This window comes from Lygodium microphyllum, chromosome 28 (assembly GCF_053477565.2).
Source record: "Lygodium microphyllum isolate KBCC chromosome 28, Lygodium_microphyllum_v1.1.10, whole genome shotgun sequence".
Classification (NCBI taxonomy): Eukaryota; Viridiplantae; Streptophyta; class Polypodiopsida; order Schizaeales; family Lygodiaceae; genus Lygodium; species Lygodium microphyllum.
The window spans coordinates 10,167,608-10,311,786 of NC_141162.1; the positions used below are offsets into that span (position 1 = coordinate 10,167,608).

Consider the following 144,179-nt stretch of genomic DNA (forward strand, 5'->3'; position numbering starts at 1 on the left):
ATTAATATATCTCAAGAAGAGTGGGAATACGCATGAGGTTGCTTATCAAAGGTGAGACATACTATCAATTAATTTGTTTCTATAAGTTTTATTTTATATAAATAATTGACATGTTTGATCTTTTATCTTTTACTACTAGTGCACATTATTCAATGCACTTTGGTGTGAGGGTAAACATCTTCGAACTTAATGTATAGATGAAAAGAGAAATACCCAAGATTGTGGTGTCCTTGCTCACTTCGAGGATGCCAATGGTACCATGGAAGGTTATTGTGGCTTGATCCAAGATATTCTGAAGCTTGACTTCAGACGATTCTTTATATATGTACTGGATGTGAAGTGGTTTAAAGAAGTGGTAACAAATGATGAGCATTGCACAATCAGACGTCATCCAAGTGGTTTTGTAATCATTGACTCTACAAAATTTCACCAAAACAAGAATGACACATTAGTACTACCTCAATAATGCGAGCAGGTATATATGCAAAGGCTAATTTTTTAATATGTATATATGTGATACATATACACAATATAATAAGTATTTAAGTTTCATGCTTTTTTTTTTCAAATACAGGTTGTGTATCATCCAATGGTAAACAATAACCGATGCTGGTATGTCATCCCTATATCTAATCCTTCAAAACCAATATATGATAATATTACCGACATGGAGATAGTAGATGACAATCCAACAAATAATGATGATATGCATGATGACACCATAATGGATGATATGCGTGATATAGTACAAGATGAACCTCGCGAGGATGTTCAAGAAAACGCAGAAGAAGACAATAATGTGATTGTCGATGATATTGATGAAGTTATTGAGCAATATAGCAACACATCTGATAGTGGAATAAACTTATTTGTTTCATTACCTCTTGGTAACATAGACCTAGAAGTAGATAGTTTAGCTAGGGCTGATCTCATTGAAGATGAGATGGATCATTCACTGTAACATACTTAATTTGCTTAATGATTTAATGTGTATTCTTAATTCTATGGTTTTTATCATGCGCACACGTGCATACTCAAGAATTAATAGTCAAGTTTAAAGCTAGATTAAATTTTCCATAATAAAAAGGAAGTATTTTTTATCATCTTCAAGTAGAGAAATCACAAGATACATATTGCAATGCTTGCTACTAATTGTAAGCTTTTTGTCACTTGCCGCTAATTACTTATATAAGGCTTGTCAACTGGAGGAACTGCCATTCATTAGAGAGCAATGAAAAAGTAATTATTAACTCTGTTTTTTTAATTCAATGATTCAATGTATATTCTTAATTCTATGGTTTTTATCATGCGCACACGTGCATGCTCAAGAATCAATTTCATGTGGTTAAATAATTATTAACTTTGGTTTTTTAATTATATTAATTCCAATTTTAGGTGGTTAAATAATTACACATCTACTGGCGCTCTATATTGGCATCTATTTGCGTGGATATATAGACACAAAATTTGCATCTATTTATATGCACTTTTACACGTACATATAGACGCAATGATAGACGCAACCGACTTTGCGCGTCTATGCCTCGTTTCTATTGTAGTGCTTGTTGGTTGGCTCTTGTTCTTTACTCTTTGGCTCTTCTTTCCTCCTGTCCTCTTTTTACTCTTATTTCCTTCCCTCATTGTCTTCATGAAGTGATAGATAGACATGAGTAGTGATGTCGAGCTCGAACTGCAGAAAATGCGCAAAAAACACAAGAAAGCACATGTTTGAAAAAAAAGCCATAACTTTTTTTTAAAAAAAATTATATTCGCGTAGCACCTCTATAAGCGCGTGTATATGCGCAGATAATACCTATACATGCGCTGACAGACGCGCAGGAACAATTAAACTAATTAGATGCTAGCTTTTGGTTATTTTTTGATCAACATGACATGACTTTCCTAGTCTTTCAATATCAAAATGTTTGCCTCCATGTTGTAAGTATCAATGCATGCATTTAGGGAATATGACATATATAGATTGTATGTGCATAGTGGTCCAACAAATCAAGCCTCTTTCTTATTTGCAGGCATTATATATTGTAGTTAAACTCTAACAGTTTATATTGTGTAAAAAGGTGTTATTGATTTAAGCTAAGATCTTGATCTACATTGCTATTCATATAATTTCATTTATGTTGGGTTGGCCAATCTGCTTGATTAATGCAAGATATGCTTGATATGAAGTTTTTGATTGAGAATACTGGTGAAATATATAAAAAATCTTGAGATAAGAGATGGTACACTAGCAAATCAATTGACCTATGTGGTGACATATATAACAAAGCTTGAGGATAAGAGATAACACATTGGCAAGTCAATTGGCACATATATGGTAACTTATTAGACCATCCCACTTGCAATTGCATGCAAGTATCAATAGGTAGATAAAGCACAAATGGTTTTTAGCTAGAGAGAGATAATGCAATGAAGGTGTATATGAAAGAGATAGAGAAAGGCATATTATCCATCAATCAATCAAAGATATGTACATGAAGTGACTTGATATAGTAATAAGAGTATCGTCATTTTTAGGATTCTCCATTGACTTCTGCAAGTTCCCATAACCTTGAAGTAGATAGCCAACCACACTATCCATGGAAGGAAAACTTGACCTCATCAAATTAACCAAGTTAATTTACTTATACATTTCATAAATAAGAGATTTGTAGTTGGCTTGTTGGTATTGCAAAGTATCCTTACAGTGATCTATTTTAGTCACCAACAAGTGGACACACTGGCTAAAGATGATGAAAAGAGGACATACGCACATTGGCTACATGTGGTCCACCTTATCTAAAATTATATGTGAGCTATAAGTGCACCTTGACATGATTGGAATAGCTTGCACATGCACAAGCCAACTGATTTACATCAATCTACTCATGCTATGAATTGGCATGCATGGCTAGGTTAAGTGCACAACAAATGAGACATGTGAGTGTATTGATCAGTTCTCTCTCTCTATATATATATATATATATTTATTTATTTATTTATATATATTGCAAATGCACAAGTCAACCTTTGATCTATATATACATCCAATCATCATGCCCTATCCAATCACATTTATATAGGGCATGATTGGATGTATATAGGGCATGAAATCACATATATATAATTAGCTTTGAATGATTGGATGTATATTTGTAATACTCAGAAATAAGTAAAGTTGGTAATGTATATCATGCCCTATGCATGTATATGCCCTATACATGTATATCATGTCGTATATACATGTATATCATGTCCGTATGATCCTATACATGTATATCATGTCCTAGCGTATGATCTAGGTGTAATTATATCGTATATACATCCAATCATGTCCTATTCAAACAATTACTAGCTTCATCTTCTCAGTCTTTGCAGTTGATCTTGCAATTTTGTAGCTTCTATTGCAATTCTTGAATTGGCCTGCTCATATTGGGTGGATTTCACACCTCGAATGCACAGCAATACGACATCCACCCCCTCTAATCCTGCGCATCCTCGGGATGGGCCAACTACCCATGATCATCATCAAGATCCACAAAGAGATCAATCTCTTCATTGTGCATTTCCGGTATATCAACAAGATTATTTGTCATATCATCTGTCTCTTCCATTGAAGTTTCTTCTCGTTGCTCTTCTCTTGCAAATTCTTCCAATGCATAATCTTCATCATCTCTTTTCTTGAAAATCTTGATTCTTTTTCCAGCAATAGGCACTCTAAGCACTGTACCATCCAATTCTGTCAACTCATATGTTGCATTATCAAAGACATGTCTGACTATGTACGGCCCAAACCATCTTTTCACCATCTTCCGAAGTGCAGTATGCTGATTTTGAAGGCTGCTATCAAATACTAATACCCAGTCTCCCTCTTCTATTGCTCTAGGCCGCAAGCGATGCCTGCTGTCAAACCTGTCCTTATTTCTTAGTCTAGCAACCTTCAACCTATCAATAGCTAGCTGAATATCCTCTGGTCTTCTCTCCAACTGCCGAATTCGAAGAGTTAAGAGCTCTTCTCTCGTCAAATCCTCCTGCCAAGGTAAAACTGACCAAGTCAAACCACAAGTCTCAGTCGGCATAACTGAATTCTGACCATACATCAACTCTGCAGGCATATATCATGTGGTAACACTATGAGTCATAGGATCAGCCCACAAAGAAAATGGTAGAATTCTCGGCCATTCTCCAATCCGTCCTCTACATGCTTTGGCTAATGCTTTCACTATCGGCGGATGCCCTCTTTCACTCTTCCCATTTCCTTCTGGATTGTATGCTGTGGTTAGAGCCAACTTGATTCCTAATTGAGAGAAAAACTCTCTAGCTTCATCTGCATCCAATTCACCGCGATCCGCAGTGTTCTTACCCACACAACCATACCTGCAAAAAATTTCTTCCAATAAGAACTTACACACTGCACTAGTGGTCTTCATTCTCAAAGATCTGCCCTCAACATGATTGGTAAGATCCTCTCTAGCCAAAAAAATATATTTCATTTGCCATAGACCCATAGGCATAGTAACCAAGTCAACTACCCACTTATAATGAATGCATAGTGGATAGGTCGGATGAAGCTCATCTCGATGACACACTACTGAATACATCTGGCAGTCTCTGCAAGTCTCTACAAAGTGAGAAACATCTTTATACATGCCTTTCCACCAATATTTCTCCTTGATTTTCTCATAAGTAGCCCACACTCCTCTATGACCAGCCCAAGGACTCTCATGAAACTCCCTCATCACCTGTAACTGTGTCTCTCTATCGCAGACAACCCGCAAAGGTAATCCACCTCTTTTCTTCAGATGCTTCCAAAGAAATCCATCCTTAAGAAAATAACCATAGGCTTTCCTTCTGATCTTCTTGAACTCTTCATCTATCCATTCATCTCTTTTTCTTAGTGTACTAAGGTACTTGCCAATTTGCAACCAATCTCCAACATAGAGTTCTTCTATGAAAGCCACAATATCATAGACATGACAAACATGATCAACCATAGTGGTTGAAATTTTTGCATCATCCTCTTCTGCATGTAGTATTTCCTCATCATCATATCTGGCTCTAGACAACATATCTGCCACTGGATTATCCTTCCCTGCTATGCGTTTAAATTCTGGATTTAATGACTTGATGTATGCAATCCATCTCAACATAGCTATATCTAGAGTAGAGCAACTCGTAATCATACCAATCAATGGCAAGCAATCTGTCTCTACCACAATTGAAGCTCCAATAAAGTACTCCTTGTCACATTTGAGAGCTGTAACAATCCCTAGTAACTCCCTCTTGATTTGCGGATATCTCCTCTGTCTCTCGTTTAGGACTTTTGTCCCAAACCGAGTAGCATACCTGTTTCCATCTGCATCATCTTGACTCACAGCCCAACCTATGCCAATTGGACTAGTGTCAACTGTCAATACAATAGGCCTTCCGCAATTATAATCCACTTTCCTGAGAGTAGGAGCAATCTATAATAACTTCTTCGATTTCTGCATGGCTCTAGTGTGGCTCTCATCCCAATAGAATTTTTGCCCCTTTCGAAGCAACTAATATAAACAATCTGCTATGTGTGCAAAATGAGGTATCCAAATCATATAAAACACACAAGCTCCAATCAATCTCCGAACCTCTGAAGTGGTAGAACAATACTCCGTAATCTTGCCTATAGCATCCACCTTATTAGGTGAGGGTTTCTTGCCATAATACCCACATATATGTCCAACAATGACAACCTCATTCACTCCAAAAATAGATTTTTGCCCTGATAGTGTCAAGTTCACTTCTTCTAACCTGGCCAAAATCTTCTCACAAGCTGAAATATGATCAGCCACAAAGTATCTGCATCCCTACTCATTTAGATTCTCATTCTTCTCTTCTTCTGCACACCCCTTAATGGGCACATCATCCAAGAAAGGCATAGTAAGATGAGGTATGTAATCACGAAGGACCTTATGCATGGCATTCATCATATGCGCAACAGAATTAGTGGCACCTTGAGGCAAGATACATATCCTGACAAGCCCAATAGGAGTTCTCATGGTGGTTATGTCCCTGCTTTCCAAAGCCAGCTGAAACTGATCATATCCCGAATACAAATCACCGAAAGAATAGATGGCACGTCCAGCAAATGCTTTTGCAAACTCATCCACAACTGGACCTATACCAACATTCCTAATAGTAACTCTATTTACTGGCTACATGTCCTGTATAAATCGGAGAGTACCATTCTTCTTTGGAACCGTAAACCACCTGTTTGAGTATGGTGCAGATGAAGGCTCAAGAACTCTCATCCTGATTTTCTCATTCAACGAATCAATCAGCTTTGGCAGGTGTGCCTTAGGCACTGGAATAGGTCGGAGGTTCCATGGAATATGAGGAATAGTAAAGATCACCATAGGAGCAACAATATCTGGATTCACACATCCAATCTCATGTGGGAAAAAAGCAAACCCCCTTCCATGTCGCTCAAGCATCTCCTGAAAGCATTGCTTCTCTATGGGTAGCAAGAAATCACCATTTCCAATTTTCAATTCAGCAAGAGTCTCTGTTGAAAATTTATGGCCTATATGCTCCGGATTCCTCAAAATTGGCTGTTTGGCAGCCCTCTCTATTTGCTGATCACTGTCAGGTAGAAGTGGTACAGCTACCGGCTTCACCTTCTTATCCACAGTCTTATATTTTGTGTCAACCCTGGCTTCATTATGCTCTTCTACATTACTCAAATCTTGCTGTAAATCAGCAATTCTGCACTCCAATGGCTGAATATCCTCAGCCCTCCGCTCTATGGACTGCATAGGAACAGCCCTAAACTCTGGATGCTGAAATATTTCAGCAGTAAACTCTGTTGGCTAAAAAGTTTCAGCCCTCTGTGTCTCTGTAAGCTGATCATTATCAGCTGGAAACTCTGTTTACTGAATTTCTTCAGCACTCAACACTTTTTGCTGAGTCATCTCAGCCTCTGACTCAATCTGTGACACAAAATCTGCAATTACACACAACATGTCCAGGGTTTGCACTAATACTTTACTGTGACAACTCTGCATATCAGTTTTCAGCATATTTTCCATCTCTGTCATCGTATCTGCACAAATCATACTGTCATACATCCCATCTATATGCTCATCATCCTCTAAAATTCCTGCATTTTTCAAATTTTTCTCCTTCCTGCATATGTACTGCTTGGCAGCTCTAGGCAACTTAGAAGTCTTCTGATAGCTCATTGTACTGTTTGCTGAAATCCCAACAAAAATGGAGGAGAAAACATTGCTGCCAGGAGGCGAGAACTCCAATCTCCTCTGCTCTGTACCACCGTCGTCTCACGAAATGGCGGTACCTAATGAAAACCCGAATCCCTCACAGTGGGCAAAGGTGCATCTCTGAGAGTATCTCTGTTTCTAACATGGTTCACACACACAGTCATAAACTGAACTGCTCTCATACCATCTTTACTACGAATCCGTGCATAAGCAGATCCATCATCCGTTACCTTTGTTTCCATACGCATCTCTGTGATGAATGGCTGTTCAAGAATTATGGGATAAGAGCATGAATCTTGCACAAAGAAATGGAAAACCTCCTCTACATCTCCAATAGAAACCCTCACACTGGGACAAGCAGAATACAAATCACCTGCAGTGTTGTTGGCGGCTCTCATACACCATCCATGCTCTACATCCATAGGCCATCTGTTACTCTCATAAACTCCACAAACTATGAGATTAATCTCTGAACCATGATCCACCAAAGCAACATAAGGCACATGTTTCTCTCCAATTTTTACCATCGTCTCTATAGTTGCCCTAGCCCAATGACTCCGCGAAAAGTGACTACGCGGTATCAAGACATGCTCATCAATTTCAGCATAATGCATAGGCTGAACCCTCTTCTCTATCTGTGGAAAAATAGAAGCATTCTCAACCATAACGTCATCCTCATCCTCATCCAACTCCCCAATCAAAACTCCCTGTGTATCAGTAGTAGGCAATGCATGTCTTTTCCTCTTCAGGACCTCTTGAAACTGATCTTGAAACTCTCTTTTCGAGATGCCCAAAACCTCAGAAATAGTGAAAGTCACCTCACTGCCAAGTATCTTGTCATTAAATATTTTCTTCATGTCCGTTGATGTCTCAATATCGGACATCAATCTAAACCCTGGCTACTTTCTCTCTCTAGGCTCTTGCCTCTTTTCTCTCTTTTGAGCATCTTCCATCTGTCGTTCTCGCCCTAGTCTCAAAGACGGTCCTGCAGTAGGTGGAGTAACAAACTCACCCCCTCTAGTCTTCTTAGCTGCATTTGGATTTTCTTCATCCCTCTTATGCTTCTCCTCAACAAGTTCATCTGCTCCCTGAGACTTAGCCAAGTAGGCATAAATAGAGTACCTGTCAACAGGGAATCCCAACTTGTCTCAGATCTGATGCTAGAGCCTGCACTAGTCAAAACAGTTTGCTGAATTTTTCCCTTGTTTGCAGTCTCCATAGCATAAGTCCATAATGCTGACTGATTCTCTGATCCCTTCTCAATCTGGACTCCATATGCAGAAGCATCTCCTCTAGTTGTCACATAAGAAGTACGTGCAGCCATGTCATCCACTAACTTCTTCATTCCACCTTTCCCAAAGTTGGTAGCAAGCGAAGCTCCTGTTTCAGTCAACCAAAACTTACCATCTTGTCCCCAAAATACCAAATTCTTCCTCCTTGCATCCTGAAAAGATTCACAATCCTTGCAATGCTGATGGTCTGTACTATCACACCAAATACATCTCTAATCTCTCCTAGGTGCACTAGGAGCACTCCTAAGTGCAATAGGAGCACTAGAAGAAATAGTAGGCACAGTCGAAGCAAACTGCTCTTTCAATTTTCCCACAACTCTGCTTTAACTGACTCCAGAGTCAAATCCGTTATGCCTTTGATTATGTCATCAAGAGAGGTAGGCACCGACGGAGTGGATGGTTTTGGAGCAGAAGGAGCCGGCATCGGTCTTGGAGTATGAGGAATAGGAGGAGTAGAAACAGTAGGCACTGACATAGGCCAAGAAGCTGGCTGAGGAGAAGAAAAAATAACAGGGATAGAAGCAGGCATAGGAGCAGAAGACGGCATCAGTGTCATAGATCCATTTTGTAGACGGGTCTTCCATATCCTCCTCTTGGTCAAAGTCGAGACTGCATCCTGGGCATCTTGCCAATCCGTTTTAAGTCCCATAGGCTTTGTGCGATCCTCAAGAAGCTCTCCCAATTCTTCCTGAAGAGCAGGATCTGCAGCTTGCAAGAAAAACTCAAATTTTTCAACATCCAATGCTTTTTGTTCAATGGCATCAAGCTTACTATACCTTTCTTCAAATTCTCGTATCAACTCTGAAGCAGCTAGACCTTTGTTTGGCATGTAGACCCACTCTCGGAATGACCGTCATGTAGCAATCCCAAAGTCCTCAAGGAAATACTCTTCTTTCAGAGCCTTCTTAAAATCTTGCCAATGTGAATTTTGAATAAAAAGATCAGTCACCTTTGCCCTCAAGGCGAGTGTGACAAGACGAAGGAAATACTTACTCATAAGTCCAACTGGAACTCCAAAAAACCCCATCTTGATCTCATATGTCTTCAAATATGCTGAAACATTATGGCCATCAAATAGCTTCTTCTCATTCTCAACTACTTCAATCGCCTTAGTCGCACTGATTCCATTCTCCTGCTCCGAATATAGTTGCCTTTGTTGAGACAACTGTTGTTGATGCAATTGCTGTTGCTGCTGCATATACAATTATGTCTGCTGATTTTGAAGCTACATATACATGGACATATTCTGCAAAATCTGCTTTAGATTATCTGTTGAAGTACTTGATGCAGCAGTCATTGATGGAGCTGAAGTAGAGGACGCAGCTGGAATTGTAGAAGAGACTGAAATGGATGCTGACGTATCTCCCATCCTAAAATTTCTGCGACGCTTTCACGTCGGGTTCACCAAAGATGTCGAAGGGTTTTCGAAAGCAAAATCATGTCTCCAGAAGACCTTGTTAAATTTCAAGATGGAAGATCAAGCAAATGAATGAAGTTGAATCTGCAACAGTAATTCCAGCATAATGTGCATTGAGCAAAAGAATATTTTCTTTTAACAATCATGCCTCAACAATACTCAGTTTCAGTTCCAAACTTGATATGACTGCAATTGTCTCCTGTGATGATGATCAGTTGGGAAGATACAACTTTTAGAAACTAAATGTTCTATGACAGGCAAGCACTGAAGATGGCTTTGTTGGGTAAAACTCCCTCTTGCAAGTTCTCACTTGGTGATGTAAACAGAAAGGATGCATACAAGAGTATCTCTACCAGGTGGAAAATTGCCTCCTATGTATTGGCAGTCACTGTATACATCTTATTCCTTTCCTGTATTTCCTGAGCCTCTTAGACCAAAACCTTTTGACAAAAATCGTATGTATGTAGTGATTAGCACAGAATTTTCTCTCTTGCACCAGATACATAATCCCCTCCTCCCTGTAGTACCGAGGAGTAGTCATATTCACTTGAGACATACATAGAGCTTGATTCATTGTTTCCTAAGGAACTTGATTAATCATAATTCGATAGGAACTGGCCTGCTGGACCATAGAACTGTTTTCATAGATGCCAGTAAGAGGATAAAATATACAGCCACCCTATTTTTTAGATTAATGAAACACTAGCTTGACCTTGAATCAGTCCATTACGTCCTTTGCTATAATGCTAGGCACGATTTCAGAGAAGGCAAGAACATTTTCTTTTAAGCCATCGATAATAGCTTGACGCTGTCGAGCAATACCAAGACCAGATAGGTATCTATGTTCTTCCATCACCAACAATAACAAGCTTGAAGCTGGGACAATCAGCCTGTTGACCACAGTTCGTAAAGAAATCAAGAGGATGAACCTCCACTCCAATAGTGGGTTCGTATCTCTTTTCAAATTCACCAGTCAGATGCCGTTTTACAAAGGTAGTTTTCCCTTCTTATTTTCATCCTGGATTCTTGTCCGTTGCCTTCACTCTGTGAATTCGCCCTTTTAAGCACGTTCATGGGTGCTTCAGGTGTCCTCCTCCTCGTCACTCTGAACGCAGAGCTCGCCCCTCCAAGACCAGACGACGATCCTCTCCTTCCCACGAGAATTTTCATCTTCCCCCTTTTTGCTTTTTTCTCCTACCCAGAAAAAACATTCGATTCTCTGTTTTTTTTTCTTCAAGATCCTCCCACAACAGCCTCAGAAAAGTGGCCTTCTCCCAAATTTTTACATGCCTTTGTAATCTTGTTTTCTTGGTATCTTAACACGTGGTTCAAAATTGATAAGCCTTTCGAAATAAACATGTATAGAGCTCTTATCTAACATTTTGAAGGTGAGCCAAATTTCTCTTGCAATGTGCCTACCAGGGAGAGAATTGTGGTAAAGCTGGTTATCTTTTACTGCCATTTGCCTATTGGCAAGGTGCCACTGTTATTTCCAGGACTTTGTTCTTCACATCTAAAAGTCTGCAACACTGCCTCCTTGGAACAGAGAACCAATGATCATTTAGTGGCTTGGCTGAAACTTGAACATGCTCCACTTCCTCGAGAGGAAGAACTCTGGAGAAGCAAAAAAACCTCATTTTCCTCTCGTCAATGCTTGTATCCCGCTTATACCTACTCACAACCACCTCATTCTCTCCCATGACTATGTCTTCCAAGAAGAAAAAAAATGGCCTGTTGTAGATTGACCTCAAGGACCTTCTTGTGTCCACGTCAAAATCAGTTCCACTATCTCTTGAATTCCAAGCCTTGAAGGTGATTTCTGGTCTTTATAAATCCCTTGGAAGAAGGATGTAAGGATAGACTTGGACAGCATACCCTAGCGATATTGAAATAGACAGTTTCTGAGCTCGGTTGTAATAGTAGATGCATTGTTGCAAGAAGTTGCTTGGTTCTGTCCGCATAGCTTTAGTAAGATGTTGCATAGCACCCAAGACATCAAACTTGGGGAAAACAGGATCCACCTCATCCAGATGGTGAATAGATAAGAAAGGAGCAGTTGGACGGGCTGACAGTAACCCGAAAGGATTACCATGTACATCAAACTGATGAAAGCCAGGTTCTTTCGTCAGTGGTACACCTAGCTCCATGATGCAAGCATGTAGTCGGTCATCGCTCCCGAATAGAAAAGGATATCTTTCCTAGCATTCATCGAGTATTTTGGATAAGGTCTGTGTGAGCGGGTAGCTGATAGCTATACCCCCGAATGGCTCTTTGATGGATTGCCTATGTAGTACATCTCCCAAAGCTCCTGTGAGCTGTTGATCAAAACCTCCTCATCTAGGTTTACTGACCACTTGGCAAGACATGCCAACTAGAGCATTACAGATAAGTTCCTCTTGCTCCAAACCCTCTTCACTATACTACCAACGCAGAACAAAAGTATAAACACAACAACTAAATATGTACAAAGTATCAAATGTCACACACAACATCTGGGTGGATTTCACACCTCGAATGCGCAGCAATACAACAACGTGAGTGATTCCACATCGGGTGAATTCACAAAATACATATTAAATTAATGGACATTTATGAGTTTAGAGTGCACTCATGGTAAATTAAGGTTACGACAAAGTTCCAACGTACTTATTTATTTTGTAGCTGAAGACTGCTAGGTATTCACTTTTGTGGATTTTTTTTTTAATTTCCTAACAATTGTGAATGCTTCAGTTGATGTGTAGAGCAGACAGTAGTGGAGTTGGTAAGCACCAGGCGATGACGTGTATTCACATTACCTAGAAGAGTTTTTATTTTTATGGATGCATGTCTTATCACTAAAGGCGTGGCACCAATATTTCTTGAGAGAGAGAGAGAGTACGAGAGAGATACACAAGACATGCTCCCAAAGAATGATTCATATTGATGTAGAGTTAGTATATATAGGTGATACCCAAGTCAAGTGAGAGATGATATATATAGTTGTAACATCCCCACTCAAACAAAGGTCTCTGGCTGCGAGTGAAAAAACCCTTGGGGAGAACAAGGAAAGAACCCCAGCCCCTACACATACCTACGATACAAAAATGATTTACTATAAAGTTTTCTTGAATACAATGATACATGCCTCAATCAGTGAGACAAGAACTTGGAACAATACCAAGTGCATGTCTTAATGAGCTAAAGTGAGCTTAACTAAGAGCTTTTGTGAAGATGTCTGCAACCATTTGATCACTGGGACAATGCTCCACTATAATGGAACCTTTCTTGACTTCATGTCGAACATAATGATAATGAATAGCAATATGCTTTGATTTACTATGTTGTATATAGTCTTTGGTAAGACTAATAGCACTTTAGTTGTCGCATCGAAGAAGTGTACTAGATGATGAAGGATGTCCCAAATCTACAAGTACTTGTCGAAGCCAAACTAGCTCGCGAGGTGCTAATGATGCAGCAACATATTTGGCCTCAGTTGTAGAAACCGCAACACATTGTTGTTTCTTGCTGGACCAAGAAACCAAACATCCATTTACAAAGAAACAATTCCCACTTGTAGATCGCATGGATAAATGTGAACTTGCCCAATCAACATCTGTATATTCAATAAGTTCAAGAGAAGCTGAAGAAGATAAAGAAGAATCCTCTCGAGGACAATAAATAAGACCAAACTCCTTAGTACCCTTGAGGTACTTAAGAATACGTTTTGTAGCACTCCAATGAATAGTGGAAGGGGAAGAAAGATATTGTCCCAAAAAGTTAGCTACAAATAAAATATCTCTTCTTGTGTTTAAACCAATAAATTGAAGACAACCAACAAGATTAGCAAAAGGTTGATGAATGGCTGATTCTTCATTGCGTGTTGTAGATGTACCCTTGGTAGAGCTTGAAAGAATGGGAGTGTTGGCAGAGTGCGCATTTGTCAACCCAAACTTCTTAACAATATCATTAATAAACTTTGTCTTGCGAAGAAGAAGAATGCCTTGTTGTCAGTGTCGTTGAACTTGAATACGCAAACAAGAATGTATCTCACCAAGATCCACCATTTCAAATGCAGTCGATAAAAGCTTCTTCATAACATCCAAGAAAGCAATATTATTTGACACAAGAATAGTATCATCAACATATAGAGAAAGAATAATAAAACATTTGTCCTCCCTTTTGATGTAAAGATTTGGGTCTGCAAAACATGCAACAAAACCTTTAGATGTGAGGAACTGATCAATCTTAATATACAAAGCATGAGAGGCTTTCTTCAATCCATATAATGCATGATGAAGCTGACATACAAGATGCTCCTTTCCTGCAATCATAAAACCTTCAGGTTGCTTCATATAGATTTCTTCTTCAATATCTCCATTGAGAAAGGCCATTTTAACATCCATTTGGTGAATTTCTAGATCAAATAGTGTTGCAAAAGCCAAAAGCATACGAACAGTTGTGGAGCACACAACGGGAGAAAATGTTTCTTGATAATCTACTCCTGCAATATACAAGTAACCTTTTGCAACAAGTCGTGCTTTGAACTTATCAAATGAGCCATTAGCTTTGGTCTTGGTTTTATAACCCATTTACATTTGATAGAAACATGATTTGGGGGGAGTTCAGTAAGAATCCATATACCTTTGGAGATTAAAGAATCGTACTCAGCTTGCATAGCTTCTTGCCATTGATCCCTTTGAGATGAATTGATAGCTTCCATATACGATGTTGGATCCTCTTGGACAGACATTGCATCATCAAAGACATCATATTCAATAGAATAGAATCCATGCTCTATCTCAATAGGAAGATCGACATATATCTCCAAATTTTCATCAATCTTCTTTCGAGGTGACGGAGGTTTATGATCATCAGAATTAGTAGACTCACAAAGCAAGTAAGGAAATGCACTAAGCAAAGACTCTGTATCATCTGAAACATCTGCAACAAATTCCCAATATCCTTTTCCAATAAGGAAATTCATCATTCTAAACTTCATAATCAAGACAATCATTACATTTCATGTCCAGTTCAGCTTTTAGCCAAGTGACCTAATCACTTAACTTCTTTATCAATACTCATAGTCAAGACAATCATTGATAAAAAGTCTATTTCATTCATGTGGGTATAGCCCTTTCAGAGTACAATTATTCTTGGGAAAATGGAACAAGCTCATACATTAATTTGGGGAGAATAAGATTGTGTTACATTGAGCTATGAGAACTGAGTAATAATATGGATTGGGGTCATAAATTTTCAGGAATCGATAGGTCATTGGAAGATTAGGGTATCATTTCCTTTGATACCCATTCTTCTCGTAACGTCCCAACACCTTGATTATGTCAACATGGATTATTCGAGTCACTTCTTCGTACACATACTTGTTCTACTTGACCTTTCGACCGCCGACATGTAAGGTTGCGTTTGCATGAGCCTCAACAAAGATGAACAACTTCACGATCTTTAAGTCTTCCATCCACTTGATTCTCTTCAAGTTGGTTCGAAGGTACGCAAGTCGGTGGGCAGCTATGCAATAAATTCCTAAATCCCACGTCCATCTCCGTTCCATGTACATGGGTGAAGGATTGTAGATGCGGTCTAGGATATTCATCATATCGAGCCTCCATCGATAAGTCGAAGCACGCATCGTAGTCACAAACATAACATGGAATACCAAGAATCTGTTCCATGCTTCGCGACTCTACAAGTCAGCATTGATAATTAAGTAAGGAAATGTTCTGTAACAGCAACATTTTCTCTACTTCTCCTCATTAAATTTTCCTGTAAATATCAATTCCTCATTGGTTCTCTCTGATACCAATTGTAACATGTCCATCTGTTCACTTGTAGGACACGTCTTAGTAGCCCATCGGGAAGAGAGTCTAGAAAGTGCCGCCTGGCACTCCCACGGAATGTCACGGGCTTGCGATCTAGGTCTTCCCGAGTCTGCCATGAAGCGGAAGCATTCCGGTCATTCCCACTTAGGGCTGACCTGAATCAAGGTTTTCCTAGTGGTCAAATTCCTAGAATGGAAGCTAGCGTCAAACTGCAGATGAACTACTTTACGCAAAAATATTAGGGTCAAAGAGGATTCATGCTGCACTTGGTTCAAGGAGAATGGGAAATGAGAGGGATGCAAAGCTCGACCTCTCTACCCGTAAGGCATAGTCCCATTCTCTTCCCCCAAAACAACATAATTCAAAACTCTAGTATCCTAGATTCTAGGTCATCGTTCCTTGCTGTCAAATTCCTTTGAGAAAAAATCTCGGCCAACTGGGACCACCCTTCCATAGGATGGACCCATGGTCACATCCACCACACTTTCCTCAAGGTTGCTTTAGTTATCTAATTACCTACCACATTTAGTTTGACACGCAAAAATAACTTCCTTAATTAGCCAATTATTCACCGGTTCCTTCACGTAATTTAAGCACTGACATAGAAAAACAATGTCAAACAAGTTCCTTTTCAACAATTGATCTTATTTATGAGTCTTTGGAATACATTATATAATCCAGCCCGAGGGCTAATCCATAATCCGCCCAAAGGCAATCCAGCAATCCTTAGGGATTACTAATCCAAGTTTTCACCCGTAGACTAGTATATGGGCCTCGAGATCCAATCTTGAGTCACGTCGGCCTCTTGAGCAGGACCCGATGGCAAGGGATTTATGACCAGAGCCCCCCCTAGCACCCAAGCGTCCTCCTACTCTAAGTAGCACCCACAGAGAGATCTCTCACGATGGTTTCGGTCCACGTACCTAGCGCGGCTAACAACCACCTTGGTTAGGGTCAGGCAGACAGTTGGGGGTAATTGGTGCTGCCTCTCCCTCCAGGCCTTCAACCTGAAGCATTAATTATTATTCCATCTTTAGTTCATTGAGCAAAGAAGTACAAACAGTGCTCCTAAGTGTACAAACACAATCAATCGAGTCGTCCTTTATTTGGCAATGGCTAAGGTGTGAATCCTTCTCTCCAAATGCATCCAACATTCGATTCACGATCAATTGCAACTTGGCAAGATCCCCTAAGGGTTTGGTTGTTTATTTACCCTTTTATCCTTGGGTTAGGGTTTATACACTGTTAACCGAAATTAACAAACACCTTAGGTTCCTTAAACTAAGACAATAAATCTTGGGCAACCTCGTCGCGCCAACTTGATTGGTCTATTGCTTGCTAGGAAATACATAATTTCCCTAACTTGGCAAATCAACCTCAGGGGAAGGCGATGTAGCAGGATGACCACTCATCCTCAAGATAGTTTGACTTGGACTTAGGACTTTCCAACCTCGTTCTAAGGAGTGGCAATACCATTTTGTGTTCTAGACACAAAAACCATGAGTCATTGTGACTTGTTGCACGAGACAAGTGTCGCAGCTAACTTGTGGGATCATTTCTCCCGTCAAACGACGTTCCTTGGTCAAGAAATACGTGGTCAAGATGTAGGGTTTGGGAAGTCCTCTTGACTCAAACCAACCCGAACCATACTAGGCCGACAACGTTTGGCCCTAGGGTTTCTAAACTCAATCGAAAGTTTAGTATTTGGCCAATTTACCCTAGGGAAAAAAACCTAGATCATTATTGTATGGGTGTCTAACTAACCCTAACATTCCGTGAATGTGGGTAGGACCTTTGAGGTAGGAATTATCAAGTCGGTTTTTCCGAGTGTGATACTAAGTAGAATTTTAATGCGGCTTAACTCTACCTAGCGCATTTAAGTGGTTATCATTTGAGTTACACCCTTATGAAAAATTACCTAACTGATCCAATTGTCTTGCGACTAGAGGTGATCTTTCCTTAGAAGAGATGCAAATCCTTTTCCTAAGAGATGTAAGTAATTGCAAAATATAACATTCCATGCAAATATGTGATTCAATTCATAGACTTTTCCTTCTATGCATCTAAAAGATTTCAATTATCATTTCTTTTCCCTTGCGCTAAATCTATAATGATGCAACAGAAACAAGCTTTAATGATTGAAAATTTAGGACTAACTCGTATAGAAACCTACGTTGAGTTTTAACAAGAACTATACCTATAAACCCTTTTTCCAATGCATTGAATTCATGATTTAATATGAAATGCATCTTCTTCTAAAAAAACTTCGATAAAGAAGTTCATGCATGAGTGAATGTCATAGGGCTATTTATTGACTTAATCCATCCTACAACATTTAACCCGACTTAAAATGCAACCATCCTTGCATGCAACAAGTAAGTTCATGGTTTCCCTTCCATGCAATGCAATTCTTTGGACAATATTCATGTAACATTCTGATTTTTTCCCACACATGAACTACTTCTATAAGACATAGGGATATTTTTTAAAAAATTTAAATAAAGGCAAAAAAAATTTCCTCTCCTCAAGCGGACTGTCGAGCTGGAGAAAGAGGGGAATAGAATGTGAAGCAAGCTCCTTGCTGGAGCTTGCTTGCTTACACTCTGAAGCATGCAGCTCGACGCGTGGGGGAGGGAGGATCTTATCCCCTCCCCCTATTTAAATCGTGGATGTTGGGAGAGGCAGGAGGGCGCTACTGTGAAGACCTTAATAATGCTGCTGTGAAGGAAAGTGCCCAACTCTAAGTAAGGAAGAGAGAGGTGATCGTCGCTTCCTCAGGAACAAGGGAGTGAAGGATCTGGCCGTGAGGGGGAGAGAAGGAGAGGAGGCGCTAATTTCCGCCGAATGCCAGGACGGCGTCGCTCTCTACCGTCGCAGTCCGCGCCCCCAGCAATCAAAACGCCGTCGAATCAGAGTTTGTTCCCCCCCCCCCCCCCCCCCATGTGGCTCAGAAGCTTTAGAAGCTTCTTGGGGGGAATCTTCTAAGGGGCTTCATAAGCCCCTTTCGCCCAAAAGAAATCTGACCTTAAAGGTCTTGTTCTTTTCCCCCTCCCGTATCTTAAAACCCTCCTTAGGCCTCCCTTCTTGTGGTATCTTGAAACCCCAGCCCCTTAAAATTCCTCTCTAAGGCTCCCTTAGGGCCTTTTTCCCCATAAAAGGGTTCTAACCTAAAGGCCTTTTTCTCCCCGTGTCTTTCAAATCCCTCTAAGGGCTCCCTAAGCCCCTTTTTCTTTCCCCTCCTCGAATTTCCCCCTTGAACCCCCCTTAGGCCCTTTTCCCACCCCCTCAAAAGCTTTTATCTTATAGCTTCTTCTTTTTTTCCTAAATCCCCCCTAAGGGCCCCCATTAGGCCCCTTTTTCCCGTGTAAAAATGAGCCCTACTCGCGGAGGGTTTTCACAATACCCCCTTTCTGGATTTTAAACCCCTTTTCGTGGTTCTTCCCTCCTCCACATACCCATCCCTTCAAAGAGTTTCTACGAACGGAAACAAAAGAAACTTGTAAAGGACGGTGGAACTTAAGAAGGAAATTCGCAAGCCAGCATCTATGACGAAAAGGTTGCACTCGCAATGCCTCCTAAGAAAGCCCAAGGCGTAGCTGCAGGAAGGTCGTCTCTTAGCATCCACGTGGACATCTCACCCCAAGTCTAGGTTTTCCTTCCTCATTTTTATTTGGTATTGTTATAACTCAATCGTGTAAAGGATAATTGTTGGAAATAGGATGCATTTGTTGTCTAAAATAAATTAGCTCACGACAGAGGAATTTAGTCATTAATATTTTCAAAAGAACAAGCAAAATAAAGGGAGCATAAATGCATTTCTAGCAAATAGCTTTATGTAGTGTAATGAATTAGAATTAGATTAATGTCCATTGTTATAGAACGGAATTAACATAGTATACCTCGTTTAAACATCGAAGTATAAACTGCATATCACATTATTAATCTATATCCTCTTTGCAATGAATCATCATGGAAAGTGCTAGGAATCCTTAGAAAAGTGCAAGGCATGAAATGATTCTTACGATGCATAACTCTAGGCAAGTACCGTTTGTCAACTGCATAAGTTATCAAGTAAAAGGTTACTTGTTTAGCTTGAATTTTGTTCGCAAGTTACAGGAAGATTAGTTGGAATTAACCTAGCCTATGCATGACCTTAATCGATAAGTTAAGGTTGAAAAATCAGTTTACGCGTAGAAAACGAGTCATAAGTTTATGAAATGTTAACGTTACTATCTTCAAGAGTTAAAACAAATTGGCACAAACCTAAACACCTAAATCCCGGAGTACTCATTTAGAATGAGTTAATTTCCAAGAAATTCACTAGGAATTAATACGTGACCTAATCATACGTATTGCTAAAACTGAAACTCCTATACCTTAAATACTTGCCCACATTCACCGAATGTAGGGACACTGAAACATATTTGGAAAGTGAACTAGGGTTTTTCCCTAAGAATCTTACGAGATGGAACTTGGTAGGGCTGATGACGTCAGCCTGATGTAATCACGAATAGAGTGCTTCGCGACTCCATTCAATGAGTAGTATAGTCTCATAGTTTGATGCGACGCTTGTGCAACAAGTGCGGAGTCGTATGGTCTTGTGATTGGATCACAAGGGAATGGCCAACTCTCGCCATGAGGTTGGCGAGTCCTTACGCAAGTTATCTTGCAAGAGGATGAATAATCATCCTAATATAGCATCTTCTTCAGTAAAGAAAATTGTTTGGAAGCTAAAGACCAGCCGATAAATTGAAATAACCTATGAACTTAAGGTTTGACCAAGTCAGGTTAATACGGTACACCCTAACCCAGCATATAGGGGATCTTGCCAAGTTGCAAGTAATCCCAGATCGAGTGCTGGACGCATTTGAAAGAAAGGATTCATTCCTTAGCAGTTTGCCAACAAAAAACGACCAATGGAAATGTTTGTGCTTGTTACAGACTTAAGAGCACTGTTTGGTTTTGTTTGATCAATGAATTAAAAGATAAATGGATATCTAATACTTTAGGTTGAAGGCTTGAAGGGAGAGGCAGCTTCAGTTACCCCCGACTTCCTGCGTGACCCTAACCAAGGGGGTTGTTAACCGCGCTGGGTAAGTGGACAGAACCTGCCACGAGTGGTCTCTCCATTGAGTGCTACTTGGAGCAGGAGGATTCTTGGGTGCCAGGGGGGGCTCTGGCCATAAATCCCTCAACTTTCACGCCCTCGACAAGAGGCTAACGTGACTCGGGATTGGATCTCGAGGCACGCATACTAGTCTACAAGCGGAAACTTGGATTGGTAATTCTTGTGGATTGCTGGATAGCCTTCGAGCGGATTGTGGATAAGCCTAGGGATTGGACTTTTTTGTATTTCAAAGATAAATATGATAACGTGTTAATAAGAAACTTGTTTGACATTTTTTTTTCTATGTCAAGTGATATGATTACGTAAAAGAAACAATGCCTAACGGGCTAATTAAAGAAGCTGATTGATACATGTCCAACTAATGTGTTAGGTAATTAAATAACTAAAACAACCCGAGGAAAGTGCGGAGAATGGGCCATAGGTCTGTCCTACAGATGGGTGGTCCCAGTTGGCCAGGAACTTTTCTCAAATCACCATGGACAGCGGGAAGATCGTCAAAGAACAAAACAACAAAAGCGTTAAACTAGATTTATGATTGATCTCGATTTATGCTGTTTTAGGGGAACAGAATGGGACTATGCCTTATGGCAGAGAGGTTGAGCCTTGCATCCCTCTCATTTCCCATTCTCCTTGAACCAAGTGCAGTATGAATCCGCTTCGGACCTGGCATTGCTACGTAAAGTAGTTCGCTTGGGTCTGACGCTAGTTGCCATTAGGAAATGACCAATAAGGAAAACCCTAATTCTGGTCAGTCCTAAGTGAGAATGATCAGAATACTTCCGCTACGTGGCAGACCCAGAAAGCCCTAGATCAAAAACCCCGTAACATTCCACGGGAGTGCCGGGTGGAGCTTTCTAGACATCCTTTCCGATGGACTGCTAAGACATGTCTTGAAGATATAAATGGACAAGTTACAGTTGGTATCAGAGCCAACCAACAATGGAATTGTTTTTATGAAATCTTAATAAGATAAAATAAATCAAATGTTGCTGTCCAAACATTTCCTTACTTTTAATGCTGTCTTGTAGAATTACAAAGCGTGGAACAAGTTCTTAGTGTTCCGAGTCATGTTTATGACTGCAATGCATTCTCCGCATTATCGACAAAGGGTTGAGATGATGAACATCCTAGAGAAAATCTATAATCCATCGCCTTTGTATATGGAACGAAGATGGACGGGTGCCTCAGGAATCTACTATATAGCCGCCCACCAGTTTGCTTACCTACAAACCAACCTAAAGAGGATCAAGTGGTTGGAAGACCTGAAAGTTGTGAAGCTGTTCATTTTTGTGGAAGCTCACGTAAACTCAACTTTACATATTCAAGATCGGAGGGTTGAGATGAACTCATATGTATATGAGGAAGTAACCCGTGTGATCCCCGCTGACAGGATTAAAGTGTTGGGGTGCCATGAGAAGAATGGGTTCCAAAGGAAAGGATACCCTAAACTTCCAATGACTTACTGATTCCTGAAGATCCATGACCCGAAACCATACTATTATAAAATTCCTGTAGATAAATGTAATACAATGTTGTTCCCCCAAACTAAATATAACAGTTGGCTTATCATCGCAAGAAATGTTGTATTTCGAAAGGGCTATGCCCATATAAATACAAATAAGACTTCTTTTTATCAATATCTGATTGTGCATTAGAATTGATAAAAATTTAAGTGGTTAGATTTCTTGGTTAATAACGGAATTGGAGATGTAATATAAATCAATAATGATTATCGTGTAATAACATCAAGAAACCTTTATCCAGGCACAACCCCAGGTACAGGTTCCTAGTTCACCTCCTACATCAAGTACTGCTATAATTCAGGAGAGGAAGTTTCTTCTAAAGCAGATTAAGCCGCCAAAGTTTGACGAGAGAGGCAGGTTCGTCCAAGTAGATGCTGAAATTTGGATTGAATCCATGGAGGATTACTTTGAAGCAGCCGGTACTGCGCCCGCCAATCAGGCTATGCTCGCCAAGCTGAAACTCACCAGTGAAGCCAGGCTTTAGTGGAAGCAATGGTGCAGGGATCAAGGGATCACGAAAGGATCCGTTACCTGGAAGAAGCTGAAGAAAGCCGTCCATGGAATATACTTACCACCAGTAAATACCCATCTCAAATCTATGCGTCCATCAGATCTTCAGGACACACTCATTCGAGCTGCGCCTATGATTCAGGAGGTGCAGGCTAGACCAAGGGATAACAAAGCTTGGTCTTATAATGACCCGAATAGAGGAGCATTCAGACCTCAAATGAAGAGAGTTCAAGGTCATAATCAGGGACAAAGAAAGAAAGCAAGGACTAATAATGTCAACAACTTTGTTCCTACCCAAAGCAATGGCCGAAACCTTTGTTTTTTCCACTGCAACGAGCCAGGTCTTTTTAAGAGGCAATGTCCCAAGCTTGGAGGAGGACATCACCCAGTAACTTTCCAAGGAATGGGCTGTGGTCAAGGAGCCGCTACTTGAGGCAGAGGAAGAACCACCTGCGTTGCCAACAGGCAAATATGCGAAGAAGAAGAAGATCCGACCATGAAAGTAGAGTTTGAAAGGGCGACAGTTCATGCCACTCTACACAAGAAAGGCCCGAATTGCCAGCTCTCGGTGATTCAGATCTGTCGAACTATCAAGGTAAAAGTTTCAAGACCTTGATTGATTGTGGCAGTACACATTCCTTTATCTCAACAACTTGTGCAAAAAGATTAGGAATAGCCACAGTAGAGGCAACTACCTTGCTTGTGGAATTGGCAAATGGTCGTGAGGTTACTTGTACCAGGCAAACTGCTAAGGTGGAATTCTTTCTGGGAGGAAAGAAGACTTCGGTTAAATTCAGAGTCATGAATTTAGGTATCCATGAGTGTCTACTCGGAATGGATTGGCTTAAGCCCAATGACACCCACATTCATTGTGGAAAGGGACAAGTTTCCTTTCGAAACTCTGAAAGGGAATTAGTCACAACTCAAGGTGAGGCAGGGGTACCAAAACTCCAATTGGCCAAAGCATCTCAGATCATAAAAGGAGTCAGAAAAGGATTACCTGTCTACTTAATTAAGCTCAACAAGTTAGATCAAAAGCAATAGTCTAGTGAAGGACCTTCTTGGCTAAAGGAATTCGCGGATGTATTTCCTGAAGAGTTAACAGAACTCCCACCTCAAAGAGAAGTGGATCATGAGATTAAGCTAGTACCAGGAGTTGCGCCAATTGCAAAAAGACCTTATAGAATGTCTATACCGGAAGCAATTGAGCTGAAGGAACAACTCAAGCAGCTGGTAGAATAGGGCTACATCCGTCCTAGCAGCTCACCATGGGGAGCTCCAATACTGTTCTAGAAAAAGAAAGATGGGATGCTTCGGCTATGTATTGATTATAGAGGGCTGAATCAATCGACTGTCAAGAACAAGTACCCTATTCCTAGAATAGATGAGCTTCTTGATCGTCTTCAGGGTGAAAAGATCTTCTCCCAGATTGACCTCAGGTCAGGTTACTATCAGATAAGGATCAAGGAAGAAGATATCACCAAGACGGTCTTCAATACAAGATATAGGCACTTTGAATTCCTAGTTATGTCATTCAAGCTTACAAATGCACCTGCCACTTTTAACAGGTTAATGCAAGATATCTTTAGGTCATATCTTGATGACTTCGTGCTCGTCTTCTTTGACGACACTTTAGTCTATTCCAAATAGGAGGAAGATCATGAATCCCAACTTCGGATTGTCCTTGAAACAATGAGGTCACATAAGCTGTATGCTAAGATGAAGAAGTGTGCATTCTTCAAACGTCAGATTGAATATCTGGGATTCATAGTATCAACAAGAGGAATCTCAATGGACCCAGCCAAGGTCAGAGATGTGCTTGAATGGCCAATACCAACAACTGTCAAAGAAATATGCAGCTTTCTAGGATTGATAGGATGGTATAGGGTCTACATAAAAAACTATGCTTTGATTGCAGCACCTCTGATGGACCTATTGAAGAAGCAAACTTCCATTGCACGGTCAACTCCCGAACAAACTAGCTTCAATAGGTTGAAGTAGAGTTTGATATCAGCACCTATCCTGAAACTTTCCGACCTGAATAAGGAATTCAAGATAGTAACCGATGCTAGCACACTTGCCTTGGGATGTGTGCTCATGTAGGAAGGTCATCCTATAGCATACTCTTCAAGGAAATTGAAGAGTCATGAGAAGAATTATGCTACGCATGATCTGGAATTGCTAGCTGTCATCCATGCTCTAAAGCTTTGGAGACGCTACCTATTGGGTAACAAGTTTACTCTAGTAACTGATCATAAGAGTCTCAAGTGGATCTTTACCCAGAACGAGCTCAACATGAGGCAACGTCGGTGGATTGAAGTACTGGAGGAATATGACTTTGAAATCAAGTACCGACCAGGTAAAGAAAATGTAGTTGCCGATGCACTTAGTCGCAAGGCATTCCTTAATTCTCTAATCATGCAGAATCCATCAATAGCTAGATCTCTAGCTACCAAAGTATATATGCCAAATAATCCAATACTTGAGTTAGCTAGAGAGGATGCATGCCATGACCCAGCCTACCAAACAATGCTAAGGGAGATCTCTATCAAGGATCATAACCAAAAGTTGCAGGCTAAGTATCATGAATTTTGTATCAATAGTGGACTTGTCTATTATAGAACAAGGCTGTGTATACGGGTAAGCCAGTCACTTAAGCAGAAGATATTGTGGAAAGCTCATAATTCTCCTTTTTCAGGACATCCTAGTTATGCCAAGACTCTCAACACAATTAGGAACAGCTACCATTGGGAGAGGCTCAAAGGTGACGTTTTCAAGTATGTCACCAAGTGTTTGTCTTGCCAACGTATCAAAGCCGAACATGTCAAGATGCCAGGGAATCTGCAACCGCTTAACATTCCCCAAATGAAATGGGAATTCATCGGTATGGACTTTGTTGTTGGCCTACCCCAAGTTCAGGGAGTATACAACTCCATCATGGTTGTGGTTGACATGCTAACTAAGGTTGCACACCTTATTCCAGTAAAGACAAACTATAAAGCCTCAGACATTGCAAGGTTGTTTATCAAGGAGATATTCAAGCTACATGGGTTACCAAGAAGAATCATTAGTGATCGTGATTCTCTCTTCACATCACACTTCTGGAGAGCTATCTTTGAAGCTATTGGGACTCAACTCTGCTTTAGCACCGTTTACCATCCCCAAACGGATGGCCAAACACAGCGAGTAAATCAAGTCATCGAGGATATGCTTAGGGCATACTGTTATCGTGAGCCGAAGAGGTAGATTCAATACTTGCCTTTGGTTGAATTTGCCTACAATGCTTCTTACAAGCGAAGCATTCAGATGACCCCTTTTCATGCATTGTATGGTCATGACTGTCGAAGTCCCCTAAACTTCTCAGATCCAACCTTAAGGGTTGAAGCTTCAAGGCAGATGTTGGATGAGATGGATGACCAAATAAAGTCAATAAGAGAGGACATCAAAGCTACCAAGGATAGACAAAAGGCCTACACGGATTTGAAGCATCAAGATAGAGTCTTCGAAGAAGGAGACATGGTCTTCATTCGCATACACCCAAAGAAGAGTTCCCTATCGTTAGGAGATTGCAAGAAGCTAAGTCCAAGGTATTGTGGACCGTACAAGATCTTCAAGTGCCTAGGACCTAATGCTTATAAATTGCAACTCCCTGAGAACCTAAAGGTTCATAATTTATTCCATATCAGTCTATTAAAAAAGTATGTACCTAATCCCAACCATATACTTGATGACCAACAAGCTGTAATGTCGAGTCAAGGAGTCCTTGAACTAAGGCCTGACAGGATCTTAGATGTTAGAGAAAGACAACTGAGATCCAGAACCTTGAGAGAATGCCTCGTCCAATGGAAAGATTATCTCGAAGAGGATGCCACTTGGATAGATGAAAGCACTCTCAACCATCAATATCCCCAGTTTATCTCGAGATGAGGACATCTTGATTCCTCCAAGGGGGAGAGAATGTAACGTTCTGATTTTTTCCCACGCGAGAACTACTTCTATAAGACATACGGATAATTTTTTTTAAATTAAATAAAGGAAAAAAAATTCCTCTCCTCTAGCGGACTATCGAGCTGGAGGAAGAGGGGAATAGAAGGTGAAGCAAGCTCCTTGCTGGAGCTTGCTTACACTCTGAAGCATGCAGCTCGACGTGTGGGGGAGGGAGGATCTTATCCCCTCCCCCTATTTAAATGGTGGCTGCTGGGAGAGGCAGGAGGGCGCTGTCGTGAAGACCTTAATGATGCTGCTATGAAGGAAAGTGCCAAACTCTGAGAAAGGAAGAGAGAGGTGATCGTCGCGATGCCTCAGGAATAAGGGAGTGAAGGATCTGGCCGCAAGGAGGAGAGGAGGCACTGATTGCTGGCGAATGCTAGGATGGCATCGCCCTCTGCCATCGCAGTCCGCACCACCACCCGTCAGAACACCGCCGAATGGGCGTTCCCCTTTCCCAAGTGGCTCAGAAGCTTTAGAAGCTTCTTGGGGGGAGCTTCTAAGGGGCTTCATAAGCCCCCTTTTCCCCGAAAGAAATCTTACCTTAAAGATCTTGTTCTTTCCCCCCCCGTATCTTAAAACCCTCCTTAGGCCCCCCTTCCTGTGGCATCTTGAAATCCCACCCCCTTAAAATTCCTCTCTAAGGCTCCCTTAGGGCCTTTTTCCCCATAAAAGGGTTTTAACCTAAAGGCCTTTTTCTCCTTGTGTCTTTAAAATCCCTCTAAGGGCTCCCTAAGCCCCTTTTTCTTTCCCCTCCTCGAATTTCCCCCTTGAACCCCCCCTTAGGCCCTTTTCCCACCCCCTCAAAAGCTTTTATCTTATAGCTTTTTTTTCTTTTTTTTTTTCATAAATCCCCTATAAGGGCCCCCATTAGGCCCCTTTTTCCCATGTAAAAATGAGCCCTACTCTCGCAGAGGGTTTTCACAATACCCCCTTTCCGGATTTTAAACCCCTTTCCATGGTTCTTCCCTCCTCCACACACCCATCCCTTCAAAGAGTTTCTACAAAGGGGAGCAAAAGAAACTTGTAAAGAACGGTGGAACTTAAGAAGGAAATTCGCAAAGCAAGATCTACGACGGAAAGGCTACACTCTCAATGCCTCCTAATAAAGCCCAAGGCGTAGCTGCAAGAGGGCCGTCTGTAAAATATTACACGGCGCAGCGAACAGAATCTGAGAAAGAGATAGAGAGTACACAACAGATAAGAGGAGAATCAGTAAAATTCTTTAACTCCAAACAACTGATACAAAGATGGCTCTGTCCACCCGTGCGCTTCCACTAAATGAAGCTTAGATGGCGATCTAGACAGAAGATAGGTGAAGAGCTTAAGGCTAGCTGGAACAACAACTCTGACTGGGTGAAAGATGAGTGTAAGATGGCTGCGAAGGGGTTTAGCTTTTATAGCCCGCGAAGGTCGTTAGGTCGGCCTGCTGACCGACCTACCATATGAGCCTCCACTAGTCGGCCAGGGAATATTCCAGGGAATATTCCCTTTACCATCGGGCCGGGGGCGCTGCCCCCGGACCCCCGCCAGGGGGGCCGCTGGCCCCCCTGGGACCCCCCAGCCAGGGGCCGCTTCCGCGGCCCCCGGACCCCACAATAGGGGCCCCTTTTAACTCCCTTACCACGCAACTCAATGCAATGTGCCTCGAGTTGCTACCAGCTTAACCACTCCATCTAACCCAAAGATTAGACCCACAACAGTCACCTTTTTGCCATCCGGTCACATAGACCTCATCTGATATACAAGTCAGGAACCAATGTCCGGGCTCACATTTGGCTTCTCCTCATAATGGGGGCCTTACAACTTTGAGCACCATGGATCATTGGTAGCACCTAATGAGGGTGGGGCATTGATCATATCTAACACCCCCCCTCAATGTCCACCCATAGGTGAACTATCTCCTCGGCCCAATGCCGAGTCTCTGAAGATGAACTTGAAGCAGATCCTTCGTAAGTGCTTTGGTGAAGATATCTGCTCCATTCTCCTCTGTTGGACAGTAGACCAATTCCACTATCCCATCCTCCATCAAATCACGCACATAGTGATACTGGATCTCTATATGTTTGGTGCGTGCATGAAACACTGGATTTTTGGCAATGGCGATGCAACTCTGATTGTCACATCTCAGCACAGTTGGTTCTTCATCCTGCACTCCCATATGCCATAGAATCCTTCTCAACCATACGGCCTCACATGCAGCAAAACAAGCTGCCTTGTACTCTGCTTCGGTAGAAGACAATGCCACTGTTGGTTGCTTCTTACTAATCCAAGAGAAAATTCCTGAACCCAAAGAGAAACAATAACCAGAAACTGACTTCCTGGAATCAATGTCTCCTGCCCAATCTGAGTCACAGTTCCCCACAAGAGAAGTTCCGAAACTGTATGTGATACCATAGTCAAGAGTTTTCTTCAAGTATCTGAGCACCCGCATCCCAGCCTTCCAATGACTCTCATGAGGTTTGTTTGAGAACCTGCTCAAAACACCAACAGCAAAACTGATATCTGGTCTGGTGTTACACAAGTAGATCAGACTGCCGACCAACCTCCTATACCTCCCAATGTCTGCTAATGCTGATGTATCCTCGATGGATAACTTTGCATTCACCTCCATAGGTGTAGCTATCTCCTTGCACTCGGTCATGCCAAATGCCTTCAAGATCTCCCATGCATACTTCTTCTGAGAGATGAAGATCTTTCCTGGCTCTTGCCAGACTTCAATCCCCAAACAATAGTGCAGCAAGCCCAAGTCTGTCATTTCAAACTCAGAACTCAAAGCCTTTCGAGTTTGGTTGATCATATCTTCATAGTCACCTGTAATAAGAAGGTCGTCCACATATAGGACAATCACTACAGACTTTTTACCATCCCTGTAAACATACAAGTTAGCATCTGAGGCACATCTTTTGAAGTTTAGGTTTAAAAAGAACCTATCTATCCGCTGGTACCATGCTCTGGGGGCTTGTTTCAGCCCATACAATGCCTTCTTCAGTTTACACACTTTGTTCTCAGAATGGGGGGCCTCAAACCCTGGTGGCTGAGCCACGTACACCTCCTCCTTGAGGTCACCATTTAAGAATGCTGACTTAACATCCATTTGGTACACTGGCCACTTCTTGTGGGCAGCCACTGCAAGTACCGTGCGAATAGTGGTCATTCTGGCAGTTGGGGCAAATGACTCTTGAAAATCAAACCCTTCAACTTGTGAAAATCCTTGGGCAACCAGTCTAGCTTTGTACTTTTCTAAGGTACCATCAGCCTTGTACTTTACCTTCCAGATCCACTTGGTGCCAATAACCTTCCGCTTTGCTGGTCGATCCACTAGCACCCAAGTGTCATTCTTCATTATGCTGTCATACTCTGCCTGCATAGCATCCTTCCATGATGGATCTGCAAGTGCTTCTTCTAAGTCAGTTGGCTCCTTTACTTCTCTCATAATCTCAACCATCAAGGCCATATTGACTATGTGAGCAGAAGCCCTCCTTTGCTCCTCTATTCTCTGAGACCTCCTTGGTCCGTCTGCCTTCTCCTCACCAGATGTAGGCATAGGATTATTGTGGTCATAGAGCTGCTTCACCCAGCGCGGCAATGGCTTTTCCGGTGGGGTGATGTCAGGTTGGTGAACTTTTTCCTCATCATCTGAAGATGATGCTTCCTCCTCCTTAAGGATAGGGATAGCTCTCGGGACAGGTTCATAGTGGACTACTTCTTCGCTTGATGATAAAGTGGAAGAACTTGCCTTCTCCTCCTCCACTGTATGCGGCTCCTCCTTGAACACCACATCACGGCTTGCAATGATCTTCTTTGCCTCTTGGTCATATAATTTGTAAGCCTTCTGCTCATCACTATAACCCAAGAAGATACATTTTCTGCTTTTTGGTTGTAACTTGTTTCTCTTCTCATCTGGAACATGTGCATAACATTCACATCCAAAAATTCTGAAATGTGAAACAGATGGTTTCTTACCAGTGTAAGCCTCATGAGGTGTTTTTCCCTTGAGAGCCTTTGTATAGCTCCGATTTAGAATGTAGACAGCAGTATTAACAGCTTCAGCCCAAAAATGGTTAGGCAATCCCTTGCCCTTTAGCATGCATCTTGCCATCTCCACAATGGTGCGATTCCTGCGTTCCACAACACCGTTCTGCTGAGGTGTGTGAGGCGTCGTCAATTGACGCTTGATCCCTTTGCTCTTGCAAAAGCCTTCAAACTCCTTTGAGTTGAACTCACCACCACCATCTGTTCTAAATTTCTTCACACTTTTCCCTGTTTCATTCTCAACAAGTATTAGCCATTCTTTAAACTTACCAAAAGCTTGAGCCTTATCACGAAGGAAGTACACCCACATCTTCCTACTGTAGTCGTCGACAATCAACATAAAATAAGAAGATCCCCCCAAGGCCTGTGTAGGCATCTTACCACACAAGTCAGCATGCACCAACTCTAGAGGAGCATGTGCTCTATTCTTGCTTTCTTGTGGAAATGCCTTTCTCTGTTGCTTGCCCATCATACAAGCTTCACATGGTTCCTTCAATTCAGTTATTGTAGGTAGGTGAGCAACCATACCTTGCTTTTGCATCTCCTTCAATACTGCAAATCCGATGTGTCCAAACCTTTCATGCCAAAGCTTACTTGTGCCCACTCCAGCGGTGGCTGTAAGAGCACTTAGCTCATACAGGTTGTTCCTCCTTTCTCCTTTGCCAACAATTGTGCCAGCACTATCAATAATTTCTGCACCTGTCTTCTTGAACCTCACTTCATGACCAAGATCAGTTATGGCAGCAACTGATAAGAGATTTCTTCTGATTTCGGGAACATACAACACATTTGAAAGCTTTTTGACTTCACCATTTGCAGCAACAAAAGAAATAGTACCTGTGCCCGCAGCAGGGCATTTAGCATCATTTCCAACCGTCACAGTGATGGATTCTTGTAGAGGCTGCATAGAACTGTATAGACCTTTCTTGTTGGTCATGTGACGGGAGGCCCCACTATCCAACACCCAAGAGTCAGTGGTAGATTCTTCTTGCGCCGAGGAGCACACTTCCTCAATGGTCGCCATGAATAATTCCAACTCTGCTTCAGCCGTATTGGCTGTCTCTTTCCCTTTACTTTTAAGGGTACCATTCTTTTCATCTGCCTTCTTGACACGACAATCTGCAATTGCATGTCCTTTCTTCTTACAGTAGAAGCACTCTCCTTGAAACTTCTTCTTGCCGCCCTTCTTCTTTTTGTCACCATCATTTTTGGTGGAGGAAACACCTTTGCCTTTTGCATTGGCAGAGAATGCAGCATCTCCATTGTTGCTTCCTTCTCGGGCTTTCAGCCTCAACTCCTCCTCCATTAATAATGCACAAAACTCCTCAAAAGTCAAAGCTTGAGGTCTCACCTGAGTATTAAGGGCAGTTACTAGTCCATCAAACTTTTGTGGACAAATCCGAAGACACCTCCGAGCTAGCTCTTCGCTAGTCTTTTGTATCCCAGCGCCAGCCATCTGGTCGCGCAGATTCTTAATCCGAGTGATGAATGCTTCAACCGTCTCTCCTTCAGCAAACTTCTCCGCTGCTAGTTGATTCTCCAAGTTTTGAATCCTTGTTTGGTTTCGTGTTTCATACTGACTCCTTAGTACATTCCAAGCCTCTGACGCTTTGGTTGTATGCTGAATCAGAGTCAAAACACTGTCAGAACAGCTTGTAACTAAGGCACACAATGTATCTGCATTCCTTCGTTTCCAAGCTCGTAGAAGATCTGCATTCGGAGGAATCATCACACTAGGATTTGATGGGTCGGGGGTAGGCTGTGGTTCTGCGTCAGTCCCCAGCACAGTCTCCAGAAGCTCATAAGAATCAAGGATAGTAGTAATTTTGAACTTCCACAAGGTGTAGTTTGTACCATCTAACTTGCCTTCGCTGAAGGTTGGTGGACGAATCCTCAGTGTTTGAATAGCCGGTACAGCAGCACCACCTCCTGCACCGCTTCCTGATGCGCCAGAACTGCTTCCCGGAGTCGACATCGTTTCTCTTTACTGTTGAAGCCTTTGCCTCTTGCACGCTCTCCGATCTCTAGAGCCCCCTGGGCTCTGATACCATGTAAAATATTACACGGCGCAGCGAACAGAATCTGAGAAAGAGATAGAGAGTACACAACAGATAAGAGGAGAATCAGTAAAATTCTTTAACTCCAAACAACTGATACAAAGATGGCTCTGTCCACCCGTGCGCTTCCACTAAATGAAGCTTAGATGGCGATCTAGACAGAAGATAGGTGAAGAGCTTAAGGCTAGCTGGAACAACAACTCTGACTGGGTGAAAGATGAGTGTAAGATGGCTGCGAAGGGGTTTAGCTTTTATAGCCCGCGAAGGTCGTTAGGTCGGCCTGCTGACCGACCTACCATATGAGCCTCCACTAGTCGGCCAGGGAATATTCCAGGGAATATTCCCTTTACCATCGGGCCGGGGGCGCTGCCCCCGGACCCCCGCCAGGGGGGCCGCTGGCCCCCCTGGGACCCCCCAGCCAGGGGCCGCTTCCGCGGCCCCCGAACCCCACAATAGGGGCCCCTTTTAACTCCCTTACCACGCAACTCAATGCAATGTGCCTCGAGTTGCTACCAGCTTAACCACTCCATCTAACCCAAAGATTAGACCCACAACAGTCACCTTTTTGCCATCCGGTCACATAGACCTCATCTGATATACAAGTCAGGAACCAATGTCCGGGCTCACATTTGGCTTCTCCTCATAATGGGGGCCTTACAACTTTGAGCACCATGGATCATTGGTAGCACCTAATGAGGGTGGGGCATTGATCATATCTAACACGTCTCCTAGCATCCATGTGGACATCTCATCCCAAGTCCAGGTTTTCCTTCCTCATTTTTATTTGGTATTTTTATAACTCAATCCTATAAAGGATAATTGTTGGAAATAGGATGCATTTGTTGTCTTAAATAAATTAGCTCACGATAGAGGAATTTACTCATCAATATTTTCAATAGAACAGGCAAAATAAAGGGAGCATAAATGCATTTCTAGCAAATAGCTTTATGTAGTGCAATGAATTAGAATTAGATTAATGTCCATTGTTATAGAACGGAATTAAAATAGTATACCTCATTTAAACATCGAAGTATAAACTGCATATCGCATTATTAACCCATATCCTCTTCGCAATGAATCATCATGAAAAGTGCTAGGAATCCTTAGGAAAGTGCAAGGCATGAAATGATTCTTACAATGCATAACTCTAGGCAAGTACCGTTTGTCAACTGCATAAGTTATCAAGTAAAAGGTTGCTTGTTTAGCTTGAATTTTGTTCGCAAGTTATAGGAAGATTAGTTGGAATTAACCTAACCTATGCCTGACCTTAATCGATAAGTTAAGGTTGAAAAATCAGTTTACACGTAGACAATGAGTCATAAGTTTATGAAATGTTAACGTAACTATCTTCAAGAGTTAAAACAAATTGGCACAAACCTAAACACCTAAACCCCGGAGTACTTGTTTAGAATAAGTTAAATTCCAAGAAATTCACTAGGAACTAATACGTGACCCAATCGTACGTATTGCTAAAACTGAAACTCCTATACCTTAAATACTTGCCCACATTCACCAAATGTAGGGACAGTGACACATATTTGGAAAGTGAACTAGGGTTTGTCCCTAAGAATCTTACGAGATAGAACTTGGAACTCTAGGACTGACGACGTCAACCTAATGTAATCAGGAATAGATTGCTTCACGACTCCATTCAATGAGTAGTATAGTCTCATAGTTTGATGCGACGCTTGTGCAACAAGTGCGGAGTCGTATGGTCTTGTGATTAGATCACAAGGAAATGGCCAACTCTCGCCATGAGGTTGGCCGGTCCTTACGCAAGTTATCTTGCAAGAGGATGAATAATCATCCTAATATAGCATCTTCTTCAGTAAAGAAAATTGTTTGGAAGCTAAAGACCAGCCGATAAATTGAAATAACCTATGAACTTAAGGTTTGACCAAGTTAGGTTAATAGGGTATGCCCTTACCCAGCATATAGGGGATCTTGCCAAGTTGCAAGTCATCCCGGATCGAGTGCTGGATGTATTCGAAAGGAAGGATTCATTCCTTAGCAGTTTGCCAACAAAAACGACCAATGGAAATATTTGTGCTTGTTACAGACTTAAGAGTACTGTTTGGTTTTGTTTGATCAATGAATTAAAAGATAAATGGATATCTAATACTTCAGGTTGAAGGCTTGAAGGGAGAGGCAGCTTTAGTTACCCCCGACTGCTTGCCTGACCCTAACCAAGTGGGTTGTTAATCGCGTTGGGTAAGTGGACCAAACTCGCCGCGAGAGGTCTCTCCATTGAGCGCTACTTGGATTAGGAGGACGCTTGGGTGCCAGGGGGGCTCTGGCCGTAAATCCCTCACCTTTCGGGCCCTGCACAAGAGGCTAACATGACTCGGGATTGGATCTCGAGGCCCGCATACTAGTCTATGGGCGGAAACTTGGACTGGTAATCCTTGTGCATTGCTAGATAGCCTTCGATCGGATTGTGGATAAGCCTACGGGCTCGACTTTTTGTATTTCAAAGATATATGATAACGTGTTAATAAGGAACTTGTTTGACATTGTTTTTCTATGTCAAGTGATATGATTACGTAAAAGAACAGCCTAACGGGCTAATTAAAGAAGCTGATTGATACATGTCCAACTAATGTGTTAGGTAATTAAATAACTAAAACAACCCGAGGAAAGTGCGGAGGATGGGCCATAGGTTCGTCCTACAGATGGGTGGTCCCACTTGTCTGGGAAATTTTCTCAAATCACGATGGACAGCAGGAAGATCGTCAAAGAATAGGAACAACAAAAGCGTTGACCTAGAGTTATGATTGATCGCGATCTACGCTGTTTTAGGAGAATGGAATGGGACTATGCCTTATGGCAGAGAGGTTGAGCCTTGCATCCCTCTCGTTTCCCATTCTCCTTGAATCAAGTGCAACGTGAATCCGCTTCGGACCTGGCATTTGTGCGTAAAGTAGTTTTCTTGGGTCCGACGCTAGTTGCCATTAGGAAATGACCAATAAGGAAAACCCTAATTCAGGTCGGTCCTAAGTGGGAACGATCAGAATACTTCCGCTATGTGGTAGATGCAGAAAGCCCTAGATCGCAAACCGCATTGTCGAAGCGTTTTTGAAAGCAAAGTCGCAACCACAGAGGACCTTGACTAATTTCAAGATGGAAGATCAACCAAGTGAATGAATACAAATCTGCAACAGCAACTCCATCATAATGTGCGACGTTGATCAGTTGGAAAGATCAATAGTGTTCATGGTCATGTACAACCTTTTATATTGAGTGAATCAGCAGTCCTTCATAAACGAGGAAGAAGTGCACATAGCAGGGAAAAGAAGTTGATAGCTATCAATATTTGTAACATCCTCAAGCCAACACTACATCTATTATCCAAGATGTGTTAGCAGTCATCTTTGTATAACTTCTTATACAGGTTTAATAGATTGTTATTGTTGAAAGGTAGGTAGCCAGTGAAACCTCAATTTAGTAAATAAGTTCAAAGCCATTCAGTAATATTGGTTTCTTCTCTGTCACATGCTGTTCATCAGAATCATTGAATACTGCTTATACATCATCAACATGAATGTTTTGGAAATCTGCAACAAGTGTCTCTGGTTTGTAGCTTTTCCTAAGCTATGAATCCTGAAGAATCTGAAGATATTCAGTGCAGCAACTGTTTTATTTTGGGCTTTAAATGACTTCCTTTCACTTTCCACAGACAAAGATCTATTCTGCCAAGCAGTCAATCGTCAGAACTTCACTTTGATGACCATAGAGAGTATCCATGTAAGACCTATCTTCTACACTCCACAATTTGATAGTGCGGTCAAATGAAGCTGACATGAGTTCTTGAGCTGCCTGTCTGAAAACAAGTGAAGAAATAGCCCCTCTATGTCCTGGAAAGACCTGAATGTGTTCTCTTGTACATGTATCCCATAAATGTATGTTTCGGTCAAGTCCACCACTTGCCAAATATCTGCCATCAGAACTTACAGCCAAAGCCAGTACACTTCGGCTACCTGATCCTTTCTGGCTTCTGTTAGGGCCTATAGGCTTTTTAGCTTCACTAGGTCAATTGTATTTCTCACTCGCTGTGTTTGGCCATCCTTTTGGGGATGGTAAATGGTGCTAAAGCAGAGTTGAGTCCCAATAGCTTCAAAGATAGCTCTCTAGAAGTGTGATGTGAAGAGAGAATCACGATCACTAATGATTCTTCTGGGTAACCCATGTAGCTTGAATATCTCCTTGATAAACAACCTCGCAATGTCTGAGGCTTTATAGTTTGTCTTTACTGGAATAAGGCGTGCAACCTTAGTTAGCATGTCAACCACAACCATGATGGAGTTGTATACTCCCTGAACTTGGGGTAGGCCAACAATAAAGTCCATACCAATGAATTCCCATTTCATTTGGGGGATGTCAAGCGGTTGGAGATTCCCTAGCATCTTGACATGTTCGGCTTTGATACGTTGGCAAGACAAACACTTGGTGACATACTTGAAAACATCACCTTTGAGCCTCTCCTAATGGCAGTTGTTCCTAACTGTGTTGAGAGTCTTGGCATAACTAGGATGTCCTGAAAAAGGAGAATTATGAGCTTTCCACAATATCTTTTGCTTAAGTGACTGGCTTGCCGGTATACACAGCCTTGTTCTATAGTAGACAAGTCCACTATTGATACAAAATTCATGATACTTAGCCTGCAACTTTTGGTTCTGATCCTTGATAGAGATCTCCCTTAGCATTGTTTGGTAGGCCGGGTCATGGCATGCATCCTCTCTAGCTAACTCAAGTATTGGATTGTTTGGCATATATACTTTTGTAGCTAGAGATCTAGCTATTGATGGATTCTACATGATTAGAGAATTAAGGAATGCCTTGCGACTAAGTGCATCGGCAACTACATTTTCTTTACATGGTCGGTACTTGATTTCAAAGTCATATTCCTCCAGTACTTCAATCCACCGACGTTGCCTCATGTTGAGCTCGTTCTGGGTAAAGATCCACTTGAGACTCTTATGATCAGTTACTAGAGTAAACTTGTTACCCAATAGGTAGCGTCTCCAAAGCTTTAGAGCATGGATGACAGCTAGTAATTCCAGATCATGCGTAGCATAATTCTTCTCATGACTCTTCAATTTCCTTGAAGAGTATGCTACAGGATGACCTTCCTACATGAGCACACATCCCAAGGCAAGTGTGATAGCATCGGTTACTATCTCGAATTCCTTATTCAAGTCGGGGAGTTTCAGGATAGGTGCTGATATCAAACTCTACTTCAACCTATCGAAGCTAGTTTGTTCGAGAGTTGACCGTGCAATGGAAGTTTGCTTCTTCAGTAGGTACGTCAGAGGTGCTGCAATCAAAGCATAGTTTTTTATGTAGACCCTATACCATCCTATCAATCCCAAAAAACTGCGTATTTCTTTGACAGTTGTTGGTATTGGCCATTCAAGCGCATCTTTGACCTTGGCTGGGTCCATTGAGATTCCTCCTGTTGATACTATGAATCCCAGATATTCAATCTGGCGTTTGAAGAATGCACACTTCTTCATCTTAGCATACAGCTTATGTGACCTCATTGTTTCAAGGACAATCCGAAGTTGGGATTCATGATCTTCCTCCTATTTGGAATAGACTAAAGTGTCATCAAAGAAGACGAGCACGAAGTCATCAAGATATGACCTAAAGATATCCTGCATTAACCTGTTAAAAGTGGCAAGTGCATTCGTAAGCTTGAATGACATAACTAGGAATTCAAAGTGCCTATATCTTGTATTGAAGGCCATCTTGGTGATATCTTCTTCCTTGATCCTTATCTGATAGTAACCTGACCTGAGGTCAATCTGGGAGAAGATCTTTTCACCCTGAAGACGATCAAGAAGCTCATCTATTCTAGGAATATGGTACTTGTTCTTGACAGTTGATTGATTCAGCCCTCTATAATCAATACATAGCCGAAGCATCCCATCTTTCTTTTTCTGGAACAGTACTGGAGCTCCCCATGGTGAGCTACTAGGACGGATGCAGCCCTATTCTACCAGTTGCTTGAGTTGTTCCTTCAACTCAATTGCTTTCGGTATAGACATTCTATAAGGTCTTTTTGCAATTGGCACAACTCCTGGTACTAGCTTAATCTCATGATCCACTTCTCTTTGAGGCGGGAGTTCTGTTAACTCTTCAGGAAATACATCCGCGAATTCCTTCAGCCAAGAAGGTCCTTCACTAGACTGTTGCTTTTGATCATACTTGTTGAGCTTAATTAAGTAGACAGGTAATCCTTTTTTGACTCCTTTTATGATCTGAGATGCTTTGGCTAATTGGAGTTTCGGTACCCCTGCCTCACCTTGAGTTGTGACTAATTCCCTTTCAGAGTTTCGAAAGGAAACTTGTCCCTTTCCACAATGAATGTGGGTGTCATTGGGCTTAAGCCAATCCATTCCGAGTAGACACTCATGGATACCTAAATTCATGACTCTGAATTTAACCGAAGTCTTCTTTCCTCCCAGAAAGAATTCCACCTTAGCAGTTTGCCTGGTACAAGTAACCTCACGACCATTTGCCAATTCCACAAGCAAGGTAGGTGCCTCTACTGTGGCTATTCCTAATCTTTTTGCACAAGCTGTTGAGATAAAGGAATGTGTACTGCCACAATCAATCAAGGTCTTGAAACTTTTACCTTGATAGTTCAACAGATCTGAATCACCGAGAACTGGCAATTTGGGCCTTTCTTGTGTAGAGTGGCATGGACTGTCGCCCTTTCAAACTCTGCTTCCATGGTCGGATCTTCTTCTTCTTCGCATATTTGCCTATTGGCAACGCAGGCGGTTCTTCCTCTGCCTCGAGTAGCGGCTCCTCGACCACGGCCCATTCCTTGAAAAGTTGTTGGGCGATGTCCTCCTCCAAGTTTGGGACATTGCCTCTTAAAATGACCTGGCTCATTGTAGTGGAAAAAACAAAGGTTTCGGCCATTGCTTTGGGTAGGAAAAAAGTTGTTGACATTATTAGTCCTTGCTTTCTTTCTTTGTCCCTGATTATGACCTTGAACTCTCTTCATTTGAGGTCTGAATGCTCCTCTATTCGGGTCATTATAAGACCAAGCTTTGTTACCACTTGGTCTAGCCTGCACCTCCTAAATCATAGGCGCAGCTCGAATGAGTGTGTCCTGAAGATCTGATGGACGCATAGATTCGAGACGGGTATTTACTGGTGGTAAGTATATTCCATGCACGGCTTTCTTCAGCTTCTCCCAGGTAACGGATCCTTCCGCGATCCCTTGATCCCTGCACCATTGCTTCCACCAAAGCCTGGCTTCACTGGTGAGTTTCAGCTTGGCGAGCATAGCCTGATTGGCGGGCGCAGTACCGGCTGCTTCGAAGTAATCCTCCATGGATTCAATCCATATTTCATTATCTACTTGGACGAACCTCCCTCTCTCGTCAAACTTCGGCGGCTTAATCTGCTTGAGAAGAAACTTCCTCTCCTGAATTATAGCAGTACTTGATGTAGGAGGTGAACTAGGAACTTGTACCTGGGGTTGTGCCTGGATAAAGGTTTCTTGATGTTATTACACGATAATCATTATTGATTTATATTACATCTCCAATTCCATTATTAACCAAGCAATCTAACCATTTAAATTTTTATCAATTCTAATGCACAATCAGATATTGATAAAAAGAAGTCTTATTTGTATTTATATGGGCATAGCCCTTTCGAAATACAACATTTCTTGCGATGATAAGCCAACTGTTATATTTAGTTTGGGGGGAACAACATTGTATTACATTTATCTATAGGAATTGTATAATAGTATGGTTTCGGGTCATGGATCTTCAGGAATCGGTAAGTCATTGGAAGTTTAGGGTATCCTTTCCTTTGGAACCCATTCTTCTCATGGCACCCCAACACTTTAATCCTATTGGCGGGGATCACACGGGTTACTTCCTCATATACATATGAGTTCATCTCAACCCTCCGACCTTGAATATGTAAAGTTGAGTTTACGTGAGCTTCCACAAAAATGAACAGGTTCACGACTTTCAGGTCTTCCAACCACTTGATCCTCTTTAGGTTGGTTTGTAGGTAAGCAAACTGGTGGGCGGCTATATAGTAGATTCGTGAGGCACCCGTCCATCTTCGTTCCATATACAAAGGCGATGGATTATAGATTTTCTCTAGGATGTTCATCATCTCAACCCTTTGTCGATAATGCAGAGAATGCATTGCAGTCATAAACATGACTCGGAACACTAAGAACTTGTTCCACGCTTCGTAATTCTACAAGACAGCATTAAAAGTAAGGAAATGTTTGGACAACAACATTTGCTTTACTTTATCTTATTAATATTTCATAAAAACAATTCCATTGTTGGTTGGCTCTGATACCAACTATAACTTGTCCACTTATATCTTCAAGACACGTCTTAGCAGTCCATCGGAAAGGATGTCTAAAAAGCTCCACCCGGCACTCCCATGGAATGTTACGGGGTTTTTGATCTAGGGCTTTCTGCGTCTGCCACGTAGCGGAAGTATTCTCATCATTCTCACTTAGGACTGACCAGAATTAGGGTTTTCCTTATTGGTCATTTCCTAATGGCAACTAGCGTCGGACCCAAGCGAACTACTTTACGTAGAGATGCCAGGTCTGAAGTGGATTCATGCTGCACTTGGTTCAAGGAGAATGGGAAATGAGAGGGATGCAAGGCTCAACCTCTCTGCCATAAGGCATAGTCCCATTCCGTTCCCCTAAAACAGCATAAATCGGGATCAATCATAAATCTAGGTTAACGCTTTTGTTGTTTTGTTCTTTGACGATCTTCCTGCTGTCCATGGTCATTTGAGAAAAGTTCATGGCCAACTGGGACCACCCATCCGTAGGACGGACCTATGGCCCATTCTCCGCACTTTCCTCGGGTTGTTTTAGTTATTTAATTACCTAACACATTAGTTGGACATGTATCAATCAGCTTCTTTAATTAGCCCATTAGGCACTGTTTCTTTTACGTAATCATATCACTTGACATAGAAAAAAAAATGTCAAACAAGCTTCTTATTAACACGTTATCATATTTATCTTTGAAATACAAAAAAGTCCAACCCGTAGGCTTATCCACAATCCGCTCGAAGGCTATCCAGCAATCCACAAGAATTACCAATCCAAGTTTCCGCTTGTAGACTAGTATGTGCGCCTCGAGATCCAATCCCGAGTCACGTTAGCCTCTTGTAGAGGGCGCGAAAGGCGAGGGATTTATGGGGCCAGAGCCCCCCCTGGCACCCAAGAATCCTCCTGCTCCAAGTAGCGCTCAATGGAGAGACCACTCGTGGCGGGTTCTGTCCACTTACCCACCGCAGTTAACAACCCCCTTGGTTAGGGTCACGCAGGAAGTCGGGGGTAACTGACGCTGCCTCTCCCTTCAAGCCTTCAACCTGAAGTATTAGATATCCATTTATCTTTTAATTCATTGATCAAACAAAACCAAACAGTGCTCTTAAGTCTGTAACAAGCACAAACATTTCCATTGGTCGTTTTTGTTGGCAAACTGCTAAGGAATGAATCCTTCCTTTCAAATGCGTCCAGCACTGGATCTGGGATTACTTGCAACTTGGCAAGATCCCCTATATGCTGGGTTAGGGCGTACCCTATTAACCTGACTTGGTCAAACCTTAAGTTCATAGGTTATTTCAGTTTATCGGCTGGTCTTTAGCTTCCAAACAATTTTCTTTACTGAAGAAGATGCTATATTAGGATGATTATTCATCCTCTTGCAAGATAACTTGCGTAAGGACTGGCCAACCTCATGGCGAGAGTTGGCCATTCCCTTGTGATCCAATCACAAGACCATACGACTCCGCACTTGTTGCACAAGCGTCGCATTGAACTATGAGACTATACTACTCATTGAATGGAGTCGCGAAGCACTCTATTCCTGATTACATCAGGCTGATGTCATCAGCCCTACCAAGTTCCATCTCGTAAGATTCTTAGGGACAAACCCTAGTTCACTTTCCAAATATGTTTCAGTGTCCCTACATTCGGTGAATGTGGGCAAGTATTTAAGGTATAGGAGTTTCAGTTTTAGCAATACGTATGATTAGGTCACGTATTAATTCCTAGTGAATTTCTTGGAAATTAACTCATTCTAAACAAGTACTTCGGGTTTAGGTGTTTAGGTTTGTGCCAATTTGTTTTAACTCTTAAAGATAGTAATGTTAACATTTCATAAACTTATTACTCGTTTTCTACACGTAAACTGATTTTTCAACCTTAACTTATCGATTAAGGTCATGCATAGGCTAGGTTAATTCCAACTAATCTTCCTATAACTTGCGAACAAAATTCAATCGAAACAAGCAACCTTTTACTTGATAACTTATGCAGTTGACAAATGGTACTTGCCTAGAGTTATGCATCGTAAGAAACATTTCATGCCTTGCACTTTTCTAAGGATTCCTAGCACTTTCCATGATGATTCATTGCGAAGAGGATATAGATTAATAATGTGATATGCAGTTTATACTTCGTTGTTTAAACGAGGTATACTATGTTAATTCCGTTCTATAACAATGGACATTAATCTAATTCCAATTCATTACACTACATAAAGCTATTTGCTAGAAATGCATTTATGCTCCCTTTATTTTGCATGTTCTATTGAAAATATTAATGACTAAATTTCTCTGTCGTGAGCTAATTTATTTAAGACAACAAATGCATCCTATTTCCAACAATTATCCTTTACACGATTGAGTTATAACAATACCAAATAAAAATGAGGAAGGAAAACCTAGACTTGGGGTGAGATGCCGACGTGGATGCTAAGAGACGACCCTCCTGCAGCTATGCCTTGGGCTTTCTTAGGAGCCATTGCGAGTGCAGCCTTTTCATCATAGATGCTGCTTTGTGAATTTCCTTCTTAATTTCCATCGTCCTTTACAAGTTTCTTTTGCTTCCCTTCGTATAAACTCTTTGAAGGGATGGGTGTGTGGAGGAGGGAAGAACCACAAAAAGGGGTTTAAAATCCAGAAAGGGGGTATTCTGAAAACCCTCCGCGAGTAGGGCTCATTTTTACACGGGAAAAAGGGGCCTAATGGGGGCCCTTAGGGGGGATTTACGAAAAAAAGAAGAAGCTATAAGATAAAAGCTTTTGAGGGGGTGGGAAAAGGGCCTAAGGGGGGTTCAAGGGGGAAATTCGAGGAGGGGAAAGAAAAAGGGGCTTAGGGAGCCCTTAGAGGGATTTGAAAGACACGGGGAGAAAAAAGCCTTTAGGTTAGAACCCTTTTATGGGGAAAAAGGCCCTAAGGGAGTCTTAGAGAGGAATTTTAAGGGGGGTGGAGTTTCAAGATGCCACAAGAAGGGAGGCCTAAGGAGGGTTTTAAGATACGGGAGGGGGAAAAGAACAAGACCTTTAAGGTCAGATTTCTTTTGGGGGAAAGGGGCTCATAAGCCCCTTAGAAGATTCCCCCCAAGAAGCTTCTAAAGCTTCTGAGCCACATGGGGGGGGGGGAACAAACTCTGATTCGACGGCATTTTGATGGCTGGGGGCGCGGACTGCAACGGTAGAGAGCGACGCCGTCCTGGCATTCGGCAGTAATTAGTGCCTCCTCTCCTTCTCTCCCCCTCACAGCCAGATCCTTCACTCCCTTGTTCCTGAGGCAGCGACGATCACCTCTCTCTTCCTTACTTAGAGTTGGGCACTTTCCTTCACAGCAGCATTATTAAGGTCTTCACAGCAGCGCCCTCCTGCCTCTCCCAACATCCACCATTTAAATAGGGGGAGGGGATAAGATCCTCCCTCCCCCACGCGTTGAGCTGCATGCTTCAGAGTGTAAGCAAGCAAGCTCCAGCAAGGAGCTTGCTTCACATTCTATTCCCCTCTTTCTCCAGCTCGACAGTCGGCTTTAGGAGAGGAAATTTTTTTTGCCTTTATTTAAATTTTTTTTAAAATATCCCTATGTCTTATAGAAGTAGTTCATGTGTGGGAAAAAATCAGAATGTTACATGAATATTGTCCAAAGAATTGCATTGCATGGAAGGGAAACCATGAACTTACTTGTTGCATGCGAGGATGCTTAGATTTTAAGTTGGGTTAAATGTTGTAGGATGGATTAAGTCAATAAATAGCCCTATGACATTCACTCATGCATGAACTTCTTTATCGAAGTTTTTTTAGAAGAAGATGCATTTCATATTAAATCATGAATTCAATGCATTGGAAAAAGGGTTTATAGGTATAGTTCTTGTTAAAACTCAACATAGGTTTCTATACGAGTTAGTCCTAAATTTTCAATCATTAAAGCTTGTTTCTATTGCATCATTATAGATTTAGCGCAAGGGAAAAGAAATGATCATTGAAATCTTTTAGCTGCATAGAAGGAAAAGTCTATGAATTCGAATCACATATTTGCATGGAATGTTATATTTTGCAATTACTTACATCTCTTAGGAAAAGGATTTGCATCTCTTCTAAGGAAAGATCACCTCTAGTCGCAAGACAATTGGATCAGTTAGGTAATTTTTCATAAGGGTGTAACTCAAATGATAACCACTTCAATGCGCTAGGTAGAGTTAAGCTGCGTTAAAATTCTACTTAGTATCGCACTCGGAAAAACCGACTTGATAATTCCTACCTCAAAGGTCCTACCCACATTCATGGAATGTTAGGGTTAGTTAGACGCCCATACAATAACGATCTAGGTTTTTTTCCCTAGGGTAAATTGGCCTAATACTAAACTTTCGATTGAGTTTAGAAACCCTAGGGCCAAACGTTTTCAGCCTAGTATGGTTCGGGTTGGCTTGAGTCAAGAGGACTTCCCAAACCCTACATCTTGACCACGTATTTCTTGACCAAGGAACACCGTTTGACAGGAGAAATGATCCCACAAGTTAGGTGCGACACTTGTCTCGTGCAACAAGTCACAATGACTCATGGTTCTTGTGTCTAGAACACAAAATGGTATCGCCACTCCTTAGAACGAGGTTGGAAAGTCCTAAGTCCAAGTCAAACTATCTTGAGGATGAGTGGTCATCCTGCTACATCGCCTTTCCCTGAGGTTGATTTGCCAAGTTAGGGAAATTATGTATTTCCTAGCAAGAAATAGACCAATCAAGTTGGCGCGACGAGGTTGCCCAAGATTTATTGTCTTAGTTTAAGGAACCTAAGGTGTTTGTTAATTTTGGTTAACAGTGTATAAACCCTAACCCAAGGATAAAAGGGTAAATAAATAACAAAACCCTTAGGGGATCTTGCCAAGTTGCAATTGATCCCGAATCGAATGTTGGATGCATTTGGAGAGAAGGATTCACACCTTAGCCGTTGGCCAAATAAAGGACGACTCGATTGATTGTGTTTGTACACTTAGGAGCAGTGTTTGTACTTCTTTGCTCAATGAACTAAAGATGGAAAAATAATTAATGCTTCAGGTTGAAGGCCTGGAGGGAGAGGCAGCACCAATTACCCCCGACTGTCTGCCTGACCCTAACCAAGGGGGTTGTTAGCCGCGCCAGGTACGTGGACCGAAACCATTGTGAGAGATCTCTCCGTGGGTGCTACTTAGAGTAGGAGGACGCTTGGGTGCTAGGGGGGGCTTTGGTCATAAATCCCTTGCCGTCGGGTCCTGCTCAAGAGGCTGACGTGACTTGAGATTGGATCTCGATGCCCACATACTAGTCTACGAGTGAAAACTTGGATTAGTAATCCCTAAGGATTGCTGGATTGCCTTTGGGCAGATTATGGATTAGCCCTCGGGCTGGATTATGAATTAGCCTTCGGGCTGGATTATATAATGTATTCCAAAGACTCATAAATAAGATCAATTGTTGAAAAGGAACTTGTTTGACAATTTTTTTCTATGTCAGTGCTTAAATTACGTGAAGGAACCGATGAATAATTGGCTAATTAAGGAAGCTATTTTTGCGTGTCAAACTAAATGTGGTAGGTAATTAGATAACTAAAGCAACCCTGAGGAAAGTGTGGTGGATGTGGCCATGGGTCCATCCTATGGAAGGGTGGTCTCGGTTGGCCGAGATTTTTTCTCAAAGGAATTTGACAACAAGGAACGATGACCTAGAATCTAGGATACTAGAGTTCCGAATTATGTTGTTTTGGGGGAACAGAATGGGACTATGCCTTACGGGCAGAGAGGTCGAGCTTTGCATCCCTCTCATTTCCCATTCTCCTTGAACCAAGTGCAGCATGAATCCTCTGACCCTAACATTTTTGCGTAAAGTAGTTCATCTGGGATTTGACTCTAGCTACCATTCTAGGAATTTGACCACTAGGAAAACCTTGATTCAGGTCGGCCCTAAGTGGAAATGACCGGAATGCTTTCGCTTCATGGCAGACTCGGGAAGACCTAGATCGCAAACCCCTGACATTCCGTGGGAGTGCAAGGCGGCGCTTTCTAGACTCTCTTCCCGATGGGCTGCTAAGATGTGTCCTACAAGTGAACATATGGACATGTTACAATTGGTATCAGAGAGAACCAATGAGAAATTGATATTTACAAGAAAACTTAATGAGGAGAAGTACAGAAAATGTTGCTGTTACATAACATTTCCTTACTTAATTATCAATGCTGACTTGTAGAGTCGCGAAGCATGGAACAGATTCTTGGTATTCCATGTTATGTTTATGACTACGATGCATGCTTCGACTTATTGACGAAGGCTCAATATGATGAATATCCTAGACTGCATCTACAATCCTTCACCCCTGTACATGGAACGGAGATGGACGTGGGATTTAGGAATTTATTGCATAGCTGCCCTCCGACTTGCGTACCTTCGAACCAACTTGAAGAGAATCAAGTGGATGGAAGACTTAAAGATCGTGAAGTTGTTCATCTTTGTTGAGGCTCATGCAAACGCAACCTTACATGTCGGCGGTCGAAAGATCAAGTAGAACAAGTATGTGTACGAAGAAGTGACTCGAATAATCCATGTTGACATAATCAAGGTGTTGGGACGTTACGAGAAGAATGGGTATCAAAGGAAATGATACCCTAATCTTCCAATGACCTATCGATTCCTGAAAATTCATGACCCCAATCCATATTATTACTCAGTTCTCGTAGCTCAATGTAACACAATCTTATTCTCCCCAAATTAATGTATGAGCTTGTTCCATTTTCCCAAGAATAATTGTACTCTGAAAGGGCTATACCCACATGAATGAAATAGACTTTTTATCAATGATTGTCTTGACTGTGAGTATTGATAAAGAAGTTAAGTGATTAGGTCACTTGGCTAAAAGCTGAACTGGACATGAAATGTAATGAGAGAAACGCTTAGCAAGTTTTTAACATAAAGAATCTCATTGCCAGGCACAATCTCAAGTCCAGATCCCTAGTCCGACCCCTACACCAAGTACGACTGTAATTCAAGAGAAGAAGTTCCTTCTCAAGCAGATCAAGCCACCAGAATTTGACGACAAAGGAAGGACCATCCAAACTGATGCTGAGATCTGGATCGAATCTATGGAGGATTACTTTGAAGTAGCAGGTACTGCACCCGCTAACCAAGAAATGCTCGCAAAATTGAAGCTTACCGGCGAAGCAAGACTTTGGTGGAAGCAATAGTACAGAGACGAAGGGATCTCAGAAGGGTCAGCTACTTGGGAAAAGCTTAAAAGAGCAGTGCGAGGGAAATATTTACCACCTGCCTACCATACGTAGAAGATGAACAAGTTCTATGAGCTGAAACAGCTTCGTATATCTCTTGATGCATACTATTCAAAGTTCGTCTCTCTTTTGAAGTATGTGCCACAAATGGATATGACACAATAGGTGTCAAAGTTTTGTGCTGGATTAAACCCACCTGTAAACACCCACCTCGAATCAATGTGCCTGACAGATCTATAGGATGCGCTCATTCGAGCTACACCCATAATATAGGAGGTGCAGACCAGAAATAACAAGACTTAGTCTTACAATGGTCAGAACAAGGGACTGTATAGGTCCCAGGCAAAGAGAGGACAAGGCCAAAATCAGGGACAAAGGAAGAGAGCTAGGGCAAACACTGCCAACAATTTTGTTCCTACCCAAGGTAATGGCCACAATCTCTGTTGGTTCCATTGCAACGAGCCTGGTCATTTTAAAAGGCAGTGTCCCAAGCTTAACGGTGGGCAACGTCAAGGACCATCCCAATGAATGGTCCATGGCCAAGGAGCCGCTGTCAGGGCCAGAGGAAGAATCACCAATGTTTCCAACAGGGAGACTTGCGATGAAGAAGACCTAACCACGGAAGCAGACTTTGAGAGGGCAACAGTCCATGCTGCTCTCCACAAGAAAGACCCCAATCGCCAATTCTCAATGATTCAAACACCATCAGATTATCAAGGTAAAAGCTTCAAAACCTTGATTGATTGTGGCAGTACACATTCCTTCATTTCACCAGCTTGTGCAAGAAGATTAGGAATAGCCACAATAGAAGCACCTACCTTACTTGTGGAATTAGCAAATGGTCGTGAGGTCACTTGTACTAGGCAAACTGCTAAGGTGGAATTCCTTATGGGAGGAAAGTCGACTTCGGTCAGATTCAAGGTTATGAACCTAGGTATCCATGAGTGTTTGCTCGAAATGGATTGGCTTAAACCTAATGATGCCCACATTCACTGTGGAAAGGGACAAGTTTCCTTTCAAAAATCTAAAGGGGAATTGGTCACAACTCAAGGAGAGGTTGGTAGGCCAAAAATTCAACTGGACAAAGCATCTCGGATAATAAAAGGAGTTAGAAATGGGCTACCTATCTATTTGATTAAGCTAAATAAGCTAGATTAGAATCAGGAGTCTAGGGAAGAACTTTCATCGCTAAAGGAGTACGCAAACGTATTTCCTGAAGAGCTGACAGAACTTCCACCTCAAAGGGAAGCGATCATGAAATCAAGCTAGCGCCAAGAGTTGCACCAATCACAAAGAGGCCATATAGGATATCCATTCCGAAAGCGATTGAGCTAAAGGAGCAACTTAAGCAATTGTTAGATCAAGGCTACATCTGTCCTAGCAGCTCACCATGGGGAGCTCTAGTGCTATTCTAGAAGAAGAAGAATGGAACGCTTCAGTTATGCATAGACTACAGAGGGTTGAATCAATCAACCATTAAGAACAAATACCCCATTCCAAGAAAAGATGAACTTCTTGACCATCTTCAAGGTGCGAAGATCTTCTGCAAGATCGATCTCAGGTCTGGATATTATCAAATAAGGATCAAGACCCGAAGCTACAAGCAAAGTGTGAAGAATTCTCTATCAATAGTGGACTTGTCTACTATAGAACAAGATTATGTATACCGGCAAGCTAGTCACTCAAGCACAAGATGCTTTGGGAAGCCCATGACTCCCCTTTTTCAGGACATCCTAGCTATGCCAAGACCCTCAATGCAGTCAGAAATAGCTATTTTTGGAAAAGGCTTAAAGATGATGTTCTCAAATATGTCACTGTATGTTTGTCTTGTCAACACATTAAGGCCGAACATGTCAAAATGTAACAACTCCAAAACAACTGACAAAGAGGAAGAAGCAAAGAAAATTAGTGGAGGCTGAGAGGACGGCTGAGGCGCTGCTGTAAAGCCAGACGTGATGCCGCTAATCACCAATTATAGCTGCTGCTGCAGTCTGATCCCCCACCCACATCGCCGTCAGCAGCATCAGGCGGCCGGTCTCGCTGCCAAGGAGATCAAGATAAGGAGTCACTGTTGTTTGACAGCCACCGTAACGCCGCCTGGGAGTCATCCCCCCCCCCCACGTGCCCTTTGTGAGGTTTCTGGAAGGCCCTTGGAAGCTTCCAAGGGTGGGCTTCCTAAGCCCTCCCTCCTGTGGCCGTTAAGAAACTACCCCCCCTCCCCCCACCTCAAAAATTCCCCCCTTAGAGCTTTATAAGCCCCCTTTCCCCCCCCCAAAAAGGTTTTACCTTAAAGCCCTTTTTCTCCCCGTATCTTAAATCCCCCTAAGGGCCCCTTTTCCCCATGCGAAAATTCTTTTTTTGGCCCTTTCATACCTTGTTTCCCCCCTCCACACATAAAGAAAAGACGGGGTTAAGGGTTTTTTTTTGACACCTTCTTTCCCATACCAAAAGCCCTCGTAAGGGTCTTTTTCACTTTCCATTTTCCCCTTCCTTGTAAGTCTTTAAAAGGCCATTAAGCCCTTTCCTGTGGCTTTAATGAGCCTTACTCGTGGAGGATTTTAAAATACCCCATTCCCTGGTTTTTAAACCCTTTCCGTGGTTTCTCCCCTCCTCCACAAGTATCCCTTCAAAGAGCTTATACGAAAGGAAGGAAAAGAAAACTCATAAAGGACCATGGAATTTCAAAAGGGAGTTCACAAAGCTGCATCCACGATGAAAAGGCTGCATTCGCGATGGCCCCTAAGAAAGCCCAAGGCGCAACCACGGGAGGGTCGTCTCCTAGCATCCACGTGGACATCTCACCACAAGTCTAGGTTTTTATTCCTAGTTTTTATTTTACATCGTTATAATTTAATTAGACGTAGAGGATTTTTTTGGAAATAGGATGCATTTTTCGTCTTAAATGCTTCCAAAAAATTAGCTCATGACAGAGGAATTCAATCATTAGCATTTTTTATAAAATGAACAAAATAAAGTAAGTAGAATATTGATATGCGTTCCTAGCAAGTAGTTTTTGTGCATTTCGATGAACTGAACTTAGATTATTGTCCATATTTTCAAAACGGAATTAAGATAGTGCACTCTGTTTAGGCATGGAAGTATAAATTGCATGTCGCATTATTAGGCCATATCTTCTTCGCAATGAGTCATCATGGAAAGTGCTAAGAATCCATAGGAAAGTGCAAGGCATGAAATGATTCCTAAGTTGCATAAATTGGTCAATTATCGTTTTTCAACTACATAATTATTAGTAAAAGGTTGCTTGTTTAGTATGAATCTTGTTTACAAGTTATAGGATGATTAATTAGAATTAGGTTATAACCTAATCTATGCTCGATATTAAATCGATAAGTTAGGATTGAAAATCAATTTACGCATAGATAATGAGTCATGTGTTTATGGAAATTATAGCATAATTATCTTCAAGAATTAAACAAATTGGCATAAACCTAAACACCTAAAACCGCGGAGTACTCGTTTTAGAAAGAGTTAATTCAATTCCAAAGAACTCACTAGGATTTAATACGTGACCTAATCGGACGTATTGCTAAAACTGAAACTCCTATACCCTAAATACTTACACACATTCACCGAATGTAGGGACAATGGAACATACTTGAGAAGTGGTCTAGGGTTTGTCCCTAAGAATATTTCGCTAAAAAGATGGAAACTTGGATTAGTAATCCCTGTGGATTGCTAGATAGCCTTCGGGCAGATTGTGGATAAGCCTACGGGCTGCACTTTATGTATTTCAAAGATAAATATGATAACATGTTAACAGGAACTTGTTTGACATTGTTTTTCTATGTCAAGTGATATGGTTACGTGAAGGAACCAGTGCCTAACAGGTTAATTAAGGAGCTGATTGATACATGTCCAACTAAATGTGTGTAATTAATTAACTAAAACAACCTGAGGAAAGTGTGGTGGATGTGGCCATAGGTCTGTCGTATGGATGGGTGGTCCTGGTTGGCCGGGAACTTTTCTTAGTTCACGATTGACAGCCAGAAGATTGTCAAAGAACATGAACAATAAAAGTGTTGACCTAGAGTTATAATTGATTCTGATTTACGTTGTTTTAGGGGAACAGAATGGAACTATGCCTTATGACAAAGAGGTTGAGCTTCACATCCCTCTTGTTTTCCATTCTCCTTGAACTAAGTGAAGTGTGAATCCACTTCGGACCTGGCGTTTTTGCGTAAAGTAGTTCGCTTGGGTTTGACGCTAGTTGCCGTTAGGAAATGACCAATAGGGAAAACCCTAATTCAGGCCGGTCCTAAGTGGGAATGGATGGAATACTTCCGCTACATGGCAGACGCGGAAAGTCCTAGATCGCAAACCCCGTAACATTCCATGGGAGTGCCGGGCGGAGCTTTCTAGACATCGTTTCCGATGGACTGCTAAGACGTGTCTTGAAGATACAAGTGGACACGTTATAGTTGGTATCAGAGCCAACCAACAATGGAATTGTTTTTATAAAATCTTAATAAGATAAAACAAAGCAAATATTGCTGTCCAAACATTTCCCTACTTTCAATGTTGTCTTGCAGAATTACGAAGCGTGAAACAAGTTCTTAGTGTTCCGGGTCACGTTTATGACTGCGATGCATTCCCCTAATTATCGACAAAGGGTTGAGATGATGAATATCCTAGAGCAGATCTATAATCCATCGCCTTTGTACATGGAGCGAAGATGGACGGGTGCCTCAGGAATCTACTATATAGCTGCCCACCGGTTTGCATACCTTCAAACCAACCTAAAGAGGATCAAGAGTTTGGAAGACCTAAAAGTCGTGAAGCTGTTCATTTTTGTGGAAGCTCACGTAAATTCAACTTTACATATTCGAGGTCAGAGAATTCAACTGAACTCATATGTATATGAGGAAGTGACTCATGTAATCCCCGTCAACAGGATTAAAGTGTTGGGGTGCCATGGGAAGAATGGGTTCCAAAGGAAAGGATACCCTGAACTTCCAATGATTTACCGATTCCTAAAGATCCATGACGCGAAACCATACTATTATACAAATCCTGTAGATAAATGTAATACAAAATTATTCTCCCCAAACTAAATGTAACAGTTGGCTTATCATTGCAAGAAATGTTGTATTCCAAAAGGGTTATACCCATATAAATATAATAAGACTTCTTTTTATCAATGTCTATTCTGTCCTTGAGAATTGATAAGAAGTTAAGTGGTTAGATTGCTTGATTGAATTGAAAATGAAATATGAATCGGAGCGATTATCGATTAATAAAGAAACCTTAGTCTAGGCACAACCCTAGGAATAGGTTCCTAGTTCGCCTCCTACATCAAGTACTGTGGTAATCCAGGAGAAGAAGTTTCTTCTCAAGCAGATTAAGCGGCCCGAATTTGACGGGTGAGACAGGTACGTTCAAGCAGATGCTGAAATTTGGATTGAATCCATGGAGGATTACTTTGAAGTAGCCACTACTGCACCCGCCAATCAGGCTATGCTCGCCAAGCTAAAGCTCATTGGCGAAGCCAAGCTTTGGTGGAAGCAATGGTGTAGGGATCAAGGGATTGGGGAAGGATCTGTTACCTGGGAGAAGCTGAAGAAAGCCGTGCACGGAAGATATTTACCACCTGCATATCGCATGCAGAAAATGAACGAGTTTTACGAGCTAAAACAGTTGGGATTCACTCTTGACATATACTATTCTGAATTTGTCTCACTTCTTAAGTATGCGCCACAGATGGACATGACACAGCAGGTGTCCAAATTTTGTGCTGGTTTAAATCCACCAGTAAATACAAGTCTCGAATCTATGCATCTATCAGATCTTTAGGACACTCTCATTCGAGTTGCGCCCATAATTTAGGAGGTGCAGGCTAGACCAAGGGGTGACAAAACTTGATCCTATAATGACTCGAATAGAGGAGCATTCAGGCCTCAAATGAAGAGAGTTTAAGGTCATAATCAAGGACAAAGAAAGAAAGCAAGAACTAATAACGTCAACAACTTTGTTCCTACTCAAAGCAATGGCCGAAACCTCCATTGTTTCCATTGCAACGAGCCCAGTCATTTCAAGAGGCAATGTCCCAAGCTTGGAGGAGGACATTGTCAAGCACCTTTCCAAGGAACGGGCCGTGGTCAAGGAGCTGCTACCCGAGGTAGAGGAAGAACCGCGTGCGTTGCCAATAGGCAAAAGTGCGAAGAAGAAGAAGATCTGACCATGGAAGCAGAGTTTGAAAGGGCGACAGTCCATACCGCTCTTCACAAGAAAGGCCCGAATCGCTAGTTCTTGGTGATTCAAATACCGTCAGACTATCAAATTAAAGGTTTCAAGACCTTGATTGATTGTGGCAGTACACATTCCTTTATCTCACCAACATGTGCAAAAATATTAGGAATAGACATAGTAGATGCACCTATCTTGCTTGTGGAATTGGCAAATGGTCTTTCAAAAGCCGACTACATTCAGAAGCCGACTACTAAGGTGGAATTTTTTCTGGGAGGAAAAACGACTTCGGTCAAATTCAGACTTATGAATTTAGGTATCCATGAGTGTCTACTCGGAATGGATTGGCTTAAGCCTAAGGACACCCACATTCATTGTGGGAAGGGCCAAGTTTCCTTTCGAAACTCTAAAAGGGAATTAGTCACAACTCAAGGTAAGGCTAGAAATCCAAAAATCCAATTGACCAAAGCATCTCGAATCATAAAAGGAGTCAAAAAAGGATTACTTGTCTACTTGATTAAGCTCAACAAGTTAGATGAGAAGCAAGAGTCTAGTGTCCCCTAAACTTCTCAGATCCAACCTTGAGGGTTGAAGCTTCAAGGAAGATGTTGGAAGAGATGGATGACCAAATAAAGTCAATAAGACATGACATCCAAGCCGCCAAGGATATACAGAAGGCATACATGGATTTGAAGCATCAAGATAGAATCTTGGAGGAAGGAGATATGGTATACATTCGCATACGTCCTAAGAAGAGTTCCCTATCCTTAGGAGATTACAAAAAGCTATGTCCAAGGTATTGTGGACCATACAAGATCCTCAAATGCCTAGGACCTAATGCTTATAGATTGCAACTCGTTGAGTACCTAAAAGTTCATAATGTATTCCATATCAGCCTATTGAAGAAGTACGTACCTAATCCTAACCATGTACTTGATGACCAATAAGTTGTAATGCCTAGTCAAGGAGTCCTTGAACTAAGGCCTGATAGGATCTTAGATGTTAGGAAGAGACAATTGAGATCCAGAACCTTGAGAGAATGCCTCGTCCAGTTGGAGAGATTATCCCAAAGAGGATGCCACTTGGATAGATGAAGGCACTCTCAACCATCAATATCCCTAGCTTATCACGAGATGAGGACATCTCGATTCCTCCAAGGGGGAGAGAATGTAACAACTCCAAAATATGCAATTCGCATACGAAAGCCCTCATAGGGATAATATTTTTTTAAACTGGATAAATGACAAAAAAAATTGTTGTTATTCCCCTTATTCCCCCCAGCCGATTGTCGAGCTGGAGGAGGAGGGGAATAGAAGGAGTGACTAAGCTCCTTGATGGAGCTTGCAGAAGAGAAGTGGCCATGCCCGCTACCATGCTGGGGAGGGAGGATCCCCCTCCCCTTACCTATATAAATTGGGGGTGGTGCATGCAATGAGGTGGACAAAAGGGCTGCCAGGAGATACTCTGTGTGTGAAATCATGAGAGATTGGGAGGATGTGAGAGCCGTCATTCTATCAATAACTCACAAAGAGGACGAAGCAAAGAAAATTAGTGGAGGCTGAGAGGACGGCTGAGGTGCTGTCGTAAATCCAGACGTGACGCTGCCAATCCCCAATTGCAGCTGTCGCTTCAGTCTAATCCCCCGCCCACATCACCATCAGCAACATCACGAGGCCAATTGGTGTCAAGGAGATCAAGATAAGGAGTCATTGTCATTTAATAGCCGTCGTAACACCACCTGGGAGTCATTTTCCCCTCCCACGTGCCCTTTGTGAGGTTTCTGAAAGGCCCTTGGAAGCTTCCAAGGGTCGGCTTCCTAAGCCCCCCCTCCTATGGCCTTTAAGACTACCCCTCCCCCCCCTCAAAAATTCCCCCCTTAGGGCTCTATAAGCCCCCTTTCCCCCCCCAAAAAGGTTTTACGTTAAAGCCCCTTTTTCTCCCCATATCTTAAATCCCCCTAAGGGCCCCTTTTCCCCCATGCAAAAATTCTTTTTTTGGCCCTTTCATACCTTGTTTCCCCCCTCCACACAAAAAGAAAAGAGGGGGTTAAGGGTTTTTTTTTACACCTTCTTTTCCATACCAAAAGCCCTTGTAAGGGTCTTTTTCACTTTCCATTTTCCCCTTTCTTGTAAGTCTTTAAAAGGCCATTAAGCCCTTTCCGGTGGCTTTGATGAGCCTTACTCACTGAGGATTTTAAAATACCCCCTTCTCGGGTTTTTAAACCCTTTCCGAGGTTTCTCCCCTCCTCCACAAGTATCCCTTCAAAGAGCTTATACGAAAGGAAGGAAAAGAAAACTCATAAAGGACCGTGGAATTTCAAAAGGGAGTTCACAAAGCTGCATCCATGATGGAAAGGCTGCATTCGCGATGGCCACTAAGAAAGCCCAAGGCGCAACCGTGGGAGGGTCATCTCCTAGCATCCACGTGGACATCTCACCACGTCCAAGTTTTTCTTCCTAATTTTTATTTTACGTCATTATAATTTAATTGGACGTAGAGGATCTTTTTGGAAATAGGATGCATTTTTTGTCTTAAATGCTTTTGAAAAATTAGCTCACGACGGAGGAATTCAATCATTAGAATTTTTTATAAAATGAACAAAATAAAGTAAGTAGAAGATTGATATGCGTTCCTAGCAAGTAGTTTTTGTGCATTTCGATGAACTGAACTGAGATTATTGTCCATATTTTCAAAACGGAATTAAGATAGTGCACTCCGTTTAGGCATGGAAGTATAAATTGCATGTCGCATTATTAGGCCATATCTTCTTCGCAATGAGTCATCATGGAAAGTGCTAAGAATCCGTAGGAAAGTGCAAGGCATGAAATGATTCCTAAGTTGCATAAATTGGTCAATTATCGTTTTTCAACTGCATAATTATTAGTAAAAGGTTGCTTGTTTAGCATGAATCTTGTTTGCAAGTTATAGGATGATTATTTAGAATTAGGTTATAACCTAATCTATGCTCAATTTTAAATCGATAAGTTAGGATTGAAAATCAATTTACGCGTAGACAATGAGTCATGTGTTTATAGAAATGATAGCGTAATTATCTTCAAGAATTAAACAAATTGGCATAAACCTAAACACCTAAAACCGCAGAGTACTCGTTTTAGAAATAGTTAATTCAATTCCAAAGAACTCACTAGGATTTAATACGTGACCTAATCGCACATATTGCTAAAACTGAAACTCCTATACCCTAAATACTTACCCACATTCATGGAATGTAGGGACAATGGAACATACTTGAGAAGTGATCTAGGGTTTGTCCCCAAGAATATTTTGCTAAAAAGATGGAAACTTGGATTAGTAATCCCTGTGGATTGCTGGATAGCCTTCGAGCACATTGTGGATAAGCCTACGGGCAGCACTTTATGTATTTCAAAGATAAATATGATAACTTGTTAACAAGGAACTTCTTTGACATTGTTTTTCTATGTCAAGTGATATGATTACGTGAAGGAACCAGTGCCTAACAGGTTAATTAAGGAGTTGATTGATACATGTCCAACTAAATGTGTTAGGTAATTCCATAGGTCCATCCTATGGATGGGTGGTCCGTCCTATGGATGGGTGGTCCTGGTTCGCCGGGAACTTTTCTCAATTCACAATGGATAGCCAGAAGATCGTCAAAGAACACGAACAACAAAAGTGTTGACCTAGAGTTATAATTGATTCTGATTTACGCTGTTTTAGGGGAACGGAATGGGACTATGCCTTATGGCAGAGAGGTTGAGCTTCTCATCCCTCTCATTTCCCATTCTCCTTGATCCAAGTGCAGTGTGAATCCGCTTCAGAGGTGGCGTTTCTGTGTAAAGTAGTTCGCTTGGGTTTGATGCTAGTTGCCGTTAGGAAATGACCAATAGGGAAAACCCTAATTCAGGTCGGTCCTAAGTGGGAACGGCCGGAATACTTTCTCTACGTGGCAGATGTGGAAAGTCCTAGATCGCAAACCCCGTAACATTCCATGGGAGTGCCGGGCGCAGCTTTCTATACATCCTTTCCGATGGACTGCTAAGACATGTCTTGAAGATACGAGTGGACACGTTATAGTTGGTATCAGAGCCAACGAACAATGGAATTGTTTTTATAAAATCTTAATAAGATAATCGATGGAGCTTGCAGAAGAGAAGTGGCCATGCCCGCTACCATGCTGGGGAGGGAGGATTCCCCTCCCCTTACCTATATAAACTGGGGGTGGTGCATGCAATGAGGGGGACAAAAGGGCTGCCAGGAGATACTCTGTGTGTGAAATCGTGAGAGATTGGGAGGATGTGAGAGCCTTCATTCTATCAATAACTCACAAAGAGGAGGAAGCAAAGAAAATTAGTTGAGGCTAAGAGGACGACTGAGGTGCTGTCATAAATCCAGACGTGACGCCGCCAATCCCCAATTGCAGCTGCCGCTTCAGTCTGATCCCCTGCCCACATCGCCATCAGCAACATCACGAGGCCAATTGCTGTCGAGGAGATCAAGATAAGGAGTCATTGTCGTTTAATAGCCGCCGTAACACCACCTGGGAGTCATTTTCCCCTCCCATGTGCCCTTTGTGAGGTTTCTGAAAGGCCCTTGGAAGCTTCCAAGGGTGGGCTTCCTAAGTCCCCCCCTCATGTGGCCTTTAAGACTACCCCTCCCCCCCCCTCAAAAATTCCCCCCTTAGGGCTCTATAAGCCCCCTTTCCCCCCCCCAAAAACTCTACCTTAAAGCCCCTTTTTCTCCCCGTATCTTAAATCCCCCTAAGGGCCCCTTTTCCCCCATGCAAAAATTCTTTTTTTGGCCCTTTCATACCTTGTTTCCCCCCTCCACAAAAAGATAGGAGGGGGTTAAGGGTTTTTTTTTACACCTTCTTTCCCATACCAAAAGCCCTGGTAAGGTCTTTTTCACATTCCATTTTCCCCTTTCTTGTAAGCCTTTAAAAGGCCATTATGATAAGGCTATTTACATATGTGCAATAACTAGATGGTGTGGAGTTGCAGAGCAAGGTTTCTGGCTTCTCAAAACGGTGTGATAGGTATGTTATTGATTTTTGATGGATCAAAGTCATACTTGTAAATAGAATGGTATAGTTCTCACTTTTGTCTCCATCATCTCAAGCCTTGCCAAGCCACAGTACAACCTAATTCAGAGTTTGGAATGTAACATACTTCCACAAGCTGTGTTGACTTGCATTATTCATAGGCAACATAGGTTTTACACAAAAAAAAATTAAACATGTCAGTTTTAGATATTGAGAAATTTTATGACAATCTTCAGGCACAAGGTGCCTCAATGACCAACACTAAATGAAGATGACTTTTACTTCAAGCATACTTGGATGGCTTGGACGAGGTGGATAACTAATCCAATGCGCATTCTGGAGTCTAGAGTATCATTTTTCTCTTTTTTTCTTCTCAATTTTGTGCACTATTGCAGTTGCTATTTTATGCATTCACTGCAAGCTTTAAGTAGAGTTTTTGTTTCCACGTTTTTATTTATGATCAAGCTTTGTCTTGTATTTTGAGGTCCTAATGTTAGGTAGACATTATATGCCTCAAATCTTTTGCAAAATCCTAAAGCTTGGCTGTACAATTATGAGAAGAATGGACCTTTACATTTGGTAGCCCCTTAGGTTATTCAGTTTTCACTATGCACATTTACTTCATTATCTTTTGCAAGTTTGCTCTTGGAAGTTTTTTAAATTTGCCGAAGAAATATATAGTTTCATTGAGTGAGACTCAGCTTCTATCGCTTGATCTTGTAGGTTGAGATTAATAATCAATTGTTAGCTTTCTTATTGTAGCATGACTTTGGATGACCTCCATTGGCTCTTGTTTTAAGCAGCAAATGTACTTTATAGGTTTGTTTGGAGTTTTAGCATATAGCTTTTTTTTCACAAATCACTTTTTCCTTGTATTACTTTTGATATGCTCTTGCCACATAGAACATTAGGACATATTTTTTGCTTCACATGTGAAAGCATGAAAGATAAAGATTATGTGGCTTGTGTATTGTATGCACAATGTTCTCAAATATAATCATTGTATAAAGGATCTTGATGGACCTATTAGATCATGCTCACAAGAGGCAATTTCTTTTTTTTTGGTTATAACACGATGATGTTTTTGAAGTCACATGATATATGCTTTTAGAAAACTTATTAGTGCTTTCAAGAAGGTTTTCTTATGTTTTCCTATATTGTCGTACTTCATTTAACTTGATTATTTTTCGGCCTTTGGTAGGGGCTAAATAGATGGTCTGAATCTACCCGCTTATGAGGTATTGGTTATGGTCAGTAATTTTGTAACTCAATTGTTTGCTAGCCACTAGTAGGGGCCGAATCAGTTTTTTGCTTCCTAGTGCATGCATGAAGGTTCTACTATTGTAAAGATTTTCATGATTGAATCCTTTAAGTATACATATCATTTATGGTGATAACTCACACCAAAAAAAACTTGTATCTCTTTACAAATGCCAATTTACTGTGTGAGCCGATGCTTCTTTCATGAAGTCCCCTTTGCTTTGATTCAGAAGAAGAACTTGTATATGGGACTTTCTAGTGTAAGTGCAAAGTCATGTCTTGTGCACCCTTAATTCCATTGATGTAAATGTTTTGATAGACTTTAATGGCATGTTAATGGGAATTTTTGTTGTTTTGGTTATGTATATCCTCTTTTCTACATTTGCTTGTGCTATTGTTCTTATTTCCATAGCTTATGGTCTTGAAAGTGTCCAACTAGGGTGGTTGATGTGGATAGTTAGTATTTGATGGTTCTTACTTCCACATCTTATGCTCTTCAAAGTGTCCAATCAGGGTGGTTGATGTGGATGGTCAGTATCAAACAGGTTTCAATAAGCAATGTAAGTCATGAAGGATGGTATTCAACTCATTCTATGCATACTCTCTTGCTTGCTTATCTTGGTAGATAGGCAGCAATAGAGAGTCATGTGGGACAAAGAGTCACGTGGGGCAACAGAGTACCCGATACGCAACAACAGTCGTCAACAGATTAATTAGTAGTGAAATTAAAGGAAAAGAAAACGATCTTTTGAACGTATGGAAAAAACGACTCTTCTACTAAGTTGCATCTGCCAACCTAGTTATTAAAAGCCCTACAAACTAGTCTAGTACTATTGCATATATGTTTAAAGGATTTAAGTTCTTGAGTAATGTTATTGGAGCATTTACTTTCAATAATAAGATATGAGGAAACACCATATTAGAGATTTTGGGAATTTTCCAAGTCCCACTTTGAATGAATGTCTTACTTTTGTGAATGAAAGAGAGCACCATGTTTGTGTTTATCTTTAAAGGGCAGTTTGTATGTTACAAATATGAGATCACACATCTTGAGAGCTTAAATGATGAATGTAAGCTATGTGGCTGTTATGAGATTTGGAATTCACCTCTATCTTTTCTAGCATACTAACAAAATATGATGTTGTATGGTGGTGGAAACATCAAGGAGGCTTAACTAGTATATACCTAGGAAATTTCCAAGTTTAATGTAAGAATACAAAGGTTTGATGGAGTGGAGAGAGAATTTAGAATAGAAGAGCCTTAAACATTGTATGAAAATATGTTATCATGGCCAAAATTTATAATGTTATGGATTTGAAGATATTATAATACGAGTTTTTTCTTTTAGATATAGCATCATTTAAAGTGACATGTATAAGTTTCATGAACTAGGACCTTAAAAGAGTCACCACTAACTAGGTGTGGTTTAATAACTTGATCTAATACCATATCGTCATAAGTTTGGATAACCTATGATCTGATGGTTCCTTTTTTGTGTAAACCAATAAACACAAGTATGTCAAATAATTGCTCACTCCATTTATATTTTTTGTATGTATATGCATGATATATAAATATCTTTTATTCAAAATTTATATCTATCTTGACAATATATGGACAAGATGGATATTGACTTTGGCCAAAATTAACTAGCTTCACACTTTGACTAGCTAAATGAATTTTGATATCATAAAATGAAGATTTATATACCAAGCTAGAAGTTTATGATTTTTCTAAGACTAAAGATTTAACCTTTGACCAATGGTTTGTGTTTCCAAAGAAATAGACATAAATTTTATTATCATTTAAGACTTATTTGTTTGCTAAGACATAAAGTTAAAAAAAATTATAAGAAATTTCAACACAATTAACTAATGTTATTGAAAGAATAAAAAACATTAAGTAGATTCTCTCATTGATATTGGTGGCGTTTAAAAATACCAAGGTAACTACACAAAACACTTTAAATTTTTAACAAGCATATATTTCATAGCCATGCAAAAGCCCTTAATGTAAGGGATATATTTACTATGGAAGTCAAAATTAGTCCATATAGAGTCACTGTCTTGTTGCATCATGTATATTGGAAAAATACAACTTTTGTAGATAGCTGCACTACCATTTATGAAATGTGTGATATTCTAACTCATGAGCAAGTTGCATTGTTTCCATATCTTTCAAAGTAGAGACTAAAGGAGTCTACTTCAACATGGATAATTGTGAGTTGTTCAATGTAAGTGATAGACGATGTGAAGCATTTGTTGAGTATGCTTGTATAGTAGATGGCTATAAAGTACAAAATAGGATTTAAACCACTTTATAAGAATTTTCAACACAATTAGCTAATATTATTGAAAGAATAAAAAACATTAAGTATATTCTCTCATTGATATTGGTGGTGTTTAGAAACATAAAGGTAAGTACATAAAACACTTTAAATTTCTAACAAGCATATATTTCATAGCCTTACAAAATCCTTTAATGTAAGGGTTATATTTATTATGAAAGTCAAAATTAGTCCATATAGAGTCAATGCCTTCTTGTTACATCATGTATATTGAAAAAGTAAATTTTTTGTAGATTTTGTATAAAACATTTAGCTACACTACCATTTATGAAATGTTTGTAATATCCAAACTCATGAGCAAGTTACATTGCTTCCATATCTTTCAAAGTAGAGACTAAAGGAGTTTACTTCAACATGGATAATTGTGAATTGTTCAATGTAAGTGATAGATGATGTGAGGCATTTGTTGAGTATGTTTGTATAATAGACTATCATAAAGTACAAAATAGGATTTAAACCACTTTATAACAAATTTCAACACAATTAACTAATGTTATTGAAACAATAAAAAACATCAAGTAGATTCTCTCATTGATATTGGTGATGTTTAGAAACACCAAGGTAACTACATAAAACACTTTAAATTTCTAACAAGCATATATTTCATAGTCATGCAAAAGCCTTTAATATAAGTGATATATCTATTATGAAAGTCAAAATTAGTCCATATAAAGTTAGCGCCTTCTTGTTACATCATGTATATTGGAAAAATACAAATTTTGTAGATTTTGTATAAAACGTTTAGCTGCACTACCATTTATGAAATGTTTGTGATATCCTAACTCATGAGCAAGTTGCATTGCTTCCATATCTTTCAAAGTAGAGACTAAAGGAGTCTGCTTCAACATGGATAATTGTGAGCTATTCAATGTAAGAGACGGATGACGTGAGGCATTTGTTGAGGATGTTTGTATAATAGATGGTCTCTTGAAGCAAGAAGTAATTGAAGGTTGAACATATATACCATCTTTATCAATCATGGTCTTGTGCGGTGCTGATGATGAAGATGAAATACCATCATTCTTTGCTCTAGTCCATTCATGAATGACAGCCTTAAATCTAGCATAAAATTCATGTCCATATTGAATTAGATCTTGTCCATATCGATCAAACTTGATGAATTCACATGCATCATGGTATTTGCTTAAGTGAGTCAAGTATGGTAGAAGTTCTTTGATCAAGATAGAGTCTTCACGATCAATATCAAATGTTTTTGGATAAATGCAATTCTCAACAGGATTTGGACATCCTTTGTAAGGACTATCATCTATGAGAATAGTCTTGGTATACTGACAAACATCTCCATATTGATCCCATACATATTTCAGAGGCTTGAACATTGCTTCTAATCCCATCTTATCTAGCCTATATATGATTTTGAGTTGATGTCTATGACATTGTTCTTGACTCCAAATCATGAAGAAATGATACTTCCTTTTTGCATGGATCTCCAAGCACTTAATAACTGCCATGGCATTCTTATGTAAAGCTATTGACCAAACTCCCACTTGGAATCTTGCAAATAAGGTTTCAAGAAACTCCATACATCCAGGTTGAAGAACAAGCCATTGCTTTCCCATTTGAAAGCTTTGAAACATTTTAGACTTAGCAAAGCATCGTTGTAAAAGAAGACCATTGAGATTAAGTATTACACATAATTGTGTTACATTTCTTATCAAGGAAACATCAACCACATCATCGTGCTCTACTGTTGTTGAATCAGTTAGATATCCAACCATAGATGTCTTAGTTGAAGTTACAAAGAAGAAAAAGAAGCACATTAGATTCATTTACTTCCTCATCATTCTACCTAATGTTTGAGCTATAAAGTGGCATAGAACACTAAAGCAATTCAACTTCACATTGATAAATACATAAATAGGTACTACTTAAAAAATGATGTCTTAAGAAAAGAGACATTTGACCATGTGGTCAAATCTAATCAAAAGTAATATCATGAGGTGAAAAAAATATATATGATGTTTTTTTTGAAGTAAAATTTATTCTAATAAAGTCATTTTTCCATACCCACTTTTTATCGCTAATTATAAGTATAATTGAGATATTAACAATAGATTCTTGTAATTAGTTACACAAATTATATTATCATTATAATATTTAACATACTCAATTTTTTAAAAGGCCTTCAAAATGGCATGTACAAAGAAGGTGTTTATTTGTCCTACTTATTAAAAGAAAATTTAAACATGATACTTTTGATCATGTGACAAAAACTATGTCACATATAAGTGACACATGACAATTTAATTGAGATAAGTTATACTCTATTTGAATAAGGAATAAGCTTTCATAGTTTCTTCTTAAGGACTAACCATTCTATTTTTGAACTAGTTATATCCCATAGATATTTAAACTCACGAATTGTAACAATGATTTTACCTTAATATTCCATATACACATCTCAAAAGATACATTGGAGAGAAATCTTTGTTGCGATATTTATTATTGAGGTAAAACTCCTTTGGGAGGTGCAATGAATCTTTTTTGGGGTGTGCAATATATTGTTGGCTTTCTTATCCTAAGGTACATGCATATGCATACACTAGTGATGTAGTAAAAGAGGCTATAAGAGATAAGAGATTTGACCATGTGGACAAATCTAACGAAAACTAACATGACAAGATCATAACACAACACATATAAGAGTTTAATTGAAATAAGATCTAAAATAGACTTAAGTAAATTTTGCATAGCTAGCTCAAAATTTTCATTATGATAAGTATTCTTACACACTAGATTACAATTAAACAATTATCCTTACAAAGGATGATAAATTTTAATGAGCTCTTTAATACTGATTTGGCAAAATATTTACTTAAATAGATTTTTAAAACCAAACATTCATGGTACCTTTTATAAAAAATTAAAAAACTAAAGACATAGTTTCTTTAATTAATATCATCAAAGAAAGAAAATATTGCAAATGCTAATGGAAGTAACTTCTCAAGAAAAAAATCAAAATTACATCAATATGTCTTCCTTGATGAAAGGAGAAGGAACGGAGTTTAAACACCTAAAGTAGCCCTTAATTTCTCTTTCATAATTAGACTTGCTATATCTTGACATGATTCTTCTATGCTTTCGGGTGGTACTTCAAGAACTTGAACTTCAGTAGGAGGAACCTCTTGGGAGTTTGAATTTTGTTTGGCACTCTCCTGGACCCTCCACAATTGTGCTTCAACCTCTCTTTACTCTTGAGTGTTGCAAACCACTGCAATGGTCTTTATATGATTTACCAATGCCACCTTAAATGCAAGTCCACTTGCATATACATCAAATACAACCTCATGAGCATCATTGAATGCTTTGATTGTAGTCTCCATAACTGTCATTTTCTTTCTCAAATTGGCCTTTGCAATCCTTTGTTCTTCTTCAAGATCTTCATCATGGCACTCCTTATCCAAGCCTTCAAAGTCCAAAATGGAAGGTTTGTTGACATTGTTTTTATATCGCTCAAATTTGATGAAGCTTTTCTCCATGGTCATTAATGTCAAAACCACAAAAGAATCTATAGATCCAAAAGCAAACATTCTATCCATTGGTAGGAAGTCAACACTACCAACTAGCATGCGATACTTGCAAGAAATGCTTTGAAGAGAATTTTCCAAAGTTGCCATTTTCTTTCGATGAAGAAATGATAACAACATGAATTGTTTAGGTTCACATGTCATTTGTAGTAGAGTGGATACAACCTTTCCAAACTTTATAGAGTCCCATTTCATTCCCTCAACCCCATGTGCTACATCTAGAACAACAACCCTAATGATAATTGGATCTCTGTAAACATTAAGTATAAGATCAAAGGTTTCTAGATTGCATCCGACAACATATACACGCCAAGGGGAAGTAGTGGAGGATTGAAGAGGATTTTACTTTTTTCCAATTAGGAAGTTCACAATATCTTTTGCTCCATTTGGTAGGGACCCTGCATCAACTCCATGTGTGAGCTTCTTTGATACCCAATCATTGCAAATGCCTAAAATCTTTGTGTAGACTTCATCATTGATATCATAATCATCAACATGCTCTTCCCAAGTCTTCATCACAGTTCTACTTTCTAGAACTGAAGCATTGAAAAGAGTGACTAATTCCTCCTTTAGGACCCTATCTTGCTTGATTTTCTAATTATCCCTTGTTTCCATGTCAATCATAACTTCGTTATCCCATTTGTTTCTAAGAAAAATGATATGATCTTCATTGATCTCCCTTATAGTGTAAGGATTTCTCCATCCTTTAAAACCATAAGGCAATGAAATGCAGCAGGAGAAGGTTGCCTTCCCTTTTTTCTCGAACTCTCCTCTTGGGATATAAGTTCACCTCTAGAGTATCTCTTTATGATTTTGATCCAACTATCAAATATTTATTGGGAGCTAACAATCATATAACAATCTCTAGATGCACAATTTTCTCCAATGTATGCCACAAATCTCTGCAAAAAAAAGATCAAAATAGTGAGCATAGAACAAAAGAAAGAGCATCACACTAATCTTCACAAAAAAAAAAGGTAAGCTTATATGTGATTACCTGCCATGGTACTCTTTGAGAGCTTGTCTTAGAAAGCCCTTGTTGGGGTTTTGGTGGAGGACTAAATGCTAGCCACCACTGATTTCTTAATTGTTAAAGTTGCTCAACATAAGGGGCATTCTTCATAACATTATGTGATTCCATATTTGTCATTTGTGAAAGCTCAATGCACATTTCCGCAGGACAATCAACTAATATTCTAGCATTTCTTGTGGTGTATAAATGCTTGGTTGCTAGACAAAATGTAGTATTTCTCTAAATATGTATCTTTCCTGCATGAATTGAGTGAAGCCCTGATATAATCCAATAACTATAAGTGTCCAACTTATTAGCATCCACCTCATCACGATGCATGGGTCTTTTCTCCTTGTTGTCTTGTACAAAAGGCATAAGATATGCTGTTGTTGCTGGGTTCATGGGATTCTTTATGAAAGACATGGTTAGCTTCTCTACATAATCCCAACATAGTGACCTATAAGCATACAAAGGAGGTGCCTCATAACACCTATCAACGAGAATATGAAATTGTGTTATTGGACCAAATGGAAAGAATTTTTCAAACATGTGAAATCCTAATTCTTCCTTCTTTTCCTTCTTCTTAACTATTTCAAGAAAATCGAATGTTCTTTCTACTCCTTGACCTCAAGAGAAATTATGGGCTTTGCAGGTGTAACTTCTAACATGGAAGGTAAAGTGGCATCATTCTTAGTAGTGTTAACAGCCATACTAACAATAAGAGCTTGTGACAAGGAACTTTGTTGAGGTGATTTTGAATTTGAGCTTGTGGGATTCCATGAATTATTTTCTTCTTGAGGAGAAGGAAAAGATCTCAAGTCTATTTATTTATCTTGGAGCTTCATTCTTTTGTTGGGGTGATCACATTTTCTTGATAGGGAAAGTAGCTCACTATTTTGAACAGCTTGGAATGCTAATATAATGTCTTTTGTGCCCTTTATCTCCTCAAATAAGATCCATCCCATTTTTTTCAAAGAGTATTCTTCATCTTCTTTAATACAGGCAAAGTGAAATGACAAAGGATCAAGTTTGTATACTACATTTTTCCCCTTGATCTTAACAAGATTACATGGTATTCCCTCTTTCCTAGCACATCCATCTGTTATCTTCTCTATGACACCATCTTGTTGAAAAAATGCAATATCACTCTTTAAAGTGACTAAGAGAACATTGTCAATCCTTTTTCCTTGACTATCATAAACATCCACATACCATGGATACACAAAATCACCACTAACTCCATCAATGGTTTGGGTCTCGTTTTTGGATGTGCTATCTTTCTTTGCCATTGAATAGTTCTACAAAGAGAAAAAGTTGTTAGACAAAAGTGGATTTAAAAATATTACAATTCACAAAACCCAAATAAATGTATAAGATTTCTAAGTTGAAAATTGAAAACACAACAACATAAGATTTTACGAAATACAAGATAAATATACTCCAAAGGGACTCTTTCATAAAATGAAATATTGGAATTTGAGATTAAGTGTGGTATGAGATCCAACCATAAATATATATGCTTATGTATCAGATCTCATGGATTATCCTGACTCTAAGTTAGCATTAATTATGTTTCTCTTGTAAGAATCATATAGTAAAAACTTTGTCATGGACTTCGTTGAGAAGATCAAATTCTATTAATAGTGAGACTTGACCACGGGCTTAACCAAATGGTCAAAGTGATAATGAAATGTTGAGTGTGAGTGTGGTATAAGATATAGTAAAAAATCATTGTGGTTATGTAGAAAATGTCATCGATGACTTTGTCCCTAAGTTAATATTTGATTTCTTCTCCATGTAAGTTTCCTATGCAAGGATCATACTCTAGGAACTTTGCTAAGATTTTTGGCCATGTGGTCAAATCCCTTTTAATTAAAGAATGAGATTTAGTCCAATATGAGATCCACCTATATATCAATGTGGTTATGTAGCAATCTCACAATTCCATTTGGCCCAAAGTTAACATTTTAATTAGTGTACATAGAGGGAGAGAGAGGGAGAGAAAGAGAAAGAGAGGGAGAGGGAGAGGAAGGGGGAGGAAATGAGAGAGGGAGAGAAAGAGAAAGAGAGGGAGAGGGAGAGGGAGGGAGAGTGCATTCTCTCTCTCCCTCTCCCTTTTGCTTGTTTAAGGTTTAAATCACTTTCTCTTTTGCTTGTTTAGGAGAGGAAATAAGAGAGAAAGAGAGGGAGAGGGAGAGAGGGGGAGAGGGAGGGAGAGTGCATTCTCTCTCTCTCCCTCTCCCTTTTTCTTGTTTAAGGTTTAAATCACTTTCTCTTTTGCTTGTTTAGGAGAGGAAATGAGAGAGAAAGAGAGAAAAAGAGGGGGAGAGAGAAAGAGAAAGAGAAAGAGAGGGAGGGGGAGGGGGAGGAAATGAGAGAGGGAGAGAAAGAGAAAGAGAGGGAGAGGGAGGGAGAGTGCATTCTTTCTCTCCCTCTCCCTTTTGCTTTTGGATAGTGTTAGGATATATTGTGAGAGGGAGAGGAAATGCGAGAGAAAGAGAGGGAAAGGGAGAGGGAGGGAGAGAAAGAGATAGAGAGAGGGAGAAAGAGAAAGAGAAAGAGAAAGAGAAAGAGAAAGAGAGGGAGAGGGAGAGGGAGAGGGAGGGGGAGGAAATGAGAGAGGGAGAGAAAGAGAAAGAGAAAGAGAAAGAGAAAGAGAGGGAGAGGGATAGGGAGAGGGAGAGGGAGGGAGAGTGCATTTTCTCTCTCCCTCTCCCTTTTTCTTTTGGAGAGTGTTAGGATATATTGTGAAAGGGAGAGGAAATGAGAGAGAAAGAGAGGGAGAGGGAGAGAGAGGGAGAGAAAGAGAAAGAGATGTATACTCAAATGGATAGCTTTATGGAGATGTATGTCTACTCAAATGGATAGCTTTTGTCTACTCAAGATGTAGTTCACCTGTGTGTGTATATATTGGAACGATAACATATCCATGATTATGGTAATGGTATGCACTTTGCTTTTTTTATGGGTACCATTACATCGACTCCTTAAGAGGGCTAAAAATTAGTTATACACTTTATAAAGTCTAATTAGGAGATTTAAGATGCACGATAATAGACTTATCGATAATGGTATGCAATGTGCTTTGCCATGGGCCACATACATTGGTGACTCTTTAAGATGGCTTAAAATTGGTCATATCCTTCATAATGTCCAAGTAGGGGATCTAATTGTGATATGCATAATTCATTGTTTTTGTATTAACTTTATAGGCATAACAAATTAGTAATCATGCCAACTAGTCAACAGAAGGACTAAAAGAAAATGATACCCTAGCTAATGGTCATTATGGTACTTCATCAAAATGAACCCAAAATTATTGCTATAGAAGAAGAATCCCTTAAATTGAGCATAGGATATTTTCTTCAAATGTTATGACTATGAGTAGAATTGATTGAAACAAATTTTATTACTATAGTTGATAAATTTCATAGATGGCATTAATTTTTATACATGGATCTAGGACAAAAAAACCACATTACTAAGATGCTTTTTGTTGAGACTGATTTATTATTAGACTAAGAGATCCTCAATGATGCTCATAAATGGATTACTTATACTCAAAGCCCTCTAGTGCATAATGGTTGCACAAGAAGACACCTCAATAATTGACTGATCACCACTAAATCCCAAAGAAGAATCGTGTTCCATCCCCTTCAACTCTATATTCACCTCGTGAAGAACTTCATTAATCATAGCATCCTTGTCACCAATCTTTTTGTTGCAATGATGAAGTAACATATTCATCACTTTTCCTTTTAGCATCGAAGGCATTATCCAATCTTTTAGTCAAGTCCAAACATTTAGTCTTCAACTCATGAACCTTATGAACCAATGCTTTTTTTTTTCAATAATGAATAATTATCTACTGGGACAAACAAATCCTTGAGCATGGTATATGGCCAAGATATAACATCAATAAATCTCTCAACTACTATGTTCAATGCATTCTTTACATCAATCAGTAGAGCATTTCTTATATCTTGAAGTTTAGATTTCAACACCATGGATGCATCAATATCAACCTCAATGTTTTATCAAATTTGCTTCTCAATCTCTTGCAAAGGCTAAAACCTCTCAAGCAAGAGCTTATGGTCAACTTGCAACTTGACATACATCTGCATAAAGCTATCCATTTGAGCCTCGTTTGTTGTAATGTAGATAAGATGGAAAACGAAGAAGGTCTTATTATTCAAGATCGCAAGGCGTATCTTAATCAACGTGTCCCATGTCCTTGCTCTCAATGCAAGTTGGCAATTAGAAGAAAATGTGGATTGTCTATAGAACACGTACAACGATTTGGCGAGTTTCAATCTAAGATCATTGATCAGGCGATTGCAGATTTTCAGCAAATGGTAATTTGAAGTTAATATCAATCATGCATTGTACTCGCAAGCTAATTGAAAACCATATATAATAAGATTGGGTCTTGTTGGCAAATTTTCTATCCACGGAGGTGATGTCTCGTCCCAAGGGGGAGTGCATCCTTTGCGGCCAATTAGAAGATTTCATGGGCGTGTGATGGATGGAGTGGAGGAGCCAATCCACCACTCGCAAGGCCAATCTATACCATCAATGCCAGAGGAGACAGACAACCTTCCAGACCTACCATCTTGGAGCCTGAGATGGAGGCAATGATCGATGCATTGATTCCCATGGATGTCGAGACATCTGATCCACTTAGAGAGGAAGCATCCATACCATTATATAATGGGTGCCGAGTATCTCGGTTGAAGACACTGCTTGCACTCTTAAGTGTGTAAGCAAAATACGGGTGGAGCAATACGAGTGTGACCGAGTTATTCAAGTACCTTGCACATAGGCTTCATTGATTTTTTTTTACACTATTATTACAAAAATTTGTGCTTTTTCAAGGTGTTTTATGATTTTTTAAAGGTTATTGAGATATCATATATTACCACCTACAAATACCATGCCTGAGTCTCGTGATGATGCATGACATGTTTTATGGAAGCTTGGCATGGACTACAATAACATTCATATACATATCAACGATTGCATACTGTTTCGAGAAGAATACGAGACTATGGAGACATGTCCAAAGTGTAGTGCTCACAGATATTGACAGGACTTGCAAGGGCAAACCATCCCTCAAAAAGTTCTCAGACACTTTCCGCTTATCCCCTGCATAAACCATATGTTTCATACGTCCGGCATGGCGATCTTGACAACGTGGCATGTGCAGAATAGGTCCACGGATGGAGTTCAACGAATATCACTGGATTCGCGCGCATGGAGCCACATTGACTCTACCTTCCCAGGCTTTGCGCAAGAGCCAAGGAATCTTCAGCTCGGTCTCGCAATGGATGGCGTGGACCCATTCGGTCTGCGCTCAAGTTCTTACAGTGTGTGGCCTATAGTCATTGTCAACTACAACATCCCTCCATGGCTTTCTATGAAGAAAGGACATCTCATCCTTAGCTTGCTCGTCCCAGGCCGCTACAAAGTCAGCAGCACGAGGTGGCGAGGGCATGACTCGAGGCCAGAGTGGTCCATCATCTTGGGAGTGGCGGCCACAGACATATTTGGAGGACTTTGTAAGTTTTTTTTTTGTTTTGCTTGTTTGTTTTTTTGAAATATTCTTTGTACTGACAATCATGTTTCTTACAGTTAGCATTTTATTTTCTTTGCAGCACTCCATTACAAATCGCTATCCGATAGGCCTTGAGACTCGATATGCAGAGAGGCAAGGTCTTAATGCATTGATCGACCGATTGTATAAACGCGGCGGCCATGTAAGTCACTCATCTTTCTTGTCTGTAGTAACCATGAGATATTTGAATGCATTATTGTATGGTGGATTGATGTGTTTTTTCTTTTTCTGCAAAGTCCGTTCGATGCTCCTTTGCGACGGAACGAGCTTTCGAGGGACGAGGATTTGTAGCTCGCCCTTGGATCCTTGGAGTTCACACACCTTTATTTTTTAGTCGCCTGATCTATGTAGAAATTTTCTATGTATTAGTGATATCCTGTCATGATTGTACCAATCGCTTTTTATGCGATCATGTATTTATTTCATGTATCAATTTTATGATTTCAGTATACATTCTTTTTGTTTGCAAGCGCTTTGTATACAGTGGTGCAGAAACTATTTTGTATGGCTCTCATATAACACACAGTGCTATATCACAAAATTTTTTGTATCCCTGTTACCATCGCTATTAGCATCGCAAATTTACTGCTCGTGTCGCTATTTCTGTCGCTATGCGTGTTGCAAATTTACTAGTTGCGTCGCTATTGGTGTCGCTATCGGCATCGCAAATGCGACACTGATAGCGTTGCTATTTGCGACCCTAATAGCGACGCCAATAGCGACGCTGATAGAGACATTTCTATGGCGTCGTTAATAACGCCGCTTTTTGCGACGACATTTTGTTGTGTGTATTTTCATCGCTTTAAACGTTGGTATAAGGTCTATATCTTGTAGTGTCTCGAGGCCTGCATACTAATCTATGGGTGGAATCTTGGATTAGTAATCCCTGTGGATTGCTGGATAACCTTCTCGTGAATTATGGGTTAGCATACGGACTCGATTATATGGATGTATTCCAAAGATAAGTAAGATAACCTGTTGAAAAGGAACTTGTTTGGCACTATTTTTCTATGCCAAGTTCTAAGAATTACGTGAAGGAACCGGTGTCTAACTAGCTAATTAAGGAAGCTCTTTTATGCGTGTCCAACTATGTAACAACTCCAAAAAGGATGAGAATACCATTCACATAGGAAACCCTCTTAAGGGTAGGATAATTATGGGGATAATTCCTTTAAAAGAAATAATGGTAAATTTTTTTATTATTCCCCTCCCCAGCCGACTGTCGTGCTGGAAGGGGAGGGGAATAGAAAGAATGACAAAGCTCCTTGGTGGAGCTCGATGCTTCCAGCCGCCATGCACGACGACACGAAGAGAGGGAGGATTCCCTTCCCTCTCCCTATAAAAACCCCCTTTCAAGGGAAGGTCAGGAAAGGGGGAGGACGACGTTGCTAGGACATCAGTGTGCAGTACCGTTGCCGCGAGAAGGAGGAGGAAGGGAGTGCACTGCCTTGATGCCTGACGGAGGAGCTGAAGTCGAAAAAAAAGAGGGGGAGCCTGCCGTTCGGCTGCCACGTTCCGAGTGCCCAGGGAGGAGCCACTGCCGTCTTCTACCAAGCTTATAGACAGCCCTAACACACCCCCCCTTCCACGTGGAAGCTTTAAAAGCTTCCTCGGCGAGAAGCTTCTAAGGGCCCTTAAGCCCCCTTTCACCCCTATGCCCCAAAATTTCCCAAGGCCCCCTTTTGTTATGCATTTTGAAACCACCCCCTGCCCCCAGGTTTTTAAAATCTCCCCTTAAGCCCCTTTCTTATGGGCTTGTAACCCCTTCCTTTCAACACCCCCCCCCCCCCCCCCCCGCGTGTCTTATCGTCCCCCTTATCCTTTAAACCTTTAGGCTTTAAAGGTCTTATCATCCCTCTTATCCCTTAAGCCAAAAACATCCCCGTGTCTAAAGAATTATTTGCCCTTCTTTCATGGGTGTTGGAACCCCGTGTCTAAACCCTTAAGCCCCTGTCCGTGACATATTGAAAACCCCCGTGTGTAAAATCCCTTATCTCCCTTCCCTTGTGACATATTGAAGACCCCCTCATGTTTAAAGCTCATAAGGTTTCTTTTTTCCTTGGCCTTCCCATGTTTCCCGTGGGTTTTAAAAATCGCGTGCTTTATAAAATTCCTTAAGCCTTTCTCTTGGACTTAGGCATTACTCCCCATTTCTCTCGTGGTTAAAACCCTTAGCCGTTCCTTACCATTTTCAAAATACCATTGGGACTTTGATTTTTTCCCTACTCGAAAAAGAGAAGAAAAGTATTGAGGTGCAAGGGAGCAACGGTGGAATTCCGAAAAGGAGTGTAAAGTTGCTTCCACGTTCGAAGGACTACAATTGTGATGCCTCCTAAGAAAGTCCAAGGCGCAGTCGCGGGAGGGTAATCTCCCGGTATCCATGTCGATATCTCACCCCAAAACCAAGTTTTCCTTCTTAATTTTTATTTTATATCGTTGTAATTCAATCATGCAAGGTTAGTTTTTAGAAATACGATATATTTTGTCCTAGTTGTTCACGAGAAGGAATTTAGTCATTAATACATCTAATGGAACATACAAAATAAATAAAGTATGAACATATTTTTTTGCAAATAGCTTTATGCATTGAAATGAATTATGAGCTAGATTATTACCCCTTAAAATAGTATACTTTGGTTAAGCCTAAAGGTATAAAACTGCATCTCGCACTATTACCCCTATTCTTTTTACAATGAATCATCATGGAAAGTGCAAATCATAAAATGACTCTTACGATGCATAAACTCTATGAAATTATCGTTGTTAATTGCATAACTTAGTAATAAAAAGGTTGCTTATTTAGTATGAGTTTTGCTCGCAAAGAAAAGGGAAGATTAGTTGGAATTAACCTAAACTCAAATCGATAAAGTTTAGGATTGAAAAATCAATTGACATATAGATAACAAATCATATGGAAGTAATCTTGAAATTACCTTCTAGAGTTAACCAAATTGATATAAACTTAAAAATACCTATGCTGCAAAATATTCGTTGGGAATGAGTTAAATTCCAAGAAACGCCTATACCTTAAATACTTGCCCACATTCCCTGAATGTAGGGTCAGTAAATTGTAATCGTAAAAGGAACCAGGGTTTATCTCTGAGATTCTTACAAAAATAAAGCTAGGAAACCCTAGGTCTAATGACGTCAGCTTAAAGAACCATTATTTCGTGACTCCATTATCACATAGTACGATGCAGGACTTGCGCAACAAGTACGGAGTCATATGGTCTTGTGATTGAATCACAAGAAGAAAGGAAAAATTCTCGCAACAAGGATGGCAGATCCTTATGCAAGTTATCTTGCAAGAGAATGTATACTTTGATATCCTTCTTGAGTAAGGAAGATTAGTTGGAGATTAAAGACCAGAAATTGAAGTACCCAATGAACTTTAAGGTTTGACCAAGTTGGGTTAATAGGATACGCCCTAACCCAGAATATAGGGGATCTTGCCAAGTTGCAAGTCATCCCGGATCGAGTGCTGGATGCATTCAAAAGGAAGGATTCATTCCTTAGCAGTTTGCCAACAACAAAAACGATCAATGGAAATGTTTGTGCTTGCTACAGATTTTATAGCACTGTTTGGCTTTGTTTGACCAATGAATTAAAAGATAAATGAATATCTATACTTCAAGTTGAAGGCCTGAAGGGAAAGGCAGCTTCAATTACCCGCGACTGCTTGCCTGACCCTAACCAAGGGGGTTGTTGACAGTGTCGGGAACGTTGATTGAACCCGCCGCAAGAGGTCTCTCCATTGAGCGCTACTTGGATCAGGAGGACGCTTGGGTGCCAGGGGGGCTCTGGTCGTAAATCCCTCGCCTTCCGGGTCCTGTACAAGAGACTAACGTGACTCGGGATTGGATCTCGAGGCCGGCATACTAGTCTATGGGCGGAAACTTGGAATAGTGATCCCTATGGATTGCTGGATAGCCTTCGGGTGGATTGTGGATAAGCCCACGGGAGGAAATCTTTGTATTTCAAAGATAAATATGATGACCTTTCAATAAAGAACTTGTCTGATATTGTTTTTCTATGTCAAGTGATAAGATTACGTGAAGGAACCAGTGCCTAACGGGTTAATTAAAGAAGCTGGTTGTTACATGTCCAACTATTGTGTTAGATAATTAAATAACTAAAAAAACCCGAGGAAAGTGCGGAGGATGGGCCATAGGTCCGTCCTACGGATGGGTGGTCCCAGTTGGCTAGGAACTTTTTTCAAATCATGAGGAACAACAGGATTATCGTCAAAGGACACAAACAACAAAAGCGTTGACCTAGAGTTATGTTTTAACCCGATTTACGTTGTTTTAGGGGAACAGAATTTGACTATGCCTTATGGCAGAGAGCTTGAGCTTCGCATCCCTCTCGTTTCCCATTCTCCTTGAACCAAGTGCAGCGTGCTGCGTAAAGTAGTTCGCTTGGGTCCGACGCTAGTTGCTGTTAGAAATGACCAATCAGAAAAAACCTAATTCAGGTCGATCCTAAGTGGGAATGGCCAGAATACTTCCGCTATGTGGCAGATGTGGAAAGCCCTAGATCGCAAACCCCGTAACATTCCATGGGAGTGCCGGGCGGAGCTTTCTAGACATCCTTTCCGATGGACTGCTAAGATGTGTCCTGGATGATACTAGTGGACATGTTACAGTTGGTATCAAAGCCGGTATCAAAGACGACCAACAACGGAATTATTTTTATGAAATCTTAATAAGTTGAAGTAAAGAAAATGTTGCTGTCCAAATATTTCCTTACCTTCAATACTGTCTTGCAGAATTACGAAGCGTGGAACAAGTTCTTGGTATTTCGAGTCATGTTTATGACTACAATGCATTCTCCGCTTTATAGACAAAGGGTTAGGATGATGAACATCCTGGAGAATATCTATAATCCATCACCTTTGTACATGGAACAAAGATGGTCGGGTGCTTCAGGATTCTACTATATAGCCGCCCACCGGTTTGCTTATCTACAAACCAACCTGAAGAGGATCAAGTGGTTGAAAGACCTGAAAGTCGTGAAGCTGTTCATTTTTTTAGAAGCTCACGTAAACTCAACTTTACATATTCGAGGTCGGAGGGTTGAGATGAACTCATATGTATATGAGGAGGTAACCCGTATAATCCCCGCCGACGGCGGCAGGATTAAAGTGTTGGGCCAGCATGAGAAGTATGGATTCCAACGGAAAGGATATCCTGAACTTCCAATGACTAACCAATTCCTGAAGATCCATGACCCGAAACCTTACTATTACACAGTTCTTGTAGATAAATGTAATACAACGTTGTTCTCCCCAAACTAAATGTAACAGTTGGCTTATCACTGCATGAAATGTTGTATTCGAAAGGGCTATGGCCATATAAATACAAATAAATACTTCTTTTTATCAATGTCTGATTGTGCATAAGAATTGATAAAAAGTTAAGTAGCTACATTGGTTACATGATAATGAAATTGAAGATGTGATATAAATTAACGATGATTTTTGTATAATAACGTTAAGAATGTTAGATATGATCAATGCCCCACCCTCATTAGGTGCTACCAATGATCCATGGTGCTCAAAGTTGTAAGGCCCCCATTATGAGGAGAAGCCAAATGTGAGCCCGGACATTGGTTGGGTCCTGACTTGTATATCAGATGAGGTCTATGTGACCGGATGGCAAAAAGGTGACTGTTGTGGGTCTAATCTTTGGGTTAGACGGAGTGGTTAAGCTGGTAGCAACTTGAGGCACATTGCATTGAGTTGCGTGGTAAGGGAGTTAAAAGGGGCCCCTATTGTGGGGTCCGGGGGCCGCAGAAGCGGCCCCTGGCTGGGGGGTCCCAGGGGGGCCAGCGGCCCCCCTGGCGGGGGTCCGGGGGTAGTGCCCCCGGCCCGATGGTAAAGGGAATATTCCCTGGCCGACTAGTGGAGGCTCATATGGTAGGTCGGTCAGCAGGCCGACCTAACGACCTTCGCGGGCTATAAAAGCTAAACCCCTTCGCAGCCATCAGACACTCATCTTTCACCCAGTCAGAGTTGTTGTTCCAGCTAGCCTTAAACTCTTCACCTATCTTCTGTCTAGATCGCCATCTAAGCTTCACACAGTGGAAGTGCACGGGTGGACAGAGCCATCTTTGTATCAGTTGTTTGGAGTCAAAGAATTTACTGATTCTCCTCTTATCTGTTGTGTACTCTCTATCTCTTTCTCAGATTCCGTTCGCTACGCCGTGTAATATTTTACATGGTATCAGAGCCCAGGGGGCTCTAGAGATCGGAGAGCGTGCAAGAGGCAAAGGCTTCAACAGCAAAGAGAAATGATGTCGACTCCGGGAAGCAGTTCTGGCGCATCAAGAAGTGGTGCAGGAGGTGGTGCTGCTGTACCGGCTATTCAAACACTGAGGATTCGTCCACCAACCTTCAGCGAAGGCAAGTTAGATGGTACAAACTACACCTTGTGGAAGTTCAAAATTACAACTATCCTTGATTCTTATGAGCTTCTGGAGACTGTGCTGGGGACTGACGCAGAACCACAGCCTACCCCCGACCCATCAAATCCTAGTGTGATGATTCCTCTGAATGCAGATCTTCTACGAGCTTGGAAACGAAGGAATGCAGATGCATTGTGTGCCTTAGTTACAAGCTGTTCTGACAGTGTTTTGACTCTGATTCAGCATACAACCAAAGCGTCAGATGCTTGGAATGTACTAAGGAGTCAGTATGAAACACGAAACCAAACAAGGATTCAAAACTTGGAGAATCAACTAGCAGCGGAGAAGTTTGCTGAAGGAGAGACAGTTGAAGCATTCATCACTCGGATTAAGAATCTACGCGACCAGATGGCTGGCGCTGGGATACAAAAGACTAGTGAAGAGCTAGCTCAGAGGTGTCTTCGGATTTGTCCACAAAAGTTTGATGGACTAGTAACTGCCCTTAATACTCAGGTGAGACCTCAAGCTTTGACTTTTGAGGAGTTTTGTGCATTATTAATGGAGGAGGAGTTGAGGCTGAAAGCCCGAGAAGGAAGCAACAATGGAGATGTTGCATTCTCTGCCAATGCAAAAGGGAAAGGTGTTTCCTCCACCAAAAATGATGGTGACAAAAAAAAGAAGGGCGGCAAGAAGAAGTTTCAAGGAGAGTGCTTCTACTGTAAGAAGAAAGGACACGCAATTGCAGATTGCCGTGTCAAGAAGGCAGATGAAAAGAATGGTACCCTTAAAAGTAAAGGGAAAGAGATAGCCAATACGGCTGAAGTAGAGTTGGAATTATTCATGGCGATCATTGAGGAAGTGTGCTCCTCGGCGCAAGAAGAATCTACCACTGACTCTTGGGTGTTGGATAGTGGGGCCTCCCATCACATGACCAACAAGAAAGGTCTATACAGTTCTATGCAGCCTCTATAAGAATCCATCACTGTGACGGTTGGAAATGATGCTAAATGCCCTACTGCGGGCACAGGTACTATTTCTTTTGTTGCTGCAAATGGTGAAGTCAAAAAGCTTTCAAATGTGTTGTATGTTCCCGAAATCAGGAGAAATCTCTTATCAATTGCTGCCATAACTGATCTTGGTCATGAAGTGAGGTTCAAGAAGACAGGTGCAGAAATTATTGATAATTCTGGCACAATTGTTGGCAAAGGAGAAAGAAGGAACAACCTGTATGAGCTAAGTGCTCTTACAGCCACCGCTGGAGTGGGCACAAGTAAGCTTTGGCATGAAAGGTTTGGACACATCGGATTTGCAGTATTGAAGGAGATGCAAAAGCAAGGTATGGTTGCTCACCTACCTACAATAACTGAATTGAAGGAACCATGCGAAGCTTGTATGATGGGCAAGCAACAAAGAAAGGCATTTCCACAAGAAAGCAAGAATAGAGCACAGGCTCCTCTAGAGTTTGTGCATGCTGACTTGTGTGGTAAGATGCCTACACAGGCCTTGGGGGGATCTTCTTATTTTATGTTGATTGTCGACGACTACAGTAGGAAGATGTGGGTGTACTTTCTTCGTGATAAGGCTCAAGCTTTTGGTAAGTTTAAAGAATGGCTAATACTTGTTGAGAATGAAACAGGGAAAAGTGTGAGGAAATTTAGAACAGATGGCGGTGGTGAGTTCAACTCAAAGGAGTTTGAAGGTTTTTGCAAGAGCAAAGGGATCAAGCGTCAATTGACGACGCCTCACACACCTCAGCAGAACGGTGTTGTGGAACGCAGGAATCGCACCATTGTGGAGATGGCAAGATGCATGCTAAAGGGCAAGGGATTGCCTAACCATTTTTGGGCTGAATCTGTTAATACTGCAGTCTACATTCTAAATCAGAGCTATACAAAGGCTCTCAAGGGAAAAACACCTCATGAGGCTTACACTGGTAAGAAACCATCTGTCTCACATTTCAGAATTTTTGGATGTGAATGTTATGCACATGTTCGAGATGAGAAGAGAAACAAGTTACAACCAAAAAGCAGAAAATGTATCTTCTTGGGTTATAGTGATGAGCAGAAGGCTTACAAATTATATGACCAAGAGGCAAAGAAGATCATCGCGAGCCGTGATGTGGTGTTTAAGGAGGAGCCGCATACAGTGGAGGAGGAGAAGGCAAGTTCTTCCACTTTATCATCAAGCGAAGAAGTAGTCCACTATGAACCTATCCCGAGAGCTATCCCTATCCTTAAGGAGGAGGAAGCATCATCTTCAGATGATGAGGAAAAAGTTCACCAACCTGATATCACCCCACCGGAAAAGCCATTGCCCTGCTGGGTGAAGCAGCTCTATGACCACAATAATCCTATGCCTGCATCTGTTGAGGAGAAGGCAGACGGACCAAGGAGGTCTCAGAGAATAGAGGAGCAAAGGAGGGCTTCTGCTCACATAGTCAATATGGCCTTGATGGTTGAGATTATGAGAGAAGTAAAGGAGCCAACTGACTTAGAAGAAGCACTTGCAGATCCATCATGGAAGGCTGCTATGCAGGGGAGTATGACAGCATAATGAAGAATGACACTTGGGAGCTAGTGGATCGACCAACAAAGCGGAAGGTTATTGGCACCAAGTGGATCTGGAAGGTAAAGTACAAGGCTGATGGTACCTTAGAAAAGTACAAAGCTAGACTGGTTGCCCAAGGATTTTCACAAGTTGAAGGGTTTGATTTTCAAGAGTCATTTGCCCCAACTGCCAGAATGACCACTATTCGCACGATACTTGCAGTGGCTGCCCATAAGAAGTGGCCAGTGTACCAAATGGATGTTAAGTCAGCATTCTTAAATGGTGACCTCAAGGAGGAGGTGTACGTGGCTCAGCCACCAGGGTTTGAGGCCCCCCATTCTGAGAACAAAGTGTGTAAACTGAAGAAGGCATTGTATGGGCTGAAACAAGCCCCAGAGCATGGTACCAGCGGATAGATAGGTTCTTTTTAAACCTAAACTTCAAAAGATGTGCCTCAGATGCTAACTTGTATGTTTACAGGGATGGTAAAAAGTGTGTAGTGATTGTCCTATATGTGGACAACCTTCTTATTACAGGTGACTATGAAGATATGATCAACCAAACTCGAAAGGCTTTGAGTTCTGAGTTTGAAATGACAGACTTGGGCTTGCAGCACTATTGTTTGGGGATTGAAGTCTGGCAAGAGCCAGGAAAGATCTTCATCTCTCAGAAGAAGTATGCATGGGAGATCTTGAAGGCATTTGGCATGACCGAGTGCAAGGAGATAGCTACACCTATGGAGGTGAATGCAAAGTTATCCGTCGAGGATACATCAGCACTAGCAGACATTGGGAGGTATATGAGGTTGGTTGGCAGTCTGATCTACTTGTGTAACACCAGACTAGATATTAGTTTTGCTGTTGGTGTTTTGAGCAGGTTCTCAAACAAACCTCATGAGAGTCATTGGAAGGCTGGGATGCGGGTGCTCAGATACTTGAAGAAAACTCTTGACTATGGTATCACATACAGTTTCAGAACTTCTCTTGTGGGGAACTGTGACTCAGATTGGGCAGGAGACATTGATTCCAGGAAGTCAGTTTCTTGTTATTGTTTCTCTTTGGGTTCAGGAATTTTCTCTTGGATTAGTAAGAAGCAACCAACAGTGGCATTGTCTTCTACCGAAGCAGAGTACAAGGCAGCTTGTTTTGCTGCATGTGAGGCCGTATGGTTGAGAAGGATTCTATGGCATATGGGAGTGTAGGATGAAGAACCAACTGTGTTGAGATGTGACAATCAGAGTTGCATCGCCATTGCCAAAAATCTAGTGTTTCATGCACGCACCAAACATATAGAGATCCAGTATCACTATGTGCGTGATTTGATGGAGGATGGGATAGTGGAATTTGTCTACTGTCCAACAGAGGAGAATGGAGCAGATATCTTCACCAAAGCACTTACGAAGGATCTGCTTCAAGCTCATCTTCAGAGACTCGGCATTGGGCCGAGGAGATAGTTCACCTATGGGTGGACATTGAGGGGGGGTGTTAGATATGATCAATGCCCCACCCTCATTAGGTGCTACCAATGATCCATGGTGCTCAAAGTTGTAAGGCCCCCATTATGAGGAGAAGCCAAATGTGAGCCCGGACATTGGTTGGGTCCTGACTTGTATATCAGATGAGGTCTATGTGACCGGATGGCAAAAAGGTGACTGTTGTGGGTCTAATCTTTGGGTTAGACGGAGTGGTTAAGCTGGTAGCAACTTGAGGCACATTGCATTGAGTTGCGTGGTAAGGGAGTTAAAAGGGGCCCCTATTGTGGGGTCTGGGAGCCGCAGAAGCGGCCCCTGGCTAGGGGGTCCCAGGGGGGCCAGCGGCCCCCCTGGCGGGGGTCCGGGGGCAGTGCCCCCGGCCCGATGGTAAAGGGAATATTCCTTGGCCGACTAATGGAGGCTCATATGGTAGGTTGGTCAACAGGCCAACCTAACGACCTTCGCGGGCTATAAAAGCTAAACCCCTTCGCAGCCATCACACACTCATCTTTCACCCAGTCAGAGTTGTTGTTCCAGCTAGCCTTAAACTCTTCACCTATCTTCTGTCTAGATCGCCATCTAAGCTTCACATAGTGGAAGTGCACGGGTGGACAGAGCCATCTTTGTATCAGTTGTTTGGAGTTAAAGAATTTACTGATTCTCCTCTTATCTGTTGTGTACTCTCTATCTCTTTCTCAGATTCCGTTCGCTGCGTCGTGTAATATTTTACAAAGAAAACCTTTATTCAGGCACAACCCCAGGTACAGGTTTATAATTCGCCTTGTACATCAAGTACTGTGGTGATCCAGGAGAAGAAGTTCCTTCTCAAGCAGATTAAGCCACCCGAGTTTGACAGGAGAGGCAGATTCATCCAAGCTGATGCTGAAATTTGGATTGAATCCATGGAGGATTACTTTGAAGCAGCCTGTACTGCACCTGCCAATCAAGCTATGCTTGCCAAGCTAAAGCTCACCGGTGAAGCCAGGCTTTGGTGGAAGCAACGGTGCATGGATCAAGGGATCAGAGAGGGATTCGTTACCTGGGAGAAGCTGAAGAAAGCTGTGCAAGAAAGATATTTACCACCTACTTATTGCACACAGAAAATGAATGAGTTCTACAAGCTAAAACAGCTGGGGCTCACGCTTGATGCATACTATTCTAAATTTGTCGCACTTCTTAAGTATGCACCGCAGATGGACATGACGCAGCAGGTGTCCAAATTTTGTGCTGGTTTAAATCCACCAGTCAATACCCGTCTCGAATCTATGCGTCCATCAGATCTTTAGGATGCACTCATTCGAGTGGCGCATATAATTCAAGAGGTGCAGGCTAGACCAAGGGGTAACAAAAGTTGGTCTTATAATGACCCGAACAGAGGAGCATTCAGACCTCATATGAAGAGAGTTCAAGGTCATAATCACAGGCAAAGAAAGAAAGCAAAGACTAACAATGTTAACAACTTTGTTCTTAGTCAAAAAAATGGCCAAAACCTCCATTGTTTCTACTGCAACGAGCCCGGTCACTTCAGAAGGCAATGTCCCAAGCTTGGTGGAGGACATCGCCAAGCGCCCTTCCAAGGAACAGGCCGTGGTCAAGGACCCGCTACCCGAGGAAGAGGAAGAACCGCCTGTGTTGCAAATAGACAAATGTGCGAAGAAGAAGAAGAGGAAGATCCAATCATGGAAGTTGAATTTGAAAGGGCGACAGTCCATGCCTCTTTACATAAGAAAGGGCCGAATTGCCAGTTCTCGGTGATTCAGACACCGTCGGACTATCAAGGTAAAGGTTTCAAGACCTTGATTGATTGTGGCAGTACACATTCCTTCATCTGACCAACACGTGCAAAAAGATTAGGAATAGCCACAGTAGAAGCACCTACCCTGCTTGTGGAATTGGCAAATGGTCGTGAGGTTACTTGTACCAGGCAAACTGCTAAGGTGAAATTCCTTCTAGGAGGAAAGAAGACTTCAATTAAATTCAGAGTCATGAATTTAGGTATCCATGAGTGTCTACTCGGAATGGATTGTAACGATGCCCACATTCACTGTGGAAAGGGTCAAGTTTCCTTTCAAAATCTGAAAGGGAATTAGTCACAAATCAAGGTGAGGCTAGAGTGCCAAGAATCCAATTGGCCAAAGTATCTCGGATCATAAAAGGAGTCAGAAAAGGATTACCTGTTTACTTGATCAAGCTCAAAAAGTTAGATCAGAAGCAAGAGTCTAATGAAGGACCTTCTTGGCTAAAGGAATACGTAGATGTATTCCCTGAAGAGTTAATAAAACTCCCACCTCAAAGAGAAGTGGATCATGAAATTAGGTTAGTACTAGGAGCTGCACCAATTGCAAAGAGACCTTATCGAATGTCCATACCAAAAGCAATTGAGCTGAAGGAACAACTCAAGCAACTTCTAGATCAGGGCTATATCCGTCCTAGTAGTTCACCCTGGGGAGCTCCAGTACTATTCTAGAAAAAGAAAGATGGGACACTTCGACTATGTATTGATTACCGAGGATTGAATCAATCAACAGTCAAGAACAAGTATCCTATTCCTAGAATAGATGAGCTTCTTGATCGTCTTCAGGGTGTGAAGTTCTTCTCAAAGATTTATCTCAGGTCAAGTTACTATCAGATAAGGATCAAGGAAGAAGATATCCCAGAGACGGCCTTCAATACAAGATATGGGCACGTTGAGTTCCTACTTATGTCATTCGGGCTTACGAATGCACATGCCACCTTCAATAGGTTAATGTAGGATATCTTTAGGCCATATCTTGATGATTTCATGCTTGTATTCCTCGATGACACTTTAGTCTATTCTAAACAGGAAAAGGATCATGAACCCCAACTTCGGATTGTCCTTGAGACAATGAGGTCGCATAAGCTGTATGCTAAAATGACGAAGTGTGCATTCTTCAAGCGTCAGATTGAATATCTGGGATTCATAGTATCAGCAAAAGGAATCTCAGTAGACCCAACCAAGGTCAGAGATGTGCTTGAGTGGCCAATACCATCATCCTTCAAAGAGATATGCAGCTTTCTTGGATTGACAGGATGGTATAGGGTCTTCATAAAAAATTATGCTTTGATTGCAGCACCTCTGACAGACTTATTGAAGAAGCAAATTTCCATTGCATGGTCAACTCCCAAACAAAATAGCTTCGACAGATTAAAGAAAAGTTTGGTATCAACACCTATTCTAAAACTTCCGGACCTCAATAAGGAGTTTGAGGTAGTAACTCATGCTAGCATTCTTGCCTTGGGGTGTGTACTTATGCAAGAAGGTCATCCAGTAGCATAATCTTCAAGGAAATTGAAGAGTCATGAAAAGAATTATGCTATGTATGATCTGGAATTGCTAGTTGTCATCCATGCTCTAAAGCTTTGGATACACTATGTGTTGGGTAATCAGTTTACTCTAGTAACTGACCATAAGAGTCTCAAATGGATCTTTACCCAGAATGAGCTCAACATGAGGCAACATCGTTGGATTGAAGTGTTGGAGGAATATGACTTTGAAATCAAGTACCGACCAGGGAAAGAGAATGTAGTTGCCAATGCACTTAGTCGCAAGGCATTCCTAAATTCCCTAATCTTGCAGAATCCATCAACAGCCAGATCTCTAGCTACAAAAGTATCTATGCCAAACATCCCTATACTTGAGTTAGCTAGAGAGGATGCATGCCATGATCCAGCTTACCAAACAATGTTAAAGGAGATCTCTATCAAGGATCAGAATAAAAAATTGCAGGCTAATTATCATGAATTTTCTATCAATAGTGGACTTGTCTACTATAGAACAAGGCTGTGTATACCAGCAAGCCAGTCACTTAAGCAGAAGATATTGTGGGAAGCTCATGATTCTCCTTTTGTAGGACATCCTAGCTATGCTAAGACTCTTAATGCAATTAGGAGGAGATACCATTGGGAGAGGCTCAAAGGTGACGTTCTCAAGTATGTCACTGAGTGTTTGGCTTGCCAATGTATCAAAACTGAACATGTCATGATGCCAGGGAAACTGCAACCGCTTGACATTCCCCAAATGAAATGGGAATTCATCAGCATGGATTTTGTTGTAGGCCTACCCCAAGTCCAGGGAGAATACAACTCCATCATGGTTGTGGTTGACATGCTTACTAAGGTTGCACACCTTATTCCAATAAAGACAAACTATAAAGCTTTGGACATTGCAAGATTATTTATCAATGAGATATTCAAGCTACATGGTTTACCCAGAAGAATCATTAGTGATCGTGATTCTCTCTTCACATCACACTTCTAGAGAGCTATGTTTGAAGCTATTGAGACTCAACTCTGTTTTAGCACCGCCTACCATCCCCAAACGGATGGCCAAACAGAGCGAGTAAATCAAGTCATCGAGGATATGCTTAGGGCATACTACTGTCGTAAGCGGAAGAGGTGGATTCAATACTTACCTTTGGTTGAATTTGCATACAATGCTTCTTACCAGCAAAGCATTCAGATGACGCCTTTCCAAGCATTGTATGGTCATGACCGTCAAAGTCCCCTAAACTTCTCAGATCTAACCTTGAGGGTTGAAGCTTCAAGGCAGATGTTGGAAGAGATGGATGACCAAATAAAGTCAATAAGACAAGACATCCAAGTGGCCAAGGATAGACAGAAGGCATATGCAGATTTGAAGTGTCAAGATAGAGTCTTCGAAGAAGGAGACATGGTCTTCATTCGCGTACACCCTAAAAAGAGTTCTCTATCCCTAGGAGATTGCAAGAAGCTAAGTCCAAGGTATTGTGGGCCGTACAAAATCTTCAAATGCCTAGGACCTTATGCTTATAAATTGCAACTTCTTGAGACCCTAAAGGTTCACAATGTATTCCACATTAGCCTGTTGAAAAAGTATGTACCTAATCCTAACCATGTACTTGACGATTAACAAATTGTAATGCCTAGTCAAGGAGTCCTTGAACTAAGGCCTGATAGGATCTTAGATGTTAGGGAGAGACAATTAAGATCCAAAACCTTGAGAGAATGCCTCATCCAATGGAAGGATTATCCTGAAGAGGATGCCACTTGGATAGATGAAGGCACACTCAGCCATCAATATTTCTAGTTTATCTCCAGATGAGGACATCTCGATTCCTCTAAGGGGGAGAGAATGTAACAACTCCAAAAAGGATGAAAATATCATTCACATAGGAAACCCTCTTAAGGGTAGGATAATTATGGGGATAATTCCTTTAAAAGAAATAATGGCAAATTTTTTTATTATTCCCCTCCCCAGCCGACTGTTGTGCTGGAAGGGGAGGGGAATAGAAAGAATGACAAAGCTCCTTGGTGGAGCTCGGTGCTTCCAGCCGCCATGCATGACGACACGAAGAGAGGGAGGATTCCCTTCCCTCTCCCTATAAAAACCCTCACTCAAGGGAAGGCTAGGAAAGGGGGAGGACGACGTTGCCAGGACATCACCGTGCAGTACCGCTGGCGTGAGAAGGAGGAGGAAGGGAGTGCACTGCCTCGATGCTGCTTGACGGAGGAGCTGAAGTCCAAAAAAAGAGGGGGAGGCTGCCATTTGGCTACCACGTTCTGAGTGCCCAGGGAGGAGCCGCTGCAGTCTTCCACCAAGCTTACAGAGAGCCTTAACACATCCCCCCTTCCATGTGGAAGCTTTAGAAGCTTCCTTGGGGGGAAGCTTCTAAGGGCCCTTAAGCCCCCTTTCACCCCCGTGCCCCAAAATTTCCCAAGGCCCCCTTTTTTATGGCCTTTCAATACCTGATGTTGCCTTTCAAAAACCTTTCATCCCCCCCCCCCCCCCCCCCCCGTGTGTCTTATCATCCCCCTTATCCTTTAAACCTTTAGGCTTTCAAGGTCTTATCACCCCTCTTATCCCTCAAGACAAAAATACCCCCGTTTCTAAAGCATTATTTGCCCTCCTTTCATGGGTGTTGGAACCTCATGTCTAAACCCTTAAGCCCCTGTCCGTGACATATTGAAAACCCCCGTGTGGAAAATCCCTTATCTCCCTTCCCTTATGACATATTGAAGACCCCCTCATGTTTAAAGCTCATAAGGTTTCTTTTTTCCTTAGCCTTCCCATGTTTCCCGTGGGTTTTAAAAGCTGTGTGCTATATAAAATTACTTAAGCCTTTCTCTTGGACTTAGGGATTACTCCCCATTTCTCCCGTGGTTAAAACCCTTAGCCGTTCCTTACCCTTTTCAAAATACCCTTGGGACTTTGTTTTTTTCCCCTACTCGAAAAAGAGAAGAAAAGTATTGAGGTGCAAGGGAGCAACTGTGGAATTCCGAAAAGGAGTATAAAGCTGCTTCCACATCCGAAGGACTACAATTGCAATGCCTCCTAAGAAAGTCCAAGGCGCAGTCGCGAGAGGGTCATCTCCCGATATCCATGTGGATATCTCACCCCAAAACCAGGTTTTTCTTCTTAATTTTTATTTTATATCGTTGTAATTCAATCATGCAAGGTTAGTTGTTAGAAATACGATATATTTTGTCCTAGTTGTTCACGAGAAGGAATTTAGTCATTAATACATCTAATGGAACGTGCAAAATAAATAAAGTATAAATGTATTTTTTTGCAAATAGCTTTATGCATTGAAATGAATTATGAGCTAGATTATTACCCATTAAAATAGTATACTTCGGTTAAGCCTAAAGGTATAAAACTGCACCTCGCACTATTAACCCCTACTCTTTTTACAATGAATCATCATGGAAAGTGCAAATCATGAAATGACTCTTACAATGCATAAACTCTATGAAATTATCGTTGTTAACTGCATAACTTAGCAAGAAAAAGGTTGCTTATTTAGTATGAGTTTTGTTCGCAAAGAAAAGAGAAGATTAGTTGGAATTAACCTAATCTCAAATCGATAAAGTTTAGGATTGAAAAATCAATTGACATATAGATAACAAATCATGTGGAAGTAATCTCAAAATTACCTTCTAGAGTTAACCAAATTGATATAAACTTAAAAATACCTATGCTGCCAAAAATTCATTGGGAATGAGTTAAATTCCAAGAAACGCCTATACCTTAAATACTTGCCCACATTCCCTGAATATAGGGTCACTAAATTGTAATCGTAAAAGAAACTAGGGTTTGTCCCTGAGATTCTTACAAAAATAAAGCTAGGAAACCCTAGGTCTAACGATGTCAACTTAAAGAACGTGAAACGGATTGTTTCATGACTCCATTATCGCATAGTACGATGCGGGACTTGCGCAGCAAGTACGGAGTCATATGGTCTTATGATTGAACCACAAGAAGAAAGGCCAAATTCTCGCAACAAGGATGGCCGATCCTTACGCAAGTTGTCTTGCAAGAGGATGTATACTTTGATATCCTTCTTAGCAAGGAAGATTAATTGGAGATTAAAGACCAGAAACTGACGTACCCAATGAACTTTAAGGTTTGACCAAGTTGGGTTAATAGGGTACGCCCTAACCCAGAATATAGGGGATCTTGCCAAGTTGTAAGTCATCCCGGATCAAGTGCTGGATTCATTCGAAAGGAAGGATTCATTCCTTAGCAGTTTGCCAACAACAAAAATGATCAATGGAAATGTTTGTGCTTGCTACATATTTTAGAGCACTGTTTGGCTTTGTTTGACCAATGAATTAAAAGATAAATGAATATCTATACTTCAGGTTGAAGGCCTGAAGGGAGAGGCAGCTTCAGTTATCCCCGACTGCCTACTTGACCCTAACCAAGGGGGTTTTTGACCTCGTCAGGAACGTGGACCGAACCCGCCACAAGAGGTCTCTCCCTTGAGCACACTTCGAGCAGAAGGATGCTTGGGTGCTAGGGGGGCTCTGTCTGTAAATCCCTCGCCTTCCGAGTCCTGCACAAGAGGATAACGTGACTCGAGATTGGATCTGGAGGCCCGCATACTAGTCTACAGGTGGAAACTTGGAATAGTGATCCCTGTGGATTGCTGGATAGCCTTTGGGCGGATTGTGGATAAGCCCACGGGCGAAACTCTTTGTATTTCAAAGATAAATATGATGACCTGTTAATAAAGAACTTGTTTGATATTGTTTTTCTATGTCAAGTGATAAGATTACGTGAAGGAACCAGTGCCTAACGAGTTCATTAAAGAAGCTAGTTGTTACATGTCCAACTAATGTGTTAGATAATTAAATAACTAAAACAACCCGAGGAAAGTGTGGAGGATGGGCCATAGGTCTGTCCTACAGATGGGTGGCCCCGATTGGCTGGGAACTTTTCTCAAATCACGAGGAAGAGCAAGATGATCGTCAAAGGACACGAACAACAAAAGCGTTGACCTAGAGTTATGTTTTAACCCGATTTACGTTGTTTTAGGGGAACGGAATGGGACTATACCTTATGGCAGAGAGGTTGAGCTTCGCATCCCTCTCATTTCCCATTCTCCTTGAACCAAGTGCAGCGTGAATCCGCTTTGGACCTGGTGTTTCAGCGTAAAGTAGTTCGCTTGGGTCCGACGCTAGTTGCTGTTAGAAATGACCAATCAGGAAAAACCTAATTTAGGTCGATCCTAAGTGGGAACGGCCAGAATACTTCCGGTACGTGGCAGACACGGAAAGCCTGAGATCGCAAACCCCGTAACACTCCATGGGAGTGCTGGGCGGAGCTTTCTAGGCATCCTTTTCGATGGACTGCTAAGACATGTCCTGGATGATACTAGTGGAAACGTTACAAACTAAATGTGGTAGGTAATTAGACAACTAAAGCAACCTTGAGGAAAGTGCAGTGGATGTAGCCATGGGTCCGTCCTACGGATGGGTGGTCCCAGTTGGCCGAGAACTTTTCTCAATCGAAATGGACAGCAAGGATCTCTTCTCAAAGGACATGAATAGCAAGGGCACTGACCTAGAGTTTAGGTTACTAGAATCTCGATTTATGTTGTTTTAGGAAACGAAATGGGACTATGCCCTATGGGTAGAGAGATCGAGCTTTGCATCCCTCTCATTTCCCATTCTCCTTGAACCAAGTGCAGCATGAATCCGCTTCGACCCTGACATTTTTGCGTAAAGTAGGAATTTGCGACCTTGATGTTTTTGTGTAAAGTAGGATACTGTTTTAGGAATTCGACCATTAGGGAAAACCCTGATTCAGGTTGGTCCTAAGTGGGAATTACCGGAATACATCTGCTACGTGGCAGACTTGGGAAGTCCTAGATTGCAAACCTCGTAACACTCCATGGGAGTGTCAGCGGAGCCTTCTAGACTTTCTTCCCGATGGACTACTAAGACATGTCCTGAAAGGGAACAGGTGGACACGTTATAGTTGGTATGAGAGTGAACCAACGAAGGATCTGTCTTTGTAAGAAAACTTAATAAGAAGAAGTAAAGCAAATGTTGCTGTTAAGAACATTTCCTTACTTATCGATGCTGTCTTGCAGAGTCATGAAGCATGGAACATGTTCATGGTGTTCCAAGTCATGTTTATGCCTCGGATTATCGACGGAGGATCGATATGATGAACATCTTGGACCGCATTTACAATCCATCACCTCTGTATGTTGAACGGAGATAGACGAGTGATTCAGGAATCTATTACATAGCTTCCCATCGGTTTGCGTACCTTCGAACCAACCTAAAGAGAATCAAGTGGTTGGAGGACCTGAAGATCGTTAACCTGTTCATTTTTGTTGAGGCTCACGTAAATGCAACCTTACATGTCAGAGGTCGGAAGGTCAAAGCTGAACACGTATGTGTACAAGGCAATGACCTGCATAATCCCTGCCGACATGATCAAGGTGTTGGGACGCTACGAGAAGAATGGGTACCAAAGGAAAGGATACCCTAATCTTCCGATGACTTATCAATTCGTGAAGATCCATGACCCAAATCCATACTACTACCCAGTTCCCATAGCTGAATGTAACACAACATTATTCTCCCATGTAGTATTTCAGATAATATTCTTTTTTTTCTTCTCCAGCATTGCGTCGTGCTAGAAGGAGGGAATGCGATAGAGGAGCCAGCAAGCTCCTCGCTCGAGCTTGCTCGGCTCTACTGGCATGCTGATTGACACATAGCAGGGGGGAGGATTCCCTCCACTCCCCTATATAAATGAGGGAGAGTCGTGAGAAGTAGGGACAGTGCTACGGTATCGTGAGAGGATGGGGAAGATGGTGTTGCTGCCTGACGTTCGTCTATCTGCCGTGAGAGAGGAGGACGAAGCCATCGCCCATTCGTGTTGCTGCCGAGGGAGGAGGAAGGACCACTGCCGAACGCTACGCTGACGCCTCTATCCTCTCCCCACGAGCACCATATTCATCTGCCGCCTGCAGACTTTCACGCCCCACCCTGTCATTGCGTCAAATTTTCCCCCAGTGGCTCTTATGATCCCACAGAAGCTTCTTGAAGCTTCTAAGGGGGGGCTCCTCTAAGCCCCCCTTCCTATACTCATATTCCTTTTACCCTTTCACCCCCCTCATAACCCTTTTTCCCTTTCACCCCCCATACTCCTTTTTAACACACCCCCTAAGCCCCTTTTTATCCCCCGTATCCCCATTATTTCTTTCTTTTCCCCCCCCTCAACCCCCCCGGTTTTGAGGCTCTAAAGCTTCTAAGAGACCCTAAGCCCTCTTTTCCTTGGAACCACACCCCCCCCCCCCCCCGGGTTTTGGTTTTGTTTTTTTTTTAACCCTTAACCACTTCCCATAGAGCCACTAAACCCCAACCCGTGTTTTAACCACCATAGCCCCCTCTCCCCTTGGCCTCAAAAACCATTAAGCCCTCTGTGGTTTTTATAAGCCCTCCTCTTGAAGGGTTCTATAACCTATTTTCCACCCTCCCCGGGATTTAAAAATCCTCCATGTGGTATTTCCCCATGAAATACCTTAGGGTCCCATAAGCCCTTTTCATATTGCAAGCCCTTAATCCTTCCTTGTGGGCTTCCACAAGCCTTCTCCAAGTGGGTTTATACCCCCACCCGAGATCTAAGCACCCATTCCCTCGCAAGTTCCACGGCCTTTTCTTTTAGGCCTTATAAACCTTTCCCTCTCCGAAGAAGTTAAGACCTTAAAGGTATTGTTACCCTTCCTTGTGGTTAATTCCGTAACGGCTCCTTGCTTCGAAAGAAAGAAGAAGAGTATTGAAGTGGCGGTGGAATTCCGAAAAGGAGTGTAAAGCTGCCTTCACGTACTGCGATGCCGCCTAAGAAAGTCCAAGGAGTAGCTGCGGGAGGGTCATCTCCCGGTATCCATGTGGATATCTCACCCCAAAACCGGGTTTTCCTTCTTGGTTTTATATCAGTTTTAATTTAATCATGCAAGATGAATTGTTAGGGATAAGATATATTTTGTCCTAGTTATTTACGAAGAAGGAATTTGGTTTAATTGAACATGCAAAATGGATAATGTATAAAACATACACTACAAGGAATTGGGCAATTAGCGACGCCGATTAGCGACGGTGGATATCGGCGTTGCTATTGGCATCGCTATTGGTGGCGCTATGGGCATCGCTATTTGCGTCGCATTTGCGACGCAAATAGCCACGCCAATAGCGACGCCGCAGGAAAAAAATGTGGACGAAACCCGAGCGCCGTTTTCATTTCTTTTGTTTCGCCTTTTGAGAGCGAGAGCGAGGGAGAGAGTGAAGGCTTTGTGAGAGAAGAAGGGGAAGAGACTTGCTGCCGCCGCCGCCGTTCGCGAAGGAGAGAAGGAGCCCTCGTTTCAAAGAGAAGCCGCCCACGCTCGCCATATCTCATTGGTGAGTCTCCCTCTCTCTTTCTTTTGCTTGTTGAAGGTTTAAATCGTTCTCTTTTGCTTGTTTAGGAGAGGAAATGAAAGAGAAGGGGAGGGAGAGGGAGAGAGAGGGAGAGAAAGAGAGGGAGAGGGAGAGGGAGAGGGAGAGAAAGAGAAAGAGAGGGAGAGTGCATTCTCTCTCTCTCTCCCTTTTTCTTGTTTAATGTTTAAATTACTTTCTTTTTTGCTTGTTTAGGAGAGGAAACGAGAGAGTAAGAGAGAAAGAGAGGGAGAGGGAGAGGGAGAGAAAGAGAAAGAGAAAGAGAAAGAGAAATAGAGGGAGAGGGAGAGGCAGGGGGAGGAAATGAGAGAGGGAGAGAAAGAGAAAGAGAGGGAGAAGGAGGGAGAGTACATTCTCTCTCTCCCTCTCCCCTTTGCTTGTTTAATGTTTAAATCACTTTATTTTTTGCTTGTTTAGGAGAGGAAATGAGAGAGAAAGAGAGCGAGAGGGAGAGGAAGGGGAAGGAAATGAGAGAGGGATAGAAAGAGAAAGAGAGGGAGTGTGCATTGTATCTCTCCCTCTCCCTTTTGCTTGGAGGATGTTTAAATCACTTTATTTTTTGCTTGCTTAGGAAATGAGAGAGAAAGAGAGATAGAGAGGGAGAGGGAGAAAAAGAGAAAGAGAGGGAGAGGGAGAGGGAGAGGGAGGGGAAGGAAATGAGAGAGGGAGAGAAAGAGAACGAGAGGGAGAAGGAGAGGGTGAGAGAGAGTGTGTGCATTCTCTCTCTCATGACAGGTTTGGTTGTTTGTTGTTTGAATCACTTTCTTTTTTGCTTGTTTAGGAGAGAGGGAGAGGGAGGGGAAGGAAATGAGAGAGTAAGAGAGAAAGAGAGGGAGAGGGAGAGGGAGAGGGAGAGGGAGAAGGAGGGAGAGTGCATTCTCTCTCTCCCTCTCCCTTTTGCTTGTTTAATGTTTAAATCACTTTATTTTTTGCTTGTTTAGGAGAGGAAATGAGAGAGAAAGAGAGTGAGAGGGAGAGGGAGGGGAAGGAAATGAGAGAGGGATAGAAAGAGAAAGAGAGGGAGAGTGCATTGTATCTCTCCCTCTCCCTTTTTCTTGGAGGATGTTTAAATCACGTTATTTTTTGCTTGTTTAGGAAATGAGAGAGAAAGAGAGATAGAGAGGGAGAGGGAGAAAAAGAGAGGGAGAGGGAGAGGGAGAGGGAGGGGAAGGAAATGAGAGAGGGAGAGAAAGAGAACGAGAGGGAGAGGGAGAGGGTGAGAGAAAGAGAGAAAGAGAGGGAGAGGGAGAGAGGGGGAGAGAAAGAGAGGGAGAGGGAGGGGAAGGAAATTTAAGATAATAGACTTATTGATAATGGTATGCAATGTGCTTTGCCATGGGCCACGTACATTGGTAACTCTTTAAGATGGCTTAAAAAAGGTCAATTCCTTCATGAAGTCCAAGTAGGGGATCTAATTGTGATATGCATAATTCATTGTTTTTGTATTAACTTTATAGGCATGCCAAATTAGAAATCATGCCAACTAGTCAACGGAAGGACTAAAAGAAAATGATATCCTAGCTAATGGTGATTAAGGTACTTCATCAAAATGAACCCAAAAGTATTGTTATAGAAGAAGAAACCCTTAAATTGAGTATAGGATAATTTCTCTCAGGTGTTATGACTATGAGTAGAATTGATTGAAATAAATTTTATTACTATAGTTATAAAATTTCATAGATGGCGTGCATTAATTTTAAAATGGATTACTTATACTCTACTCAAAGCCGAGATATAACAAATAATTATCTACCGGGACAAACAAATCCTTGAGCATGATACAAGGCCGAGATATAACATCGGAAAATCTCTCAACTACTATATACAATGCAAGATTTATGGTCAACTTGCAACTTGACGTACATCTCCATAAAGCTATCCATTTAAGCCTCGTTTGCTGTAATGTAGATAAGATGGCAAACGAAGAACGTCTTATTGTTCAAGACCGCGAGAAGTATCTTAATCAGCGTTGTCGTATTGCTGCGCATTCGAGGTGTGAAAACCACCCAAAAGTTGTGCATGAGATTTGTTACTTTGTACATACTTTGACGTAGATGTTGTGCTTTGCTTTGCTTGAACATTTTTCTTTCAGTTGGTTCATGTTCAATTTTACAGAAGAAACAAGCGTAAGTTTCCTTAGGAGGTGAACTGTTCTTCCTCACAACTGAGAATTGAACGGTGGATATCTTGTCTATCCATCTCTTTCTACATTACACACATTTGATGCTCACACAGCAGGTTGTTATTGTTTTGCCATTGATCCGACTGGGAGGTACTTTGCAATGGGGAGTGCAGATGCTCTTGTGAGTCTCTGGGATCTTTCTGAGGTGCTTTGTGTTCGTACTTTTACCAAGCTTGAAGCAAAGCAAAAGATCTAGAGTTGAAGGGACATGCAACGTGAAGAGGAAAAGATATTGCTTTTCTGCGTGTGTATGAGAGGAAAGTGTGGCTAAAAAAGTGGGATTTTTCTGGTTCAGGAAAACAAAAGCAAGGGAAAAAACGCAAAAGCAATGGGGGGGGAAAAGAAAATTTAAAAAAGGGAAGTGATAAAAAAAAGAAGGCATCTTGGGGGCTGCTGGATTAGGCGGAAGGCTAATCTGAGGGGGAACAGAGGATTCGAGGGAGATCTACGAGGAGTTCAGGGAGGCGGGAGGAAGTCTACAAGAAGTCGGTGAAACAATTACATCAGGGGCCGTAGGCTTTCACAAAAGAGCTCCATAACAGTCGATTGAAGATTCTCTCTGGATAGCATAAAGGAGGCTGAGGCCCTTTATTCATGACGAGTTCATTCGAATACCATAGCCAGAAATCCTAGCCTTTTCCTCTACCATCTCCATGCCATCAGAAACTCGGCCATGCCACATCTGCCTCTCAGAGCTTCGCCCTTTCATGCAATAAAGGATCAAGATTTGGCGTGCGAAAGTTGACGGTAGAGGGATCTGGCTCTACTGATGATGAAGCACAGAGAAGACGACGGAGGGGGATTGCTCTACTGGTGACAAAGCACAGAGAAGATGACAGAGGAAGTCTAGAAGCCTACAACGAAGCTGACGACGGAAGACTAATCTGGGAAGGAGGGAGAAACAGAGTATTCGGGGTAGAGAAACATGGGAATGCAGGGTAGGTGGATCGATGAGCACTGCATCAGCAACCCAACGAGTGATAAGTAGATGGAGGAGGACCAGAAGCTACAGATGAAGTCAAAGCTTTGTAAGATGACACTACTACGGTGAGCTTGTGATGAGGAACGAATACCAGACTGATTAATGTGTGAGTACAAACGTGTGAGTACAAACAATGAAAACGGAGAAGGCCAGAAAATTGTCTCGCGGACGGGAAACGTTAGTTAATAGGATACCATGAGACCTACTGTCACAAGAAGCTTACTGGGCCTTCCTCCCAACGCTTCCCTATCACAGATAAAAGCTGCCTATAAAAAGAAAGCTCTGGAAAATCATCCTGATCGTCTTCCAGCTGATTTGAAGAAACATGGTGAAGCAGAGCTTAGACAGATTACGGAAGCATACACTTGTTTGAAGGCTGCGGTACATAGTCGATTGAGGAATGCTGAGCAGTGTAAACAGAAATCAGCATAATGATTAGAGAGAAACAAAACTCCCTGCAACAGACTAAAAGTGCATCTACTTCTATCACTCTAACAACCACGGCTCTCTGTCGTTACAACAAGTGAGCATTGTGACTGTACTATCTCTGCGTAGGCAGAGAGAAAATGGAGATAGGGGAGACAAAGAAGGGAGATGGTTCCCTACAACCAGTCCGGATGGGAGCAATCAATAAACAGTCCTGGAAACTTCAAGAGCAACCCTGTCATCGTGCATAGGAGAAGAGGCTATGAACGTGTTTGGACTGGAGATGACCAACACCTGTTGTCTGAGGGTCTGAAAATTCGTTTTAGACATGTGGACATGAATGACATATCCCTTGATCATCAACTGAAACAAATAGCATTTACTGTTATGATTTTCTCTGTGCTACTTGAAGCATATTCATGGAACTGTTATTCTATTCTCTACAACCAGCAGTAGCAGAATCTACTCATATAATTTTTGACAGAGGACTGGAGTTGCAGAAAACAGAACCAGCACAAATTTCTACACCTCTTTCTGGAATCTAAAGACATAAAATTTTTCTTTTGTGAATGACATCATGACAAGAGAAAATGAGATATTTTGATTGATGATTATTGCTCAGAAATAGTCCAAACTTTCTATCAAGTGTTCTCTGTATCTTTTCTTGAAGCTCATCAAGATTGCCATTGAAGGATTAATATCAAGAACAATACTTTGAGACTTCAGTTCTTGTATAAACAGAGGCTACTGATTTCAGTTACATTAAAAGACGATTCTTAAAAGGATCTGAATGTATTGAAACAAGCAAATGCTACACATGGATAATATATTTAACTGAACTTGTCTGCAAGGTTGCAAATGTCATACTTAACTAATCTTTTATCCTGAAATTTATCAAGGACTTCTGAAGTTGCGACATTTCTTTCGAAACCCTTCGACATCTTTGGTGAACCCGACGTGAAAGCGTTGCAAAAATTTCAGGATGGGAGATACTTCAGCCTCTATTTCAGCTTCTTCTACAACTCCAGCTGCATCTACTTCAGCTCCATCAATGACTGCTGCGTCAAGTACTTCAACAGAGGATCTAAAGCAGATTTTACAGAATATGTCCATGTATATGCAGCTCCAAAATCAACAAACAGAATTGTATATGCAGCAGCAACAACAATTGCATCAACAACAGTTGTCTCAGCAAAGACAACTCTATTCGGAGCAGGAGAATGCAAACAGTGCGACTAAGGCTATTGAAGCAGTTGAAAATGAGAAGAAGCTATTTGACGGGCGTAATGTTTCAGCATATTTGAAGACATATGAGATCAAGATGGGGTTTTCTGGAGTTCCTGCTGGACTTAGGAGTAAGTACTTCCTTCGTCTTGTCACACCTGCTTTGAGGACAAAAGTGACTGATCTTTTTATTCAAAATACACATTGGCAAGATTTTAAGAAGGCCTTCAAAGAATAATACTTCCTTGAGGACTTTGGTATGGCTACTCGGCGGTCATTCCGAGAGTGGGTCTACATGCCAAACAAAGGTCTTGCTGCTTCGGAGTTGATTCGAGAATTCGAAGAGAGGTATAGTCAGCTTGATGCCATTGAACAAAGAGCATTGGATGTTGAAAAAGTTGAGCTTTTCTTGCAAGCTGCAGATCCTACTCTTCAAGAAGAATTGGGTGAGCTTCTTGAAGATCACACGAAGCCTATGGGTCTTAAAATGGATTGGCAGGATGCTCAGGATGCAGTCTCGACTTTAACCAAGAGGAGGATATGGAAGACTCACCTACAGAATGGTTCCATGACACCTACACCATCATCAGCTCCTATGCCTACTTCTATCCCTATTATTTCTTCTCCTCCTCATCCAGTTTCTTGGCCTATGCCAGTGCCTACTGTTTCTACTCCACCTATTCCTCCTGTTCCATGACCGATACCTATACCTTCTACTCCAAAACCATCCGCTCCATCGGTGCCTACCTCTCTTGATGACATAATCAAAGGCATCACAGATTTGACACTTGAGTCAGTCAAAGCGGAGTTAGTGGGAAAGTTGAAGGAGCAGCTTGCTTCAACTGTGCCTACTACTTCTTCTAGTGCTCCTACTGCACCTATGAGTGCTCCTACTGCACCTAGGAGAGATCAGAGATGTATTTGGTGTGATAGTACGGAGCATCAGCATTGCAGGGATTGTGACTCTTTCCAGGATGCAAGGAGGCAGAATTTGGTATATTGGGGGCAAGATGGTAAGATTTGGTTGACTAAGACAGGAGCTCCACTTGCTACCAACTTTGGTAAAGGTGGAATGAAGAAGTTAGTGGAGGACATGGCTGCGCGTACTTCTTATGTGACAGCTAGAGATGATGCTTCTACATATGGAGTACAGATTGAGAAGGGATCAGAGACTCAGTCAGCGCTATGGACATATGCTATGGAGACTGCAAACAAGGGGAAAATTCAGCAAACTGTTTTGACTAGTGCAGGCTCTAGCATCAGATCAGAGACAGGTTGGGACTCGCCTGTTGACAGGTATTCTATTTATGCTTATTTGGCTTAATCTCATGGTGCAGATGTATTTGTTGAGGAGAAGCGTAAGAGGGATGAAGAAAATCCAAGTGCAGCTAAGAAGACTAGAGGGGGTGAGTTTGTTACTCCACCTACTGCAGGACCGTCTTCAAGACCAGGGCCAGATCGACAGATGGAGGATGCTCAAAAGAGAGAAAAGAGGCAAGAGCCTAGAGAGAGAAAGCAGCCAGGATTCAGATTGATGTCCGATATTGAGACATCTAGAGACATGAAGAAAATCTTTAATGATAAGATACTTGGCATTGAGGTGACTTTCACTATTTCTGAGATTTTGGGCATCTCAAAAAGAGAGTTTCAGGATCAGTTTCAGGAGGTCCTGAAGAGGAAAAGACATGCATTGGCTACCACTGATACACAGGGAGTTTTGATTGGGGAGTTGGATGAGGATGAGGATGAGGTTATGGTTGATAATGCTTCTGTTTTTCCGCAGGTAGAGAAGAGGGTTCAGCCTATGCATTATGCTAAAATTGATGAGCCTGTCATGATACCGCGTAGTCACTTTTCGCGGAGCTATTGAGCTAGGGCAACTACAGAGACGATGGTAAAGATTGGAGAGAAACAGGTGCCTTATGTTGCATTGGTTGATCATGGTTTAGAGATTAATCTCATAGTTCATGGAGTTTATGAGAGTAACAGATGGCCTATGGATGTAGAGCATGGGTGGCGTATGAGAGCCGCCAATAACACTGCAGGTGATTTATATGCTGCTTGTTCTAGTGTCAGGGTTTCTATTGGTGATGTAGAGGAGGATTTTCATTTCTTTGTGCAGGATTCATGCTCATATCCTATAATTCTTGGTCAGCCATTCATTACAGAGATGCGCATGGAAACAAAGGTCATGGATGATGGATCTGCTTATGCACGGATTCGCAGTAAAGATGGTATGAGAGCAGTTCAGTTTATGACTGTATGTGTGAACCATGTTAGAAACAGAGATACTCTCAGAGATGCACCTTTGCCCACTGTGAGGGATTCGGGTTTTCATTAGGTACCGTCGTTTCGCGAGACGACGGTGGTACAGAGCAGAGGAGATTGGAGTTCTCGCCTCCTGGCACAACAGTGTTTTCTCCTCCGGGTTTGTTGGGATTTCAACAAACAGTTCGATGAGTTATCAGAAGACTTCTAGGTTGTCTAGAGCTGCCAGGCAGTATATATGCAGGAAGGAGAAAATTTTGAAAAATGCAGGAATTTTGGAGAATGATGAGCACATAGATGGGATGTATGACAGTGTGATTTGTGCAGATACGATGACAGAGATGGGAGATATGCTGAAAACTGATATGCTGAATTGTCATGGTAATGTATTAGTGCAGTCCTTGGACATGTTTCATGAAATTGCAGATTTTATGTTACAGATTGAGTCAGAGGCTGAGGTAACTCAGCAAAGAGTGTTGAGTGCTGAAGAAATTCAGCAAACAGAGTTTCCAGCTGGTTATGATCAGCTTTCAGAGAAACAGAGGGCTGAAAATTTTCAGCCAATAGAGTTTACTGCTGAAATATTTCAGCATTCAGAGTTTGGGGCTGTTTTTATGCAGTCCATAGAGCAGAGGGCTGAGAATATTCAGCCATTGGAGTGCAGAATTGCTGATTTACAGCAAGGTTTATGTAATGCAGAAGAGCATAATGAAGCCAGGGTTGACACGAAATACAAAACTGTGGATAAGAAGGTGAAGCCGGTTGCTGTACCGCTTCCACCTGACAGTGATCAGCAAATAGAGAGGGCTGCTAAACAGCAAATTTTGAGGAATCCGGAGCATATTGGTCATAAATTTTCAGCAGAGACTCTTGCTGAATTGAAAATTGGAAATGGTGATTTCTTGTTACCTATAGAGAAGCAATGCTTTCAGGATATGCTTGAGTGTCATGGAAGGGGATTTGCTTTTTTCCCACATGAGATTGGATGTGTGAATCCTGATATTGTTGCTCCTATGGTCATTTTTACTATTCCTCATATCCCATGGAATCTCCGACCTATTCTAGTGCCTAAAGCACACTTGCCAAAGCTGATTGATTTATTGAATGAGAAAATCAGGATGGGAATCCTTGAGCCTTCATCTGCACCATACTCAAAGAGGTGGTTTACAGTTCCAAAGAAAAATGGTACTCTCCGATTTATTCAGGACATGCAGCCAGTAAACAGAGTTACTATTAGGAATGTTGGTATAGGTCCAGTTGTGGATGAGTTTGCAGAGGCATTTGCTGGACGTGCCATTTATTCTTTGGGTGATTTGTATTCAGGATATGATCAGTTTCAGCTGGCTTTGGAAAGCAGGGACATAACCACCATAAGAACTCCTATTGGGCTTGTCAGGATGTGTACATTAGCTCAAGGTGCCACTAATTCTGTTGCGCATATGATGAATGCCATGCATAAGGTCCTTCGTGATTACATACCTCAGCTTACTATGCCTTTCTTGGATGATGTGCCCATTAAGGGGTGCGCAGAAGAAGAGAAGAATGAGAGCCTAAATGAACAGGGATGCAGATACTTTGTGGTTGATCATATTTCAGCATGTGAGAAGATTTTGGCCAGGTTAAAAGAAGTGAACTTGACACTTTCAGGGCAAAAATCTGTTTTTGGAGTGAATGAGGTTGTCATTGTTGGGCATATGTGTGGATTTTATGGCAGAAAACCCTCACCTAATAAGGTGAATGCTATAGGCAAGATTGCAGAGTATTGTTCTACTACTTCAGAGGTACGAAAATTCATTGGTGCTTGTGTGTTTTATATGATTTGGATACCTCATTTTGCACACATAGCAAATTGTTTGTATCAGCTGCTTCGAAAGGGGCAGAAATTCTATTAGGATGAGAGCCACACTAAAGCCATGCGGAAATTGAAGAAGTTATTGCAGATTGCTCCTACTCTCAGGAAAGCGGATTATAATTGTGATAGGCCTATTGTATTGACAGTTGACACTAGTCCAATTGGAATAGGTTGGGCTGTGGGTCAAGATGATGCAGATGGAAATAGGTATGCTATTCGGTTTGGGGCGAAAGTCCTAAACGAGAGACAAAGGAGATATCCGCAAATCAAGAGGGAGTTATTGGGGATTGTCATGGCTCTCAAATGTGACAAGGAGTACTTTATTGGAGCTTCAGTTGTGGTAGAGACAGATTGTTTGCCATTGATTGGTATGATCACAAGTTGCTTTACTCCGGATATAGCCATGTTGAGATGGATTGCATACATCAAGTCATTAAATCCGGAATTTAAACACATAGCAGGGAAGGATAATCTAGTGGCAGATATGTTGTCTAGAGCCAAATATGATGATGAGGAGACTCTACTTGCAGAAGAGGATGTTGCAGAAATTTCAGCCACTATGGTTGATCATGTTTGTCATGTCTATGATATTGTGGCTTTTACAGAAGAACTCTATGTTGGAGATTGGTTGCAGATTGGCAGGTACCTTAGTACACTAAGCAAAAGAGATGAATGGACAGATGAAGAGTTCAAGAAGATCAGAAGGAAAGCCTATGGTTATTTTCTCAAGGACGGATTTCTTTGGAAGCATCCGAAGAAAAGAGGCGGATTACCTTTGCGGGTTGTCTGTGATAGAGAGACACAGTTACAGGTGATGAGGGAGTTTCATGAGAGTCCTTGGGCTGGTCATCGAGGAGTATGGGCTACTTATGAGAAAGTCAAGGAGAAATATTGGTGGAAAGGCATGTACAGAGATGTTTCTCACTTTGTTGAGACTTGCAGAGACTGCCAGATGTATTTAGTAGTGCGTCATCGAGATGAGCTTCATCCGACCTATCCGCCATGCATTCATTATAAGTGGGTAGTTGATTTGGTTACTGCCTATGGGTCTATGGCAGATGAGATACATTGTTTTGACTAGAGAGGATCTTACTAATCATGTTGAGGGCAGATCTTTGAGAATGAAGACCACTAGTGCAGTGTGTAAGTTCTTATTGGAGGAAATTTTCTGCAGGTATGGTTGTGTGGGTAAGATCACTGCGGATCGTGGTGAATTGGATGCAGATGAAGCTAGGGAGTTTTTCTCTCAGCTAGGAATCAAATTGGCTCTAACAACAGCATACAATCCAGAGGGAAACGGAAAGAGTGAAAGAGGGCATCCGCCGATAGTGAAAGCATTAGCCAAAGCATGCAGAGGACGGATTGGAGAATGGCCAAGACTTCTACCATTTGCTTTATGGGCTGATCGTACGACTCATAGTGTTACCACAGGATATATGCCTGCAGAGTTGATGCATGTTCAGAAACCTGTTATGCCGATTGAGACTTGTGCTTTGACTTGGTCAGTTTTACCTTGGCAGGAGGATTTGACGAGAGAGGAGCTCTTAGCTCTTTGGATTCCACAGTTGGAGAGGAGACCAGAGGATATTCAGCTAGCTATTGACAGGTTGAAGGTTGCTATACTAAGGAATAAGGATAGGTTTGACAGTAGGCATCGCTTGCGGCCTAGAGCAATAGAAGAGGGAGATTGGGTATTGGTCTTTGATAGCAGTCTTGAAAATCAGCATATTTCACTTCGAAAGATGGTGAAAAGATGGTTTGGGTCGTACATAGTCAGACATGTTTTTGATAATGCAACATATGAGCTGACAGAATTGGATGGGATAGTGCTTAGAGTGCCAATTGCTGGAAAAAGAATCAAGATTTTCAAGAAAAGAGATGATGAAGATTATGCATTGGAAGAATTTTCAAGAGAAGAGCAACCACAAGAAACTCCAATGGAAGAGACAGATGATATGACAGATAATCTTGTTGATCTACCGGAAATGCATAACGAAGAGATTGATTTGTTTGTGGGTCTTGATGATAATGATCATGGGTAGTTCGCCCATCCGGAGGATGCGCAGGATTAGAGGGGGTGGATGTCGTATTGCTGCGCATTCGAGGTGTGAAAACCACCCAAAAGTTGTGCATGAGATTTGTTACTTTGTACATACTTTGACGTAGACATTGTGCTTTGCTTTGCTTGAACATTTTTCTTTCAGTTGGTTCATGTTCAATTTTACAGAAGAAACAAGCGTAAGTTTCCTTATGAGGTGAACTGTTCTTCCTCACAACTGAGAATGGAACGGTGGATATCTTGTCTATCCATCTCTTTCTACAGATTCCGAAAAAAAATGGACGGATTTGCGCGACACCTTTGTGTTGCCGGCCCATTGTGAACAGGTGCAAATAGTCATTTGCTTGCTAATTGTAATACGACATGGTTTATGTCACAATGGTTTGAACTCGCTTTATAAGTGTTTGTGAACAAGTAATCTTCCATCCAAACCCCCGACAACCTCGATGGTGGTATGTTATACCTTCAACTCCTCGAGGTGCGAGAGTATATGTTCAAAGCGATGTTCTAGGCATAGATGAAGAAAATATGCAAATAGAGGGGTCAATATTACAAGGGGTGGAGGCCACCGCAAGCTTGGAGCCTGCATCGGCTAACAATGATGGAAATACAGAAGTCGTAGAATTTTTTGAGAACGAGGCAGACTCGTTCTTTTGTGGTGACATGTCTATCGACCTTCCAGTGTATGCAGAGTTGTGTCAGGAGATTAACATGGGACCATAGAATACTTCATTCTTGGAGAATTGTATTACTCAATTCGTTGTTTAGATCTTCCATAAAGGTAGACAAGATATGCATTTTAAGAGATATTTTTCAAAAATGATTTATATTAATGTACTTTGTATAGTTTAAATTGATTATTCTAACATCATTTTTTATCTGTGCAGGTATCAACATTTTCAGGATGAGTCGAGGGATGAGCGATGACGAGTTTAAGGACATGATGGCACGCATGTCTCCAGATCAGCTCGCGAGATTCAGAGAGATGGCAGACCAGGAGCTGTCTCGTTCTTCGTCAGGGCGCTCTGCTAAATCAGCTTCAGCGCGATCAGATGCTTCAGCTTCGAGCAGACGATCTCAACACTCGCGACTTGGGTGAGAGGGAGGGACTGCGACTGCATGAGGATCAGGGGGTTGTTGTTGTGGAGACACGGATGTGGTGTCTCCGTCTCGTTGTTCAGCTGGAGCTGCATCACCTCCAGGATTTGTCACACCTGTGGGGACGTCCACTCCAGTTACTCCGGCTTTTGCGCAGCCATCGGCAGATGGCACACCTTTTGGTGGCACTCCTTTTGGTGGCACCCCCTTTGGTGGCACCCCTTTGAGTGACACTCCGGGAGAGGGTACCCCCGTCGGTACACCGGATGTACAGGGGTCTCCTGGATATGCCTAGGAGCGTGGACGAAGATGGAAGAGGACCCATCTTAGGCAGACTCCTAGGGGTTATGGATACCTAGTGGATAGTAGGTCAGGAGCCATCATCATGAATGATGAGGGGAGGAGGGTGATGGCTCGCATGAGGGAGTTGTGCCAACAAGTTTTTCGGCACAACGTCCTGGATCATTGGAGGAACATACCGGAGGGAAGCAAGGACTACATAGTAGCATCCTTGCACGAGGATTTCCCGGTGCCAGCCACAGTAGATAGATTCTCTACGGGCTGGATGATGGATTGCATGCGTGCATACATGTCACATGGACGATCCGACGCACGCAAGGCAATCAAGAGTGGGGCTCCAAAGCCCGAGTGGTTAGATGCAGACGACTGGCGCCGACTGAGGGAGGAGGCTACAAATTCGCCAGGACGTTGGAGTCAGCAGCGGGAGGCGGCAAGGGCACGAATCGAGGCCGGATCGGTGCATCATCTTGGGAGTGGCGGCCACAGGACATATTTGGAGGACTTTGTAAGTTTCTCTTTTGTTTTGCTTATTTGTTTTTTTGAGATATTCTTTGTACTGACAATCATGTTTCTAACAGTTAGCATTTTGTTTTCTTTGTAGCACTCCGTTACAAATCGCAATCCGCAAGGCCTTGAGACTCGATATGCAGAGAGGCATGGTTTCAGGGCATTGATCGATCGATTGTATAGACGCGGTGGCCCTGTAAGTCACTCATCTTTCTTGTCCGTAGTTACCATGAGATATTTGAATGCATTATTGTATGGTGGATTGATATGTTGTTTCTTTTTCTGCAGAATCCGTTTGATGCTCCTTTTCAGCGGGACAAGCTTTCGGGGGACGAGGATTTGTAGCTCGCCCTTGGATCCTTAGAGCTCACACACCTTTGTTTTTAGTCGCCTGATCTATGTAGACATTTTCTATGTATTAGTGATATCGTTTCATGATTGTACCAATCGCATTTTATGCAATCATGTATTTATTTCATGTATCAGTTTTATGATTTTAGTATACATTCTTTTTGTTTGCAAACGCTTTGTATGCAGCAGTGCAGAAACTATTTTATATGGCTCTCACTACCCTGCCACAAAAAAAAAAATTCTCTGTTACCGTCGCTATTTGCGTCGCAAATTTACTGCTCGCGTCGCTATTGGCGTCGCTATGAGCGTTGCAAATTGTCTGCAACCGTCGCTATATGCGTCGCTATATGCGTCGCTATATGTATCGCTATATGCGTCGCATTTGCGACGTTTATAGCGACGCATATAGCGACGATTCTATGGCATCGTCAATAACGATGCTTTTTGCGACGACGGGGGCAAATTTTGTTGTTTGTATTTTCGTTGCTTTAAACGTCACTATAAGGTCTATATCTTGTAGTGATAGTTTTTCTTCAAATAGCATTACGAATTGAAACAAATTACGAGTAAGATTATTTACCCACTATAGTAGTATATTTCGGTTAAATCTTGAAGGTATAAAAATTGCATCTTGCACCATTAACCCCTATTCTTTTTTGCAACAAATCATCATAGAAGATGAAATTCATGAAAGGTTTCTTACATTGCTTGAAGTCTAGGAAGTTATCATTGCTATAACTGCATATCTTAGCAAGGAAAAGATTGTTATTTGGCATGAGTTTCATTCGCAAAGAAAAAGGAAGATTAATTGAATTTACCTAACCTCAAAGCAATAAAGTTTAGGACTGAAAAATCAATTGTCACAAAGATAACAAATCGTGTCAAGGTGATCTCATATTACCTTCTAAAAGTTAACCGAATTAATATAAACTTAGAAATACCTATGCTGCGAAATATACATTGGGAATGATTTAAAAATCCAAGAAACGTTTATACCTTAAATACTTGTCTACCTTCCCTGATTGTAGGGTCAATAAATCGTAAATGTAAAAGAACTAGGGTTTGTCCCTGAGGTTCTTAAAAAGAGACCCTAGGTCTGACAAACGTCAGCTTAAAGAAACTAAAACAGTTTGTTTCACCGTATATTACGATGCATGACTTGCGCAGCAAGTACGAGGTCATCTGGTGTTGTGATTGATTCACAAGAAGAAAAGTGAAATACCCTCCACAAGGATGGCGGATCCTTACGCAAGTTATCTTGCAATAAGGATATATTCTTTGATATCCTTCTAAGTAAGGAAGGTTAAAATTGGAAATTAAAGTATCCTATGAACTTTAGGGTTGACCAAGTTGGGTTAATAGGGTACGCCCTAACCTAGAATATAAAGGATCTTGCCAAGTTGCAAGGTACCCCGGATCGAGTGCTAAATGCATTCAAAAGGAAAGACTCCTTCCTTAGCAGTTTGCCAACAACAAGATCGGTTAATGTAAATGTTTGTGCTTGCTAGAGATTTTAGAGCACTTTTGATTTTTGAATTACGAATCAAATAAATATCTATACTTCAGGTTGAAGGCTTGAAGGGAGAGGCATCTTCAGTTACCCCCGACTGCCTGTCTGACCCTAACTAAGGGGGTTGTTGACTGCGTTGGGAACCTGGACCGAACCTGGTGCGAGAGGTCTCTCCGTTGAGCACTACTTGAAGCAAGAGGATGCTTGGATGCCAGGGGGGCTCTGGCCATAAATCCCTTGCCTTCCGAGTCCTGCACAAGAGGCTAACCTGACTCGGGATTGGATCTCGAGGCCCGCATACTAGTCTACGGGCGGAAGCTTGGAATAGTGATCCCTGTGGATTACTGGATAGCCTTCGAGCAGATTATGGACTAGCCTACGGGCGGAGCTCCTTGTATTTCAAAGATAAATATGATAATATGTTAATAAAGAACTTGTTTGATATTGTTTTTCTATGTCACGTGATAAGATTATGTGAAGGAGCCAATGCTTAACAGATTAATTAAAGAAGCTGATTGGTATATGTCCAACTAACGTGTTAGATAATTACCTAACTAAAAAAAACCGAGGAAAGTGCGGAGGATGGGCCATGCGTCCATCCTATGGGTGGTCCCGGTTGGCCAGGAACTTTTCTCAAATCTCGAAGAATAGCGGGATGATCGTCAAAGGACACGAATAACAAAAGCGTTGACCTAGAGTTATGTCTTAACCGATTTACATTGTTTTAGGGGAACGGAATGGGACTTTGCCTTATGGCAGAGAGGTTGAGCTTTGCATCGCTCTCGTTTCCCATTCTCTTTGAACCAAGTGCAGCATGAATCCGCTTCGGACCTGGTGTTTCTGCGTAAAGTAGTTCGCTTGGGTCTGATGCTAGTTGCTGTTAGGAAATGACTAATCAGGAAAACTCAAATTCCAATCGATCCTAAGTGGGAATGCCCAGAATACTTCCGCTACGTGGCAGAGGCTGAAAGCCCTAGATCGCAAACCCCGTAACATTCCATGGGAGTGCCGAGCGGAGCTTTCTAGACATCCTTTTGGATGGACTGCTAAGATGTGTCCTAGATGATACTAGTGGACACGTTACAGTTGGTATTAGAGCCAACCAACAACGAAATTACTTTTATGAAATCTCACCAAAAATGAAGTAAATAAATTTTTGTTTTCCAAACATTTCCTTACCTTCAATGCTGTCTTGCAGAATTACGGAGCGTGGAACAAGTTTTTGGTATTTCGAGTCATGTTTATGACTGCAATGCATTCTCCGCTTTATAGACAAAGAATTGGGATGATGAACATTTTGGAGCAGATTTATGATCCATCACCTTTATACATGGAACGAAGATGGACGGGTGCTTCAGAAATATACTATATAGCCGCCCACCGGTTTGCTTATCTATAGACCAACCTAAAGAGAATCAAGTGGTTGGAAGACCTGAAAGTCGTGAAGCTATTCGTTTTTGTGGAAGCTCACGTAAATTCGACTTTAAATATTCGAGGTCAGAGGGTTGAGATGAACTCATGTGTATATGAGGAAGTAACTCGTGTAATCCCCGCCGACAAGATTAAAGTGTTGGGCCGCCATGAGAAGTATGGATTTCAATGGAAAGGATATCCTGAACTTCTGATGACTTATCAATTCCTGAAGATCCATGACCCAAAACCCTACTATTACACAGTTCCTGTAGATAAATGCAATACAATGTTGTTCTCCCCAAACTAAATGTAACAATTGACTTATCATCACATGAAACGTTGTATTCGAAAGGGCTATGCCTATGTAAATACAAATAAAGACTTCTTTTTATCAATGTCTCGCTATGTATAAGAGTTGATAAAAAGTTAAGTAGCTACATTGTTTACAAGATAGCTGAATTAAAGATGTAATATAAGCTAACGTCAATTATCGTATAATAACATTAAGAAAACCTTTATTCAGGCACAACCCCAGGTACAGGTTCCAAATTCGTCTCCTACATCAAGTACTGCTGTGATCCAGGAGAAGAAGTTCCTCCTCAAGCAGATTAAGCCACCCGAGTTTGAGGGGAGAGGCAGATTCGTTCAGGCTGATGCTGAAATTTGGATTGAATCCATGGAGGATTACTTCAAAGCAGTCGGTACTGCACCTGCCAATCAAGCTATGCTCGCCAAGTTGAAACTCACTGGCGAATCCAGACTTTGGTGGAAGCAATGGTGCAGGGATCAAGGGATCGCAGAGGGATCCGTTACCTAGGAGAAGCTGAAGAAAGCTGTGCAGGGAAGATACTTACCACCTGCATATCGCACGCAGAAAATGAACGAGTTCTATGAGCTAAAATAGCTAGGACTCACTCTTGACGCATACTACTCTAAATTCGTCTCACTTTTAAAGTATGCACCATAGATGGACATGACACAACAGGTGTCCAAATTTTGTGCGGGCCTAAATCCCCCAGTAAATACCCATCTTGAATCTATGCGTCCATCAGATCTTCAAGATGCACTCATTTGAGCGGCGCCTATAATTCAGAAGGTTCAAGATAGACCAAGGGGTAACAAAAGTTGGTCTTATAATGACCCGAACAGAGGAGCATTCAGATTTCAAATGAAGAGAGTTCAAGGCCATAATCAGGGACAAAGAAAGAAAGCTAAGACGAATAACGTCAATAACTTTGTTCCTACTCAAAGTAGTGGCCGAAACCTCCGTTGTTTCCACTGCAACGAACCCGGTCACTTCAAGAGGCAATGTCCCAAGCTTGGTGGAGGACATCACCAAGCGCCTTTCCAAGGAATAGGCCGTGATCAAGGAGCCGCTACCCAAGGGACAGGAAGAACCGCCTGCATTGCAATAGGAAAATGTGTGAAGAAGAAGAAGAAGAAGATCCGACCATGGAAGCAGAATTTGAAAGAGCGACAATCCATGCCGCTTTACAGAAGAAAGGGCCGAATCGCCAGTGCTTGGTGATTCAATCAGACACTGTCGGACTATCAAGGTAAAGGTTTCAAAACCTTGATTGATTGTGGCAGTACACATTCCTTTATCTCACCAGCATGTGCAAAAAGATTAGGAATAGCCACAGTAAAAGCACCTACCCTGCTTGTGGAATTGGCGAACGATCGTGAGGTAACTTGTACCAGGCAAACTGCTAAGGTGGAATTCTTTCTGGGAGGAAAGAAGACTTTAATTAAATTCAGAGTGTCTACTCGGAATGGATTGGCTTAAGCCCAACGATGCCCACATTCAATGTGGAAAGGGTCAAGTTTCCTTTCGAAACTCTCTAAGGGAATTAGTCACAACTCAAGGTGAGGCAGAGTGCCAAGAATCCAATTGGCCAAAGTATCTCGGATCATAAAAGGAGTCAGAAAAGGATTACCTGTTTACTTGATCAAGCTCAAAAAGTTAGATCAGAAGCAAGAGTCTAATGAAGGACCTTCTTGGCTAAAGGAATACGTAGATGTATTCCCTGAAGAGTTAATAAAACTCCCACCTCAAAGAGAAGTGGATCATGAAATTAGGTTAGTACTAGGAGCTGCACCAATTGCAAAGAGACCTTATCGAATGTCCATACCAAAAGCAATTGAGCTGAAGGAACAACTCAAGCAACTTCTAGATCAGGGCTATATCCGTCCTAGTAGTTCACCCTGGGGAGCTCCAGTACTATTCTAGAAAAAGAAAGATGGGACACTTCGACTATGTATTGATTACCGAGGATTGAATCAATCAACAGTCAAGAACAAGTATCCTATTCCTAGAATAGATGAGCTTCTTGATCGTCTTCAGGGTGTGAAGTTCTTCTCAAAGATTTATCTCAGGTCAAGTTACTATCAGATAAGGATCAAGGAAGAAGATATCCCAGAGACGGCCTTCAATACAAGATATGGGCACTTTGAGTTCTTGGTTATGTCATTCGGGCTTACGAATGCACCTGCCTCCTTCAATAGATTAATGCAGGATATCTTTAGGCCATATCTTGATGATTTCGTGCTTGTCTTCTTCGATGACACTTTAGTCTATTCTAAACAGGAAGAAGATCATGAAACTCATCTTTGGATTGTCCTGGAGACAATGAGGTCACATAAGCTATATGCAAAAATGAAGAAGTGTGCATTCTTCAATCATCAAATTGAATATCTGGGATTCATAGTATCATCAGAAGGAATATCAGTAGACCCAGCCAAGGTCAGAGATGTGCTTGAGTGGCCAATACCAGTATCCATCAAAGAGATACGTAGCTTTCTTGGATTGACAGGATGGTATAGGGTCTTCATCAAAAACTATGCTTTGATTGTAGCACCTTTGACGGATGTACTGAAGAAGCAGACTTCCATTACATGGTCAACTCCCGAACAAAATAGCTTCGACAGATTGAAGCAAAGTTTGGTATCAGCACCTATTCTAAAACTTCCAGACCTCAATATGGAGTTTGAGGTAGTAACTGATGCTAGCATTCTTGCCTTGGGGTGTGTACTTATGCAGGAAGGTCATCCAGTAGCATACTCTTCAAGAAAATTGAAGAACCATGAAAAGAATTATGCTACGCATGATCTGGAATTACTAGCTATCATCCATGCTCTAAATCTTTGGAGACACTACCTGTTGGGTAACAAGTTTACTCTAGTAACTAACCATAAGAGCCTCAAATGGATCTTTACCGAGAACGAGCTCAACATGAGAGGCAACGTCGGTGGATTGAAGTATTGGAGGAATATGACTTTGAAATCAAGTACCGACCAGGGAAAGAGAATGTAGTTGCCGATGCACTTAGTCGCAAGGCATTCCTAAATTCCCTAATCTTGCAGAATCCATTAACGACCAGATCTCTAGCTACAAAAGTATCTATGCCAAACAACCCTATACTTGAGTTAGCTAGAGAGGAAGCATGTCATGATTTGGCCTACCAAACAATGCTAAAGGAAATCTCTACCAAGGAGCAGAATCAAAAGTTGCAAGCTAAGTATCAAGAATTTTCCATTGATAATGGACTTGTCTACTACAGAACAAGGCTGTGTATACTAGCAAGCCAGTCACTTAAGCAGAAGATAATGTGGGAAGCTCATGATTCCCCTTTCGCAGGACATCCTTGCTATGCTAAGACTCTTAATGCAGTTAGGAAGAGCTACCATTGGGAGAGGCTCAAAGGTGACGTTCTCAAATATTTCACTGAGTGTTTGTCTTGCCAACGTATCAAAGCCAAACATGTCATGATGCCAGGGAAACTACAACCACTTGACATGCCCCAAATGAAGTGGGAATTCATTAGTATGGATTTTGTTGTAGGCTTACTGTAATTCCAGGGAGGATACAATTCCATCATGGTTCTGGTTAACATGCTTACCAATGTTGCACACCTTATTCCAATAAAGACAAAATATAAAGCCTCCAACATTGCAAGATTGTTTATCAAGGAGATATTCAAGCTACATGGTTTACCCAGAAGAATCATTAGTGATCAAGATTCTCTCTTCACATCACACTTCTAGAGAGCCATCTTTGAAGCTGTTGGGACTCAACTATGTTTTAGCACTGCCTACCATGCCCAAACGGATGGCCAAATAGAGAGAGTAAATCAAGTCATCGAGGATATGATTAGGGCATACTGTTGTCGAGAGCCGAAGAGGTGGATTTAATACTTGCCATTGGTTGAATTTGCATACAATGCTTCATACCAGCAAAGCATTCAAATGACCCCTTTCCAAGCATTGTATGGTCATGACTGTCGAAGTCCCGTAAACTTCTTTGATCCAACCCTAAGGGTTGAAGCGTCAAGGCAGATGTTGGAAGAGATGGACGACCAAATAAAGTCAATAAGACAGGACATCCAAGTGGCCAAGGATAGACAGAAGGCATACGCGGATTTGAAGCGTCAAGAAAGAGTCTTCAAAGAAGGAGACATGGTCTTCATTCGCGTACGCCCTAAAAAGAGTTCTCTATCCCTAGGAGATTGCAAGAAGCTAAGTCCAAGGTATTGTGGGCCATACAAAATCCTTAAATGCCTAGGACCCAATGCTTATAGATTGCAACTCCCTGAGAACCTAAAGGTTCACAATGTATTCCATATCAGCCTATTGAAAAAATATGTATCCAACCCTAACCATGTACTTGATGACCAACAAATTGTAATGCCTAGCCAAGGAGTCGTTGAGCTAAGGCCTGATAGGATCTTAGATGTTAGGGAGAGACAATTAAGATCCAGGACCTTGAGAGAATGCCTTGTCTAGTGGAAACATTATCTCCAAGAGGATGCCACTTGGATAGAAGAAGACACTCTCAACCATCAATATCCCCAATTTATCTCGACATGAGGACATCTCGATTCCTCTAAGGGGGAGAGAATGTAATATTTCAAATAATATTCTTTTTTTTCTTCTCCAGTGTCGCATCGTGCTGGAAGGAGGGAACGCCATGGAGGAGCCAGCAAGCTCCTCAATGGAGCTTTCTCGACTCCACTGGCATGCTGATTGACACATAGCAGGGGGGAGGATTCCCTCCCCTCCCCTATATAAATAAGGGAGAGTCGTGAGAAGTAGGGACAATGCTGCGATATCGTGTGAGGACAGGGAAGACACTACTGCCACCTGACGTTCGTCTATCTGCCGTGAGAGAGGAGGACGAAGCCATCGCCCATTCGTGTTGCTGCCGAGGGAGGAGGAAGGACCACTGCCAAACGATGCACTACCGCCTCTATCCTCTCTCCCCATGAGTGCCATATTCATCTGCCGTCTGTAGACTTTCACCCCCCCCCCCCGGTCGTCGTGTCAAATTTTCCCCCACGTGGCTCCTGTGATCCCACAGAAGCTTCTTGAAGCTTCTTGAAGCTTCTAAGGGGGGGCTCCTCTAAGCCCCCCTTCCTATACTCATATTTCTTTTACCCTTTCACCCCCCTCATAACCCTTTTTCCCTTTTACCCCCCATACTCCTTTTTAACACACCCCCTAAGCCCCTTTTTATCCCCCGTATCCCCATTATTTCTTTCTTTTTCCCCCCACTCAACCCCCCCGATTTTGAAGCTCTAAAGCTTCTAAGAGACCCTAAGCCCTCTTTCGCTTGAAACCACACCCAACCCCCCCCCCCCCACCCCCGCCCCCCCGCGGGGGTTTTTTATAAAAAAAATTTAACCCTTAACCCCTTCCCGTAGAGCCACTAAACCCCAACGCATGTTTTAACCACCATAGCCCCCTCTCCCCTTGGCCTCAAAAACCAGGTTTTCCTTCTTGGTTTTATATCGGTTTTAATTTAATCATGCAAGATGAATTGTTAGGGATAATATATATTTTGTCCTAGTTATTTACGATGAAGGAGTTTAGTTTAATTGAACATGCAAAATGGATAATGTATAAAACATAGTTTTCCTTAAATAGCATTACGCATTGAAATAAATTACGAGCAAGATTATCTACCCACTATAGTAGTATATTTCAGTTAAATCTTGAAGGTATAAAAGCTGCATCTTGCACCATTAACCCCTATTCCTTTTTGCAACAAATCATCATAGAAGATGAAATTCATGAAAGGTTTCTTACGTTGCTTGAAGTCTAGGAAGTTATCATTGCTAACTGCATATCTTAGCAAGGAAAAGAATGTTATTTGGCATGAGTTTCGTTCGCAAGGAAAAAGTAAGATTAATTGAATTTAGTTGACCTCAAAGGAATAAAGTTTAGGACTGAATAATCAATTGTCACAAAGATAACAAATCGTGCCGAGGTGATCTCATATTACCTTCTAAAAGTTAACCGAATTAATATAAACTTAGAAATACCTATGCTGTATACGTTGGGAATGATTTAAAAATCCAAGAAACTTTTATACCTTAAATACTTGCCTACCTTCCCTGATTGTAGGGTCAATAAATCGTAAATGTAAAAGAACTAGGGTTTGTCCCTGAGGTTCTTAAAAAGAGACCCTAGGTCTGACAAACGTCAGCTTAAAGAAACTAAAACGGATTGTTTCATCCTATATTACGATGCATGACTTGCGCAGCAAGTACGAGGTCATCTGGTGTTGTGATTGATTCACAAGAAGAAAAGTGAAATACCCTCCACAAGGATGGCGGATCCTTACGCAAGTTATCTTGCAATAAGGATATATTCTTTGATATCCTTCTAAGGAAGGTTAAAACCGGAAACTAAAGTATCCAATGAACTTTAGGGTTGACCAAGTTGGGTTAATAGGGTACACCCTAACCCAGAATATAAAGGATCTTGCCAAGTTGCAAGGTACCCCGGATCGAGTGCTAAATGCATTCAAAAGGAAAGACTCCTTCCTTAGCAGTTTGCCAACAACAAGATCGGTTAATGGAAATGTTTGTGCTTGCTAGAGATTTTAAAGCACTATTTGATTTATGAATTATGAATTAAATAAATATCTATACTTTAGGTTGAAGGCCTGAAGGGAGAGGCAGCTTCATTTACCCCCGACTGCCTGCGTGACCCTAACCAAGGGGGTTATTGACCGCGCCGGGAACGTGGACCGAACCCGCCGCGAGAGGTCTCTCCGTTGAGCACTACTTGGTGCAGGAGGATGCTTGGGTGCCAGGGGGGGCTCTCACCATAAATCCCTCACCTTCCGAGTCCTGCACAAGAGGCTAACGTGACTCGGGAATGGATCTCGAGGCCCGCATACTAGTCTACAGGCGGAAGCTTGGAATAGTGATCCCTGTGGATTAGTGGATAGGATTCAGGCGGATTATGGACTAGCCTATGGGCGGAGCTCCTTGTATTTCAAAGATAAATATGATAATATGTTAATAAAGAACTTGTTTGATATTGTTTTTCTATGTCACGTGATAAGATTACGTGAAGGAGCCAGTGCTTAACGGATTAATTAAATAAGCTGATGGTTATATGTCCAACTAATGTGTTAGATAATTAGCTAACTAAAACAAACTGAGGAAAGTGTGGAGGATGGGCCATGGGTCTGTCCTACGGTTGGGTGGTCCCGATTGGCCGATAACTTTTCTCAAATCTCGAAGAACAGCGGGATGATTGTCAAAGGACATGAACAACAAAAGGGTTGACCTAGAGTTATGTCTTAACCGATTTACATTGTTTTAGGGGAATGGAATGGGACTATGCCTTATCGCAGAGAGGTTGAGCTTTGCATCCCTCTCGTTTCCCATTCTCTTTGAACCAAGTGCAGCATGAATCCGCTTCGGACCTGGCGTTTCTGCGTAAAGTAGTTCGCTTGGGTCTGACGCTAGTTGCTGTTAGGAAATGACCAATCAGGAAAACCAAAATTTTGGTCGATCCTAAGTGGAAACGGCTAGAATACTTCCGCTACGTGGCAGACGCGGAAAGCCCTAGATTGCAAACCCCATAACATTCCATGGGAGTGCCGGGTGGAGCTTTCTAGACATCCTTTCGGATGGACTGCTAAGACGTGTCCTGAATGATACTAGTGGACACGTTATATCCCCGAATCAATGTATCAGCTTGCTCTACCATCCCAAGAAATATTGTACTCCGAAAGGGCTATGCCCATATGAATGAAATAAGACTTCTTTTTATCAATTATTGTCTTGTATATGAGTATAGATAAAAAGTTAAGTGATTAGGTTTTTTGGCTGAAAGCTGAGTTGGGCTTAATATTTAATGTAAGAAACGTTTAGTGAGTTGTTAACGTTAAGAATCTCAATGCCTAGGCACAACCCGAGGTATAGATTTCCAGTCCATCCCTACACCAAGTACGGCCGTGATTCAGGAGAAGAAGTTTCTTCTCAAGGAGGTCAAGCCACCAAAATTTAATGAGAAAGGAAGGACTGTCCAAGCTAATGCTGAGATTTGGATAGAGTCCATGGAATATTACTTTGAAGCGACCGGTACTGCACCCACCAACCAGGCAATGCTCACCAAGCTGAAGCTCACCGGCGAAGCCAGACTTTGGTGAAAGCAATGGTTCAGAGACCAAGGAATCACGGAAGGGTCTGTTACCTAGGAAAAGCTGAAAAAAGCTATGCAAGGAAGATACTTGCCACCTACATATCGCACGCAGAAGATGAATGAGTTCTATGAGTTGAAACAACTGGGTCTGACTCTTGACGCATACTACTCAAAGTTTGTCTCTCTTCTGAAGTATGCACCACTAATGGATGTGACACAACAGGTGTCTAAATTTATTGCCAATTTAAACCCACCTGTAAATACTCGCCTTGAATCAACGTGCCCAACAGATCTTTAGGACGCACTCATTCGAGCTGCGCCCATAATTCAAGAAGTGCAGGCTAGGCCAAGAAGTAAAAAGACTTGGTCTTATAATGATCAGAACAAAGGAGTATATCGGTCCTAAGCAAAGAGAGTTCAAGGTCAAAACCGGGGACAAAGAAAGAAAGCAAGGACCAACAATGCCAATAACTTTGTCCCTATCCAAGGTAATGGCCGTAATCTCCGTTACTTCCATTGCAACAAGCCCGGTCATTTCAAAAGGCAATGTCCCAAACTTGGCGGAGGACAATGACAAGGACCATTCCAAGGAACCGCCCGTGGCCAAGGAGCCACCACCCAAGGTAGAGGAAGAACCGCTTGTGTTGCCAACTAGGAAATGTGCGAAGAAAAAGATCCGACCATGGAAGAAGACTTTGATAGGGAAATTGTCGACGCCGCCCTTCACAAGAAAGGCCCAAATCGCTACTTTTCTGTGATTCAGACACCATCGGATTATCAAGGTAGAGGCTTCAAAACCTTGATTGATTGTGGTAGTACGCATTCCTTTGTCTCACTAGCTTGTGCAAGAAGATTAGGAATATCCAAAATAGAAGCACCTACCTTATTAGTGGAATTAGCAAATGGTCGTGAGGTTACTTGTACTAGGCAAACTGCTAAGGTGGAATTCTTTCTGGGAGGAAAGTCGACTTTGGTTAGATTTAGGGTCATGAACGTAGGTATCCATGAGTGTTTGCTTGGAATGGATTGCCTTAAACCTAATGGTGCCCAAATTCATTGTGGAAAGGGCCAAGTTTCCTTTCGAAACTCTAAAGGGGAATTGGTCACAACCCAAGGAGAGGCTGGAAAGCCAAAAATTCAATTGGCCAAAGCATCTCAGATTATAAAGGGAGTTAGGAAGGGACTACCTGTCTACTTGATTAAGCTCAATAAGCTAGATCAGAGTCAGGAGTCTAGTGGAGAACCTTCATGGCTAAGGGAGTACGCAGATGTATTTCCTAAAGAGTTGATAGAACCTCCGCCTCAAAGGAAAGTTGATCATAAGATCAAGCTAGTGCCAGGAGCTACGCCAATTGCAAAGAGTCCTTATAGAATGTTCATCCCGGAAGCAATTGAACTGAAGGAGCAACTCAAGCAACTATTAGATTAGGGCTACATCCGTCCCAGCAGTTCGCCATGGGGAACTCCAGTGCTGTTTCAGAAGAAGAAAGATGGAACGCTTTGGGGGTGTATTGATTACAGAGGGTTGAATCAGTCAACCATTAAGAAGAACAAGTACTCTATTCCAAGAATAGATGAACTTCTTGATTATCTTGAGGGTGCGAAGATCTTCTCCAAGATTGATCCCAGGTCTGGATACTATCAGATAAGGATCAAGGAAGAAGATATCCCAAAGACGGCCTTCAACACAAGATATGGACACTTTGAGTTCCTAGTCATGTTGTTCGGGCTGACAAATGTACCGGCCACCTTCAATAGGTTAATGCAAGATATCTTTAGGCCATATCTTGATGACTTTGTACTCGTCTTCCTTGACGATACCTTAGTCTATTCCAAACAGGAAGAAGATCATCAATCCCAGCTTCCGATTTTCCTTGAGACAATGAGGGCACACAAGCTTTATGCTAAGATGAAGAAGTGTGCATTCTTCAAATGTTAGATTGAATATCTAGGATTCATCGTATCAGCGGAAGGAATCTGAGTGGATCTGGCCAAAGTCACAGATGTTCTAGAATGGCCAATAGCAACAACTGTCAAAGAAATACGCAGTTTTCTTGGATTGAAAGGATGGTATAGGGTCTTTATCAAAAACTATGCTTTGATTGCAGCACCTCTGATGGATTTACTGAAGAAGCAAACATCGATTGCATGGTCAACTGCCGAACAATCTAGCTTTGATAGACTAAAGCAAAGTTTGGTATCAGCACATATCCTGAAACTTTCGGACCTCAGTAAGAAGTTCGAAGTAGTAACTGATGCTAGCACACTTGCCCTAGGATGTGTGCTTATGCAAGAAGGTCATCTTGTAGCATACTCTTCAAGAAAACTAAAGAGCCATGAGAAGAATTATGCTACCCATGATCTAGAACTGTTAGATGTCATCCATGCTCTAAAGCTTTGGAGACACTACCTGTTGGGTAACAAGTTTACCCTAGTGACAGATCATAAACAAGTCTCAAGTGGATCTTTACTTAGAACAAGCTGCCGAGAAGTGCTTAAAAATAGCTAAAAATTACAAATATCAAGCGAAAAATATTCAACGTCAAAGGCGGCGGCTCCAGTTAGGATGATTTTAAGCACCGAGTGAAATGCGACTCTTAAAAGGCACTCAAGCGACACTTGTTGATTTTTGATAATTTTTCAGACTGCCTTGTGGGTTGTCAGGAGTTATTGGCCAATGAGGAATGTCAAGCCAAACGCCCAGGATTTTTCAGAGCTCAATTCAGACACCGGACAGAGAAATGGCCACAAGTTCGGCAAGATGCGAAGGGGTGGACATTAGAGTGGTCAAGTGGCAAGTGACCTTTGGGAGCCCCCAAAATTTTAATGTAGCATGTAACTTTGGCAAGAAATCGTGGAGAGAGAAACGTGGGGGGAGCGTGGCCAGACAGGCGCCAAAAATTGTGCCCCCAATCATGGGATGGAGATGCCAGCCTCAAAGCAACCACTGCAATTGACATTACCCCCGGTCTACCCTCTGCCTGCTGATCTTATCGCCGTCTCTCGCCCATCAAATGGTGGCCTCAATGGAGATCTCTGATTTCAGTCTTTCTCTCTCCTCCCTCTCTCTCCCTTAAGGGGTTGTTCTTGTGTGGAAGAAGACAATGAATAATGATGTAGGAAAGCTTGTCCCAATGAGACCGGATTGCTTCCGGGTGGATGAAGACATGAAGAGTGCTGTTCTTGAAGATGTTGGACATTGAATGAGGGCTGACACACAGTCCCATAGCAAAACCGAGATCCCGAGACACAAAGCCTAAGCGGTAAATCAATTTTTTTGAAGAAAAAAATGAGTTTTTATGCTATTTGGGTGATGAGATATTGTTCCCATGGGCTGATTATGCATTACGTTGTTGTTTGCTATGAGTTTGATCAGTTTATGCTCAGAAAATCAGAAAATCATAAGTGTTATGACTGAAATTAATGGTATAAATCCCGTAAAACATGCGTTTAAGAGGCAAAATGGGGGTTTTTTGCAAAATAAAGGGGAAACATGAGATATAACATCAATAAAACTTGAAATTTTGCTGTCAAGAAACCTAAGGGCCACATCCCACAATCAATCTCAATTTCTAGTCGTTTTTATTGAAGATAATAGAGGAAAAATACCAAAAAATGGTGGAAAATGGGTTTTAAATGGGAGAAAATTAGGAAACGATAAAAGGAAAAATCCAGAAAATCACATAAGTGTTTGTGCAATGTATAATGAAGGCAGAGCACAAGGTTAGCCTCAGTTTACCCTCGTTTCTATGTTTTCATTCGTGTTTATTGCTTTCTCTACAAAGAAATACACATAAAACGATTCTTACACCTATCAACGATTGCAAAACATTAAACGGTAGGGTGAGAGGGAGTTTGAGCGTCAAAGTACAATCTTAAATCTGATGAAGAAGTGTGCATTCTTCAAATGTTAGATTGAATATCTAGGATTCATCGTATCAGCGAAAGGAATCTGAGTGGATCTGGCCAAAGTCACAGATGTTCTAGAATGGCCAATAGCAACAACTGTCAAAGAAATACGCAGTTTTCTTGGATTGAAAGGATGGTATAGGGTCTTTATCAAAAACTATGCTTTGATTGCAGCACCTCTGATGGATTTACTGAAGAAGCAAACATCGATTGCATGGTCAACTGCCGAACAATCTAGCTTTGATAGACTAAAGCAAAGTTTGGTATCAGCACATATCCTGAAACATTCGGACCTCAGTAAGAAGTTCGAAGTAGTAACTGATGCTAGCACACTTGCCCTAGGATGTGTGCTTATGCAAGAAGGTCATCCTGTAGCATACTCTTCAAGAAAACTAAAGAGCCATGAGAAGAATTATGCTACCCATGATCTAGAACTGTTAGATGTCATCCATGCTCTAAAGCTTTGGAGACACTACCTGTTGGGTAACAAGTTTATCCTAGTGACAGATCATAAACAAGTCTCAAGTGGATCTTTACTTAGAACAAGCTGCCGAGAAGTGCTTAAAAATAGCTAAAAATTACAAATATCAAGCGAAAAATATTCAACGTCAAAGGCGGCGGCTCCAGTTAGGATGATTTTAAGCACCAAGTGAAATGCGACTCTTAAAAGGCACTCAAGCGACACTTGTTGATTTTTGATAATTTTTCAGACTGCCTTGTGGGTTGTCAGGAGTTATTGGCCAATGAGGAATGTCAAGCCAAACGCCCAGGATTTTTCAGAGCTCAATTCAGACACCGGACAGAGAAATGGCCACAAGTTCGGCAAGATGCGAAGGGGTGGACATTAGAGTGGTCAAGTGGCAAGTGACCTTTGGGAGCCCCCAAAATTTTAATGTAGCATGTAACTTTGGCAAGAAATCGTGGAGAGAGAAACGTGGGGGGAGCGTGGCCAGACAGGCGCCAAAAATTGCGCCCCCAATCATGGGATGGAGATGCCAGCCTCAAAGCAACCACTGCAATTGACATTACCCCCGGTCTACCCTCTGCCTGCTGATCTTATCGCCGTCTCTCGCCCATCAAATGGTGGCCTCAATGGAGATCTCTGATTTCAGTCTTTCTCTCTCCTCCCTCTCTCTCCCTTAAGGGGTTGTTCTTGTGTGGAAGAAGACAATGAATAATGATGTAGGAAAGCTTGTCCCAATGAGACCGGATTGCTTCCGGGTGGATGAAGACATGAAGAGTGCTGTTCTTGAAGATGTTGGACATTGAATGAGGGCTGACACACAGTCCCATAGCAAAACCGAGATCCCGAGACACAAAGCCTAAGCGGTAAATCAATTTTTTTGAAGAAAAAAATGAGTTTTTATGCTATTTGGGTGATGAGATATTGTTCCCATGGGCTGATTATGCATTACGTTGTTGTTTGCTATGAGTTTGATCAGTTTATGCTCAGAAAATCAGAAAATCATAAGTGTTATGACTGAAATTAATGGTATAAATCCCGTAAAACATGCGTTTAAGAGGCAAAATGGGGGTTTTTTGCAAAATAAAGGGGAAACATGAGATATAACATCAATAAAACTTGAAATTTTGCTGTCAAGAAACCTAAGGGCCACATCCCACAATCAATCTCAATTTCTAGTCGTTTTTATTGAAGATAATAGAGGAAAAATACCAAAAAATGGTGGAAAATGGGTTTTAAATGGGAGAAAATTAGGAAACGATAAAAGGAAAAATCCAGAAAATCACATAAGTGTTTGTGCAATGTATAATGAAGGCAGAGCACAAGGTTAGCCTCAGTTTACCCTCGTTTCTATGTTTTCATTCGTGTTTATTGCTTTCTCTACAAAGAAATACACATAAAACGATTCTTACACCTATCAACGATTGCAAAACATTAAACGGTAGGGTGAGAGGGAGTTTGAGCGTCAAAGTACAATCTTAAATCTGATGAAGAAGTGTGCATTCTTCAAATGTTAGATTGAATATCTAGGATTCATCGTATCAGCGGAAGGAATCTGAGTGGATCTGGCCAAAGTCACAGATGTTCTAGAATGGCCAATAGCAACAACTGTCAAAGAAATACGCAGTTTTCTTGGATTGAAAGGATGGTATAGGGTCTTTATCAAAAACTATGCTTTGATTGCAGCACCTCTGATGGATTTACTGAAGAAGCAAACATCGATTGCATGGTCAACTGCCGAACAATCTAGCTTTGATAGACTAAAGCAAAGTTTGGTATCAGCACATATCCTGAAACATTCGGACCTCAGTAAGAAGTTCGAAGTAGTAACTGATGCTAGCACACTTGCCCTAGGATGTGTGCTTATGCAAGAAGGTCATCCTGTAGCATACTCTTCAAGAAAACTAAAGAGCCATGAGAAGAATTATGCTACCCATGATCTAGAACTATTAGATGTCATCCATCCTCTAAAGCTTTGGAGACACTACCTGTTGGGTAACAAGTTTATCCTAGTGACAGATCATAAACAAGTCTCAAGTGGATCTTTACTTAGAACAAGCTGCCGAGAAGTGCTTAAAAATAGCTAAAAATTACAAATATCAAGCGAAAAATATTCAACGTCAAAGGCGGCGGCTCCAGTTAGGATGATTTTAAGCACCAAGTGAAATGCGACTCTTAAAAGGCACTCAAGCGACACTTGTTGATTTTTGATAATTTTTCAGACTGCCTTGTGGGTTGTCAGGAGTTATTGGCCAATGAGGAATGTCAAGCCAAACGCCCAGGATTTTTCAGAGCTCAATTCAGACACCGGACAGAGAAATGGCCACAAGTTCGGCAAGATGCGAAGGGGTGGACATTAGAGTGGTCAAGTGGCAAGTGACCTTTGGGAGCCCCCAAAATTTTAATGTAGCATGTAACTTTGGCAAGAAATCGTGGAGAGAGAAACGTGGGGGGAGCGTGGCCAGACAGGCGCCAAAAATTGCGCCCCCAATCATGGGATGGAGATGCCAGCCTCAAAGCAACCACTGCAATTGACATTACCCCCGGTCTACCCTCTGCCTGCTGATCTTATCGCCGTCTCTCGCCCATCAAATGGTGGCCTCAATGGAGATCTCTGATTTCAGTCTTTCTCTCTCCTCCCTCTCTCTCCCTTAAGGGGTTGTTCTTGTGTGGAAGAAGACAATGAATAATGATGTAGGAAAGCTTGTCCCAATGAGACCGGATTGCTTCCGGGTGGATGAAGACATGAAGAGTGCTGTTCTTGAAGATGTTGGACATTGAATGAGGGCTGACACACAGTCCCATAGCAAAACCGAGATCCCGAGACACAAAGCCTAAGCGGTAAATCAATTTTTTTGAAGAAAAAAATGAGTTTTTATGCTATTTGGGTGATGAGATATTGTTCCCATGGGCTGATTATGCATTACGTTGTTGTTTGCTATGAGTTTGATCAGTTTATGCTCAGAAAATCAGAAAATCATAAGTGTTATGACTGAAATTAATGGTATAAATCCCGTAAAACATGCGTTTAAGAGGCAAAATGGGGGTTTTTTGCAAAATAAAGGGGAAACATGAGATATAACATCAATAAAACTTGAAATTTTGCTGTCAAGAAACCTAAGGGCCACATCCCACAATCAATCTCAATTTCTAGTCGTTTTTATTGAAGATAATAGAGGAAAAATACCAAAAAATGGTGGAAAATGGGTTTTAAATGGGAGAAAATTAGGAAACGATAAAAGGAAAAATCCAGAAAATCACATAAGTGTTTGTGCAATGTATAATGAAGGAAGAGCACAAGGTTAGCCTCAGTTTACCCTCGTTTCTATGTTTTCATTCGTGTTTATTGCTTTCTCTACAAAGAAATACACATAAAACGATTCTTACACCTATCAACGATTGCAAAACATTAAACGGTAGGGTGAGAGGGAGTTTGAGCGTCAAAGTACAATCTTAAATCTGATGAAGAAGTGTGCATTCTTCAAATGTTAGATTGAATATCTAGGATTCATCGTATCAGCGGAAGGAATCTGAGTGGATCTGGCCAAAGTCACAGATGTTCTAGAATGGCCAATAGCAACAACTGTCAAAGAAATACGCAGTTTTCTTGGATTGAAAGGATGGTATAGGGTCTTTATCAAAAACTATGCTTTGATTGCAGCACCTCTGATGGATTTACTGAAGAAGCAAACATCGATTGCATGGTCAACTGCCGAACAATCTAGCTTTGATAGACTAAAGCAAAGTTTGGTATCAGCACATATCCTGAAACTTTCGGACCTCAGTAAGAAGTTCGAAGTAGTAACTGATGCTAGCACACTTGCCCTAGGATGTGTGCTTATGCAAGAAGGTCATCCTGTAGCATACTCTTCAAGAAAACTAAGGAGCCATGAGAAGAATTATGCTACCCATGATCTAGAACTGTTAGATGTCATCCATGCTCTAAAGCTTTGGAGACACTACCTGTTGGGTAACAAGTTTACCCTAGTGACAGATCATAAATAAGTCTCAAGTGGATCTTTACTTAGAACAAGCTGCCGAGAAGTGCTTAAAAATAGCTAAAAATTACAAATATCAAGCGAAAAATATTCAACGTCAAAGGCGGCGGCTCCAGTTAGGATGATTTTAAGCACCAAGTGAAATGCGACTCTTAAAAGGCACTCAAGCGACACTTGTTGATTTTTGATAATTTTTCAGACTGCCTTGTGGGTTGTCAGGAGTTATTGGCCAATGAGGAATGTCAAGCCAAACGCCCAGGATTTTTCAGAGCTCAATTCAGACACCGGACAGAGAAATGGCCACAAGTTCGGCAAGATGCGAAGGGGTGGACATTAGAGTGGTCAAGTGGCAAGTGACCTTTGGGAGCCCCCAAAATTTTAATGTAGCATGTAACTTTGGCAAGAAATCGTGGAGAGAGAAACGTGGGGGGAGCGTGGCCAGACAGGCGCCAAAAATTGCGCCCCCAATCATGGGATGGAGATGCCAGCCTCAAAGCAACCACTGCAATTGACATTACCCCCGGTCTACCCTCTGCCTGCTGATCTTATCGCCGTCTCTCGCCCATCAAATGGTGGCCTCAATGGAGATCTCTGATTTCAGTCTTTCTCTCTCCTCCCTCTCTCTCCCTTAAGGGGTTGTTCTTGTGTGGAAGAAGACAATGAATAATGATGTAGGAAAGCTTGTCCCAATGAGACCGGATTGCTTCCGGGTGGATGAAGACATGAAGAGTGCTGTTCTTGAAGATGTTGGACATTGAATGAGGGCTGACACACAGTCCCATAGCAAAACCGAGATCCCGAGACACAAAGCCTAAGCGGTAAATCAATTTTTTTGAAGAAAAAAATGAGTTTTTATGCTATTTGGGTGATGAGATATTGTTCCCATGGGCTGATTATGCATTACGTTGTTGTTTGCTATGAGTTTGATCAGTTTATGCTCAGAAAATCAGAAAATCATAAGTGTTATGACTGAAATTAATGGTATAAATCCCGTAAAACATGCGTTTAAGAGGCAAAATGGGGGTTTTTTGCAAAATAAAGGGGAAACATGAGATATAACATCAATAAAACTTGAAATTTTGCTGTCAAGAAACCTAAGGGCCACATCCCACAATCAATCTCAATTTCTAGTCGTTTTTATTGAAGATAATAGAGGAAAAATACCAAAAAATGGTGGAAAATGGGTTTTAAATGGGAGAAAATTAGGAAACGATAAAAGGAAAAATCCAGAAAATCACATAAGTGTTTGTGCAATGTATAATGAAGGCAGAGCACAAGGTTAGCCTCAGTTTACCCTCGTTTCTATGTTTTCATTCGTGTTTATTGCTTTCTCTACAAAGAAATACACATAAAACGATTCTTACACCTATCAACGATTGCAAAACATTAAACGGTAGGGTGAGAGGGAGTTTGAGCGTCAAAGTACAATCTTAAATCTGATGAAGAAGTGTGCATTCTTCAAATGTTAGATTGAATATCTAGGATTCATCGTATCAGCGGAAGGAATCTGAGTGGATCTGGCCAAAGTCACAGATGTTCTAGAATGGCCAATAGCAACAACTGTCAAAGAAATACGCAGTTTTCTTGGATTGAAAGGATGGTATAGGGTCTTTATCAAAAACTATGCTTTGATTGCAGCACCTCTGATGGATTTACTGAAGAAGCAAACATCGATTGCATGGTCAACTGCCGAACAATCTAGCTTTGATAGACTAAAGCAAAGTTTGGTATCAGCACATATCCTGAAACATTCGGACCTCAGTAAGAAGTTCGAAGTAGTAACTGATGCTAGCACACTTGCCCTAGGATGTGTGCTTATGCAAGAAGGTCATCCTGTAGCATACTCTTCAAGAAAACTAAAGAGCCATGAGAAGAATTATGCTACCCATGATCTAGAACTATTAGATGTCATCCATCCTCTAAAGCTTTGGAGACACTACCTGTTGGGTAACAAGTTTATCCTAGTGACAGATCATAAACAAGTCTCAAGTGGATCTTTACTTAGAACAAGCTGCCGAGAAGTGCTTAAAAATAGCTAAAAATTACAAATATCAAGCGAAAAATATTCAACGTCAAAGGCGGCGGCTCCAGTTAGGATGATTTTAAGCACCAAGTGAAATGCGACTCTTAAAAGGCACTCAAGCGACACTTGTTGATTTTTGATAATTTTTCAGACTGCCTTGTGGGTTGTCAGGAGTTATTGGCCAATGAGGAATGTCAAGCCAAACGCCCAGGATTTTTCAGAGCTCAATTCAGACACCGGACAGAGAAATGGCCACAAGTTCGGCAAGATGCGAAGGGGTGGACATTAGAGTGGTCAAGTGGCAAGTGACCTTTGGGAGCCCCCAAAATTTTAATGTAGCATGTAACTTTGGCAAGAAATCGTGGAGAGAGAAACGTGGGGGGAGCGTGGCCAGACAGGCGCCAAAAATTGCGCCCCCAATCATGGGATGGAGATGCCAGCCTCAAAGCAACCACTGCAATTGACATTACCCCCGGTCTACCCTCTGCCTGCTGATCTTATCGCCGTCTCTCGCCCATCAAATGGTGGCCTCAATGGAGATCTCTGATTTCAGTCTTTCTCTCTCCTCCCTCTCTCTCCCTTAAGGGGTTGTTCTTGTGTGGAAGAAGACAATGAATAATGATGTAGGAAAGCTTGTCCCAATGAGACCGGATTGCTTCCGGGTGGATGAAGACATGAAGAGTGCTGTTCTTGAAGATGTTGGACATTGAATGAGGGCTGACACACAGTCCCATAGCAAAACCGAGATCCCGAGACACAAAGCCTAAGCGGTAAATCAATTTTTTTGAAGAAAAAAATGAGTTTTTATGCTATTTGGGTGATGAGATATTGTTCCCATGGGCTGATTATGCATTACGTTGTTGTTTGCTATGAGTTTGATCAGTTTATGCTCAGAAAATCAGAAAATCATAAGTGTTATGACTGAAATTAATGGTATAAATCCCGTAAAACATGCGTTTAAGAGGCAAAATGGGGGTTTTTTGCAAAATAAAGGGGAAACATGAGATATAACATCAATAAAACTTGAAATTTTGCTGTCAAGAAACCTAAGGGCCACATCCCACAATCAATCTCAATTTCTAGTCGTTTTTATTGAAGATAATAGAGGAAAAATACCAAAAAATGGTGGAAAATGGGTTTTAAATGGGAGAAAATTAGGAAACGATAAAAGGAAAAATCCAGAAAATCACATAAGTGTTTGTGCAATGTATAATGAAGGAAGAGCACAAGGTTAGCCTCAGTTTACCCTCGTTTCTATGTTTTCATTCGTGTTTATTGCTTTCTCTACAAAGAAATACACATAAAACGATTCTTACACCTATCAACGATTGCAAAACATTAAACGGTAGGGTGAGAGGGAGTTTGAGCGTCAAAGTACAATCTTAAATCTGATGAAGAAGTGTGCATTCTTCAAATGTTAGATTGAATATCTAGGATTCATCGTATCAGCGGAAGGAATCTGAGTGGATCTGGCCAAAGTCACAGATGTTCTAGAATGGCCAATAGCAACAACTGTCAAAGAAATACGCAGTTTTCTTGGATTGAAAGGATGGTATAGGGTCTTTATCAAAAACTATGCTTTGATTGCAGCACCTCTGATGGATTTACTGAAGAAGCAAACATCGATTGCATGGTCAACTGCCGAACAATCTAGCTTTGATAGACTAAAGCAAAGTTTGGTATCAGCACATATCCTGAAACTTTCGGACCTCAGTAAGAAGTTCGAAGTAGTAACTGATGCTAGCACACTTGCCCTAGGATGTGTGCTTATGCAAGAAGGTCATCCTGTAGCATACTCTTCAAGAAAACTAAGGAGCCATGAGAAGAATTATGCTACCCATGATCTAGAACTGTTAGATGTCATCCATGCTCTAAAGCTTTGGAGACACTACCTGTTGGGTAACAAGTTTACCCTAGTGACAGATCATAAATAAGTCTCAAGTGGATCTTTACTTAGAACAAGCTGCCGAGAAGTGCTTAAAAATAGCTAAAAATTACAAATATCAAGCGAAAAATATTCAACGTCAAAGGCGGCGGCTCCAGTTAGGATGATTTTAAGCACCAAGTGAAATGCGACTCTTAAAAGGCACTCAAGCGACACTTGTTGATTTTTGATAATTTTTCAGACTGCCTTGTGGGTTGTCAGGAGTTATTGGCCAATGAGGAATGTCAAGCCAAACGCCCAGGATTTTTCAGAGCTCAATTCAGACACCGGACAGAGAAATGGCCACAAGTTCGGCAAGATGCGAAGGGGTGGACATTAGAGTGGTCAAGTGGCAAGTGACCTTTGGGAGCCCCCAAAATTTTAATGTAGCATGTAACTTTGGCAAGAAATCGTGGAGAGAGAAACGTGGGGGGAGCGTGGCCAGACAGGCGCCAAAAATTGCGCCCCCAATCATGGGATGGAGATGCCAGCCTCAAAGCAACCACTGCAATTGACATTACCCCCGGTCTACCCTCTGCCTGCTGATCTTATCGCCGTCTCTCGCCCATCAAATGGTGGCCTCAATGGAGATCTCTGATTTCAGTCTTTCTCTCTCCTCCCTCTCTCTCCCTTAAGGGGTTGTTCTTGTGTGGAAGAAGACAATGAATAATGATGTAGGAAAGCTTGTCCCAATGAGACCGGATTGCTTCCGGGTGGATGAAGACATGAAGAGTGCTGTTCTTGAAGATGTTGGACATTGAATGAGGGCTGACACACAGTCCCATAGCAAAACCGAGATCCCGAGACACAAAGCCTAAGCGGTAAATCAATTTTTTTGAAGAAAAAAATGAGTTTTTATGCTATTTGGGTGATGAGATATTGTTCCCATGGGCTGATTATGCATTACGTTGTTGTTTGCTATGAGTTTGATCAGTTTATGCTCAGAAAATCAGAAAATCATAAGTGTTATGACCGAAATTAATGGTATAAATCCCGTAAAACATGCGTTTAAGAGGCAAAATGGGGGTTTTTTGCAAAATAAAGGGGAAACATGAGATATAACATCAATAAAACTTGAAATTTTGCTGTCAAGAAACCTAAGGGCCACATCCCACAATCAATCTCAATTTCTAGTCATTTTTATTGAAGATAATAGAGGAAAAATACCAAAAAATGGTGGAAAATGGGTTTTAAATGGGAGAAAATTAGGAAACGATAAAAGGAAAAATCCAGAAAATCACATAAGTGTTTGTGCAATGTATAATGAAGGCAGAGCACAAGGTTAGCCTCAGTTTACCCTCGTTTCTATGTTTTCATTCGTGTTTATTGCTTTCTCTACAAAGAAATACACATAAAACGATTCTTACACCTATCAACGATTGCAAAACATTAAACGGTAGGGTGAGAGGGAGTTTGAGCGTCAAAGTACAATCTTAAATCTGATGAAGAAGTGTGCATTCTTCAAATGTTAGATTGAATATCTAGGATTCATCGTATCAGCGGAAGGAATCTGAGTGGATCTGGCCAAAGTCACAGATGTTCTAGAATGGCCAATAGCAACAACTGTCAAAGAAATACGCAGTTTTCTTGGATTGAAAGGATGGTATAGGGTCTTTATCAAAAACTATGCTTTGATTGCAGCACCTCTGATGGATTTACTGAAGAAGCAAACATCGATTGCATGGTCAACTGCCGAACAATCTAGCTTTGATAGACTAAAGCAAAGTTTGGTATCAGCACATATCCTGAAACATTCGGACCTCAGTAAGAAGTTCGAAGTAGTAACTGATGCTAGCACACTTGCCCTAGGATGTGTGCTTATGCAAGAAGGTCATCCTGTAGCATACTCTTCAAGAAAACTAAGGAGCCATGAGAAGAATTATGCTACCCATGATCTAGAACTGTTAGATGTCATCCATGCTCTAAAGCTTTGGAGACACTACCTGTTGGGTAACAAGTTTACCCTAGTGACAGATCATAAATAAGTCTCAAGTGGATCTTTACTTAGAACAAGCTGCCGAGAAGTGCTTAAAAATAGCTAAAAATTACAAATATCAAGCGAAAAATATTCAACGTCAAAGGCGGCGGCTCCAGTTAGGATGATTTTAAGCACCAAGTGAAATGCGACTCTTAAAAGGCACTCAAGCGACACTTGTTGATTTTTGATAATTTTTCAGACTGCCTTGTGGGTTGTCAGGAGTTATTGGCCAATGAGGAATGTCAAGCCAAACGCCCAGGATTTTTCAGAGCTCAATTCAGACACCGGACAGAGAAATGGCCACAAGTTCGGCAAGATGCGAAGGGGTGGACATTAGAGTGGTCAAGTGGCAAGTGACCTTTGGGAGCCCCCAAAATTTTAATGTAGCATGTAACTTTGGCAAGAAATCGTGGAGAGAGAAACGTGGGGGGAGCGTGGCCAGACAGGCGCCAAAAATTGCGCCCCCAATCATGGGATGGAGATGCCAGCCTCAAAGCAACCACTGCAATTGACATTACCCCCGGTCTACCCTCTGCCTGCTGATCTTATCGCCGTCTCTCGCCCATCAAATGGTGGCCTCAATGGAGATCTCTGATTTCAGTCTTTCTCTCTCCTCCCTCTCTCTCCCTTAAGGGGTTGTTCTTGTGTGGAAGAAGACAATGAATAATGATGTAGGAAAGCTTGTCCCAATGAGACCGGATTGCTTCCGGGTGGATGAAGACATGAAGAGTGCTGTTCTTGAAGATGTTGGACATTGAATGAGGGCTGACACACAGTCCCATAGCAAAACCGAGATCCCGAGACACAAAGCCTAAGCGGTAAATCAATTTTTTTGAAGAAAAAAATGAGTTTTTATGCTATTTGGGTGATGAGATATTGTTCCCATGGGCTGATTATGCATTACGTTGTTGTTTGCTATGAGTTTGATCAGTTTATGCTCAGAAAATCAGAAAATCATAAGTGTTATGACTGAAATTAATGGTATAAATCCCGTAAAACATGCGTTTAAGAGGCAAAATGGGGGTTTTTTGCAAAATAAAGGGGAAACATGAGATATAACATCAATAAAACTTGAAATTTTGCTGTCAAGAAACCTAAGGGCCACATCCCACAATCAATCTCAATTTCTAGTCGTTTTTATTGAAGATAATAGAGGAAAAATACCAAAAAATGGTGGAAAATGGGTTTTAAATGGGAGAAAATTAGGAAACGATAAAAGGAAAAATCCAGAAAATCACATAAGTGTTTGTGCAATGTATAATGAAGGAAGAGCACAAGGTTAGCCTCAGTTTACCCTCGTTTCTATGTTTTCATTCGTGTTTATTGCTTTCTCTACAAAGAAATACACATAAAACGATTCTTACACCTATCAACGATTGCAAAACATTAAACGGTAGGGTGAGAGGGAGTTTGAGCGTCAAAGTACAATCTTAAATCTGATGAAGAAGTGTGCATTCTTCAAATGTTAGATTGAATATCTAGGATTCATCGTATCAGCGGAAGGAATCTGAGTGGATCTGGCCAAAGTCACAGATGTTCTAGAATGGCCAATAGCAACAACTGTCAAAGAAATACGCAGTTTTCTTGGATTGAAAGGATGGTATAGGGTCTTTATCAAAAACTATGCTTTGATTGCAGCACCTCTGATGGATTTACTGAAGAAGCAAACATCGATTGCATGGTCAACTGCCGAACAATCTAGCTTTGATAGACTAAAGCAAAGTTTGGTATCAGCACATATCCTGAAACTTTCGGACCTCAGTAAGAAGTTCGAAGTAGTAACTGATGCTAGCACACTTGCCCTAGGATGTGTGCTTATGCAAGAAGGTCATCCTGTAGCATACTCTTCAAGAAAACTAAGGAGCCATGAGAAGAATTATGCTACCCATGATCTAGAACTGTTAGATGTCATCCATGCTCTAAAGCTTTGGAGACACTACCTGTTGGGTAACAAGTTTACCCTAGTGACAGATCATAAATAAGTCTCAAGTGGATCTTTACTTAGAACAAGCTGCCGAGAAGTGCTTAAAAATAGCTAAAAATTACAAATATCAAGCGAAAAATATTCAACGTCAAAGGCGGCGGCTCCAGTTAGGATGATTTTAAGCACCAAGTGAAATGCGACTCTTAAAAGGCACTCAAGCGACACTTGTTGATTTTTGATAATTTTTCAGACTGCCTTGTGGGTTGTCAGGAGTTATTGGCCAATGAGGAATGTCAAGCCAAACGCCCAGGATTTTTCAGAGCTCAATTCAGACACCGGACAGAGAAATGGCCACAAGTTCGGCAAGATGCGAAGGGGTGGACATTAGAGTGGTCAAGTGGCAAGTGACCTTTGGGAGCCCCCAAAATTTTAATGTAGCATGTAACTTTGGCAAGAAATCGTGGAGAGAGAAACGTGGGGGGAGCGTGGCCAGACAGGCGCCAAAAATTGCGCCCCCAATCATGGGATGGAGATGCCAGCCTCAAAGCAACCACTGCAATTGACATTACCCCCGGTCTACCCTCTGCCTGCTGATCTTATCGCCGTCTCTCGCCCATCAAATGGTGGCCTCAATGGAGATCTCTGATTTCAGTCTTTCTCTCTCCTCCCTCTCTCTCCCTTAAGGGGTTGTTCTTGTGTGGAAGAAGACAATGAATAATGATGTAGGAAAGCTTGTCCCAATGAGACCGGATTGCTTCCGGGTGGATGAAGACATGAAGAGTGCTGTTCTTGAAGATGTTGGACATTGAATGAGGGCTGACACACAGTCCCATAGCAAAACCGAGATCCCGAGACACAAAGCCTAAGCGGTAAATCAATTTTTTTGAAGAAAAAAATGAGTTTTTATGCTATTTGGGTGATGAGATATTGTTCCCATGGGCTGATTATGCATTACGTTGTTGTTTGCTATGAGTTTGATCAGTTTATGCTCAGAAAATCAGAAAATCATAAGTGTTATGACTGAAATTAATGGTATAAATCCCGTAAAACATGCGTTTAAGAGGCAAAATGGGGGTTTTTTGCAAAATAAAGGGGAAACATGAGATATAACATCAATAAAACTTGAAATTTTGCTGTCAAGAAACCTAAGGGCCACATCCCACAATCAATCTCAATTTCTAGTCGTTTTTATTGAAGATAATAGAGGAAAAATACCAAAAAATGGTGGAAAATGGGTTTTAAATGGGAGAAAATTAGGAAACGATAAAAGGAAAAATCCAGAAAATCACATAAGTGTTTGTGCAATGTATAATGAAGGAAGAGCACAAGGTTAGCCTCAGTTTACCCTCGTTTCTATGTTTTCATTCGTGTTTATTGCTTTCTCTACAAAGAAATACACATAAAACGATTCTTACACCTATCAACGATTGCAAAACATTAAACGGTAGGGTGAGAGGGAGTTTGAGCGTCAAAGTACAATCTTAAATCTGATGAAGAAGTGTGCATTCTTCAAATGTTAGATTGAATATCTAGGATTCATCGTATCAGCGGAAGGAATCTGAGTGGATCTGGCCAAAGTCACAGATGTTCTAGAATGGCCAATAGCAACAACTGTCAAAGAAATACGCAGTTTTCTTGGATTGAAAGGATGGTATAGGGTCTTTATCAAAAACTATGCTTTGATTGCAGCACCTCTGATGGATTTACTGAAGAAGCAAACATCGATTGCATGGTCAACTGCCGAACAATCTAGCTTTGATAGACTAAAGCAAAGTTTGGTATCAGCACATATCCTGAAACTTTCGGACCTCAGTAAGAAGTTCGAAGTAGTAACTGATGCTAGCACACTTGCCCTAGGATGTGTGCTTATGCAAGAAGGTCATCCTGTAGCATACTCTTCAAGAAAACTAAGGAGCCATGAGAAGAATTATGCTACCCATGATCTAGAACTGTTAGATGTCATCCATGCTCTAAAGCTTTGGAGACACTACCTGTTGGGTAACAAGTTTACCCTAGTGACAGATCATAAATAAGTCTCAAGTGGATCTTTACTTAGAACAAGCTGCCGAGAAGTGCTTAAAAATAGCTAAAAATTACAAATATCAAGCGAAAAATATTCAACGTCAAAGGCGGCGGCTCCAGTTAGGATGATTTTAAGCACCAAGTGAAATGCGACTCTTAAAAGGCACTCAAGCGACACTTGTTGATTTTTGATAATTTTTCAGACTGCCTTGTGGGTTGTCAGGAGTTATTGGCCAATGAGGAATGTCAAGCCAAACGCCCAGGATTTTTCAGAGCTCAATTCAGACACCGGACAGAGAAATGGCCACAAGTTCGGCAAGATGCGAAGGGGTGGACATTAGAGTGGTCAAGTGGCAAGTGACCTTTGGGAGCCCCCAAAATTTTAATGTAGCATGTAACTTTGGCAAGAAATCGTGGAGAGAGAAACGTGGGGGGAGCGTGGCCAGACAGGCGCCAAAAATTGCGCCCCCAATCATGGGATGGAGATGCCAGCCTCAAAGCAACCACTGCAATTGACATTACCCCCGGTCTACCCTATGCCTGCTGATCTTATCGCCGTCTCTCGCCCATCAAATGGTGGCCTCAATGGAGATCTCTGATTTCAGTCTTTCTCTCTCCTCCCTCTCTCTCCCTTAAGGGGTTGTTCTTGTGTGGAAGAAGACAATGAATAATGATGTAGGAAAGCTTGTCCCAATGAGACCGGATTGCTTCCGGGTGGATGAAGACATGAAGAGTGCTGTTCTTGAAGATGTTGGACATTGAATGAGGGCTGACACACAGTCCCATAGCAAAACCGAGATCCCGAGACACAAAGCCTAAGCGGTAAATCAATTTTTTTGAAGAAAAAAATGAGTTTTTATGCTATTTGGGTGATGAGATATTGTTCCCATGGGCTGATTATGCATTACGTTGTTGTTTGCTATGAGTTTGATCAGTTTATGCTCAGAAAATCAGAAAATCATAAGTGTTATGACCGAAATTAATGGTATAAATCCCGTAAAACATGCGTTTAAGAGGCAAAATGGGGGTTTTTTGCAAAATAAAGGGGAAACATGAGATATAACATCAATAAAACTTGAAATTTTGCTGTCAAGAAACCTAAGGGCCACATCCCACAATCAATCTCAATTTCTAGTCATTTTTATTGAAGATAATAGAGGAAAAATACCAAAAAATGGTGGAAAATGGGTTTTAAATGGGAGAAAATTAGGAAACGATAAAAGGAAAAATCCAGAAAATCACATAAGTGTTTGTGCAATGTATAATGAAGGCAGAGCACAAGGTTAGCCTCAGTTTACCCTCGTTTCTATGTTTTCATTCGTGTTTATTGCTTTCTCTACAAAGAAATACACATAAAACGATTCTTACACCTATCAACGATTGCAAAACATTAAACGGTAGGGTGAGAGGGAGTTTGAGCGTCAAAGTACAATCTTAAATCTGATGAAGAAGTGTGCATTCTTCAAATGTTAGATTGAATATCTAGGATTCATCGTATCAGCGGAAGGAATCTGAGTGGATCTGGCCAAAGTCACAGATGTTCTAGAATGGCCAATAGCAACAACTGTCAAAGAAATACGCAGTTTTCTTGGATTGAAAGGATGGTATAGGGTCTTTATCAAAAACTATGCTTTGATTGCAGCACCTCTGATGGATTTACTGAAGAAGCAAACATCGATTGCATGGTCAACTGCCGAACAATCTAGCTTTGATAGACTAAAGCAAAGTTTGGTATCAGCACATATCCTGAAACTTTCGGACCTCAGTAAGAAGTTCGAAGTAGTAACTGATGCTAGCACACTTGCCCTAGGATGTGTGCTTATGCAAGAAGGTCATCCTGTAGCATACTCTTCAAGAAAACTAAGGAGCCATGAGAAGAATTATGCTACCCATGATCTAGAACTGTTAGATGTCATCCATGCTCTAAAGCTTTGGAGACACTACCTGTTGGGTAACAAGTTTACCCTAGTGACAGATCATAAATAAGTCTCAAGTGGATCTTTACTTAGAACAAGCTGCCGAGAAGTGCTTAAAAATAGCTAAAAATTACAAATATCAAGCGAAAAATATTCAACGTCAAAGGCGGCGGCTCCAGTTAGGATGATTTTAAGCACCAAGTGAAATGCGACTCTTAAAAGGCACTCAAGCGACACTTGTTGATTTTTGATAATTTTTCAGACTGCCTTGTGGGTTGTCAGGAGTTATTGGCCAATGAGGAATGTCAAGCCAAACGCCCAGGATTTTTCAGAGCTCAATTCAGACACCGGACAGAGAAATGGCCACAAGTTCGGCAAGATGCGAAGGGGTGGACATTAGAGTGGTCAAGTGGCAAGTGACCTTTGGGAGCCCCCAAAATTTTAATGTAGCATGTAACTTTGGCAAGAAATCGTGGAGAGAGAAACGTGGGGGGAGCGTGGCCAGACAGGCGCCAAAAATTGCGCCCCCAATCATGGGATGGAGATGCCAGCCTCAAAGCAACCACTGCAATTGACATTACCCCCGGTCTACCCTCTGCCTGCTGATCTTATCGCCGTCTCTCGCCCATCAAATGGTGGCCTCAATGGAGATCTCTGATTTCAGTCTTTCTCTCTCCTCCCTCTCTCTCCCTTAAGGGGTTGTTCTTGTGTGGAAGAAGACAATGAATAATGATGTAGGAAAGCTTGTCCCAATGAGACCGGATTGCTTCCGGGTGGATGAAGACATGAAGAGTGCTGTTCTTGAAGATGTTGGACATTGAATGAGGGCTGACACACAGTCCCATAGCAAAACCGAGATCCCGAGACACAAAGCCTAAGCGGTAAATCAATTTTTTTGAAGAAAAAAATGAGTTTTTATGCTATTTGGGTGATGAGATATTGTTCCCATGGGCTGATTATGCATTACGTTGTTGTTTGCTATGAGTTTGATCAGTTTATGCTCAGAAAATCAGAAAATCATAAGTGTTATGACTGAAATTAATGGTATAAATCCCGTAAAACATGCGTTTAAGAGGCAAAATGGGGGTTTTTTGCAAAATAAAGGGGAAACATGAGATATAACATCAATAAAACTTGAAATTTTGCTGTCAAGAAACCTAAGGGCCACATCCCACAATCAATCTCAATTTCTAGTCATTTTTATTGAAGATAATAGAGGAAAAATACCAAAAAATGGTGGAAAATGGGTTTTAAATGGGAGAAAATTAGGAAACGATAAAAGGAAAAATCCAGAAAATCACATAAGTGTTTGTGCAATGTATAATGAAGGCAGAGCACAAGGTTAGCCTCAGTTTACCCTCGTTTCTATGTTTTCATTCGTGTTTATTGCTTTCTCTACAAAGAAATACACATAAAACGATTCTTACACCTATCAACGATTGCAAAACATTAAACGGTAGGGTGAGAGGGAGTTTGAGCGTCAAAGTACAATCTTAAATCTGATGAAGAAGTGTGCATTCTTCAAATGTTAGATTGAATATCTAGGATTCATCGTATCAGCGGAAGGAATCTGAGTGGATCTGGCCAAAGTCACAGATGTTCTAGAATGGCCAATAGCAACAACTGTCAAAGAAATACGCAGTTTTCTTGGATTGAAAGGATGGTATAGGGTCTTTATCAAAAACTATGCTTTGATTGCAGCACCTCTGATGGATTTACTGAAGAAGCAAACATCGATTGCATGGTCAACTGCCGAACAATCTAGCTTTGATAGACTAAAGCAAAGTTTGGTATCAGCACATATCCTGAAACTTTCGGACCTCAGTAAGAAGTTCGAAGTAGTAACTGATGCTAGCACACTTGCCCTAGGATGTGTGCTTATGCAAGAAGGTCATCCTGTAGCATACTCTTCAAGAAAACTAAGGAGCCATGAGAAGAATTATGCTACCCATGATCTAGAACTGTTAGATGTCATCCATGCTCTAAAGCTTTGGAGACACTACCTGTTGGGTAACAAGTTTACCCTAGTGACAGATCATAAATAAGTCTCAAGTGGATCTTTACTTAGAACAAGCTGCCGAGAAGTGCTTAAAAATAGCTAAAAATTACAAATATCAAGCGAAAAATATTCAACGTCAAAGGCGGCGGCTCCAGTTAGGATGATTTTAAGCACCAAGTGAAATGCGACTCTTAAAAGGCACTCAAGCGACACTTGTTGATTTTTGATAATTTTTCAGACTGCCTTGTGGGTTGTCAGGAGTTATTGGCCAATGAGGAATGTCAAGCCAAACGCCCAGGATTTTTCAGAGCTCAATTCAGACACCGGACAGAGAAATGGCCACAAGTTCGGCAAGATGCGAAGGGGTGGACATTAGAGTGGTCAAGTGGCAAGTGACCTTTGGGAGCCCCCAAAATTTTAATGTAGCATGTAACTTTGGCAAGAAATCGTGGAGAGAGAAACGTGGGGGGAGCGTGGCCAGACAGGCGCCAAAAATTGCGCCCCCAATCATGGGATGGAGATGCCAGCCTCAAAGCAACCACTGCAATTGACATTACCCCCGGTCTACCCTCTGCCTGCTGATCTTATCGCCGTCTCTCGCCCATCAAATGGTGGCCTCAATGGAGATCTCTGATTTCAGTCTTTCTCTCTCCTCCCTCTCTCTCCCTTAAGGGGTTGTTCTTGTGTGGAAGAAGACAATGAATAATGATGTAGGAAAGCTTGTCCCAATGAGACCGGATTGCTTCCGGGTGGATGAAGACATGAAGAGTGCTGTTCTTGAAGATGTTGGACATTGAATGAGGGCTGACACACAGTCCCATAGCAAAACCGAGATCCCGAGACACAAAGCCTAAGCGGTAAATCAATTTTTTTGAAGAAAAAAATGAGTTTTTATGCTATTTGGGTGATGAGATATTGTTCCCATGGGCTGATTATGCATTACGTTGTTGTTTGCTATGAGTTTGATCAGTTTATGCTCAGAAAATCAGAAAATCATAAGTGTTATGACTGAAATTAATGGTATAAATCCCGTAAAACATGCGTTTAAGAGGCAAAATGGGGGTTTTTTGCAAAATAAAGGGGAAACATGAGATATAACATCAATAAAACTTGAAATTTTGCTGTCAAGAAACCTAAGGGCCACATCCCACAATCAATCTCAATTTCTAGTCATTTTTATTGAAGATAATAGAGGAAAAATACCAAAAAATGGTGGAAAATGGGTTTTAAATGGGAGAAAATTAGGAAACGATAAAAGGAAAAATCCAGAAAATCACATAAGTGTTTGTGCAATGTATAATGAAGGCAGAGCACAAGGTTAGCCTCAGTTTACCCTCGTTTCTATGTTTTCATTCGTGTTTATTGCTTTCTCTACAAAGAAATACACATAAAACGATTCTTACACCTATCAACGATTGCAAAACATTAAACGGTAGGGTGAGAGGGAGTTTGAGCGTCAAAGTACAATCTTAAATCTGATGAAGAAGTGTGCATTCTTCAAATGTTAGATTGAATATCTAGGATTCATCGTATCAGCGGAAGGAATCTGAGTGGATCTGGCCAAAGTCACAGATGTTCTAGAATGGCCAATAGCAACAACTGTCAAAGAAATACGCAGTTTTCTTGGATTGAAAGGATGGTATAGGGTCTTTATCAA

At 41.4% G+C, this 144,179-nt stretch overlaps 2 pseudogenes; both read right to left on the bottom strand.

Moving 5' to 3' along the window:
- Nucleotides 1-11,425: 11,425 nt before the first annotated feature.
- LOC148011172 (uncharacterized) lies at nt 11,426-59,289 on the bottom strand (annotated as a pseudogene).
- A 7,162-nt stretch (nt 59,290-66,451) lies between these two features.
- Nucleotides 66,452-67,168, bottom strand: LOC148011173 (uncharacterized; annotated as a pseudogene).
- Nucleotides 67,169-144,179: the final 77,011 nt, after the last annotated feature.